This window comes from Staurois parvus, unplaced genomic scaffold, assembly GCF_062004578.1.
Source record: "Staurois parvus isolate SC_StPar_1 unplaced genomic scaffold, SC_StPar_1.0 ptg000596l, whole genome shotgun sequence".
Taxonomy (NCBI): domain Eukaryota; kingdom Metazoa; phylum Chordata; class Amphibia; order Anura; family Ranidae; genus Staurois; species Staurois parvus.
The window spans coordinates 1,613,687-1,757,865 of NW_028318392.1; the positions used below are offsets into that span (position 1 = coordinate 1,613,687).

Below are 144,179 nucleotides of genomic sequence, written 5' to 3' on the forward strand. Positions count from 1 at the left end.
CCATCCCCACAAAAAAAAAACAGGGCTGCTGGTAGAAACCATGGGGCCTCTTACAGCCAACCTGACAGGGCCCCCCCAAACCACAGGGCCTCATAGCCAACCTGACAGGGCCCCCAACCCCACAAAAAAACACAGGGCAGCTGTTTGAAATCATGGGGCCCCTTACAGCCAACCTGACAAGGCCCCCCAAACCACAGGGCCCCATACAGCCAACCTAACAGGGCCCCCCATCCCCACAAAAAAAACATGGCTGCTGTTAGAAACCATGGGGCCCCTTACAGCCAACCTGACAGAGCCCCTGAAACTACAGGGCCCCATACAGCCAACATGAGAGCCCCTGAAACCACAGAGCCCCAACACAGCCAACCTAATAGGGCCCCCCATCCCCACAAAAAAAACCACAGGGCTGCTGTTAGAAACCATGGGGCCCCTTACAGACAACCTGACAGGGCCCCCCAAACCACAAGGCCCCATACAGCCAACCTAACAGGGCCCCCCATGCTAACAAACAAAAACACAGGGCTGCTGTTAGAAAACATTGGGCCCCTTAGAGCCAACCTGACAGGGTCCCCCAAACCACAGGGACCCATACAGCCAACCTAACAGGGCCCCCATCCCTACAAAATAAAACCACAGGGCTGCTGTTAGAAACCATGGGGCCCCTTACAGCCAACCTGACAGGGCCCCCCAAACCAAAAGGCCCCATACAGCCAGGTCCCCCCATCCCCACAATAAAAACACAGGGCTGCTGTTAGAAACCATGGGGCCCCTTACAGCCAACCTGACAGGGCATCCCCACAAAAAAACCCACAGTTTAATATGTTTAATTTGTGAATGAACACAGCGAGTGATCGGTACTGATCACTCATTGTGTTCATTCAGGAATGGAAGGGGCTGGTAAATTACTGGAACCGATCCCATGTACAGTATGTTTCTCTCTGCAGCAGCTGAAAGCTAGCCGGGGGGAAGGGGGAGGAAGAAGCTGGCTTTCAGTTGCTGCAGTGAGAGCCATACAGGAGATTGGTTCCAGTAATTGCCCTGCTCACCCTTCCTGCCCATATCCGATTCACCCAGCTGCCTGGGCCCCCCTGCAGGCCTTGGCCCCATACTGGAGGACTGGTGGTACCCCCTTATCCACAGCCCTGATAGCACCTAGGGTTGCCACCTCATCCCTTTAAAAGCGAACACAAAAATAATTACACAGGTTCTGGGGCTAATTTAATGCAGATAAGGCACTGAGTTTATTTAACACGTCAGTCAGCCACAGAATCTGCATAATTAATATGTGTTCACTTTTAAAGGGATGAGGTGGCAACCCTAATCGCACCCCATTCATGCGAACTGCTGCGGGTGTGTATTTTAAGTTAAAGTGTTACTAAACCCACAACAGTAAAATCAGTCTGTATATGCAGTAAAGCATGCTTGTTATACTCACTGTGGAACCTAAGGGGTTAATCCTATGCATTGTGTAAAAAAGCCGTTTGATCTTGTCTTTGCTGCCCTCCTGTTGTTGAAATGACCACCTGATACAGACTGAATCTGTAGTCACATGCACATGCTCAGTTTGGTGTGTATTGCTAAAGAGGTTTTTTTTTTTTTTTTTTCTCTAACAAGCTTTAACCAGTGCTCTGCTGAAGTCACAAGACTGCTCTAACTGCTGATGAGAAAAGGTATTTAGCAGTTTATATTTACTAAAATAATTGCACTTCCATGTTGTGTGTACTGTGGGAGACCAGATATAGTGAATGCGGGGTCCTGGGTTTAGTAACACTTTAACAACACCCCGATGTCGGTTTGCAAAATGTGGTGTGATGTGCAGAATATGAACACCCATGTGATCCAGTTCTGGTATGGACAAAAACGGCTCCTGCACTATTTTGGTGCAGATGTGGTGTGATTTGTGCCATGCAAAATGTATGCCTCGAATTGCACCACACAGAAATCTCATGTAATTTCAACAGGAATGCAGTGCTGTTCCTGTGCAGATCACATGTGATCACATGTGATCACATTGGCCCTCACTGTTCTGACGTCAACCCAAAAGTTTATTTTTCTTTTACTTTCACTCTCGGTAAACAGGACAGAGAGGGTGACTCTCCCTAAAGGGGGCAATGACAGCAATAAAAACTTGACAATAGTTCTAATCCCTCTCCGATCTATACAAAACAGAAAAAATGCCAAATAGAAATAAAATGTTATGCCTTTAGTGGCACTTTAATTAATACAGGTTGCCTGGCTGTTTCTGGCTTTTTGTTGAGTCATTGGGGTTGTTTTACTACAGGCAAATAGGATGTTCACTTTGCACAAGGGAACTTTCCCTTAGCTTAACCACTTGCCCTCCAGAGGATTTACCCCCCTTCCTGACCAGGCCATTTTTTGTGATACGGCGCTACAGTACTTTAACTGACAATTGTGCAGTCATGCAACACTGCACCCATATGAAATTTACGTCCCTTTTTTTGCACAAATAGTTTTTTTCGGTGGTATTTGATCGGCTGAGTATTTTTTTTTTTTTGCACTATAAACAAAAAAAAACAACAATTTTGAAAAAAAACCCTATATTTTTTTCTTTTTGCTATTAAACATGTCCAGTAAAAAAAAGGATGGCTCTGTGGGAGGAAGGGGGCTGAAAGGGCTCGATGAGACATCCAGCTATCATTGATATGCCACCTCCCCACTGCCTACTTGAACCCTGAAAAAGCTGACCCACCATGCTGCAATTGCATGTACATGTTTTTTTTGTGTAAAAGGTAGAGAGGAAATAAGAGTTTCCTTATATCTACAGAACTCTGGGTAAGTCAGTATCTGGAGAGCAAAGACAGAGGCCAGCTTTGAATGGAAACGAGTGGTAAAGGTAGGTCAGCTAACTTGGCAGTGGTGAGATGGGTCACCCTTAGGGGCGGACTGGCAACATATGGGGCCCCCAGTCAATAGGGGATCATGGGGCCCCTGTGTCCTTGCCCAAACTCAAAAAAGCCTATGAAAAAGGTACCAGGGGCATCTCATGGGGCCCCCTACTGACCCCGGGCCCTCGGGCAGTGCCCGAGTTTCCAAATGGTCAGTCCGCCCCTGGTCACCCTGTAAGTCAATGTGCCTTGAATGCCTGCATACCTGTGATCTGTTGGGCTCAGGTGTCAGGTGTGACCAGATTTGGAACCAGGGTCACCAATAAGGGGCTACAGCCAGTCCTCCTTTATGGGGCCCAGGCCCAATCAGTTCAACAAGAGGGCCCGAGCAGCAGGCAGGGTGAAGAGCATGTGGACAGAGTCAGAGAGGGTGACTGATGCTGTGTGCCTGCCATGCTGAACGCCTCCGGCTTCCCCTCCTCTCCCTTATGCCAGCTGCGCACAGCACACACTGCACGAGGGGCACGAGGGAATTGAGGTATATCATATTTACCAGACCCTTCATTTCCTAACTGTACACAGTGAGTGACCAGTACAGATCCCTTTGTTATTTTTAGGGGGGAGGTGTCAAGTAGGCTGTACAGGGCTTGATGATTTCTAATAGCAGCCCTGTCTGGGGCCCCTCATAAGCAAATAGTGTGTGTTACCTGATGTAGCCTTAGATAGGGACGGTGCTTGGCTATTTTGCACCCTAGGCAAGACCAGCAACTTGCGCCCCCCCCCCATACTCAGACAGATCCCAGGCTTGAATTCTCCAGGCTATGGGGGAGGTAAACGCTGTGACAGTATGCAGCTGAACTGAACTGAATGATCCCACACAGTGACAAATCCGACACAACATACCACCACCAACACTGACACAGATCAGCAGGCTCAGCGGGCATTAGAAGCGCAGGCTATGGGATCATGATGATGTCATCACTCACTGACACATTGCAGATGTGATGGATGGCCAGCTGACTGGGTCACACTCACACAGACAGGAGACATCAGAGTCAGACATTACCTTCCTCTGCAAGCACAGCTCCGCCTCCACTGATGAATGAAAAGAGACGGGCTGTAACGCCACAGTGATCAGCAGCCACCAGCCAGCTTTCAGTAAGGGACTGAGTCTGAGAGGAACACTGGAAGGAGTGGCAACTCAGCTGCTACACTGGCCCCAGACAACTGGCATCTTCCTCTGTCCTTTCTTCCTCCCCTCTGCCACTGCTTCACTCAGCTGAATGATCATTCATGATATGGTGGAATCCCACAGAGAGAGAGAGAGTGCCAGCCTGTGCTGCGCCCAGGTGCACCCAGGTGGCAGTGTTCCCTAGGCAGCTGCCTAGTTTGCCTAGTGGAAGCACCAGCCCAGGCCCTAGGGCCAAAGTAGGGGGAGTCGGAGCAGCAGAATTGGGATTCCAGACCCTTTACTTTGTACAGTACAGCCACACATGCACACAGGAGTCAATTTATCCTGGCACCAAGGCATGCCAAGAGTGTACACTGAGCTGATTATGCACAGATCATTCTATGAGTTAAAGAAATTTGCAAACAGGAAGGTAAGAAGCATTTATTGCAGAAGATACAGAACGAAATGGGTTGTTACAGGCAGCAATATTCTTTTCCTTTGCACTACTTTTTTTTTAAAGCAGCCCTGCAGAGGGACAGAAAAACATCAGTAGAAGATACCAAACTGCCACCTAAGTTCCTTCCAGTACATTCCTAGGTGGTTTTGGAAATACTTTTACTATACTGTGCTGTGTTAACCACATGAGTTTTATCTTTGCCGTCCTGTCTTCCTGGGTGTGTAGCTTCCATTCATCAAGAAAAGAAAGAAATATTCAGCTCCAGAAAAAGACCTCTAAAAATAAGTTTTGGTCTTGGCAGGGAGATTCTAGAATGTCGATGGAAATAATAACTGGGTTTCTGCACTTTCTACCAGACTTGACTACATTTATAAAGACAAGTAAATATTATACTGGAGTCTGCTCTAAAAATAATGTTTTATTCAAACATGTGGCATTTCTGGAAATGCTCTGCTTGCAGGTATCAACTGTTGTGGCATATTTGCACTAAAATGTAGAGATTTATCTAGAACTATACAAATGTAAAAAATACTGTACAATTTTATTTTAATGACTTATTTGTAAAACAGAGTCTACTAACCACTGTTTATATTTAACACAGTCACCTAACCTATTACATTTTTTAAAGCATTTTTGTTTTTGTGGTAGCAGGATTATATCTGTCTTTACAAATGGTAAGACTTGTGTTATACATGCTGTAGTAAAAGGCAGATATTTTAAAGGAAGATGTCAAAATTAATATTTTACTTTTGGGTTGACAGCAGTGGAATAAATAAACCACCAGTTTTCTCAAAGAGTTCAGTGGTGAAATGTTTGTTAGTGTTTTTGCTCTTAAAGTAGAACTTCACTCTCTCAATCAACATTGTCTAATTTTAATCCTTATGCTGCTAGCATTAGTAAATAGATAAGGAAGTATATCATGTTTACTTGTTTTAAACCAAAATGTTGTATGTAACTTACGCTGCTGAAATCTTAATAACTGGTATACAACTTAAACAAAGTAACTGTTTTGCAAATGTGATATATAGCACATAAGCAAATATATACAGTATATCATGCATAAAAGAACACCATAAAAACGCATAGTGCCCTACGTGCAATATGAAATCAACTTAGCACATGTGATAGCAAACAGTCCTTCAAAACATTTTCATATATATATGTGAATATACAGCATTAAGTGGAATATGGTAAGAACCTCTTTTGTGTGAATATGAAATCAATACAAAAATTTCTCTCCAACTCTAAAATCTGATTAAATAAATTCTGTGTCTTGAAAAACAGTCCATTCAAAGAAGTGCTGCTCACACGAATACGTATCCAATAATACTGCACCACCAGGGGCGTATTTACCACAAGGCAAACAAGGCACTTGCCTAGGACGGTATTTTTCAGGGGGGAAGCACCTCCCCCCAGAAGAAGGGATGAAAGAAGGGACACGCACGCCATGGGAACCAGGTGGGATCTGAGAGAGGCTGCAGGCTACTTGATGGTGTATGTAGAGCCTGACTTACGTTCCCCGGGATGTCCGGAGCTGTGAAGACGAATGTCTTTCTATCACTGGGGAGGGGGTTAGTGGAAGGCTCTCCCAGGTGGGGGGCAGGGGTGTTGGTCAATGTAAGGCTCTCTCCATTAGAGGGGGAAGGGGGGGGGGTGTTGGTTCGTGTCCATGGGGGCAGACAATTTTTGTGTTGCCTAGGGCAGCTCAAAACCTAAATACACCACTGTGCACCACGTGATATCCACCTCCAGCAATCCTATGTGCTCACCTCCATTTTAGACCTCAGAGGGTCATTGGACGCTTTCCCCACCTTGGGGGCAAATCCACTGGTATAGGATATATTCTGCTTCACCAGCTGCTTCTACTTCAATAAGATGGATCTGCCAGCAAACAAGGCTCAAATAGACTAAAAAAAAACCCCATCATCATGTTTTACCATATTAAAAACCAAAGATTGCACTCACATGGAGCAGTGCACTTTAAATCATGCACATGGATATTTGGCTTGTAGGTATACGATATGTTGTCCCCTTAAGAAAAATCAGGAAATCGGCATCACCTTCTAAACATGCATTCCAACCTGTTTGGCTTGACTCCACCTCTGACTAGTTTCATCACTGGTCATATGACCTCCTCAAGGATCTCCTTGAGGTCAAAATTCCTTGGGCACCATGAACAGAGAACTGATGCTGCGAATGTCGGAAGTTGCCAAGTTGTGGCAGCAGTGGGTAGGGAGAGCTTAAAGAAGTATGGCAAAATGAAACCTGGTTCTATTCTACTATGTATCAAGAATGTGTAATTCACAAAGTACAGGCGTTACAAATAAGTAATGCACATGCAGCAGATGTCAGGGGTAAGTAATGTAAAGAGATCAGAGGTCAAGGCTATGTAATGCAGATTACAGTGGTTAGAAGTAAGTAACGCACAGGAAGCAGAGGGCAGGAGTAAGTAATGCACAGAGAGCAGAGGTCAGGAATAGGTAATGCACAGAACAGAGGGCAAGGGTATGTAATACACAGATTACGGTGGTCAGAAGTAAGTAACTCACAGGAAGCAGAGGTCAGGAGTAAGTAAGTAACACAAGGAGTAGGTAATGCACAGGGAGCAGAGGTCAGGTGTAAATATCACAGAGAGCAGAGGTCAAGAGTAAGTAATGCACAGAGAGCAGAAGTCAGGAGTAAGTAATGTGCAGAGTGCAGGGGTCAAGAGTAAAACATGGACAGCAACAATAAAATTCCCCAGATGGGGGGAATGAGCTGTTCCTAAAAAAAATACAGGTGTATGAAACCAGAATAGACATATAGTAAGAAAAGCTTAGGCAAGAGAAAGGGGCAGAGAGAGAGAAACACCTATCTGATAGACATTATGGTCAATCAACTAAATGACTGATGTGACCACGTGTAAAGCACTGTGTAATTTGTCGGCGTTATATAAACACCCATAATCAGGGGCGGACTGACAACTCATGGGGCCCCCGGGCAGTAGGGGATCATGGGGCCCCTGTGTCCTTGCCCAAACTCAAAAAAGCCTATGAAAAAGGTACCAGGGGCATCTCATGGGGCCCCCTACTGACCCTGGGCCCTCGAGCAGTGCCCGAGTTTCCAAATGGTCAGTCCACCCCTGCCCATAATATAACCACCTCGCCTTTCACACCTGTTTACCCACTATGGACCAGAGCAATTTTTACATTTCTGCTATGGACCTGTTTATTTGGCGATAACATTGTAATTACTTAAAATAAATACGTAATGCATATATTGTTTTTTTAAGGACAACAAGGCTTTCTTTTTGTGAATAATGTCTTGCAACAATTATTTTGTTTCTGCAATCCTTAAACAATTAAATTTAACAAAACACACCTTTTCTCTTTGTGAGCAGTGTTAGATAAATAAATAGTGTTAGGCCTGGTTCACAGCAATGCTTTTTTAGTGCTTAGCGCTCTAGTGCAGAAACGCACTACAGTCCACTTAACATGGTTTCCTATAGAACTTGTTCACATTTATGCTTTTTTGAGCTGCTGCATTTTTCAAAAGGGTCGGGGACTTTTTGAAATGCAAAAAGCAGTGTTTTTGCTACAATAGTGTTCAATGGAGAAGCTGCTGAAATGCATGTAGTGCATTTTTGCCGCATCTTTGGTGCGTTTTTATGTTGCCCAGCAACAAAAAACAAAAAAACTGTCCACTTTAACAAAAAAAAACTGAAAAAAAGTGGCAAAACAAAAAAAGCAGCAAAAACACGTGTGTAATAATGCAAAGCACAATGCTGGCCCTAGACATCTGGCATCTTCCTCTGTCTTTTCTTCCTCCCCTCTGCTGCCCCTCTTCTCAGCTGAAGGATCATTCATGACGTGGTGGCGTCACACACAGAGAAAGTGCTGGCCTGTGCTGCGCCCAGGCACCCCTAGGTGGTAGTCCGCCCTAGGCGGCTGCCTAGTGGAAACACCAGCCGTGCTTGACACTTCCTCCCATGCTTGCCTCCAGGACTTCTCCATAGTCTCTCCTATCTTATGAAATTCCCTACCAAATCTGTCTGACTGGCTCTTACTCTGTCTACATTTAGATAAACGTCTGGGATTTTGATCTAGTCAGTTAAGTAGCAGAGGGGGTTGTTAATCAGTTTCAGCTTCTTTGGTGTTAATTAAATAAACAATGGGCAACAATGAGATGACTCCCAAAACAGGAATGCTTTTACAGGTGGAGGCCACTGACATTTTTTCCCTACTCATCTTTTCTGACTGTTTTTCACTATAGTGTTGCATTTGGCTAGGGTCAGTGTCACTACTGGTAGAATGAGGCGATACTTGGACCCCACAGATGTTGCATAGGCAGTCCAACTCCTCCAGGATGGTACATCAATACGTCCCATTGCTAAAAGGCTTGCTGTGTCTCCCAGTACAGTCTCAAGAGCATGGAGGAGATTCCAGGAGATAGGCAGTTACTCTAGGAGAGCTGGACAGGGCCTTAGAAGGTCTTAAACTCTTCAGCAGGACCGGTATTTGCTCCTTTGTGAGGAACAGGATGAGCACTGCCGGAGCCCTACAAAATGACCTCCAGCAGCGCACTGGTGTGCATGTCTCTGACCAGACAATCAGAAACAGACTTCATGAGGGTGGCCTGAGAGCCTGACATCCTCTAGTGGGCCTGTGCTCACTGCCCATCACCATACAGCTCAATTGGCATTTGCCATTGAACACCAGAATTAGCAGATCCACCACTGTGCTTTTCACAGATGAAAGCAGATTCACTATGAGCACGTGACAAATGAGAAAGGGTCTGGAGAATCCGTGGAGAACATTATGCTGCCTGTAACATCATTCAGCATGACCGTTTTGGTAGTGGGTCAGTGATGGTCTGGGGAGGCATATCCATGGGGGGATGCACAGACCTCTACAGGCTAGACAATGGCACCCTGACTGCCATTAGGTATTGGGATGAAATCCTTGGACCCATTGTCAGACCCTACGCTGGTGCAGTGGGTCCTGGGTTCCTCCTGGTGAGCGACAATGCCTGGCCTCATGTGGTGAGAGTATGCAGCCAGTTGCTGGAGGATAAAGGAATTGATACCATTGAATGGCCCCCACGCTCACCTGACCTAAATCCAATAGAACACCTCTGGGATATCATGTTTCAGTCCATCCAATGCCACCAGGTTGCACCTCAGACTGTCCAGGAGCTCAGTGATGCCCTGCTCCAGATCTGGGAGGAAATACCCCACGACACCATACGTCGTCTCATTAGGAGCATGCCCTGATATTGTCAGGCATGCATACAAGCACGTGGGGGCCATACAAACTATTGAGTACCATTTTGAGTTGCTGCAATGAAATTTCAGCAAAATGGACTAGCCTGCTGCATCATTTTTTCACTTTGATTTTCAGGGTGTCTTTGAATTCAGTCCTCTGTAGGTTGATCATTTTCATTTCCATCAAACGATGGGGCATCCTTACGTTCCTAACACATTGCCCAGTCCATATCAGTATAGATATCCAGCATGAGATTTTTCCCCATCGAGATCTGATGTGTTTTCAAAGTGTTTTTTGTGCAGTGTAATAAATCCTGTATAATATACTATTGAAATATGTCTGAACCCAGAGTTTCAGAGGTGTCGGGAGGCTTGCAGGGTCAGGGCAACCACTGGGGACAAGCATTATCAAGCGACCCCTGTGGGGGTAGCGCTACACAAGCAATTGTGTTGTATTTTCATTCATTGTGTAGTGTCAATATATTATATGGTTATTACCAGGAGACGAATGGTTGTGCAATCATTTTATTCACATACTATACAAACTCACATAAAAATTACTTTAAAGGTAAAACTGCAAAACAATTGAAAACAAGTGCTACAGTAAGTACACAGTGGCGTTTATTTACTAAAGCTGATTTACTCAGAATCTCGTGCACTTGTGCATTGAAACCAGCTTCCAAGGTTTATTGATAAAGCTTAATTTAACCACTTCCGCGTCACCCTATAGCAGAAATACTGCTACAGGGCGGCACGGGTGCGCAAAATCACATATATATATATATATATACACACAGTGGATATAAAAAGTCTACACACCCCTGTTAAAATGTCAGGTTTCTGTGATGTAAAAAAATGAGACAAAGATAAATCATTTCACAACTTTTTCCACCTTTAATGTGACCTATAAACTGTACAACTCAATTGAAAAAAACAAACTGAAAACTTTTAAAGGGGGGAAGTAAACAAAAAAAACTAAAATAATATGGTTGCATAAGTGTGCACACCCTCTCATAACTGGGGATGTAGCTGTGTTCAGAATTAAGCAATCACATTCAAACTCATGTTAAATAGGAGTCAGTACACACCTGCCATCATTTAAAGTGCCTCTGATTATCCCCAAATAAAGTTCATCTATTCTAGTAGGTCTCTCTTGACATTTTCTTAGTTGCATCCTGCAGCAAGACCCATGGTCCGCAGAGCGCTTCCAAAGCATCAGAGGGATCTCATTGTTAAAAGATATATCAGTCAGAAGACTACAAAAGAATTTCCAAGGCAATAGATACAGTTGCAAGAAAAAGTATGTGAACCCCTTGGGATTACGTGGAGTTTTGCATGAATTGGGCAAAAAAAGTGCTCTGAACATCATCTAAGTCACAACAATAGAAGAACACAGTCTGCTGAACATAATACTACACAAACATTAGATGTTGCCATGGTTTAATTGCACATAACATGTAAACATTCACAGTGCAGGGAGGAAAAAGTATGTGAACCTTTGGACTTAATAACTGGTTGACCCTCCTTTGGCAGCAATAACCTCAACCAAACGTTTCCTGTAGTTGCAGATCAGACCTGCACAACGATCTGGAGTAATTTTGGACCACTCCTCTTCACAAAACTGTTTCAGTGTAGCAATATTCTTGGGATGTCTGGTGTGAATCGCTCTCTTAAGGTCATGCCACAGCATTTCAATCAGGTTGAGGTCAGGACTCTGACTGGGCCACTCCAGAAGGTGTATTCTGTGCTGTTGCAGCCATTGTTTTGTTGAATTACTTGTATGCTTTGGGTCATTGTCCTGTTTCATCACCCATCCTCTGCGGAGCTTCAGTTGGCGGACAGATGGTCGTACGTTTTCCTGCAAAATGTCTTGATAAACTCTGGAATTCATTTTCCCATCAATGACAACAATCCGTCCAGGCCCTGAGGCAGCAAAGCAGACCCAAACCATGATGCTTCCTCCGCCATGTTTTACAGTGGGGATGAGGTTTTGATGTTGGTGTGCTGTGCCTTTTTTTCTCCACACATAGTGTTGTGTGTTCTTCCCAAACAACTCAATCTTGGTTTCATCTGTCCACAGTATATTTTGCCAGTAGTGCTGTGGAACATCCAGGTGCTCTTTTGCAAACTTCAAATGTGCTGCAATATTCTTTTTGGACAGCAATGGCTTCCTCTGTGGTGTTCTCCCATGTACTCCATTCTTGTTTAATATTTTCCTTATTGTAGATGTGTCAACAAAAATGTTAGCATGTGCCAGAGATTTCTGTAGGTCTTTAGCTGAGACTCTGGGATTCTTCTTTGCCTCATGCAGCATTCTGTGCTGTGCTCTTGCAGTCATTTTTACAGGACGACCACGCCTAGGGAGAGTAGCAACAGTGCTAAACTTTCTCCATTTGTAGACAGTCTGTCTTACCGTGGACACATGAACATTAAGGCTTTTGGAGATACATTTGTAACCCTTTCCAGCTTCATGCAAGTCAACAATTCTTGATTTTAGGTCCTCTGAGAGCTCTTTTCTGCGAGGAATGGTTCACATCAGACAGTGCTTCTTGAAACCAGTAAACCCAAAACAGGTGTGTGTTTTTTAAGGGCAGGACAGCTGTCAGCAACACATCCAATATCATCACACTGATTGGAGTCAAGGTTGGCTCACTCCTGGCTCCAATTAGCTCTGGGACAAGTCATTAAGCTAGGGCCTCACATACTTTTTCCTCCCTGCACTGTGAATGTTTACATGTTATGTGCAATTAAACCATGGCAACATCTAATGTTTGTGTAGTATTATGTTCAGCAGACTGTGTTCTTCTATTGTTGTGACTTAGATGACGTTCAGAGCACATTTTATGCCCAATTCATGCAAAACTCCACGTAATCCCAAGGGGTGCACATACTTTTTCTTGCAACTGTATACAATGAATACAGTCATCATCAAGTGGAGAAAATATGGTGCAACAGTGACATTACCAAGAACTGGACATCCCTCCAAAATTGATGAAAAGATGAGAAGAAACCTGGTCTGGGAGGCTGCCAAGAGGTCTACAACAACACTAATGGAGCTGCAGGAATATCTGGCAAGTACTGGCTGTGTGGTACATGTGAGAACAATCTCCCATATTCTTCATATATCTGGGCTATGGGGTAGAGTGGCAAGATGTAAGCTTTTCTTACAAAGAAAAACATTCAAGTCTGGATACATTTTGCAAAAATATATCTGAAGTCTCCCAAAAGCATGTGGGAAAATGTGTTATGGCCTAATGAAACCAAGGTTGAACTTTTTGGCCATCATGCCAAAAGATATATTTGGCGCAAAAACAACTCTGCACATCACCAAAAGAACACCATACCCACAGTGAAGCATGGTGGTGGCAGCATCATGCTCTAGGGCTGTTGTTCTTCAGCTGGAATTGGGGCCTTAGTCAAGGTAGAGGGAATTATGAACAGTTCCAAATACCAGTCAATATAGGCACAAAACCTTCAGGCTTCTGCTACAAAGCTGAACATGAAGAGGAACTTCATTCACTTCTTTCAGCATAACGACCCAAAGCACACATCCAAATCAACAAAGGAATGGCTTCACCAGAAGAAGATTAAAGTTTTGGAATGGCCCAGCCAGAGCCCAGACCTGAATCCGATCAAAAATCTGTGGGGTGATGTGAAGAGGGCTGTGCACAGGAGATGTCCTCACAATCTGACAGATTTGGAGTGTTATAACAAGGAAGAGTGGGCAAATATTGCCAAGTCAGGATGTGCCATGCTGATAGACTCATACCCAAAATGACTGAGTGCTGGAATAAAATCAAAAGGTGCTTCAAAAAAGTATTAGTTTAAGGGTGTGCATACTTATGCAACCAAATTATTTTAGCTTTTTATTTTTACTTCCCTCCCACCTAAAACATTTCAGTTTGTTGTTCAACTGAGTTGTACAGTTTATAGGTGGAAAAAGTTCTGAAATGATTTATCTTTGTCTCATTTTTTTTACATCACAGAAATCTGACATTTTAACAGGGGTGTGTAGACTTTTTATATCAACTGCATACGTAATTTTGCAGTTCCGGGTAGGGGGTGCGCATGGACCTCAGCGATCTCCAAGGATTTCTGATGGGGGAGAGACTTGTATTTAAGCAATACAGATCTTGCAACTGTTTAAAAAAAAAAAACAATACAGATCTCTCCTTTGTCCGCTCCTGCACACTGCTTTGTTTAGCTCTGCATAGCAGAGCCATACAAAGCAGGGTGCTTACAGGAAAATACACACAACCCCCTTAGTAAAATTGCACACAGTTAACCCTTTGATCGCCCCAGATGTTAACCCCTTCCTGCCCAGTGTCATTAGTACAGTGTCAAAGATTTTTATTAGCACTGATCACTGTATTGGTGTCACTGGGGATGTCAGCAACACCAAGTCATTTCCCCCCAGTGTCAGAATGCCTGCTACAATCTCGCTATAAGTCGCTGATCACTGCCATTACTAGTAAAAAAAATTAAATACAGAACAGTATATATACCACCATTTGTAAACGCTATAACTTTCACGTAAACCAATTAATTTACATGTATTTTTTTTTTTTTTTTAGCAAAGACATGTTGCAGAATACATTTTAGCCAAAATTTATGACTAAATTTGATTTGTAAATTTTTTTTACTGGACATGTTTAATAGCAAAAAGTAAAAAATATAGGTTTTTTTTTTCCAGATTGTCGGTCTTTGGTTATAGCACAAAAAAAAAACACAGGTGATCAAATATCACCAAAAGCAAGCTCTATTTGTGGGTAAAAAGGACGTAAAGTTCATTTAGGTGCAGCATTGCATGACCGCGCAATTGTCAGTTAAAGTAACGCAGCGCCGTATCGTAATAAATGGCCTGGTCAGGAGGGGGGGGGGGTAAATCCTCTGGAGGGCATGTGGTTAGAAGTTGAAGGTTGAAGTTAGAAGCTGGCTACCATGCACAGGTGCACCAGTCTGAATGAAGCAGCTTTAGTACATAAACCCCAGTGTGAGAACTTTTCCCAGAACAATGCTTACTGAATGATTGTGGAGTGAATCTGTTGCCTGTATGCAGTGACTTCAGGGCGGAAACATTTTCCTAGATTAGACTTTGCTCCTTAGGCAAACACTGCTTTCTCTGCATTGAGCACAGTGAACAAAGCACGTGTTGAAGGAGGAAGCTTTTAGCAGCTGCACAGGAAGCAGCTGAGTGTGTTTACAGCACATGATGTGTGAGCGGTGCAGGCAGGAGTGATCCCTCCAGGGTGATGTATGTAGTGTGGTGTTGGGGAAGGGTGTGCTATTGCAGTAGATGACATTCAGAAATGATCATTCCTCAGTTTCCCCCCATGTAAAGGGAATTTGCAGCAGCTATATAGATAGCCTGGAGCTTTGCATGATGGGACTTGTAGTTCACAGCTTTTCAAGCCAGTAGGTTTAGTATAGCTGGGTTGCAGAAAACGTTCCTGTAGACACGTTTGCAAATGAATGTGTTGATGTTGTATTCACTGTTGATGTGTTGTTGACTTTAGAAAATGTTTGTTATAGAAAAAAGGAAAGTGTACTAAAACTGATTGTAATTGTTTTGATGTGCATTATCTAGCTGTCTAGTCCAGCCATTCTCATCGAGAGGCTGCAAGGGCTTCCCTGAACAGTGGCAGATTGCTCTTCCACCTGCACCCACTGTCAGTTTGGGATAGGGTTGCCACTTCATCCCTTAAAAACTGAACACGTATTACACAGGTTCTGTGCTATAATTACCACCTTAACCGTCCACCCTATAGCAGTAATACTGCTACAGGGTGGCAGGGGTGCGCAAATCACGTGTATATTTGTGTGTGTATATGTATGTGTGTGTGATTTTGCAATTCTGGGTAGGGGGCACACGTCATATGACGTCCTTTTACCACGTGATCAGCTGTGTCCAATGACACGCTGATCACCGGGAAATGCAATTGCCGATTCTCGGCTGCACTTTCCCCACGCTGTCAGAGCGCGAGGAAAGTACTGCCGAGAACCGGCAGTTGTCAGAGCAGGGATCGGCATCAATCATCAAGGCACTGATCATCAGTCCCCTGATGATCGGTGCTCAGCAGTGCCGCCCCCGTGTTCCCACCAATGCCACAAGTGCCCATCAGTGCAGCCAAGCAGTGCCACCAGTCAGTGCTGCCAATCAGTGCCACCTATCTGTGCCACCTCATTAGTGCTGCCTATCAGTCCCCATCAGTGCAGCCTTAACAACGCACATCAGTGAAGGCGAAAGAAATTAACTGTTTGCAAAATTTTATAATAGAAACAAAGAAACTTTTTTTTTTTTTCCAAATTTTTTGCTCTTTTTTTGTTTATAGCGTAAAAAAGTAAAACACCCAGTGGCGAGTAAATACCACCAAAAGAAAGCTCTATTTGTGAGAAAAAAATTATAAAAATTTCATATGGGTATGCATGCATGACCGCACAATTGTCATTCAAAGTGCGACAGCGCTGAAAGCTGAAAATTGGCCTGGTAAGGAAGGGGGGTATAAGTGCCCTTTAGGCAAGTGGTTAATTTACACGTGTTTGTTTTTTTTTTTTTTAGCATAGACATGTAGCAGAATACATTTTGGCCTACATTAAATGCTGAAAGTTGATTTTTTAAAATGTTTTTGCTGGATATCTTTTATAGCAAAAAGTAAAAAATATTGTTTTTTCTCAATTTTTTTCTTTTTCTTTTTTATAGCGCAAAAAAAAAAATGCACAGGTGATCAAATACTACCGAAAGAAAGCTCTATTCATGGGGAAAAAGGACATAAATTTCATTTGGGTGCAGCATTGCATGACCGTGCAATTGTCAGTTAAAGTAACACAGCACCATAACGCAAAAAATGGCCTGGTCAGGAAGGGGGATAAATCCTCTGGAGGGCAAATGGTTTTTAATCAGCCACAGAACTTGTGTAATATGTGTTCAGTTTTAAAGGGATGAGGTGGCAACCCTAGCAGAGCACTGTACTGCGACTTTTTTTTTTAATTCTGACAGCAAGCAGGGGGAGAAGGGGGTTAAAAGCTCATAGAATTTTGATAAACTTAATTTAAATGTATTTAAATAAATATGAAAAAAATAGCAAACACCAAAGCTTAGTTGCCAAGACTTGAGCTGATTGTAACAGTCCATTGAAGTCCTGAGTCACATTGTCCACCCACAATAGTGGGTGACAATACCCCCCAACAAAGGGTAGGGTGGTTGGGACAGCTGGTTTGACAACTTGATTGAAGATCTAACTGCAGAAAATCACCTCAAGGGACAGACATTTATATAGGTAGGTAAAAGTCCCAATTGGATGCTGTTTTTTCCTCCGAAACTCCCTAACCAATCCCAAAGCAATGTGTGACAAGCTGATCTGCTTAGCGTCAGGTGCTAGCTGAGCGGCAAAAACTGCCCAGCAACAAAATTTGCTAAACAATCTTTATTTAACTTTTAACAAGTGGCGCCAGAGCTTGCAATCACGTGGGGCCACTTCATTATATTTGTGGCCTTGCCACTCCCTGCCCCGCAGCTGCACGTATATACAGCATTTGTATAGATGTGGCTATGGGCCAGGAAATGCCTCTCTGGTTTATGATTGACTGTCTGCAGTGACAGCTTCCTGGTGGGATAGCTCAGGCTGGTTCAGACCCACCAACATAAATAGGGTCAGCAGTTTCCACTGATATCCGGTGATAAGAGCCACCTCTGTAATTTAACTATTGATCCCCAATTTATATGGAAACCTCTCCAATGGCCGCTAATGTAAAGGATTATTCTTCTACTGACCACCAATGTAAAGGTTCCTACCAATGTAGATGGTTCTTCTACTCTCCACCATTGTAGATGGTTCTTCTACTCTCCACCATTGTAGATGGTTCTTCCTCTACTCTCCACCATTGTAGATGGTTCTTCCTCTACTCTCCACCATTGTAGATGGTTCTTCCTCTACTCTCCACCATTGTAGATGGTTCTTCCTCTACTCTCCACCATTGTAGATGGTTCTTCCTCTACTCTCCACCATTGTAGATGGTTCTTCCTCTACTCTCCACCATTGTAGATGGTTCTTCCTCTACTCTCCGCCATTGTAGATGGTTCTTCCTCTACTCTCCGCCATTGTAGATGGTTCTTCCTCTACTCTCTGCCATTGTAGATGGTTCTTCCTCTACTCCCCGCCATTGTAGATGGTTCTTCCTCTACTCCCCGCCATTGTAGATGGTTCTTCCTCTACTCCCCGCCATTGTAGCTGGTTCTTCCTCTGCTCCCCGCCATTGTAGCTGGTTCTTCCTCTGCTCCCCGCCATTGTAGCTGGTTCTTCCTCTGCTCCCCGCCATTGTAGCTGGTTCTTCCTCTGCTCCCCGCCATTGTAGCTGGTTCTTCCTCTGCTCCCCGCCATTGTAGCTGGTTCTTCCTCTGCTCCCCGCCATTGTAGCTGGTTCTTCCTCTGCTCCCCGCCATTGTAGCTGGTTCTTCCTCTGCTCCCCGCCATTGTAGCTGGTTCTTCCTCTGCTCCCCGCCATTGTAGCTGGTTCTTCCTCTGCTCCCCGCCATTGTAGCTGGTTCTTCCTCTGCTCCCCGCCATTGTAGCTGGTTCTTCCTCTGCTCCCCGCCATTGTAGCTGGTTCTTCCTCTGCTCCCCGCCATTGTAGCTGGTTCTTCCTCTGCTCCCCGCCATTGTAGCTGGTTCTTCCTCTGCTCCCCACTATTGTAGCTGGTTCTTCCTCTGCTCCCCACTATTGTCCACTCCCATCTACTCCCCTCCTAGATTGTAAGCTCCAAGGAGCTGGGCCCTCGAACCCCTCGTGTATCGCATCGCATTGTATTGTTATTGTACTGTCTCATGTATTGTCTCCCTTTGCAATGTACAGCGCTGAGCGAACTGTATAATAATAATAATTGTAGATGGTTCTTCCTCTACTCACCGCCATTGTAGCTGGTTCTTCCTCTACTCCCCACCATTGTAGCTGGTTCTTCCTCTATTCCCCGCCATTGTGTAGCTGTTTTTTCCTCTACTCCCCATCATTGTGTAGCTGGTTCTTCCTCTACTCCCCGCCACTGTGTAGCTGGTTCTTCCTCTACTCCCCGCCACTGTGTAGCTGGTTCTTCCTCTACTCCCCGCCACTGTGTAGCTGGTTCTTCCTCTACTCCCCGCCGCTATAAAGGTTTCCTCTCTGCTTGTCCACCAAAGTAGAGGGTTCTTCTTTTGCTAACCACCAATGACCACTACAGCAAGGGGACATTTTTTTTACAAACCTTCAATGTAAGTGGGCATTTCTCTACTGACCACTGATCAAGAATACACTTCTGTCCATTATTATTTTTTACTCTGTATGAGTATTCGGGCTCATGCACACAGATGTATTGGGCTATATAGCGTAAAGCACAGCTGTATTTTAGCACCTTGGAGGCACAGGTGTTGTATACAGCCACATGTGCAAACAAATTACAAGATGCAGCTATACATAGCAACAGGTATATGCAGGTATTTGAGCAAACACGTGCATGCATATGGATGTTTTTACACCCCCCCCCCCTCAGTGAAAGTTTGGGTTTTCTTTTTGTGTAGAGCAGGAGGGGGGTCATATACACATGCTTTTATTCTTTGTGTTCCTTATAATTTTCTACAGTTTACTGATCACACTAATGTACCTTGAGCTGCTGTTAAAATAGTTTTCAGTGTTACATGAGTGCTAAAATGATTTAAAGAGATGCTTGTGGGTTTTCTTGTTAAAAAGAGCTGGTCTAGTCTATTTTGTAATAGAATGCTATTTATGCAAATTAATGCAGATGTGATGTCAATTTTGTAACCCTGTCAAATTTGGCCACCCCTTAAAATGAGAGCCTTGGCTATGCAATGTGATGGGTATGCAGGATAGCAGTACTTGTTCACTTGCTAGAGCCCTGAGAGATATCTTTATTTACAGGTATGCGGGAACATGTGACTTTCTTTCTGCTTCCCAAAATGAAGCAGCCAGTGCCTGAATTGCTAATCACCAGGCCTGTGCATTGTCACCTAGGGGTGGGGGTGATGATTTACCCTTGTATGCCCCAACAAAGCCTATTGTTGAAATTGTATAGTGGTTATGGTAAGGCTTCAGTGGCTAGGAAGTGCATGGAAAGTAATTACAGACTCATTACCAAGTACATTTATCTATCAAAACTATTTGTTCTGAATGAGAATAGTCTCTAAACAGGTACCTTATGAAATTTTTATGGTTGAAAAAGCCCAGTGGTAGACTTCTCGTTTTGATGAAATGCAAACATTCCTGGATTATGATCAACGAGAAGATAGTTAGCATCTTAGGTGATACCGCACATAGGGTTTGAGTGCATCTGGACACGGTGGATTCATTACTACGGACTCCATCTTAACATTGCATCCCTCTTTGCTGTGAGGGTTGGGCATGGCATATAGGCGGCTTGAGTCTCTCTCCTTGTTCTTTCTTTCGTCCTCTCTTTTCCCCCTTCTTTTCTTTCCTCTTTGCTTGCTTTTTGATGGACTATGTTCTTTTGTGATTTCAAAAGGGTGGTTGTAGCACCTTGTCAGTGTTGTGGCCGTTTTTTGCAACTACCGAAGCAGATTTTAGGCTTTAGAAATTTTGAGCTGCTTCCATGGGGTTGATGTATGTACCCCTTGACTTCAGTTTTTTCTTTTGTTTTGTTGTGTTTCTCTTTCAAAGGTACTGTAATCTTGCTCATTGAGATGACTACACCTGTTGTACAATAAATGTCCTTAATACTGTATATACTTCCTTTCATTTGTGCCTTGCCTGCATTGCGAGCTTCCTTTGCAATTACCATCAAAGGCCTACGGTTGTATTGTACGGTATTTGTCTGTCAACCTTCAATAAAAACATTGAAATACTAATTTTTATGGTTGCTTGTTTTAAAAACAGAGCAGTATCATAGGGTGTTTGTTGGATTACCTTTGAATCAGTTGTTTTGGTGCAATCATTTGGGACTATTGTGTTCTGGCGCTAAGATTTTTTTTGATATTGTGCAATTTTTGTTGTGATAATTATTTCACAAAGGGCAGGTTCACTGGATAGGCCACCTCCTCTGCTGTTATACCTCCTCTTCCATTCACTTGCCCACCTCTGTAGCCCCCTCCTTGACCCTGTGTAAGTTTTGGGTAGGCTCTTGGTTAGAGCTTACATGTGGTCTTATGTGACAACAATCAGCTCTGATGAATGGCTGTTTAGGGACCCGCTGCCTCTTTTCTGGTAAGAGGCACAAGTGTCGCTGGCACTTCCCTTTTCTCCCAGCCTTTTGTTGGGTTCAAAGTTTTTGGACGGGCTTTTTTTGTCGCAACTCCTGTGTGCGTACATGGGAGTTACTTTGCCTTGGCACAGAAATGTGCTGAGACTTTAGACTTAGCTGGATGCGTGGCTCATTGTACACTTAGAATAAAAGGCAGAAGCATGTATAACAGAAAAGAGCCTCTCCCAGCCTAAGAAAAAGCCTACCTATCAGCATTTGTAATGACTTATGATTTAAAGTAGTAAACCTCTGAACTGAAAAAAATTAACATAGCATATTCTTCTATAGTGTGTACTTACCTCCAAAGAGTGTGATTTCTGTCTACTTTGTCATTCCTCTGCTACCTGCATGAGTCACTTCTGACAGTCTATGTGGACACCAGACAATCCCAAGGAGGGCCCCATTCCCCCCTCCAACACACAGCAGGTGATTGACAGCCTCAGCTGTGCATTTTTTTCCTATGAGACTTGTGACCATTCCCTCCACTCAGGTCTCAGTTTACACGTAGCTCCCTGCTCTATGTTGTTCAGTGTGTGACATCAGATCCATGCCCTGTGCATTCTGGAGCTCAGAAATTCTGTGTAAAATGAGAGCTTTAGGAGGCTGAAGAGTAGAGAGGGCTCAAGATAAAAAGGCACAACTTATGTAGGAGGGTTTGTTTCATCTGTGTATCAACTGAGCCTACTAACTTCAGTGGGTATATGTAAGGGTTTACAGCCACTTTAAGATGCACTTGTCACCCCCACACAGTGGAAAGCACCATAGCCTGCTCTGATCCAAACTTTAGTCAAGTAAAAATCACTGACACAACCAAACCAGGAAAATTTCAGGTGTAGCTGGCAGGCTGCTAGATATACACTCTGTATGGAAGCATGCTGCAAAATGCATCTGTTATGACCACTGCTGCAATGTATCATCTATGAAACATAAAAAAATGTTAGGTGATCTTTTGCCGACATACTCAATCAACCTCAGAGAACGTTTTTAGATTAGCATGACACTACATCTGCTTTGTATAAAAGCTGATGTTTGATATACGTTGCACAACAATAAAACATCTGCTGTTATCATGCTCACTACCTTGGTGAAAAACACATTGACCACAAACTGGGGAGTGTCTTCTTGGCACATTTCTTTTTTTTTTTTCTCAGTTAATTACGTGCTACCATGCCTTTTGTTGCCAAACATTTTTAATGTTTCTATACTAACCTATGCTAAAAATATATTGTTTTTACAACTTTACAGAATTACATTTGGTAAATTTAGAATATCTGCTGTAGAATATGGAAAGGTTAGTTGGAGTGAACATTTAAAAAAAGAGGACTGTTTGCAAAATTTTGTTCTGCAGAGATTTAAAAAGTGAACTAAAAATTCTACTCAACAAAGTTTAAGGCTTATAATAAAAAACAAAACAAAACAACAAAAATCCCCATCTGTGATACGGTCCTCTTCCAACTCTCTTTTGTTAACACAAACTTGCTATTTTACAGAAAGGAATTCATTTCAGTAAGAACGGCTTTTAAATGAATCTCCACCCTAAAGGGGAAGTTCCTCTTTATGTCCCTCCTTCCCACCTCTTCTTTTGGACCTTTTTTTTTTTTTTTTGGGTCAGATTGCCTAGGTGATTCCTCCTGACGTTTCCATCCCCCCGCAACCATCTAAGATACATAATAGGTTCCAGAAAGCTGCACCCATGCACAGTGGGACAGTGGGGAGTTGGCTTCCCACAGGTAACATGCTGCCACTGGTGACCCGAAGACCGGCAAAGAACAGGCTTGGGTGAGTCAGCAGCTACAGTACTTATTAACCTCCCTGGAGGTATTCCCGAATGTAGCTTGGGGTAAAGTTTCAGCACCACAAACGGTAAACCCGAGCTACACTCGGGATTACCCTGCAGTGTTGCTCTGGGATCTCTTCACTTACCATGTCCTTCGCTCCCGCGATGTCCTCCCTGCAGTGTCCCTGGCAATGTGCTCCGGCCGATGCCGGCATCTGTCTTCCGGGTTCCGTTCCCTGTGACGTCAGGACGTACGGGGAACGGAACGGCGGGAAATTTTAAAATGTCAAAAAGTGACATTCACTCAATAAAATCACATAGTAAAACATTACTGTATCAAACCATTTCACATACATTTTGTCCCTAGTGCTTTGTCCTGTGCCCTGCCTGCATTTTTACTGTTCTTTCTGCCTGGAAACTGAGAAATGTCCATGGCGTCCAAAAAGCGTCCCTTTATGTCAAAAGCGGTTTTAGACCAGCTACAGAACAGCGATTAGTAATCAGAACCACTTGCAGAATTGAGTGATAATGATTCGTGGGGAAATTCATCATCAGACACTGAAAACAATTTTGCGACTTTGCTCAGTGATGTGCGAACTTGGCGCTATATTTCAAATTTCAGTGTTTTTGGTTTGATTAAATTTATTAGATTATTTTTTATAATTATTATATTATAATTTTATGATTTCGTGTTTCAATTTTTAACATACCTGGGATGTTTACTAGACTCTTGTTCGGACAGATTTCAGTGAGTTATTCCTAAAAATTACAGGCCTACAATAAAAAAACTACATATTTCCATGCAATAAAATGTACCGCTTTGAGCACAGAAATACTGACATAATCAGACCGCTAGGGAGGCTACATATTTTTTTTGCAAACAGGGTGAAGAACCTCTTTAAGGTATTTTGAGCATTTCAGGGGCATAGTAGAAGCAGTCCATTTGGATGGAATTCCCTCTCCTGCCCTCCCCTCTGCATTAAAACAAATAATGTTATGATGGCTATATGCACTTCAATTTTATTTTTTCAATCGATGTGATGAGATACGATCGATTCCATGTAAACAAATCGGCAAACAATCAAATAGGCATAACTTCCCTTCTGAATCCAATTTAGACCTCATTTAGATTAAATTTTATCAAACTAAATTTATTGGCCGGGATGGAAAATGTTCATACATGCTGCATGTATTGGGAGCACTGAGATGCCCTGTTCATGAATTTGATCAGATTATGAGATGGCAAAGCAATCGAAATCCACTTCCCCGTGTGTGTTATATCGATCAAATAGGTTGTCGACTATAGATAGAGTATTTCTATCGGAAGAGATTGATAAAGAAATTGATCATTTATCAAAGTGTGTATGGCCACCATTAGATTAATTATCTTTCTCTTAAATTGTCCCTAGAGTGTCTGTAACTATGTGTTAGATTTTTAGCTTTTTAAGAACTGTAACAAAACTGATAGTTCAGTGTTCTCTGTAAAGCTTTGTAGAATGTGTACAGTGCACTGATTTTTAGTGCCGGTTTTTTCTACAAGGATGTAAGTACCACCAACAAATAGAAATGTGTGCAGTCATGCTGTCAACCTGAAACCTGTCCCTAATTGATAACCCAAGGACATCCAGGCAAGACCCAAAAATGACCCTCATACTCTACAGGCTAGAAGATACAAAAAAGGGTTTGTTTGTGATGAAGGAGCCAGAGTGAATATTTAAACCAATCTCCCTCCTTTCACTTCAAGGGTCAATCCATCAAAAATGGTAATTGATATAAGGTTTACAGAAAGTCCTGTCCTGAGAGGAGGTGAGGGGAAACCCCCTAATAGGGACAACACTAAAAGATCTATAAGCTTTCTTTGGTGTATCCAAAACAAATTAAATGTTTTGATGGGAGTTGTCACTGGAAAATTGTTGAGGTTCTTATTGCTGGCTGCCTCCTAGTTTTAGCACTTTCACTCACTTACCCAAAACATGCATTCAGCAAGTAAAGTCAAACCTTCTGATGCGCATACTGGTTTCAGCTCCGTGAATGTATTCAAGCCAGAAGATCAATTAGCATTTTAATAAAAAGTAATAAAAAGTGGACAATGGAAGCCACATATTTCTCTTCTAATCGGTTACTTACTGCTGTCCACCTTGAAATCAGTGAGGCTGCGACAGAAATGGAAAAGGCATAATGTACATGCGCAACTTTTGATCCAGGGAGAGTGTTCATTTCTGTCATGCTGAGGGCAAGTGTCCAATGTATGTTCTGTTATAGCTACAAGGCAAGATGGGGAATGTAAACAATATGAAAGTTTTTCAGCAAGGCTTCAGAGGTGCCACAAAGTCTACAGGTGTGAAAACTTCACTAAGCAATGTGGCTGAAAGCGGCCTACTTGGGCACCTGACTATAGTCAATTTTAAGTAAAAAGTGAACTTAGCCTTGAAGCAGTATTTCACAACCTTTAGAACCCTTGAAATTAATTTTTAAGTCTTAGCTAAAATCAATTTATTGGCTGTCGGTGGGAAGATGCCCTCCTTAGAGCTAAAAGCTAGGAACTCAGCCGTTTTTACAATGTGCTGGATTACTGGGGGTTGAGTCTAATGAGATGCATGCCAGCTCATGAATTTATCTCTTTATTATACAATTAAAGACCTTATGGTCTTAGCTACTGCTGATGCAGTGTTGTATGTAGCCGCTGTGCCCACCCGTCCCCTCCTCCTGCCCAATCACAGATTGCTTTGTATTATCTGAACTCCTGCATTTCCACCAGGTATACAGACCAGAAAAAGATTGATACCCTATACTGGGCCAGATTTTTTTTTGACGTATTCTATATGTGATTTTCAGTGTATGTAAGCAGTCTCTATTAAACCTAAGCATTCAACTTACTTCAATATTTTCTTAATGTTACCAGTTGTACATTTCAGTACACTGCTGATTGCTATTCTTAGATTTGGTATGTTCCTAAAAGTTACACTGTGTTAGAGGTGGCCTTCGCCAGTATTTCTGCTAGAAAACTGCTTGTAGGATTGAAATTGTGTTCACAGGGGTACTGGTTGTCAGTATCATCAATGATGTCTGTGAAAATGTAACCAGGTTGAGAACAATGGTCGATGTTGTCAATGGACCTTCCTTAATTCCAGTAATAAGCACAAGGACATGAACCTATCAAGCCTCCTTGTTAAAGGGTTCATTCTGCATAATTTCTCTTGTCGATTTACTCATTGGTGTCCCAAACTGCTATGCTTTATTTTATCTGCAAAAAAATTTTTTTTGCCTCTTCCTATGGGTCCAAAAGCTGGGGGGGGGGGATTTTCTGGGTTCAGATTTACCTATAGGCACTGTTGCTCAGCATTTCTGAAAGCCATCAAAATGGTACCTTTTGGATAGAATATATTAATTTTCTTCCATCAACTTAAGACTTTTTCCTTATCCCTTTATATTGTTAAAGCGTATTTAAAACAAAGCTGGAAAAACCTTGTCTGTATAGTTCTCTCTATGTAGCAGTTCAAAGGAGTCATCCAATCTCATAGCCTCCAAAAATTTCAGGGCAAGCATTTGAAAATACAATTTTTACCTACAGTGTCACTTACAGATACAAATTAGTGTTAAAGCATAAGTCAAATGTGAATCTGTAAATAAGTCACAATAAGTAACAAAACTATCAGCAGCAGGTATCGGACAATTATGAGTGCTTGGTGCATACCTGTTGCTGCAAAATCAGTGTAGTCCAAAACCACCCAGAGCTTTAAAACCAGCTGAACAAATAGTGACTACTAAAAGTGTTAACTGCACATGCATGGGCATGACTTGGCTCTTAGCACCCACATGACAATGCCCAGGTGGTCAGATGGGCTGCTCAAGAACCAGAAATTTAATTGTGGTATGTTGATGGTGCTGGGGTGGGTGTGCTTAGGCTTTACCACCGGGAAGTGAAGGAACTGGGGGTTCTGGTGGGGCAAGGTTTTACTGCTGCAGTTCTGAATTTGTGTCTTATCTGAAGGTTTCACTTTAGAATGCAATGAGGGGGATTCAGTAAAGCCCTAACAATTTTTCTGTTGGTATGGCCCCTGAAAATGGCCTGCCCAGATTAATAAAATCACTGCTGCCCATCTTAGTAGCTTTACCAATACGTGTGACAGATTCATGTACCTCTTTTACAAAGGGTTGCCATTACTGCCCCAAATTAAAAAATAATTACCTCCAGTTTGTAGATAACAAAACTGGAGGTAATTAGACCAGTTCTAAGTTGGCATACAGAGACAGGTAGAGTGCCTGTCTCTGTATGCTGTGTAGCAGGGCAGCATATTTGTCCCCATTACCCCATATCCCCCACATTTATCTTTGGTTGTCAAGAATGCTGTCAGCTTCACAGCAACCACTGACACTGACAGAAAACAGTGAGTGATGGGGAAGCTGAGAAATTAGTTCTCCATCAGATCCACTCTCTCCTTGTGACTGACAGCAGGCAATGGGCGGATTCTATAGCCAACAGCAGGCAGTCATAGGAGAAGTGGACCTGATGGTTAACGAGGGTCTCTGAATCCCCATTAAGCTCTATTCACCTAGCTACAAAACTGTTCGGCTGCTGTGATGTTATAACTTCATTGGCAGGGAGGTAGTTCGCATGCATTGAGGAACGGAGTGTCTGTATGGACACTCCAATTCACAAAGTGGCTTGACAGATTTGCAAGTGTTTTGATAGATTCAATGTAGCGTATGTACTGTATACAAGACTGTGTGTTAACAGAAAATATTATTTGTCTATAATTTTCAGCTAAACAATTCCCTTTCTCACTCCTACTTTTTTTTTATTTTTTTTATTTACAGTGGTAACACCTTTTGTCTTAATGGAGGAAGATGAAGATTGCCCAGAGCTTGTCCCCATTACTGATGATCAGACACAGTCTAAAATTCCAGTCACTATAATCACAGGCTATTTGGGTAAGCACAAAAAAAAAGTGCATGGGTGTGTTCTCTCTCAGATCAGATGTCCCCTCTAGTACTATTCCATTCGCAAACATGAAATTTTGGATTTCCTATTGCTTTCTGTCCTGATGACCGTGGACAAATGGCAAAAGTGACACTCCTCAGCAGGGGCAGTGACCCTAAATGACGTCCTTATTCTCCAAAAATAATCCATATGCATTCACTACCTAATAGCCCTGTAATCCACTTTTCATTAAATCGTTTCTTACTATGTTTTTCTGCATCCTTCACATGTCTTCTGTGAACTCTTCAACCCCTTCTTTTCCCTATTACTTCCATAGGCCCTAGTTAATCTTGGGATGAGCCAGAGAGAGTAGTTATGTTCCTACATACAGTGGGACCATGGAGAATGAATGTAGCCACCCTCACACAGCAAGTCAGATCACAGAAGCAAAAGAAAAGCAATTCTGAGATTTGGAGGAGGCTTGTTGCTGTGTTGCCTAGGGGTGGCAGGCGGTAGTGGCAGAGGGTAGTGGCGCTGGGAGGGAGGCAGGGGGTGTAGTGTGTGCATAGGGAAACACAAAAACTAAATACACACACACATCTTCTGGTGATCTGGCCAGTACGTATGTTGTTTTTCAACAGAACAAGCTGTTCTGCAGATTTAGCAGTTACAGGGTTGACGAAAACCATTTACTTCTGACAGGGGTGCTTACAATGATCCGCTTTTATTAATGTAAAACCTTTATCCCAAAAGGAAAAAAGCTTGCTGTAACTGCTTATAAAGTGTTAGCTGGAGTTCAGCTTCGGTTTTAGTCTAAATCTGCTAGTGAATCTAACACTCCCCTTCCCCAAGACTGAGGATGCTGCCATCCAAAGGTGCCTCTTCCAGTGCATAGGCACTCCAATACAGGAGGTGTGTTAATAGCCAGATTATCAGGTGAAAAAAGCCTAAAAAATAAAAACATTGCAGCCACCACATCTAATGACTGGTAAGCTACAATATATTACATTTTTTGTTTTGGGTTTAATACTGCTTTACCAAGCAGTAAAGCCCTCATTGACCTCTGTAGCTGCAGATATTGGAAAAGCATGGCTAAAGCTGAACTAAATCTGCTTAGAAAATAACTAGAACCAGATTTCAGTACTTCTGCTGTGAGTATTGATGGTTTTCTCCACAGTGCCTGCATCTACAGTGGTCAGTGGAGGCCTGTTTTAAAGCTAATTTACTGTGTACTAAAACATAAATACTTGGATATCCATAGCCTGATGACAGGTTTGATTTTAAAATTTTCTGCATTTGGAATTTAAATATAATAAACAAACTTTGCTTATGTACATCATTTTTTTATAGTGTGTTTCTTCTAATTTCGTTAACTTTGATTTAAATTCTGCACCTGAAGGCCATTTAATACTGACATTCAGGCGAACTACTAAATACAGAGTTTGAACTATATGAACTGATTTACCTATCAAATTATTTGGAATTCTTTTTAGTCAGTTGATTTAGGTGTCCCTGCCATGGAGAACAGTCAGATCTTGGATCTGTGTCCAGATTGTAGCAACACAGCCTAGTTCAGGATGAACCCATCCTGTGTTGAAGGAGCAGCAGCACACCAGTGAAGATGTTCATGTGCTCTTATAAACATGTTCAGTCTAAACAGCAGTAATCAAAGCAGTTTATATTGGCATGGAAATCCTCTTTCAATTTTCTAACTGAACCTTTTATATTCTGTTCGGGTAAAGCATCAACACTTCTGGTAGTGTTGCGGCTTTCTTTTTAAGCAGAATGGAACTTTTTTTACCCCATTGACTTTAATAGGAGTGCACAAAAAATGTGCACTTTTCAGGTGCTCCCATAATAAAAGTCTGAGGCCAAAAATGTGCAATCCTGCTCCAAAAAAGCTCCTGTATGGATCTTTGCTCCTAAAAACATGCTCAAGTGTGATTAGCGGCTTACAGTGGGGAGAATAATTATTTGATACCCTGCAGATTTTGTAAGCTTGCCCACTTACAAAGAAATTGAAGGACCTATAATTTTTATCATAGGTGTATTTTAAATGATAGAGACAGAATATCAACCAAAAATCCACAAAAAACACATCATACAAATGTAATAAATTGACTTGCAGTTCAGTAAGTAAAATAAGTATTTGATCCCCTACCAACCAACAATAATTCTGGCTCCCACAGACTGGCTATGTGCTCATGTGGTACACAGATTAGTCCTGTCAATTTAAGAAGGTGCTCCTAATGACAACTTATGTGTATAAAAGACACCTGTCCACAGAATCTTTCTTCCATTCAAACCTCACCTTCTATGATAAAAATTATAGACCTTTTTGTTTCTTTGTAAGTGGGCAAGCTTACAATATCTGCAGGGGATCAAATAATTATTTTCCCCACTGTATACTGGCTAACAGCTTTGTCTTTAACAAATACCCTTTGAGAAGAAATGAAAGTATATTGTGATTCTGAATACATTCAGGGAAATTCATAAAGGGTGTCATAGACACCCTTTAGAATTGTGTCGGGGCTTGCGCTGGGGTATATGAATTTGTCCTTGTCTGCATTGGGTAAGGAGTATCCACTCTAGACCCTCCCTCCCTCCTTCCCTGACCACTGTGCCCGTCACACTGACAGATGCTTGGCCAAGGTGTTTTATACTATAGGTGGGCAGAGTCGGTTGGAGAAACTGACTGAATGGGCAGATTCTTAGGTGCTATTCAGTCCACTAACTCGTTTCAAATGTATGTGGTCACTCAGAAGTGGAGCAGACTTGTTGGGGAACTAGTCTCTCAGTAGGTTCTGAGTATCCGGCTCTGTCCATCCAGTGACTAATGATTTCCTAAGTATGGGTATTGCCCATATTTGGGTAATGACATCAGCTGTATCCCCAGCCCTCTTGTTTGCATTTAGGTAAATTAGGCAGGGGACTGACCGTGCAGAAAACTGTCAGGTATATGACAGCTTCCCAGCATCGGCGGGGCCCACTCTGAGTATGAGAGTTGGTCTTAATTGCTGCCAGTTTCCTAAATGGATTACTGGCAGTAATTCTTTAAGGCCCCATTCACACAGGACGATCAGCTTGTGTTCCCCGTGCAAGGCCACCTTTCTCCAGCACAGAGATGCGCAGGTGTTGTGTGCATCCCCATGCCGATGTCCCATTGTTGTCTATTGGGACACACAGCTGCATTGCCACAGTCGCTGGATTCCAATGTGAAATATGGGTGTGGGTCCCCAAACATACCCTGTGTGTATGCAGGGATACATGCCCGCATGCCATATTGGGACACAGCAGCTGTAACAAAAACCGGCCCTGCACAGGGAATGCAAGCTAATCGCTCTTTGTGAATAGGGCCCAAGAATTTGTAGCTGCCATATCGATAGATTCTTAAAGTAGCAGTAGTAAGAACTACCAGAATTTGCCGCATGCGTTCGTAATGTTACCAACGCTGGTGAAAATGCTTGCCTAATATGGGTACAGGTAGTTCTTCAGTCCTGTATTAAAAAAATTAATAGTCAGCAGCTACAAAAACTGTAGCCGCTGTCTTTTAATAATTAGACAATTGTCTATCCCAGGATCCAGCGGTGTCCTCAGCCAGCTGGTTTCTTCATTGGGCTTCGGTTCCCGGCACTGGAATACTAACTGTGTAAGCAGCCAGCTGTGACAGCTTGTGGCTTCACAGCCAGCTGCTCACTGCACATGCACAAGCCACGCTGCGCTATCTGATTTGTCCTGCAGCTTTCCGGGACCTGTGACATGTCCCCGAAGGCTAAGAGGGGAGAAGTGGAGCCGAACGTCTGCTCAGATCGCTGCTGTGATCTGACCGAAAGTGGGGAGGCACTTTCCTGTCAAAAGCGGATACCCTCCACCTCCTTCCCCCATCTGAAGGAGGAGAGGGAGTGGAGGTGGAACAGTGGAGGAGTAGAACTTTCTTTTTTGAGTGAAGTTCCGTTTTTAAAGAGACTACCACGTAAAAACAACACTTTTCCTTTTGGCTTATACTGTATGTAAATATTGCTGGCACAGCACTGTCCTCTAGTGAAAGTACATGATATAGCAGTATAGTTAAGCCATCCAGTATAAGTTCCTAAATACTAAGCTAGTGTTAATTATCTTAATAATTCCATCATGTCCTAAAGCATGGTGTAGGTATTGATTGTGACTATCTTGGTTTAAACATCGACTGCGGTGTATATAGGATGAAGTGCAAAAATGGTGATTGTTATATCTTTCCTTCTTGTATTTTTTTCCCAAGTCATCTTCCAGGACAGCGTCACATGAGATATAGGCTCCTCCTACCAGGAAACACCTGATACACTTTAATAAATAGCCTCTCCGTCCCTGGGGACCTCAGTATTTGTGTTCCCTCCGGCCAGGACTGACACAACCCCCGTTTTTTTTTTTTTTTTTTTTTTTTACCTAGGCTGTCTGGTGGGGTACAGAGGCCTTCTGAATAATGCTACCCTCCACCAAGCAAGGCAGGGGTCTTGTGGGGTGGTCGCATTCCGGGTTCCTGTGGCATTGGTTCTGAGGATAGGGCTGAATTAGGGGAGACAGCACCCCTTTTTCTGCGCCCATAACGGTCCTGCTGGGCTCACCAGGGGGAGGAGAAGCCTACTACGCCGACCTAGGAGCCAAGGGGCCGCAATCCTATGGGGTGAGAAACCTACCTTCCTCAGTTGCAGGACGCCGATATCTTTGGGCTGAGGCACCTGGCGGTGATGTCAGGTCTGGGCGTCGATGGGAGCGTCAGTTTCGGGAGCCAGGACACGTGAACGTCACTTCTTGCGCCCAGAGACAGGAAGAGGATCACCGCCATCTTGGATATGGGCTCACCCCACGCCACAGCTGGATCCACTACAGCTGTGAAGAGAGGTCAGCGCGATTGGACCCTAGGAGGGGGCGGGGCCCCATCATCCTACAAACAGAACCACCACCAAGGGCTGGAAGGCAGCCAGGATGGAGGCAGATCTATCGGAAATGGGGGAGGCCAGCACCAAGGTTGAAGTCGGATGGATGGCAGGACCCTTTCTTTTTTTTTTTTTTTTTTTTTTTTTATACAGCTCTATGGCTACGTATACAAAACCTTCTCCTCCATGCTGTGACTTTGTAAGGGGGTCTGCATTCTCTTACACCCCAAGGGTTTCTATTTTTTGAGTAGCACTCCCTCTTAGGGGAAGCCCTTGGCTTACAGGGGGCCTATATTCTTTTTCTCCCCATTCTTAGATGGGCTTACAGGAGGAGGAAAGGAAGGAGAAGGAGACTCCACGTGAGACCTGAAAGAAATGTGCTAGTTGCAAGAAAAAACTTTCTAGCTCTTGGAAAAAGCAACTGTGCCAGGAGTGCATTGACAAGCTGGTTAGAAAAGAGTCGGAGTCCCTCTTTAAAGACTTCCTACAAAACATGACAAATGAAATGTCCAAAACCTTTAAAAAATTTAGAGAACAAATGCAAGAGCCAGCCCCAGACTAGCTTCAAACTGGCACCTCGGGTGTCTCCCTACCGGTTAAGAAGAGGAAGAGGAATTATCCGGCTCTTCAGACTCAGAGGAAGGAGAAATGGAAGAACCGGATCACAAGTCGCAAAGGTTCCTTTTTCTGGTAGAAGATACAGAGGGACTCTTAAAAGTAATTTATGACACTCTAGACCTGGAAGAAGAACAACCGGATCTCTCATTGTATGACCAGCTATACTGTATGCAGGGCTACAAAAGAAAAGTGGCTGCACATTCCCAGTGCACTCCACGCTATGATCTGCCAAAAAAGAGAATGGGAAGAGCCAGAAAGGAAAGGGTTTTTTTTTTTTTTTTTCCCTAAAAAATCTTAAAAGGCGATTTTTCCATTTAAAGAGGAAGATGCATCAATATGGGATCCTGCCCAAAACTGGATGCTCCCCTTTCAAAAATTTCATGAAGCACAGATTTATCATTTGAAGATGGGGGCTCCCTAAAGAACCCGATGGCCCGTAAAGCCGTCACATTCCTCAGGAAAGCGTGGGAAGCGTCCACAGTAAACTTTAAACCAGTGATAACGATGACTTGCAGCTAGGCCAGCTCCATTCTCACCTGGAACAAGGTACGCCGGCAGATGAAATTCTCAAATCGCCTCTGGTTTTGGAAAAGGCAGTGGCCTTTATCACGGATGCATCGGCTGAAACCATTAAATACACAGCAAAATCAACTGCACTCATAAACTCAGCTGGAAGAGCCATTTGGCTGATGTCTTGGCAGGGGGACATCGCTTTCAAATCTAGACTGTGCGGCCTGCCCTACAAGGGAAAGCTCCTCTTCAGGCCCGGAGCTGACTACGGTCCTCGAGATCCCCCATTAAAAAGAAGGGGTTTCAGTTTCCAATGGACAAGTGGAACGAAAAAAAAAAACTTTCGTCCCAACAGGCAGCACTCAACTAAAGAAGCTAAATTTCAAGGCCAGAAGAGAGGCCAGTTCGCAAAAATAGGGAAGGAGAAAGGAAGGTTTCTCTTCAACCTCAACCAGGATAAACCCAATCCAAGTGACTGGCGGAGCCAGGTTGAAGGAAAGCTGGGATACTTCCACACCCAATGGCTACAAACTACCCAGAATGCATTTATCCTAGACATAATTCAGAACGGCTACGAGATAGGATTTTTGCAATTCCCCCTCACAGCCAAGGAAGGAGGAAAAGGCAGAAGTGCTTGTGAACCTTTTGGAAGAAATGCTCCAACAGAATGTGGTCAGGCAGTTGGGGGAAGAAGAAAGGAAAAGGGGATTCTATTCCCATTTCTTCCTAAGGAGGAAGCCGTCAGAGAAGTACAGAAAGATACTCAACCTAAAAAAAGTGAACAAATTTGTAAAATTCCAAAAAGTTTGCATGCAGACAATCTACATGGCAAAATAAATATTTTCCCCAGGGTATTTATGGCATCAATAGGTTGCAACATGGTCCAGCTTCAGCACATTCGCCAGGCGCTACCGTTTTTAGACCTGATCGTCAACAAGGCACAGGCATTCAGCAGAAAGGTCTTGCAAGCATCAGTCCCATCCTAATGTACAGTTGTGTTCAAAATAATATCAGTGTGTTGATATAAGTGAATAAAGCTCAAAATCCTTCTAATAGCTTTTATTTCCATACATACAAATACATTGGGAACACTACACATTCTATTCCAAATCAAAACATGAAGAAAAATATATCAAATTTGTGTTGTTCCTCTAAAAAAATTGAAGAAAAGTGAATATTAGACTGTTGAAAAAAATAGCAGTGTTTGTATTCTTCTTTACAAACTCAAACATTCACTATATAAACTGAAAAATGTTTGAAGATTTTGCTTTCCTTTTGAATCACTTAATTAATATTTAGTTGTATAAGCACTGTTTCTGAGAACTGCTGTACATCTGTGTTGCATGGAGTCAACCAACTTCTGGCACCTGTGAACAGGTATTCCAGCCCAGGATGATTGGACTACATTCCACAGTTCTTCTCTATTTCTTGGTTTTACCTCAGAAACTGCATTTTTGATGTCGCCCCACAAGTTTTCTATTGGATTAAGATCCGGGGATTGGGCTAGCCACTCCATAACGTCAATCTTGTTGGTCTGGAACCAAGATGTTGCATGTTTACTGGTGTGTTTTGAGGTCGTTGTCTTGTTGGAACACCCATTTCAAGGGCATTTCCTCTTCTGCATAAGGCAGCATGACCTCTTCAAGTATTCTGATGTATTCAAACTGATCCATGATCCCTGGTATGCGATAAATAGGCCCAACACCGTAGTATGAGAAACATCCCCATATCATGATGCTTGCACAACCATGCTACACTGTCTTCACAGTGTACTGTGGCTTGAATTCAGTGTTTGGGGGTCGCCTGACAAACTTTCTCAGGCCACTAGACCCAAAAAGAACAATCTCACTTTCATCAGTTCACAAAATGTTGTGCCATTTCTCTTTAGGCCAGTCAATGTGCTCTTTGGCAAATTGTAACCTCTTCAGCACACCTTTTTTTCAACAGTGGGACTTTGCGGGGGCTTCTTGCAGATAGCTTGGCTTCACATAGGCGTCTTCTAATTGTAACAGTACTCACAGGTAACTTTACACCTTCTTTGATCTTCCTGGAGCTGATTGTTGGCTGAGTCATTGCCATTTTGGCTATTCTTCTATCCATTCGAATGGTAGTTTTTCGCTTTCTTCCACGTCTTTCAGGTTTTGGTTGCCATTTTAAAGCATTTGCGATCATTTTAACTGAGCAGCCTATCATTTTCTGCACTTCTTTATATGTTTTCCCCTCTCCAATCAACTTTTTAATCAAGGTACGCTGTTCTTCTGAACAATGTCTGGAACGACCCATTTTCCTCAGAATTTCAGAGAGAAATGCACTGTAACCAGCATGTACAACATTTGCTGCCTTCCTTCCTTAAATAAGGGCAATAATTGCCACCTGTTTTTCAAAGAATGAATGACCTCACTAATAGAACTCCACACTGCTATTATTTTGAACATGCCCCTTTCAATTAGTGATTCAATTACACAGAATCAGCAGCATGCATGTCATGACTGTTGGATTTCTATTACTTTACTACACCTGCTAGTAAATTATTTGCCATGTAAAAATATCACTTCTACTAAAAACAGTGGTTGATCAGGTTAATGATGTCTGACTGCTATTATTTTGAACACAACTGTATGTATTCCTATTCAATCCTCTCTTGTGAAGCTGTGCTGGAAGATGACTTGGGAAAACGTAGTTATTTACCTGCTAACTGCATTTCCAGAAATCTCCCAGGACAGCGTAGTTCCCTCCTGATTGATGTATAATTATAAGCTGGTGTTCTGTCATACAATGGACTAGACATATGTTGTTCCTACTGTTATATGTATGTTTTTTATCCTAGACATTCAGTTATATTCCTGTACTGAGGACCCTAGGATCAGAAAGGCTATTTATTAAAGTGGATCAGGTGATTCCTGGTAGGAGGAGCCTATCTCTCATGTGAAGCTGTCCTGGAAGATTTCTGGAAATAGTTACAGGTAAATAACTGCATTTTTCCCAGATTAGCTGCTCAGCTTAAAGTGAGTGAGCTAAAAGGAAAGAAAAAGTATAGCACCACCTTCCAGTACTTTTTACCAGCTATTCATTTTAACTATGCTTTTTCTTTTTTTTTTTTTTTATCTTCAAGGTGCTGGAAAGACAACTCTTTTGAATTATATTCTGACTGAACAGCACAATAAGAGAATTGCAGTCATTGTTAATGAATTTGGTGAAGGTAAATATGTTGGTTGTTATAACTAGGCTATTTTTAATATAGTAAATTCTTGCTGGTAAATTAAATAAATGGATATAGAGATATGAGCTATATCTGTTATTCGTAAGTTGCTTTGGTTTGGAGTCTTCAGTGGCAGTTTGAAAACACTGTTGATGGTAAGGCTCTGACATCTAGTGGAGCTACTTTAATATAGCAACTGTTTTTTTTCTTCAACTAAATGTACAGTCATATTGGAAATACATTCTTGCTTCCCTACACACAGAAAGTCTGGTTTAAAAAGTGTCAGAGCTGAGATATTTCTTACAGCCAACAATCGGATTTAAACCTTCTTTTGAAGTTCTAATGTATTTCTCGATCCACTGAGTAGAGAGAGGAAGTGGAACAGCACATTGTTTACAACCAGTGAAGCTGACTGGTTAGACTTATTACCTGTTATTGCAATTTAATGGAAAACTACACTATCATTTAAGATTGACTTAATTACTACACAAGTCGCTTGTAGATTAAACACTGATAAAATGATGTTTCCATTTTAATCTGAATTATGTTATTATTTTCTGTATCTGCCAAAAAGGTTTTTTTTTTGTTTTGTTTTTTTACAACCATGGCAATGTGCCTTCCAAAATATCCTGTATTTCTGCTTGTGATGGTCTCACTGCTTTCCCCAGACATTTACATAAAGCTCAAGGTCATATTATAGGCATCCCTACAATTAACAGGGTTTTCCTTGCATTAAGGTAAAAACATTTTATATTTCTCTGTCCTCCCCCTTTCCTGTGTGAGGGGGAAGAGATCAAGCACTGTGTACAGCTGCATTGCTTCTCCCCTCTCTTCCTCTTTACACAGGACTCGAACAGTAGCAGTGGCCATTGGCTTCTGCTGTTGTCAAGCAAATGCAGTGAGGAGGAAGAGGAGGCTGGGCTTGGTCCTGCTGTGTGTGTCTATAGAGCACAGCTCCATAGGCACACAACTCGGGAGAGAGCAGACACCGTGTGCCCCCATAACAAATGGCTTGCTATGAGGATACACGAAGAAGAGCAGCCAAGATCACCGGCCAGGGACCCAAGGAGAGGAGGATCACGTTTGCTCTGTGCAATACCCCAGCACAGAACAGCTGAGTATAACATGGTTATTTTAATTTAAAAAAAATTAGACCTTAGTAACACTTTAAGATCTTGCAATACATATAGCTGGCACTGAGTTTGTTTTAGCAAAGCTGAAGTTTCACTTTCACAGATAAGCTCAGGTAAAATACACCTATGACAAAACAGTTATCTTTAGTTGCTCTGACCTCTTTAAAATGAAAGGTGAATTCTGAATAATTGCTAACTAAACTTGCACCTTCTTACATAAACCTCTTTTCAACCACTGTGCTTGGTGATATTAAAGCGGAGCTCCACCCAAAAGGGGAAGTTCCGCTTTAATGCTTTTTCCCCCGCTCCCTATTAAGGATTGGCACCTTTGGGGAGTGGGGGGGGGGGGGGGCAGAAGCATAACCTGCTTCTATGCAGGTTATGCAGACATGTGGCACTCTCACTTTGGGATCCTGACTCCTTCTCCTCCAGATGCAGCGTATTATGCTCTATATTAATCTTCATGAAGTGTGTCTCTCACCATTCAGAAATGAAAAAAAACCGAGGAGGCCCTCCATAGTGTAACTCCATTTTATTTTACAAGCACATGTATAGAATAACACTCACTTTGTGGATGTGTACAAGAAAGCTGAGTATCGCCGAATCCAGAAGTTCTGCCACAGCATGAGCTCCACGGGTCGGATGTGACGTCACTGGTTAACTCCATCCAACGTGTTTCGCCCCTCCCATGGGGCGTCTTCAGAAACCTAGTGATATTGATTAATGTATACTACATACTACACGCTATGTGATTATGAAAACTATTGGTATACCAAAAATCACCCATGTGTCTAGCCCAGCAATGGGAAAACTACTGCCCGCGGGCCGTATACGGCCCGGCGGACCTTGTAATCCAGCCCGTGGAGCGTGATACTGTCAGGATGGCTGTCAGGATGTGTGTAGGCGGGGCAGCGTGATGAACGTGAGGGGAGCTAGGCTCCTCTCACAGTCCGCCCTGAAGACCGGTGTAGCATGAAAATCTGTCTCCTATGAGGATCTGTCCCCCTCGACGTATCTGCGCATGTGCCGGAGATCACCGATCGGCTGCTAATGCCTGAAACTGGCACATGTGCAGATATGTCGAGGGGGACAGATCCTCATAGGAGACAGATTTTCATGCTACACCGGAACGGCGCGGGAACACGGCGAGAGGAACGCGCGGAGCAAAGGTAAGTGAATTGACACAGGGGGGACTTGGGGACTTAATATGGGGAATTAATTACTATGGGGGACTTGGGGACTTAATATGGGGAATGAATTGCTATAGGGGGGATGAATTACTATGGGGGATGAATTACTATGGGGGATGAATTACTATATGGGGGATGAATTACTATATGGGGGATGAATTACTATATGGGGGATGACTTACTATATGGGGGATGACTTACTATATGGGGGATGACTTACTATATGGGGGATGACTTGCTATGGGGGATGACTTACTATATGGGGGATAAATTACTATGGGGGATTAATTACTATGCTTACTATGGGGGAATATTACTATACTTACTATGGATGACACATACACATTCATCTACTCTTGGTCCGGCCCCCGGGTCCAATATATGAACCCATTGCGGCCCTCAAGTCAAAAAGTTTGCCCACCCCTGGTCTAGCCCAAAGATCCTACTGTATGAGCCCTTTAAGCCACAATGCCGTGTGTTATTTAGAGTAATTAGCAGATATTAAGCTAGTACATACTAAAACCCCGATGATTGAGACACTTGCTAAAACAAAGACACCACCTTCAAGAAAACCTGGGATGTGGGAAATACATGAGTTGCTTTTACAACTTTCTTCTGAAAATGCTGGATCCCTGGCTTTCACGCTCACCCCATGGCCACAGTGCTTTCTAGACACTGACCTAAAAAACTATACAGCAGTTAAAATCAGGATAAACTAGGAAGTCCTTATCTGCATACATGTTATAGGCAAATCAATCGGAAATGATTAAAGCATGATGGCCTGGGAATAAACAGGGAGGCCTAAATTTTTCTCCATTTGTACATTTCCTTTTAGCATCTTACATATTTGACTGTATGGTAAGTAGCACCTTGTCTGCAAAGTAAGGCACTCATTTTTCACTTGCTAAGAGGGAAGCATTTAGAGTACATTTTTAGTGGCAGCAGGGATAGCTGAACGTTTTGATATAAGATTTGTGTAGGTGGGCTTGTAAATGAGGGAGCAATGGCAGTTTAGAAATCATGTCCTGATTTTTCAGCTCACACTCTAGCTTTGTCGGCTCCCACTCTAGTTTTGAACATTCCGCCATTCATTCCTATGGCACCAATTTCACTACAATGCTGATATTTCGTGAACCATTCTGCAAAACGTTCCACAAAGTAATAGCACACCAATCGGGAACAATCCGCACGTTTCGGTATATTACTGTCTATGTAGTGTAAAAACTGTGGGAGGAGTTAGGGTGGTAAATTTGGCTATAATAAGAAGAATATATATGTGAGATAACAGTAAGTGCCATGCAAGAACACGTAATTACTGCACAGAGCCCTACATTTAGCTTTTCATTCTCAAGGCAATATTGATCGTCTGTTAATTGTATAATAATAGAACTATAGTAGTTAAGACAGCTAAAATATAAAGGTAATAGGGAACAATGGATCAATGTTTAGAGAACTAGCAAGGTAGCTATTATCAGTGAGCATTTTTTTTATACACATTAAAGATGTTCTGATTAACTGCTAGTGGAAAATAGGTTTTTATTTTTTACTTGCGGAATCACCATTGCTTTATGATGGGAATTGATTTATCTAACCTTAAGGCCATCTCCAGCCAAATCTTTGTATTTATTTATTTTTTAAATAACAGAAGGGATTTAACAACTGCTTTTTACTTGCATTATATGTGGTCATGTAGTTGAGCAAAATAATTTTACAGGGAGACGGAACCAGCCATAAAAGCACTTTTATGTAGGGTAAAGAATGTTTAAAAACCTTTATCGGGTTATTGCTGTCTCCATCTGTGTGGTTCCTTAGACAAGAAGATGTTTGGGAAAATTGTGTCAAAAGGATTAGGAACAGCAACATAAACCCTTCAACAAGACATTGAAAGTTACAAAAAGCAAAGCCTTGTCTGAATCTTGTTTTTTTTATTGTCTTATACTTCATCTGTTGAATATATATTGTATGTGTTACAGGCAGTGCTGTAGAAAAGTCCCTAGCCATCAGCCAAGCTGGCGAGCTGTATGAGGAGTGGTTGGAGCTTAGAAATGGCTGCCTGTGCTGTTCTGTAAAGTAAGTATGGTTTGATATTGGTAGGTGTGCATATAGAAGGAAGCAATAGGGGAAAGTCATAAAGGGTGTTGTAGAAGGCTGTTGGGGCATTGCATTAAAACCTCTGCGGGTGGAGTTTCCACTCCTTTTTCTCTCTCATACTGGACACCGATAGGTGCATGTCTGAGGAGTTTTGTAGTGCTGTGGGTGCAATGTGATGGAGAAGCAAAGGAATAGTTCCCCATCAGGTCCACCTTGCTGGTGGTTGATTGCACATGGCATCCATAGCTGCTATTCAGTCCAATAGTGACTTTTGAATGCAGCCACTACCATTTGCTGTCAGTCAAATGTAGAGCAGTCCTCATGGGGAACTAGTCCCTCAGTTCCCCATCAGATTTTGACCACCAAGTGACTCAAGTAATTTCCTAATAATGGCCATTGACGTATTTAGGTAATTACATCACTACTGTCCCTGGTCCATTTCTTTACATCACAGGACTGACAGCTGAATGAGGCTGGGTATAGAGCCCTGTGCAGGAATACCACCACACGCCAACTCTAAAGGAAACAACTGCCATAGTGTTGCAACTGCTATATTGAATTCCTATGGGTTATAGCAATTCCCAACAGGTATAATAATGTCTAATATGATCTGGCAGTGGCCCATAAAGCATTACGGTTGTTTTAATTTGATTTATTTGGGACTGAGTTACAAAAACAGTAGTAAAGGTGGATCACTTGCTTATATCAAATGGATATCATGAATTATTGAAAGTTTGTCACCGTGGTGGTCAACTTCCTTGATGTGGTAGGTCTCCTGTGAGGCCCCCAGCATCACCATGTGCTGCACATAAAGTTAACTGAAATATTTATTATCAAGGACAGCAAACACACAACATGATACAAGAAATGGTCAGAGACTGTGGAGATAGTACAGGAGATGGTTAAAGACTGGTCAGAGACTTTGGGCATACTACAAGAGATGATCAGAGATTACATACATGATACAGGAGATGGTCAGAGATTGCAGACATGCCGCAGGAGACTGTGAACATGCTATAGGAGTTGTTGGAGACTATCATAGACTGGAGACATATCACAATGAGGTTGCTAGAAATCACTACTATAACAAGGCAATAGGGGAAGCAAAGATTGTCTGTGGGGTCCTAGAGGACCACACAAAAAGTACCAAAGGGCCACATGTGACCCCCAGGATGTAGGTTGGGCACCAGGGTTTTATCGCTTTTCCTGCTAGGCCCTATGCTCCACTTTTAACCTCAGGTAGCCAGACCATTTTTGCAATATTTCACTTTTTAAAATGTTCATTTACAGCTTTCATAGTTTGTAAAAGCCCCCCTTCCCCCCCACACCATAATTATTTTTAAAGGGCTGGTAAAATAAAAAGATGGTACTTATATTTATATATAATATATTTATTGAACCAGTGTTTTTGATAACAATACAATAAGATTATTAGTAATGCACACAAATACAACATAACTTACAAATTTCCCTCTAAATCTAAAAAATAAAACTGTATTGCTTTAATAAATAACAAATATTTGCAAATATTAAATTGTGCCTTATTGCAAAATGGTGAAAATTGATGGTATGCAAAACTGTATATAGGCCACATAGGCCATAAAAATGGAGATTGGCTTCATATGTATGTGTTGTGGTAATATCAGATCCGCAGTGCCCTGATTTTATCGTAGTGCATTACAGAACGTGACCGTTCATCACAATGTGCTCATAACTGTGCATATCATTAAACAAATGCGATATAAAAAAGCACTGCAATGTATTGTAACAGGACACACTTCCTCAGAGCGTAGTTTGCCCACTTGGCTCATCACAAATAGATCTATTTCTAAGGCCATGTGTCTTTCTTGGCTGCTCCTCCCACAGAGTGGAGGAGCCTCCCTTCGTGTATTCCGTTCATTTCTCTACTGACAACAGACTGCACCGTAGTGGACTGCAAACAGTCAAATATAGTTAACTTACATGCTAACTCAATGTATATAACTGAGCCACCACATGTTACACCAATCTTAGTGTAATGTATAATGTACAGCATGAGTCTCAATCAAATATACTTGATAGGCAACAGCATCTCAAAGGGTGGACCGTTATCTTACCCTATTATATTATAGGCATTCTATAGATATATGCTTTGACAATCAAGTTAGCAAGTTTGATTTTTAATAAATTATGTTAAGGTAATGCACCAGGTCTTTGCGCCCTTTTTTTCATGTTATCTTGTCATCAACACTGATCACCCTGGTGTTCATTCAGGACAGACAGAAGATTGGTAAATATGACACTCACATTTACCAATTTTACCAGTCTTCTGCTTGACCATCCTGAACATATGATTTTCCCCACTGGGTGTCAGCCCTCTGTTTCCCTGAACAGCCCCATGTCTTCGGCGAAACAGACAGGAGGAATACATTGCAGAGATTGGAGGGCACAATGGACACGGTGGGCAGTGCAGGGGACACAGAGTGCTGCAGTTTGCCTATGACTCCATACTCTCCATTGATTGCTGGCGCTTCTCCCTTGCACTGCTTCGGATGGTGGGGGGAGGAAAGTGTTGGGGGGGTGTTGTGGTATTGGGCTGTGTAAGGGACTCAAATTTTGTTTTTTGTCAGTGCCTAGTGGGGAGGATCCATGTCAGTAGGGCAACAGGTCTTGGCAGTGGTGGAGGAGGGGAGAGCTTATAGCAGAAGGGTGAATGTAGTCAACATAAGGCATACCGAATTGGCAAGCTGAATGTGGGTTTATTCCACCTTGTTGGTTGCCACAAAAGGGTTAAAGCTGCTTGGTTGGAGTCAACAACTGTTTCACTTTTTATTCCAGTTTCTGGGAATCGGCCTCTCGGACTCCCTTTTCGCAAGGTCTGTTTTAACAGAAAATGGCTAATCCATCTCTGACCCCTGATGCTATCTTAAAACATATCTACTCCAAAAGCATTAAAAATTATATTGTACCACTTACAAATATACACTGGAATTCATAAAGTCCAAAGCAGGCAGAGTTTGCAAAAGTGTTTCTTATGCATTCTAGTAATTGTGAAGAAAGGGACAAATTTATGTACCTGTGTAGAACCTGTGTAGTACCTGAGTTTGGCTCATGCTGTGCCATTTTTAGATTGCACGGGAGACGCTTTAGCAAAATCTGTGTGAGCCAGTTTTTCTCTGTACACCAAAAGAAAGTTGATGTTAATTAGCTTCACTTTTACATTTGAGGCATTCATTGCTACACAATGTAAAAGTGGTGCATTTACAGTAGAACTATCTGGATTACGGTAGGTGCACAAGTCGCTATCAAATCCAAAAGTGTTGCAAATGCTTCATGAATTTGACTCATTAAAATAATAAGAGGGATTAATGACCAAAAAAGTGGTGCAGCAACTTTACTGAATCCTCCCCCATTGAGTCAGCTTTGCTCTCACTTCATTATTTGGTGCACATAATTCTATCAATAATTGGATCATCTAAATGGAGTTATTTTTACTCAGGGTTAATGTACTTCAAAGTATACCTAAAGCCAAAACTTTTTTTTTGGTTAGTGATGAGACATTTCCTTAACTTCCTGTTCTATAAACATCGTGGGAAGTGAGAGAAAAGCCCCCTAAATGCCAGTGAGCCAATGTCACCTAAGTCAGTTGTCACTGGAACAATTTTCCCCTTTGGAATATTTTCATTCTAGTCCTGTGCTAATGACAACTCTAAATTTTTGATTTTTCCTCACTGTGACCCAGGCAAGTGGCAAGTAGATATAGTGAATCTCTCCAGCGGGGGGGGGGGGGGGGGGGGGGGGGGGAGATTCACAACTTATCCCCTTCTACTCTTGCAACTCTACACTAAACAATCCATTGCCCCAAGATAAGAACTAGGAGGGCTATAAATAACACAGAAATTGTGCATGGGACAGCTATAAATTCCTGCTGTAATTAACAAGATTTGTTTTTTGGCATTTATCGAACAGATATAGATATATTAAAATACTTTTGATGATATTTTTAACAGACCAAAGTAAGTAAATAATTTTTTTTGAGCAGTGTATATGGAAAATCTCAAAGGAACACGTTGAAAACACATCAGATCTCAATGGGAAAAAATATCATTATGCATATCTATACTGATATGGACTGGGTAATGTGTTAGGAGCGTAAGGATGCCCCATCGTTTGGTGGAAATGAAAATTATTAACCTACAGAGGACTGAATTCAAAGACACCCTGAAAATCAAAGTGAAAAAAATGATACAGCAGGCTAGTCCATTTTGCTGAAATTTGATTGCAGTTTCTCAAAATGGTACTCTGTATGGCCCCCATGTTCTTGTATGCATGCCTGACAACATTGGGGCATGCTCCTAATGAGACCCTGGATGGTGTCCTGGGGTATTTCCTCCCAGATCTGGACCAGGGCATCACTGAACTCCTGGACAGTCTGAGGTGCAACCTGGCGGCGTCGAATGGACCGAAACATAATATCCCAGAGGTGTTCTATTGGATTTAGGTCAGGGGAGTTTGGGGGCCATTCAATGGTATCAATTCCTTCATCCTCCAGGAACTGCCTGCAGACTCTTGCCACATGCAGCTGGGCATTGTCGTGCACCAGGAGGAACTCAGGACCCACTGCACCAGCATATAGGGTCTGACAATGGGTCCAAGGATTTAATTTCGATACCTAATTGCAGTCAGGGTGCCATTTTCTAGCATGTAGAGGTCTGTGCATCCCTCCATGGATATGCCCCCCAAGACCATCACTGACCCACCACCAAAAGGTCATGCTGAATGATGTTACAGGCATAACATTCTCCATGGCCTCTCTAGACCCTTTCACGTCTGTCACATGTGCTCAGGGTGAACCTGCTCTCATCTGTGAAAAGCACAGGGCGCCAGTGGTGGATCTGCCAATTCTGGTGTTCAATGGCAAATGCCAATCGAGCTCTATGGTGCTGGGCAGTGAGCACAGGGCCCACTAGAAGATGTCAGGCCCTCAGGCCACCCTCATGAAGTCTGTTTATGATTGTTTGGTCAGAGACATTCACACCAGTGGCCTGCTAGATTTTGTAGGACTTTGGCAGTGCTCAGTTCCTCCTTGCGCAAAGGAGCAGATACCGGTCCTGATGATGGATTAAGGACCTTCTACGGCCCTGTCCAGCTCTCTTAGCATAACTGCCTGTCTCCTGGAATCTCTTCCATGCTCTTGAGACTGTGCTGGGAGACACTGCAAACCTTCTGGCAATGGCACATATTGATGTGCCATCCTAGAGGAGTTGGACTGCCTGTACAACTTCTGTAGGGTCCAGGTATTGCCAGTAGAGACACTGACCCTAGCCAAATGCTAAACTAGTGAAAAACAGTCAGAAAAGATGAGTAGGGAATAAAATGTCAGTGGCCTCCACCTGTAAAACCATTCCTGTTTTGGGAGTCATCTCATTGTTGCCCATGTAGTGCACCTGTTGTTAATTTCATTACCACCAAAGCAGCTGAAACTGATTAACAACTCCCTCTGCTACTTAACTGACCAGAGTTTGAGCAGTGTACTTTAAGCTCATATACTGTATGTTTAACACATCTGCTGCAGAACATGATTACCGTATTTTCCGGCGTATAAGACGACTTTTTTTTTTTTTTTTTTTACTTAAAAACATACCCCAACAATTGGGGGTCGTCTTATACGCCGGGTATAGAATGCTGGATGTGCGGTAATACTGTATGGTAGCTTCAGCTACATACAGTGTACAGCGCTGAGCCCAATCACAGCGAGCGATCTATTCTATTAATGAATACAGAGCCTGCTCGGATTGGCTGAAGTTGTGACATCATCAGCCCTCCTCTCTGACACAGCCAATCCGAGCAGGCTCTGTATTCATTAATAGAATACATCACTTGCCGTGATTGGCTCATATGACGTCCTCCCATTCTCCACGCATGTGCGGCGATGCGCTGTGTCTCTCGGACACAGCTATCACTGATAACGGAAAGAGCCGAAGATGTCTGCTCGGTCATGTGATCAGCTGTGTCCAATCACAGCTGATCACATGTAAACAGGGAAATGCCGGTTATCGGCATTTCTCTCCTCTCGAGCTGTCACGCTGACAGCTCGAGAGGAGAGGAGAGCCGATAATCGGCTTTCCGTGGAGGGGACATGTACACTGATCATCAGGGCACTGATGATCAGTGTGCCCTGATGGTCAGTGTAGCCCCAGCAGTGCCAGCTGTCAGTGTCCATCAGTGCCACATCAATGCCACATATCAGTGCCCATCTGAGCTGCCTTTCAGTGTCACCCATCAGTGCCACCTATCAGTGCTGCCAATCAGTGCCACCTATTAGTGCCAGTCAGTGCCGCCTATCATTGCTGCCTTTCAGTGCCCATCAGTGATGCCTGTCAATGCCCATCAGTGCTGCCAATCAGTGCCGCCTATCAGTGCCAGTCATTGCCGCCTGTCAGTGCCAGTCATTGCCGCCTATCATTGCTGCCTTTCAGTGCCCATCAGTGATGCCTGTCAATGCCCATCAGTGCCACCTACCAGTGCCTCCTCCTCAGTGCCCATCAGTGCCACCTATTTCATATGGGTACAGTGCTGCATGACCGCGCAATTGTCATTCAAAGTGTGACAGCGCTGACAGCTGAAAATTGGCCTGGGGGGGGGAAGTGGGTATAGGTGCCCTGTAGGCTAGGGGTTAAATGGTGTTGCCTCGAAAATGGGGGTAGTCTTCTACAATGTGTATAGTCCAAAACCTATGTTTTAACTGGAAAATTTAGGGGGTCGTCTTATACACCCAGTTGCCTTATATGCCAGAAAATACGGTATTTATTTGGTAGAGAATCTTGTGTTTTTTGCCTTCTATAAACTGTGTACTCCTTTTGATTCAGGGACAACGGTTTAAAAGCAATTGAAAATCTGATGCAAAAGAAAGGAAAATTTGACTACATACTACTGGAAACAACAGGCTTGGCAGATCCAGGTACTATACTTTTTGTTCACACAATTTTGTTTTTTAGATTGTATAGAAAACTTACCAATCATGATTAGGCTGGTTCACACTCGTGCGGGTGGTGTGTAGAAATGTAACATTTCCAGAAATTTTGAAGCCATGAGAAAACCTTTTTTTGTTTTTCCCTGTTGTGTTTTTTTTTTTTGTTCTGGAAAAAATTAAAATTTTTGGAAAAATTGTAAAATAAATTCAGTGCGGAGTAGTTTTACAAATGGATAGCCATTTTGTTACACTGGGAACGTGAAATGCAGTGTATATAAAAGTATACAGTGCTGGAGGCACATGCGTGGGGCTGCCTAAGATGGCCGCAATCTGAGCTAGCTCCACTCATCCCAGGCACTTCACCTCCTCTCTCTCTGACTAGAAGGAGCCCATCATGTCCCCGCTGGTCTCCACGGGTGTCGGAGTGTGTGGGGGAGTGATCTGTGGCCCTGTCCCCTCTGGATCTGACCAAATCAAAGCAGCAGGCTGATCCTAAGCCACAGCGCCGGCTCCCATACAAGATGGCACCGGCTCCCCCTGCAGATGAGACCATGCAGTACTCATTAGGAGACTCGGAGAATTCTGTTGACAGCTCTTTGTAATTCCCCTCTGCCCTGCAGCCACCCCGTACGGATCAAGATTTGGTTCTTTTGGGTAGTATTAAGTGGGATTGTTTGTGAAGAACTTGGCGAAATCTCTCATAAATTATCAGCTGATTTACTCAAGGAACTTAGAAATGTTAGTGAGAGGGCTGCTCTTTTAGAACACAGAATGGATGATGTTACTACAGTCCTGGATGGCCATGAGGGTGATATAGAAAATCTGCAAGTGGAAATACATTCTCTTAAGAATCAGCTGGAAGAGGCGGAAAATAGAGCTCGTCGCGGTAATGTTCGTATCAGGGGCCTACCTGAGACTATTGCAGATCTCCATGGCTCTGTGTCATCCCTATTGCAAGAGCTGATTCCTGATGTTCCGGTGGATCGTTTGGAGATAGATAGGATACATATGGCCTTAGGCCGCAGACCACCTGAAGTCCCGCCTCGGGATATCATGTTGAAATTTCATTATTACAAAACAAAGGAACAGGTGATGCGAATGGCTAGAGAAATGAAGGCCCTCTCGTTCCAGAGTCACCCCTATCAGATTTATTCTGACCTCTCTCAAACTACCATCTTGAAGAGGAGATCTCTATATCCTTCAGTATAATAATATTCGTTATCACTGGGGGTTTCCCTTCAGATTGTCCTTTATGTATAAGGGGTCTCAATATAATGCCTTTAATCCGCTAGATCTTAATGCTGCCTGTCAGAGCTTACTCTTTTAGATCCCAACTATCTCGCAGACTTCCTCAATAAATTCTTCAACACACCTGCCTAGATTACTTTGCGGTCCGAGAAAATCTTATATTCCATAAGCTGAAAGAAGATCCCAAACAATGGTCCAGCTTCACTCTCAGACTTTCCAACCGGTTGGGACAGGCTGACTTGAATGTCCATTTTGCAGTTGGTTTGTTTTTTCTCTTTTGCAATCCCAGCAGCTCCTTTTTGGAAGTTTACCAGCTAGGTGGGCCTTCTCCTTTGATTTTCCTCAGGTGTTTGGGAGGTGGAGGAGGGAATGGTGGGTTGGTGGGTTTTTTTTTTTTTCTTTCTCCCTATGTGGATCCAGGCTCTCAATTGGGTTGGTTTGATGTGATTTTATATCTGTTTAATTTGCTTGTCGTTGTACACTTTTATTTTATCCTCATGTAACATTCTTCCTCATGTGTGGCTGTCTTCCTCTTCCTTTGAGGGTTCTATATATTGTTTGCTATGAGCGAGGGGGAGGTGTCTGGGGTGCTATATGCCACCCTCTTTTGTTCCCTGATGTAGGGTATGGTTTTTCGTGCTCCGTGGGTTCCAATAGATGCACGTTGTGCATCGTTTTTGCTCTTTGTTGCATTCTGTGGGTGTTTCCGTTTCTCTTTTTGCGGTATTCCCATTTGTCTACAAAGTTCTCTCTCTTCCTTTATGGTTCCCTCCATCTTGGAGGTACCCTTTTTTCTTGCTTTCTTTTTTTTTTTTTTTTCTGTTTGCCTTGGAGGGTGTGGATACGCTTTTGGGGCACCCCCATGGTCGAGTGATTTTTGTGTGTTGTCATGACTCTCACTTGGTTGTCTCTTAATGTCTAAGGTTTGAGCTCACCACAGAAACAAACTAAAGTTTTTAAATATCTTCCTTCCTCCAAAGTCGATATAGCCTTCCTACAGGAGACTCACCTGACTTCTTCTTATGCCCCGCGCTTTTTAGTTGATCGTTATGCCCGGGCTTTTTTCGCCTTTGCCCCGGTCAAAAAGCAGGGGGTCCTTTTGGCGATTCATAACTCTTTGCCTTTTCAGGAACACAAAGTAGTTGCAGATCCCCAGGGTCACTATTTGATAGTTGTTGGAACTAGACAAGATGTGGAGGTTACGATCTTGCACGTATTATGTGCCCAATCGGAGACAAACCTGTTTTTTTACGCATCTTTTGTCGGTTCTCCAGGCTCATCAGAAAGGCCATCTTATGCTTTCAGGCGACTCTAATTTAGTCCTCAATCCTAATTTAGCTAAATCTTCCGTGGGCTCAACAGCCTCTTCTCTTCTCTCCGTGGAGTTTGGGCATATTCTCAGGTCCCATAATCTGGTCGATGCCTGGCGGGAATTTCATCCCACTTCTAGAGATTATACCTTTTTTCTCTAATCCTCATTCTAGGCATTTTCGTATTGATCACGATTTTGTGGCCCCTTCTTTACTTCCACATTTATTTTTGATTAATATTCCTATGGTGCCTTGGTCTGACCAGGATCCTATCATTATGCAGTGTTCAGTTCCCTCTCAGTGTCTGAGGGCTCCCACCTGGTATCTTAATGTTTCCCTTCTCTCCTTTTCCTCTGTAGTTGAGGATGTTCGGATCCACTCCTTGGATTACGTTCAGAATAATTTGGGTACGGTTCCCTCATCTGTTACTCTTTGGAAAGCTTATAAAGTGGTTATTAGAGGCCATATCATACAATTGGCTTCCAGGTGGCGTAGGGAACAAGACCACCATTGGCAGGCTTTGGAATGTAAGCTTGAGCGGGTTACGGTTCTGTTTAAGTGGTCTCCAACGGCTGAGCTTCGATGGAAGGTGGATCGTTTTCATATGGATCTGAACCTTTGACTAAATGATGAGGCTGAGCGCCATTTGCGCTGGTCTCGTCAGAAATTTTATGCGAATGGCAACAAAATAGGGACTATGTTAGCTAAAAAGTTACAATCGTTTGCCCCTCGACAACATCATTTATACCCTGAAAACTAGGAAGTGTTTGAGAACCTCTAAACCTAGGCATATAGTGGATGAGTTTTCTCATCTTTCAAAACTTTCCATTGGCTCGGGGGATGCCCCGACAGATGTTATTGATACGTTCCTTCGGGAGACTCCTTTGGGAAGGTAGGCCAAGAAGAGATCAGCAAACTACTTTATCTTTTTCGAGTGCTCCCTGTTCAGATTCCACCACATACAGTATACTCTGTATTTTACCATGTCAAATCTTACGGTTTGTATGGGCTTCGGGACGTCCCCTCTTGTCTAAGCAGTTCCTTTACCGCCCATGTATTCGAGGTGGCTTGGGTCTCCCGAACGTTCATCATGATTATATTGCAGTCCAAGTTACCCCTCTTATTCAGCTTTTTTCTGTTAGAGATTTGCCCTTGTGGGCTTTGATAAACACTTTGGACACACATCCCCCTTTTTGTCTTCTGCCTTGCCCTGGCTTCCTCCATCCTCACGGCCTAAACTGTTGAATCCTGTCTTGGCTCATTCCTTGAAAATTTGGGACCGTGTAAGTATTCGGTGGGCCTACTCTCCCCGCATTTACCTATTTTACAGTTATTCAACTGTCTGCTTTTTCCCCCAGGGTAGTCTGATAAGATGGCCTTTCGCTGGTTGATAACCCATGGTTTTACGCGGGTCGGGGTATGCGTACATTTGTGCAGCTTCGAGAGAGTTATAATAAATAAATTTATATGTGTCGCGCTCCACCTATTTAACTATAAATTAAATAAAATAAATACCATATGACAATATATAAAAAATTAAAAAATTTATATAATATGGTAATCCTCCTATACCAATATGCAATCGTGCTGAAAATTCCAAAAATCTAATATATTATTGTGACGGAGGGTAGGCAGGACAGAACACACAGAGTAGATGGCAAACGCACAAAGCTTTATTGAAACAAAAAGATGACAGTAAGGGGCAGCAAGGAGGGGCTAAAACACGTGTAGTCCAGTACTGAGAGCCAAGGAAAAGTCTCTGTAGCAGATTGTAATCCAACAGGGAGGGTGGGGGGTCATCACAGGAACAGTTCGGGTAAAACAGGGGAAAGCGTATACTCACGGTTCCGACAGGGTGCCTGGTCTCCCAGGGATAGAAAGTAAGACACAGGTACCTATTGGGGTCCGGAATAGGCGGGTGGTCTCTCCTTTTGGGCTGGGGTCTCAGACAGCTGGCAGGCAATCTCTCCCCTGGACTGGGGTCTCAGGCAGCTGGCAGGCAATTTCTCCCCTAGACTGGGGTCTCAGGCAGCTGGTGGGCAATCTCCTCCCTAGACTGGGGTCTCAGGCAGCTGGTGGGCAATCTCCTCCCTAGACTGGGGTCTCAGGCAGCTGGTGGGCAATCTCCTCCCTAGACTGGGGTCTCAGGCAGCTGGCGGGCAATCTTCCCCTAGACTTGGGGTCTCAGGCAGCTGGTGTGCGCGGTCTCCCCCCGTTAGCTGGGGTCTCTGTAGGCTGGTGTGTGGGGGCCCCCTGTATCCTTGGGGGTCTTATGCAGAGTTGGCCACGAGGGTCCCGCCGCAGCTGGGATCCCTCGATGGCTGCACAGCGGAAAGGATGATCGGAGAGCCCAGCATCAGCCTTTTAAACTGATGCAGGACACTCTCCGGTCGTCCTGGCAACTGGGCGTTGTCCCCTGGACACGGGCCACGCTCTCGTGAGTGCAGCCTTTTTCCAGAGGCATCTGCAAGCGGGGGAACTCCTCGTGCCCGCGCTGTGGATGCCGGGATCGTGTGGCGTCAGCCTGATGCCGTGATCTGGAACATCTCTGCAGGAGGTTCGCACCTCTCCGCAGAGAGGTGTGAAGCTCGCTATCTTGTCCCCTCCGGCGTAACCGGATGGGGATACGATAGTGGCAGAGGTGAGAGGGGCCGCGCCTCTCGTCCTGCGCGGCTCAGCTTCACAGAGCCGCAGCAGGACGAGAGACAGCAGGTGGTCACCACAGATGCGGGCCAGCGGAGGGGGTGAGCGCCCACTGTGACAAATATAAATAAATAAATATAAAATTGTGTAAATGTGATATTGTGCTAAAAATCATATAATACAAAAAGCTCCATATATATGCATCAATGTGCCTAATAATCAAAATTCACTGTGAAAATAATGTGCAACTCAAGCAATTAAAAAAAGTGCAAATAAAGCAAAAAAAATTATATTAAATGTATACCTAAAAATATATATAAAATTAATTAGAAAATTAACTTATGAATTAAAAAAAAAATATCAGTCTGCTCTGTGATAGTAATCTTGCTGTGCTGAAAAATGTATGCGCTCACCTCACTATAATAGCTTTTTTGTCCTTATCTGGACAAGGTAGTATATTCCATACTGAGATACTGTATGTAGATGGTGGTGGATAAACTGTAGTGATAACCTTCTCCCACTGGGGGTCTCCTGGACTCACGCCTGGACTTAATGAGCCTACATGTAGGATGGAAGAATGAGGTTTTCTCCCCTCGTCCTGCAGGGGTCTGTATACTGTCTCCACCTCTCCTCTTTATTCCTCCATATATTTGGTTTCCATAAAAAGAAAATATATACACATAGTGCCTTTTCCTTTGTATAATAAATTTATTAGGGTGTAAAAATCTTGTCTACAAATCCTTTGATTTGTAGACAAGATTCCCCCCGCACCTTCTCTGGCTTTGAATCGCTTTGTGAGGCGTCGAATTCCACTAAAGGTGCCCTCTCTCATGTAAATTTGTCAATCTGGAATCATATGGCGGAACCTTTACCTACCTATTGTGTAAATGGAGTGTGGATCTTGAGATGGAATTTCTGCTGAGGATTGGGTGCCTATGTGGCAAGCGGTTTCTTGATGCTCTCGTAATGTACCGGCACTAGAGAATTCCTATAAGGTAATTTTGAGACGGTATTTTACCCCATCTCAGTTAGCTAAATTTATACCAGATCATGACTCTCGATGTTTTCGTGGTTCTCTAGAGGGTACTATGCTCCTAATTTGGTGGACCTGTCCAGTGGCCTGCCGCTTGTGAACTAGGGTTTATAATCTTTTTTTATTCAGTTACGTCTATCAATCTTAAAAAAGACCCTATTGAAGCTTTAGTCTTTAAGCCACTTCGTGGACTACCTAGCAGATCCCGCTCGCTGGTAATTTTTTTTTTTTTTTTTTGGTTACTAAAAGACTATTGCTGGCTCTTGGAAGTCCCCAACGTCACAATTTGAGGAGGTCAGGTCCAGAATCCAAGGCTTTTTAATCAATTAAAAATTGACAGCGTTGTTGGAGGATAATCATGATAAATTTCTCTGTTTGGCAACCTTGGGTGGACTACCATCGGTTTGCTGCTTTACCACGAAGCTCACTAATCTTTGATGTGGGGATTTGCATCTTCAATCCCCCTATGTGGGGGTCGTGTCTCCCGCCTCTCCCCCTAGGTGAACTTCTTTTCTTTGCTGGTCTGTCTCTTGTTTCTCTTCCACCTTCTTTTTTTTCTCTTTTCTGGAGTGGAGGGATCTGGGGGTTTTTAACCCCTTGGCCCTCCCTGGATTTTCTTGACCCCTTTTTTCATTTCTTTCTTTTTCCTCTGACATGGTTTGTTTAAATTAGACCAATTGCTTACCATTTGTTGTTGTTACCTGACAGTTCTATGATTCTCAGGGACAATATTTTCTTAAGAGGGTGAGGCTCTCTGTGTTTTGTTTTTTTTTTTATTGCCTTTTTTTAATGTATCTTATATATTTCATGACGGGATTGTGGGCTTTGCAGCCCTCCATTTTATACTGTGTTATCTGGACCCCAGTGTGGGCCTTCTATGTGTATCTTTGTGTTTTTGTATAATGTTTCCCTGTCCTCCAGTGTCTTAAGTTGCTTTGTATCATGCGATTTGTCATAGTTTGTATGTTTCTTTTCACCATGTTTAAGAAAACCTTTGGTACAAGAAAAGTATACAGTGTTTGAGATAAAAGTACATCTTATTCAGTAAATGAACTAAACTCGATTTTTAAAATTTGTGATGATCTAAAAGTAGTAGAGTGTTTCTGAAATGAGGGAAAAGCTCCTCGCACTTTCGTTATGGTCCTCATTTAATTCCATAAAGTATTTTTTAACGTCTCCAGGGCGTTTTGTCATCCTTGCAGCATTTGGAAAATAATATTTCATCTCACAATATTTGCAAATTGTAGCTTTGCTCTGTGGAATTGCACTGAGGAAATTTTCTAAACTCTAGATGTTCTCACCATACTGAGAGGAGGAAAAGGAAAAGCCAATTTACTGACCAGACTTTGGGTAAACATTATGCTGTGATGGTGGAGAATATTATTAGGAATCATTTAAAGGTTCTAAAGATAAACTAATTTGTCAGGCTAATTTACCCTCTTACATGTCAATTAATTGCTTCTGCATCACCCTATAACAGAAATACTGCTACAGGGCGGCACGGGTGTGCAAAATCATTTGCGGCCTCGGCTGTCAGTCACCAGGTCCCAGCTGGTGATTCCCCGCTGGCACCCGGCGACCTCCGAGGATTTCCAATGGGGGAGAGATCTGTACTGTAAACAATACAGATCTCTCCCTGTCAGCTACTGCACACTGATTTGTATGGCTGTGCATAGCAAAGCCATACAAAGCAGTGTGCTTACAGTGAAACACACACACAGCCCACATAGTAAAAGAGCACACAGTTAACCCTTTAATCACCCCACATGGTAACCCCTTCCTGCCCAGTGCCATTAGTACAGTGTTAGTGCTTTTTATTACACCAAGTCAGTTCCCCCTAGTGTCCAAATGCCAGCCGCAGTCCCGCTGTAAGTTGCTGATCGCTGCCATTTGTAAACGCTATAATTTTCACCTAAACCAAATAATTTACACATATTGGGATTTTTTTTTAGTAAAGACATGTAGCAGAATACATTTTAGCCTAAATTTATGATGAAATTTAATTTAAATTTTTTTTCTTACTGGACGTGTTTAATAGCACAAAGTCAAAAATATAGTTTTTTTTCAAAATTGTCTATATTTTTCTGTTTATAGCGCAAAAAAATAAAAAATGCACAGATGATCAAATACCACCAAAAGAAAGCTCTATTTGCGGGGAAAAAAGGTCATAAATTTCATTTGGTTGCAGCGTTGCATGACTGCAATTGTCAGTTAAAATAACGTAGCGTTTATTGCAAATAAATGGCCTGGTTAGGAAGGGGGTAAATCCTCTGGAGGGCAAGTGTTTAAGGCCTGAGTGTATCTCAACAATCACCCAACTGTTGGAGGTACAAGATGGAGCCCTCAAGCAAACTAAACTGAAACCTTCTGCTACATTGCCTCCTAGTGGCAGAAATGCATATTTCTCCTGTTTGAGAACTTCACTGAGTATCAGTATTACTTGAATACTTGAATTGTATTCTAGGATTTGCTGATCTTCAGCTGAAAGAACTTGCAATAATTTTAAACTTTACAACTTTAATTTAGGTCTTCATTTTATATCATTTGAATATCATGTCATAGCTATATTATTTATCACTGTAAATTATAAAAAACATATTCTACACTTTTTTTTTTTTTTTTTTTTTTTTTAATTTTTCTTTCCCAGTTTTTCTGTTTTTTGTTGTTTGTGTTTTTTTTTTTGTTTTTTGTTTTTTTTTTTTTCCTAGGCCTTTCCATCTCTAGTGGTGTGTCTCATGTTTGCATGGGCACAGCAGCCCATTCATTTAAATTTTAAAGAAAAAACCCTGACCCCTTTTTAAAAAAGTGGCTGTATGGAACCGAATAGTCCTGAAAACAAGCTGTGTTTTACGATACACGGGAGAAGTTCTGGAATAACAAGGGAAAAAAAATCTATAATCATCTAGGTGGGTACAGCATCAGTCTGCTGTTGCATCTGTACCCTGCTGCTTCTAAGACCAAGAACTGAGCGATCAAAGACTGCTGATTGCTTAGTTCTTGGTATTGCGTGAGCAGGGAGCCGGTGACTGTCAGTCACCAGCTCTCTGCTGTGCCCCTCCAGCACTCACCAGAGCACCGGGCTGTGGAGGGGATGGGAGTGGCTGGCTTGGGCTCTCAGTGGCTTGCTGAGAGGATGAGCCAGCTGCTGGTCCAGGCATCTGGGTGGATCCCGACATTAAAGTTGGGATCTCTCTAGAGTCTGGACCAGCTCTGTGACATCAGCTGACAGTGGGCTTTAACCTGCTGTTGTCTGAAAACAAGTCACAGGAGTACTTCTGCGATTCCCAAAAGAAGTAGGGCCAATGAGTTTTGGCCTTACTTTACCTTTAATGACACCCTCCATGCAGGAGTTCTTCTCCTTAGGTCCCCAGGAGAAGTAGGACCAAAGAGCTTTGGTGCTACTTCTCCTTTGATGGCACCCCCATGTTTGCAAAAGAGCAGTGTGTTTTGCCTGTGCGCCCCCAACCCGCATATGTGTTAACGTAGGCTAAGTCTGGTGCATCAGATGTTGGAGAAAAAGAAAGTGATGAAGGGCTGTAACCTTAGCTTGAGGATCTTTATAGCTGAATATTTGATTGATTTGTATTCTTTTTATTCTCAGGACACATTTCATTTTGAGTGTGTACTATAAACAATTTACCAGTCAGAAGAGAAAACTGCATATGCTTCAGATGATTTTCTGCGGTTAATGCCCAGCGCTAACTATAAGTGTTGTGTTTGTTTTTTGTTTTGTTTTTTTGTTTTTTTTAAATGTATTTGCTAGAGAGAGTAAGATTTAGCGCATATGTCAAGTTTTAAATGCTGTTTTGTCCCTGTTTCAAATTTCCTTTCACTTCCCACTTGGTGCTACACCTATCACATAGGAATTGATAAGAAATATTGCAAATGGGGACACAAAGTATAAAAATGTAGACCTGTTCTAACCCTTCCAAACCACAAAAACAATGTGGCTGGAGTAGAACTTTAAAGAGCAGACATCTTACAACTGTTGGAGAACAGTTAGTTTTTTTTGTGGTTTTTTTTTTTCATTTTATTGCTGCTAATCTCCTGCGACCACTCTGCCGTACATGCTTTTGCTACAGTGTAGACTGCACCTCTGCTCTAGACTGAATTTTTGATAGTAACAACTATGAACCATGCCTACGCAATGTGTATATGTACATAGTTGTTTTTAGTCTGCATTGTGGGTGCAAGTAACTGGGTAAAAATGCAGTTGCACACTTTGTAGAAGAATGTTGTCCATCACAAGGTACTTTTTAATGAAAGCTGCAAAGTAAAAATATTGAGAAAAAACTACAGCATTAAAGCTACATTAACATGTGGTCATAGCATATTTGAGATTTTAGTGATTGGGTTTAAATGTACTTTTAATTGTACTTTTAGTGGTGTTTTTCTTAAAAGTGAGCAGCAGGTAGTCACTTTGTCACACGGAAACAATTTATATTGACACTTCAGTTATTTCGCATTCATCAACCTGACACACATGGCTTCCTAGCCAAATAATTGTCATGCTAAAGTAATCTTCTTTAAAGGATAAGACATTGATTCAGCCCCTGTTACCTGCAAACCCCATCTAAGCCAAATTGGAAAACGATTAAGCTTTTTGGGAAAGAAATCAATTTGTATCAAGAAGCCATCAGATCCTGTGGCCTTTCCTATACTGTGCATGGTTAAGCACCTTGAGCTGCTGGCAAGTATTACAATGTTGACATAAAGTGATGCTCCGAGAACCAAATCAGATCATGTCAGTAGACAGCTCCTGATGCCTCAGTGAGCCTTGTTACCACTGTTGCTCATCTGTTTGGACAGCTCTGCCATGCACATGTCTGTGATGCTTTTCAGAAAGTGTAATAGATCTCTGTGCTGTCATTGTTTCTTTCTATGTGATGCTGCTGTAAAGTGACATGCTAATGCAGGTTATTTAAAAACATAAGGCCCGCTTTTATTATTTACAGGAATCTGGAAGAGACAGCTGTCAATCAGAGCTTGGAAATGAAAGCTTTATTAAATTGTGCCTAAGGCTCAGATGTTTTGTATCAGGTTATCTGTTTTCGTAATGTAAAATGCTGTGTTTTGAATACAGCAATTCTTGATTTCAGTGGAACTATGACAGAAGTGTTTGTTGGGCTAACAAAAACATTATTAAAAGTAAACCATGTATATTAAGTTTAAAAGTTTTGTTTTGTTGCTGAGTAGCACTTTTTTATATTTTGTTAGAAAATAATTTTGCCAATCCACTTTTTTACAGGCATTCAACTTTGCTTTAAAATTATGTTTGGCTTTCTAAGAAAAAAGTCCAGCACTGCCTCTGTGCTCTGAGACAATGTTATACCAATAGTAAAGATATTGTGAATTATGCTAGCAGAGAGAGAGGGGGAAATAGTTTCCCTCCTCTGACACATTTAGATTTGTTGTTCGCACAGTTGTAGAGAATATAATTCACAGAGCATACAATTTGTGTAATTCTCCACCTGCTGGCTTCAAGTGGTAAATATGAAATTCTACTGAAATATTACTTTATTTAAAAAATATATATGTTTTTAGTACTTTAGTGCTAAAACACTTCGAATTCACTTTTAAATGGAACAATGTGATGCGTATTTTCACACTAATGTCTGGTGATTTTCAAAACTGAGGTCTACGAAGCTTTTTTTCATTGATGACAATCAATATAATGTGAGTGACTTGCTATCTACAATATATTAGCAGTAGGAGTCCAACTTAAAGGGAACAGATAAAAGAGAATTAAAGCTTCTTCTGTAACCTTAATAGATGGTTGTTTAGGGAAATGCTGCTTATTTGGGTCCTCTTATTTAAAGATTCCTTGCTTGTATTTGGTGTAGGTATAATTGACAGCTTGCAGAGATTGGAATCAGTGGCACAGCTAATTGGGGAACCCCTGCTGGGGTTCTCACATCTAATTTCAGAGCAGGTGCATTTGCAAGTGTAAATGCTCCCTTAATGACTTCACACCAGAACAGATTGGGCTGTTTAGTGAAACATCCACTGGAATGTTAAATTGTTTTATTCTATGTCATAGACATCTGAATTTGAGGTTGGTTTGTGTCAAATTCGGTTTTATGTGAATAGTATTCTATAAGTATCTGGATAGACCTGTAGATTTTAAGTTTCCAGTTTACATTTTAAAGAACTGTAGTCATGATATTCAGCATATTACATTGTGAATTGCAGATTTTTCTGACCCTTGCTGCTAAGAAGCACACATTGAAATGCAGAGGTTTATAATGCTTTAACATTTTCTGGTTTATTTTAAGGTGCTGTGGCCTCTATGTTTTGGGTTGATGCTGAACTGGGAAGTGATATATACCTGGATGGTAAGCACAGATTGGAAATGGTGTATGAATTCATGTAAATTGAATATACTGTACTGTGAAGGGCTAGATTGCTTTATTGAAACTCTCTATATCAGTTGCTAATGGTTCACTAGTAAACATCATGAGAGATGTTTTTAGGCTGCTCTTGCTCAGTTTCTTTAAATTATAGCTAGTTAGCTGTTTCATCATACTGATGCATTGGCTTTAATACGTACTGAGTTGCTGACTGGGAACTAGGGAGATACGGAATTCTGAATTTCCTTGATTTTGAAGGCTAAGTTCACCTTTTTAGGAAAAAAATAAATGGCCGTATTTTTTGCAGTTCAAAAAATTTGCATTTATTATTTTTCCCTAGATTGCACCAACGATTAATGGATTGAGAGTGCAGTGTCAGGCTCTTGCATTCCCTCTCTCCAACTTTCTGCCCATACCTCCCTACGGGCTTTCAGAGATAGAGTGAACAGACTAAATATGGATGTAACATTTTCTAAAGGGTGAGCTTATTCATTAATTTGGTGCTTACTTTTTTCAGTTCTTTGATATAGATGCTAGCAGAGCATTGACATTTTGTAGAAGGTCAACAATGACAGGCTAAATTCCTAACAAGATTCATGTACTTTAGCCACTTCCCCTACCTAGGGTGCACCCATACATCCTCAGGAACAGCTGTGCAGCCATGATCTTGGTATCAAAATTCGCAGCCAGCGATGGACTTTCATTCAAAAGAAGTCTGAGCAGCTCTACAGCCACCTGATCTTTTTCTGGATGCGATAGAGCCCCTCTCCTGCTGCTGCCTGCCACAATTACTGGGCTCTCCAGTTCCACCGGGACCGCTACATTTGGTCGGACCAGCTGCAGACAGAGGACAGGAGCGAACATCCGTTATTCCTCTTCTTGAGTGAGCAATGAAACTGGAAGCCATGTGTATTACGTCAATTCCAGTTTCAATTTTTTGTTTACTGGCCTTTTCTGGCCAGACAGGCAGCCAGTCAAATTGATCTCTATTTGATCGGCTGTGTTGGAAGCCAGAGGAGAAATCAGGAGCCTAATAGACCCCAGATCTCCCAATAAAGAGTACCTCTCTCTGCCCATGCTATCAAAAGGGATGTTGTTCATCCTTTGTGATAGCAATAAAGTTGAATTAAAAAATATATATATAAGAAATTAAAATTGTTGTGAACCTTAGAGTAATAATTCTAGCCCCAGAGCTCACGTTTAACTGTAAACTGGTAAGCTGTAAAAGCTTTTAAAATGTCATTTATGGAGATTTATAGGTAACATAGTTTGTTGCCTTTTCATGGGTGTGAAATATTTTAATACTTGACATACTTGGTATCTATGTATGGGGTGCAGCATCATCTTTTATATTTAAAAAAAAAAAAAAATTGAGTATTTATATTGTGCTTGTGTGCACTAAAGTGCATTGAAATGTATTTATTTCTGGAAATTTGCATTTTGATAAATGGCTACACTTACTATTGTGCAGCTTAAAAATTGCAACAACCACTTTTATTCTCCAGGGCCTCTGCTTTCGGGAAATGTATAATGTTTGGGTGTTCTAAGTAATGTAAGGTTTTGGAAAAAATCATGAGTTGTAAAAAAATGCCAGAATTAGCCTGGGCTGGAAGGAATTAGGGTAAAAGCTAATATAAGTCGAAACAAACTGCATACTCCCATGTTATGCACAAAAAAGTTTACAAAACATTTTGGGACAGAAGGAAGAGTATTATAGGACAGTCCAGGGAGAAAGTGTGAGTGTCTCATCACTCTACACCAGTCTTTCTCTGCCTTTTTACTTGAGAAGAACCCCATTCTTTGATGGTCACTGCGAAAAAAGAAAATCTGGTCATTGGGAAAAGAACCCCTTATTACTTTGGTGGTCATTGGGAGAAAAACACCGCATTAGGTTAGCCATACACATGTAGATTTTTCTCATTCAGCCCAGGTATGGATATTTTTACATAATTACATTGGTACAGCTTGGATCAATTTAACTATGCAGATACTATACACGTGGGATCCTGCTAGAACACGGGTGTCAAACTGGCGGCCCTCCAGCTGTTGCCAAACTACAAGTCCCATGAGGCATTGCAAGATTGACCGTTACAAGCATGACCCCCAAGGGCAGAGGCATGATGTGACTTGTAGTTTCACAATAGCTGGAGGGCTGCCAGTTTGACACCCCTGCTCTAGAAGCTGGAAAGCACTGCAGTAGGCACCCCTACTACAGTGATCTCCACTAGCTTCCAGGTTCCATGCTGAATGGCTACCCTGCTTCATTGTGAACACAGGAGGTCAGCTGCTATGCAATGACACCATTTGTAGAATATTTTGTATTTTCTCATGAATCCAGTGCGTTCTCTGCTTAGACAAGGTGGAGAGTGTGATGTTGCCACCCAGCCTCTCCACCTCAAACAACCAGAGAATGCTTTGCATTCACTTAGAAAATGCAAAGCAATCTCTGAATTGCGACCTTTCTGAGTGGTGAACCCCCTGTGTTCAGAATGCAGCCGAGCAGCTGTTCGTCATGGGACCTGGAAGGTAGTGGAGATCACTGCATTAACTGAGCCTAATAGTGATTTCCAGCTTCTAGAGGAATCCCACAGGTATGGTATATGCATAGTTACATTAGTCCGAGCTGGAGCAATATAATTATGTAAACATGGCAGTACCTGGAATTCTTGTTTAAAGCATGCTTTCCTTGATGAACCACAGGCCTAATATTGGTATTTCTGGAATGTGTCATAGGAGTGACCTAACCTAGTACTAGTAGGCACCCTATTATGAGTTATATTTGCCTGCAAGCATTGTCTTACATCTCTGTACTTGTGTTTTGTATTTCAAAGTCATTTCTGTTATGCTTTACATGCTGACTAGAACCACCAAACACTTTTGTGTGAGGCCCAGTAGGGTGAAGCAGGTACTGTTCAGTATTGCATTAGCAAAGACTGGGTCATGCTTAAAACCCATTAAGTGGGCATTCATACTCCAGTCAAAACTGAAAATTAAATGTTGAGAAGCATACAGGGAGTATTTTCTTTGTGGGCCTCCAATGGAAAAATGGTATTTATGTAGAAGACCTTCCTTTTTATAATGCTTATTTGCTGTTTAAGCTACATAATTTTCTTGCTAATATAGGGTTTTGTTTCTTCTGTCTGTGCTATTTGTAGGCATTGTATCAGTAATTGATGCCAAGTATGCATTGCAGGTATGTTGCATGAGGTGTTTCCTGTAGTAGCTGATTTTATACTGTACTCAAATCTTGAAAATCCCAGGAAGGTGCATACTCAAAATTAAGTGTGTGTTTTTCATCTTAAACTAAAAGTAGATCCTTTTCCAGATCAGCATGGACGTGGATGTTTCTCCATTTTGAGTTAAAACAGATATTGTTTGTTTTTCCACTGGCCATCCAGGTTTATTGAACTCCTTGCTTGAGGTGACTAGCCTTATTGAGCACCTTACCAAAGTTCTTATTTATGCTTTTTGAAAAATAATAATGTACTATTTAACTAGTTCCAGACTTTGGGCGTGCTAAACATGCCCCAAAAAAACTTCATCACTGTACACAGGACATGTGTAGCACATCCAGTCTCTCTGCCCTGCTGCTGGGACCCCCTCTCCCAGTACACAGACCTTCTCGGCTCTGATTAGTCAATCAGGATTGCTGTGTACTCAGCACAGCTCTCTGCAGCTGTCAAAAATCAGTCTGACTCAGTGTTTATCAATAAGGCCACTTTCACACAGGAGGTCCGATCAGGTCCGCCTGTCAGTTTTTCAGGCAGACCTGATCGGATGGTCCATTCACCCCTATGGACGGGTGGGTGAAAATTAACTTGTGTACATCCAGGTCCAATCTGGTTCGCTAAAACAAAAAACTGGAAGGGGATCTGTCCCCTTCTTTTTAAATGGATCGGATCAGAGGGTAGTTGGGTGTAAATGGACAGCAGAGTTCGTTTACAACCGACTTCCCTTAGAGCAGAGTAGGCTCTGTCCCTGCCTGCTCCATATAAACTGAGCAGACACGGATGTGCCATCCACCTGCTCTGCTTCGATCAACAGGGGATCTGTTGATGGATCCCTTGCTGATCAGAATGGAGTCCACCTGGTCTGAAAGGGGCCTAACAACCCTTAGAGATGTAATCGAAAGATACAAAGTAACATAATGTTACTTTTCTATCATTCTGTTCATTCATCTGCAGATCAAAGGAATGAACTTCATTCTGCAGTTGATGTCATTTAAATCAATCTGACAAGTAAAAAAAATAAAAAAGTTCCTCTTTTTAATCCCTTAGTTAACCCTTGGTTTACTCCAATCAGCCCTAATTATCTCCCTTTTTCTCCTTTTCCCTTCAACTATTTTCCTCTGTGTTTTTTTGCTATTTAAGAATATGTAAAACAAGCATTTCATATTCCTATGTGCCTGCTGTACTATGTACTTGTATGAAAAAGTATCCTGTTCTCTTTGTATTACCTCCTTTGTGTGAAATCCCTGATGTTCCTGCCAGTCCCTTTGCTTTCCTATTAAAAACTGACCACCCTAAGCAGGAGAACACACTGCCTTTTATTTATATTTTAAAATGAATGGGTTGTTTTACAAGGTGAGGGTTTACAATCACTTTAACCATTAAAATGCACAATTTTTATTTGCAGTAAGACTGTATATTTTTAAATTAACTGCTAAAAAAAAGTGTGGTTTTGTTTAGGTTTGTTTCATTTTCTTGTCTAAGGATATAAAAAATAAAATCATTGTTCCAAGACAATATCATAAACTTTTTTTTATTGCTGTCTGTCTCCGTTGGGGAGTCACTTCTCAATTTCTTGTGGTAATGGGACAGGATGTGAGGGGAATTTCCCCATTGGGGACAGGGACTATGAATTTAAACTTCTGCAAGATGAACCAAACACGCTACCTACATTAAAAGTAGTATTCGGTTTTAAAAAAAAAATTCATGGAACATTATCTTTATTAAAAATGTACCGTAATTCAAAACCCTTTGCTTAAAAGAAATGTATTTTTTCTTAATTACCCTCTGCATTTTTGTCTCTTTTCCCATATTTCCTCATGCCTCCTTCATTTAGATCTTAACTGTTTTTAAATACATTTTCTTTGTCATTTCTATTACATGGAAAACAAAATGATTTTTATGGCTGTTTGGTAAATAATGACATACTGAAAAACAATATAAATGGCAAATAAGTTTCAAAAGTTGAACATCTTTGTCGGCTGCTAAAATCTTTCAGATTCCATAATGATCCATCAGCACCAAATTGAAATCCTGTCATCATAGTAGTTGTCTTGAAAGCCTTTCTGTGATAGACAGAAGTAACTTTTCACTTCCCTGCAGTAGATTTGCTTGCTTGTTCAATTCCCTCGCCTGCAAGCCTTGACCTCAATAGCTGAATATTGCTGGGTTTGTTTCTGGCTAATACAACAGTGACAGTAGAACAAAAGGCAGCAATTTAAAGAGTGTCATGCTTCACAGACTTGGATCAGCATAGGTCGCTGAAAGCAATGCTGCTCTGTGACCACACTGCTAAATTGAAACTGAAGTGGTAATTGATATCAGGGCCCATCACGCTAATGGGATTGTCACCCAGAAATCAGATTTTTTATTTTTGTGGAAGAATAATTGGACAGAATGACATGACCGTTGTCTTCTCATTTGTCTTGAAATATCTGTTCTTAACATACTGTATACATATACATTTTTTTTTTTTTTTTTACTTCATTGAATTTTTACGTAACCATTCACACAGAGCAGCTTTGTAGCAGCGGATAAAATAAATAACATAAGAATCTTGGATAGTGCTATTAAAATAACTTTTTGAAATTTTGACCATACTTTGCTGTTTGATGTAGTCAGCTTGTAGTGTTTTTTTTGTTTTGTTTTTTAAAGATACTTATAGTATTTGTTTTTAAAAAGTAAAGTAATTGTGTAAAGTGGTATTGTAGTTTAACTTTAAAAAAAAAACACAACTATTGTACGTAATTACTTTTTTCAAAGTTACTTAAAAGAGAAGTATGGATGAATCTTACCTGTGCGCTTCTGTGACCCAGAATCAGCGGACAGCTGGCTAAAGTCCACTGTTGGCTGCTGTCACAGATCTGCTCCATGCTCTGGAAATATCCCGACAAACCTGTCGGGATCCACCCAGATGCCAAACAAACAGCTGGCTCAGCCTTTCAGTGCACTACTGAGAGGCTGAACCATCTTCTGCCATCCCTTCCCTTGCCTGGTGCTTCAGTGTGCGATGGAGGGGTAGAGCGAAAAGTAGAGACTGACAGTCACCACTCTCATCTGAGAACTGAGTGATCAGCGGTCATATGATCACTTAGTTCTTGGTGTTATAGCCAGTAGGGGACAGCTGCAGCATTAGATCAATGCTGCAGCAGGGAGGTCAGTATAGCTGTTTTTTCCACACTTCACATTTTTAAAGAATTTTTTTTGTTTTTCAATAAAATGACAGCTTAACTTAAGGGGTCCTTTCAGCAAGCTGAAGGTTTATGCATTTTGTATATCTTTATATTCCTGCACTCCCTGCATGTTATGAATGATGACTGAGTTTTTGAATGAGCACTTGAGGGCATAATTGAATGCTGTCCACTCCAATGCTCTATGCCGCCAGAAATGAGTCACAGCCCTTATTGTAAATGTGCTTGTATTGCAGAGGAAGAGAGGGATGTGTCTAACCAGTTCTGTTATCAAATTCTGATTACTGATTGCACTGGGTCTACGTCTTGTACATAGTGGTCTGCAAACTCCTCACAACTGCCATTACAGGAAAGTTCTCGATAATGCCATTGTTTAGTGAGAGTGATTACCGAAGGGAACTCTGTATGATCTCTTCCCAGTTGCCTTAGTTGTAATGATTATGCACACTTTTTCATATTTATACATGTCAGTGGAACATATGCCAGCTTACTTGGATTTCAAACGTTCCTAGAAATACAAAATGTATTTTATGGTGATAGTAAGGCCAGCGCTGCAAAAGCAGGAGAATCCTCTATTCTGTCTATGGAGTTGAAGCAGAGTTGAATCCAATTTTTCTGAGACCTTTAACAATCAAAATAGCGTTACACTTTCAACTGTTATTTTCTTTGTTGGAACTTTAAACCTATGTAATCTGATAGTTTTGATGGTCATTAGGGTTTTTGTTTTGTTTAGCATCTAACAGAGGAAAAACCCGAGGACCTTATTAATGAAGCTGCCAGGTAAAGTGTTGTTTATTGTTACATATTGTCCTTCTTGTGCATTCTGTTGTTGGCTGCATGTTTCCATAGAATGGTATGATATATTTAAGATGACATTTTTTTCTGCTTGTTGCTGTCTTGTTTGAGACTGGTGTGATAACTTTTTAAAACCTGGCAATATATTCAATATGAAAAAAGACATTTTCAGTATAACAGGGTAATGTCTTGTGTGAAATGTGTCCAAATATTGCATGTCTGCTACATTTGTGCCCACTGCTGCTTAATAAAACCATTTTCATCCAGCAGACAGGTAGCACTAGCTGATGTGATACTCATCAACAAAATTGATTTAGTCTCTGTTGAAGACCTGGATGCAGTACATTCAGTTGTCAGGTAAATGTATTCGCTTTGTACTCGTTGCTTTTTTCAAGTGTTCCCTGTGTTTCCACATATTAAACTGCCAGAGCATATGAAATGCAGGCACTTAAGGATACCTACAGGTAGGTTCAGTAAGCACACTGAGATTTCTGAAAGCTGCAGTTCATTTTGGTTCAGGTGCTGAAGTCATGATTGGGCTTGCTCCATCATGCCCAAAAGTGATGGATGAATAATGAGGAGGTGAAAGAAGGTAAGCCAGAACTTGACTTCAGACACTGTGACCAGTATATGGGTAATTGAACTGTCTTGGTTTCAGAGCTTGTGGGGTGATGTTTAGGCTATCTGTAAATTTAAAGTCTACAGTTGTGACCAAAATTATTCAACCCCCACTGAAATTGAGTGTTTTGGCCAGTTTGACATTGCTTTTGATCATTCAGTCATCTTGCTTACATTTACATTAAAGAGGCACTTGTAGGTCAGACAAATATAACATAACAGTTATAATGAAATAACCACAAATGTCTTTTCTGTGCTCACAGCATTATCAGTTTTATTCAACCCCCAAGTGACATTCAATCTTAGTACTTAGTACAGCATCCTTTTACAGTTATAACAGCTTTTAAACGTGAAGCATAGCTTGACACAAGTGTCTTGCAGCGATCTACGGGTATCTTCGCCCATTCTTCATGGGCAAAGGCCTCCAGTTCAGTCACATTCTTAGGCTTGCGCACTGCAACTGCTTTCTTTAAGTCCCACCAGAGGTTCTCAATCGGATTTAAGTCTGGTGACTGCGATGGCCACTCCAAAATGTTCCAGCCTTTCCTCTGCAACCATGCTCTAGTGGACTTGGAGGTATGCTTGGGATCATTGTCCTGTTGAAAGGTCCAACGTCTCCCAAGCCTCAGGTGTGTGACGGACTGCATCACGTTTCCATCCAATATCTCCTGGTACTGAAGAGAATTCATGGTACCTTGCACACGCTGAAGCTTCCCTGTACCTGCAGAAGCAAAACAGCCCCAAAGCATGATTGACCCTCCACCATGCTTCACAGTAGGCAAGGTGTTCTTTTCATCATAGGCCTTGTTCTTCCTCCTCCAAACATAGCGTTGATCCATGGGCCCAAACAGTTCTAATTTTGTTTCATCAGTCCACAGAACACTATCCCACAACTTTTGTGGTTTGTCCACATGGCTTTTGGCATACTGCAGTCGACTCTTCTTATTCTTTGGAGACAGCAAGGGGGTACGCCTGGGAGTTCTGGCACGGAGGCCTTCATTACGCAGTGTGCGTCTTATTGTCTGGGCTGAAACTTCTGTACCCACATCTGACAAATCTTTTCTCAGTTCCTCAGCAGTCACACGGGGACTTCTCTCCACTCTACGCTTCAGGTAGCGCACAGCAGTCGAAGTCAGCATCTTCTTTCTGCCACGACCAGGTAGCGTTTCAACAGTGCCCTTTGCCTTGAATTTGCGAATGATGCTTCCTAAGGTGTCTCTTGGTATGTTTAACATCTTTGCAATCTTCTTATAGCCATTGCCCTTCCTGTGAAGAGAAATCACCTCTTCTCTTGTCTTCCTGGACCATTCTCTTGCCTTCACCATGTTTGTAACCACACCAGTAAATGTCTAGAAGGAGCTGAGTATCACAGTCATTTTAAAGCTGCCTAATTGGTGCTTATTATGCTTGATTGCTGCTCGGTGACATCCACAGGTGTTTTCAATACCTGATGGAAAGCACCTGTATGAACCTCTGTTCTTCAGAGTGGTAGTCTTTAAGGGGTTGAATAATTGTGGCAATGAAGAAACCACATAAGAACCATTTACTACTGTATTACATAAACAATTGATGTCATTTTAGTTGCATTTGGGTAGTTACAACGTCCTTGTAGGATTTGATTCTGAATACAATTCCAAATGTACACTATAGTCCCTAAACCCCTTTACAGCATTGGGGGTTGAATAATTTTGGTCACAACTGTATAGGCATAGAAAATTCAGTTTGTAAGTGATAGAAAACTGGCTAAAAGACTGTATTCAGACAGTACTGTTTTTAATTATTTCTGTTCTGAATGGTCTAAGGTTATTAATGGTATACGCCAAGGTTCAGTATTGGAAACCCTACTTTTTAACACTTTTTAACATATTTATAAATTATATTGGGCTCCAGTCACTAAAGCAGATCACATTTAAGTATCACATGTGATCCTAAAATTGTCAACATTGGAAATGCCACAAAAATGCCGTTTTGTGGTATTTCCTGCAAAACGCTTGGTAAATACTGCATAGAAAAGGGGTTAAAGTCAATTCACAGAAGGAAATAATTAAAAGCATGCGATAATTAAGTAGTGGTCCCGGCATGCGGTATTTAAGAAATGTAAAAAAGCCAATTTTGAGTAGTCCTTGCCTTTTTGGATCGGTTCTCTCAACAGTAATGCATAAAAAACCTGTATATGGAAATCATTGGAGTTGATTTACTTAAAGTATGAGTTATATATACGCACATATATACATACCCTTCTTCCATCAATAAAAAAGACAACATTGTAGAAGAAGGGTAAACAATTGTTGTCGAAGATAAATACCTGCACATTTTGGAAAAATACTGCATGTGGTATTCTAGAAGGAGATTTTTTTAGTGAATACCAAAAAATTGTTTGAAAACTGTGAAGCGGTATTTTACCATATTTCTTAAAGCGGTAGGTACTGCTTCGTGAATAGAGCCCATTGAGTTTGGGGTCAAAAGTGCCATTTCATTGTTTTCAGATGACACCAAGCTATCCAGTGGAATGTCCATACAGGATGTCTCCAACTTACAAGCCAACCTCAATGCACTATTTATTAGGACAACTATGTGGCAAATGAGATTTATTGTTGAGAAATATAAAGTTATGCACTTGGGGGCTAAAAATATGCACGCACTATACATTCCAGGAAGAGAACAGCCGGGGGAGTAATTGGTTGAGAAGGATCTGGGTGTTCAGGTAGATCTCAGACTTAATAACATGCAATGCCAAGCTGCTGTTTCCAAAGGGAGCAAAATACTTTCTTGTATTAAGAGGTATAGACTCCAGAGAGAGAGATATCATTTTAACCTTGTACAAATGATAAACACCTCATCTGGAATATGCAGTTCAGTTTTTGGCACCAGTTCACAAAAAGGATATTGGGTGAACTAAAAGTGCAGAGAAGGGCAACCAAACTAATAAGAGGCATGGTGGAGCTCTGCTATGAGAAATGATTTACTGAACTGAATTTATTCTCGAAAAGATGCAATTAAGTAGGGATATGATCACCATGTATAAATACATTAGTGACCCATATAGGGAGCTTGGTGTTGAGTTATTCACATTCAGGTCATTACAGGGGGTGCTGTATACATCTGGAGAAAAAATATTTTATTGACAACTTCTGCAGAAAGCTCCATCCCCAACTCATCTATTGTGTGGTGGTGGAGGGATACATTTTTGAAAGTACTTTCCCAGACAGTTGCTTTTCTTTCTTCATGTCTCAGCGATAAGGCCACAATGAAAGGTGCATCAACAGGCATGTTTGGTTGTAAGTGTAGTATTTTATATGTTTATAGGACACTTGGGGTCCCTTCCAAAGAGTAGCGTCTGTAGTGATCAGCCGATAATCTGTAAGCCAATTCCTGGCGATTTCCCTTTTGTGAGATCCGTGTCCTTTCAGTTTTTTCTACATCTTGTAAGAGTCCATGGGCAGATGGATATAAGCCGACAGGCATCACCCTGTGTATCTTCTTTTTTTTTTTTTGCCATAATATTTATTAGAACTTTACATACACTACCAAAAAACAGAAAACCGTATTAAGGGCTTCAGCCAGCAAGTGGCCCAGTTTGAGGTATCCAACTGTAAAAGGAGGGGCAGTATTGCCTCACGGGCTATATACAATGGGTACATAAAAATTAAAACAATAGACCTGAAAACCAACTGGTTGGTGATCAAAAAGTACTAAGAAAGATTATCAACAAGGCAAAACAAACTGAGTAAATAAATACTGTGAGCTGGGCCTCTGGTAGAAGCCATGCTTCTAGAAGGAAAGGGGAAAGAGGGAGATAAGAAAGAGATTGAAGGAAGAAAGGCAAGAAAAGGAAGAAAGAGAAAAAGAACAAAGGCAAGAGATAGGTTGTCCACCCCTCAGGTCATCGTTTGAACACTCTTTATGTAGGAGTTTGTAAGAATTGTAACCAAGGATTCCCGCCCCTGTCAAACCTTATTGTAGTGTCACGAAGTATACTGACTATATAGTTAGCCAGGTAAGCTTGCGCTTTATCACCGCCAAAGCCACCGCCGACTTCTTCCAGGCAGTAGCAATTGCTATTTTGCACGCCAGGAACAGAATATAAATTAGGCTCTTCATATGTCAAAGGGTCCCCTTCACTGGTTTATTAAGTAGGACCATTTTGGGGTCCTTGATCACATTCACCATTGTTAGAGTATGAGTGAGTGGACCCTAATCCAAAATAGTCTAACTGCTACGGGACCACCACGTTTGGAATGCTGTGCCCACTTGACCGCAACCATTGAAACACAGGGCAGGGGGAGTCTGGATACATCTTATGCAGTCATTCAGGTATTAAGTACCAACGAGAATCCACCTTGTAAGCCCTTCTGATGTTCCCCGCGGTAACATCTATTTTCAAAGGTGGTATGCGTCATTCCATCTGGAGTGAGGCTACACACAAACTGGAGAAAGTGTAAGGTTTGTTGTAGGCGGTAAGTCTGAGACTGGCATCTCGAGTTGTTGGGTAAAATATTACACTGGACATAGAATTGCTCGTTGATCTAGGGTGTAACCACACCAAGAGGTAGATAGGCTGGGGAGCACAGGCCTAAGCTTCCAGCGCCACCTAGTTGGGTTTGTAAATTGTGGAATATATTTGAGATAATTGTGTGATCTGGGCTGCCCTGTGTATCTTTCAATAAAAAATTTAATCTGAGGAAAGGACTAGATGGATTCTGAGGTAGTTGAATGTAAATAAATTCATGTTTTGTTTACATCAGTCTTCTCATAGACCAGCTTTGAGCTTTCATTCAGATCTGCCTGAAAAACTGACAGATGGTTTCGACCAGAATGCTTATCTGAAAGGACTTTTATTTGTTGGTTTGATCTTTTGATTGTCATCTCATGACTATGGCTAGCTACATGTACCCCATGCATGAAACTGCAACCTATAGCATTTACATTATGGATGCCCCAGATGTAGATGTTTTGTACACCTAGTACACAAAAGCTGCTTGAACATAAAAAGAACAGAGATGCCAAGCCATTGTGCCCATCAGATCTCCTGACTTCAGTAAAGTAAGATTCTGTGTATCTTTTTCAAGCATCAGACCAGTGATCACTAATTTCTCAACTCTGTTAAATATATAATCTGATCTAATTTCCATATCTGTCTCCATTTTATAGGTCAATAAATGGACTTGTGAAAATTTTGGAAACTCAAAGATCAAGGTTTGTACTATGCTTGAACTGTAAACTCATTGAATTAATTTTTGATGAGAAGAATAAGTGCATTTCTCAGTAAGTGCACATTCAAAATTGGCAGCATAGATCTGCCTAAAAGAGCTTATATTTTATTATGTATTCCTTTATTATGCCAATTGGTGTGAAAGCAACTTACCTTTAATAATGTTGGCCACAGTGCTATAATCAGATTATTGATATCATTCCCTGCCAGGATTTTCTGCTTTTTGCCAGTTTAAAACTACTGTTATTGTGGATGCATTACTCACCTTATGTTACATAATTTGAGAGATTTGTTTCAGACTGGTACTTTATTTTATAGACCTTATTTCTGGGAATGCTGCATATTTATGGTCAATAATTACCACTGACCAGTAAATCAGAACCCTCCTTGGTGAGGCTTTCTTGAGTTTGTGTCAGTTTCTAGACTAGCTGTCATGTCACTTTACATGGCCCACTTCTGTGCTGTTTTAGAGACTTTTGTATAACCTGAAATCAATGTACTTGCTGTTTCATTATGGTACTGTGTCAATAGAATCCTTCTTGCATTTTAGATGTGCAAGCTGTGTGAAAAGCAATTTTCTAATTAGACAAACTGCAGTTTAAATAGTAAGCAATACTGGCAGCGAAACTTCAGAATATACAATATTAAAGTGGTACTAAACACATTTTTAAAGTAAGAGATGTTATACTTACCTGCTCTGTGCAAGGATATTTCAGAGCAGTGTCTTATCTTCTCCTTTTCATCCCCCGCTGGCACTGTCTGTTCCTTCATTTCTCTGAGTACCCCCATAGCAAGCCATGTGCTGTGGGGGGCACTCATGCGGGCAGAATCCCGTGTGTTCATACTTGCACACAGCAGTCCCCGCTCTCCTCACAGGATTTGACCGACAGCAGTAGGAGCTAATGACTCCTGCTGCTATCAGTGTAGTCTGTGAGAAGAGGAAGTGGGAGCAGCACTGAACACGGGCACAGCGCTGGATCGAGAGGAGACTCAGGTAGGTGTTTTGGGGATGGGCATGGAGGTGGGATCAGTAAGTGTTTTTTTTTTTTTCTTTCTTTTTTTTAATGCAGGAAATGCATTAAGGTAAACACATTTTACCTTTAGAATCAATTTAACCACTTGCCCTCCAGAGGATTTACCCCCCTTACTGACCAGGCCATTTTTTGCACTATGGCTCTGCCTTACTTTAACTGACAAGTGAGCGGTCATGTAACGCTGTACAAAATGAAATGTATGTCCTTTTTTTCCCCACAAATAGAGCTTTCTTTCGGTGGTATTTGATTACCTGTTCGTCTTCTATTTTTTGCGCTATAAACAAAAAAAACAATATTTTTGACTTTTTGCTATAAAACATATCCAGTAAAAAAAGTTTAAGAAATTAAATTTCTTCATAAATTTAGGACAAAATGTATTCTGCTACATGAAAAAAAAAATCCCAGTACATGTAAATGAATTGGTTTACGTGAAAGTTATAGCGTCTACAAATGGCGGAATATAGACTGGAATTCTATTTTTTTTTAATACTAGTAAGGGTGGTGATCAGTGACTTATAGCAGGACTGCGGCAGGCATTCTGATACTGGGGGAGAACTGACTAACTGCCACTGACATCCCAAGTGACACCAATACAGTGATCAGTGCTAATAAAAAGCACTGACACTGTACTTATGACACTGGGCAGGAAGGGGTTAACATCTGGGGCGATCAAAGGGTTGACTGTGTGCTTTTTTTTTTTTACTAAGTGTGCTGTGTGTGTTTTACTTGGGAAAAGTACTCCTGTGTATTTCTCTGCTGTGCAGCATTTTACTGCTGGCAGGAGAAGAGACCTGTGTTGTCTATACGATACTCGGCAATTGCCGGGTGCCGCCCCCTGCCCGGAAATGCAAAATCACGTGTGTGTGTGTGTGTGTGTATGTATGTGTTTGTATATGTATATGTGTGTGTGTGTGTGTGTGTGTGTGTGTGTGTGTATATATATATATATATATATATATAGTGTGTGCGTGTGATTTTGCGCAGCCTTTCCACCCTATAGCAGTAATTCTGCTATAGGGTGTTAGGGAACCACTTAAAGCATATCTTAACCTAAAAATGAAATACACTAGCAACTTAGCAGTCCTAAGATGTGGTGATTGCATTCTCTTTTCTGGCTATATAGACTTGTATTTTTGCTGTACTTGCTAGAAAAACGTTCTTGTGCTGAACAGAAATGGAAACTAATGCAGTCACCACATCTAAGGACTGATAAGCTGCAAAAAATATGTTTGTTCTTGAGTTTATATATTATAATTAAAAAAAAAACATGTTTCAGGTTACATTAAATGTGGTCAGAAAGATGGACTTTTAGCACATAAAAAAAAAAAAAGTAACGATAAAGGTAAACACTAATAATAACTCAGAATTTTTACTCACTAGAAATACATTGTACTTCTTTTACTGCACCTGAGAGCCCAGGAGTGCTAATAAAGCTATCCACATAGTTTCCATCCTGTCCAGTAGTAGTAGTAGTAGTAGTAGTAGTAGTAGTAGTAGTAGTAGTTGCGCTTTCCGAGTCCAGTAGACTGAGATTTGTCAAGTTGTTATGGTCTTCTACTCTTTACACCATTGTTATTTCTCACTGAGCTACCATATTAAGGAATTCTGCATAATTATTAGGTCTTGAAAAGAACAAAAACAAAAAATATATATCTTCTCCTGTTTAATGTTGAACTAGTTGAGTGTTTGATAGACAATATGTAAGAATACTGTGTGATTAGAATAGAGTAATATTAGAAAAGCGCCACACCTTTAACTACAAATAATATATATATAGCAGCAACTCCAAACCCAAAAAATATTTTTGGCATGAAACTAAATAAACAAACATAGGAATGTGCTAATAATTTAAATAAAACAACCAAATAAAGTGTCCATAAATCAATATGTGGAAGTCAAAACACCATAAACATATCCCAAAATCATCATGTGAAAATCATAACACCGTGATCAATCCACCACCAAATAAACTGAATAAACTCACCAGAGCTACTGTATATGCCGATCAAATTATAGACCAGCATAAGCGCTATTGCTCTGGGAGCGATGAATGTAGCAATTTCCAGGCTCTTTTTAGTGCAATGCTCTGCAGTGGTAAGGAACTTTCCAGGTAATGAGACGCAACACTCTGTAGTATAGGCAAATTCCAGGCTTAAGAAGAAATACTCTGCAGCCAATCTTTAATAGATGAGTAATTTCCATATATCACCATATCTCTGTGAATATTGGGACCACAGTGAGGGACAAAGAAAAGGCATGATGGTGCAGCGGAGCGCGTTCATTGTCTGTTCATTGTCCATTGTCTGTGCTATTGATGCTGGTGTCGGTCTGGACACCTTACTTGTGAGTGTTATGAATATTTATTAAACGAGTATTGTTTTAAAACATGCTGCACCATCATGCCTTTTCTCTGTCCCTGAGTGTGGTCCCAATATTTAAGGAGATATGGTGATATATGGAAATTACTCATCTATGAAAGATTGGTTGCAGAGTATTTCTTCTTAAGCCTGGAATTTGCCTATACTACAGAGTGTTGCGTCTCATTACCTGGAAAGTTGCTTACCACTGCAGAGCATTGCACTAAAGAGCCTGGAAATTGCTACATTCATCGCTCCCAGAGCAATAGCGCTTATGCTGGTCTATAATTTGATCGGCATATAGTTCTGGTGAGTTTATCCAATTTATTTGGTGGTGGATTTATCACAGTGTTATGATTTTCACATGATGATTTTGGGATATGTTTATGGTGTTTGGACTTCCACATATTGATTTATGGACACTTTAATTGGTTGTTTAAATTATTAGCGCATTCCTATGTTTATTTAGTTTTGTGTGATTAGAATATTGGTTTTCATTCACAAGCATGTTGTAATATTTTGTGAAATAAATTTAATACTAATATATGAGCACACATATATACATATATACTGACACTTAAAAAAACTAAACAAAAAGTGGGTAAGAAGGTGTTTTACAAAATTGTGAGTGTGGTTACAAAAGTATTTTCCAAAAAAAGGACCATGAAATTGCAGCATTGTATATGCCCACTAGGTGGCACTGCATTGACAGTCTGTCTGTGCATTAGACTTCATTATGTAACTAAGAAAATAACATTATGTGCAAAAGAAGAAAATTACTATAAAGGGAATTTATTAAAACTGGAGCAGCCAGTTCAAGTCTGAATGCAGTGTGAAAACTGGAAAATATCAGATATGACAGACAAGTTTTGTGAACAGCATTCAACCATATTACTTCTTTACAAATGCTGTATTCATATATGTGTTTTTTTTTTTTTTTTTATTACACACAGAGGGGAATTTACTAAGACTTGAGCAGCCAGAATCTGGAGCAGCTGTGCATGGCAACCAATCTGCTTCTATCTTCAGCTTATTTAGTTAAGCTTTCAAAACACTCCTAGATTGTAAGCTCAAATGAGAAAGGTCCTCTTGTTTCCTCTTGTACCAAATTTTTTTGTAACTGTAATGTCTACCTTCATTTTGTAAAGCTCTGCGCAAACTGTTAGCACTATATAAATCCTGTATAATAATAAATTATAATAAAACAAAAGCTAGAAGCTGATTGGGTGCCCTTCACAGCTGCTTCAGATTCTGGCTGCTCAAGTCTTAGTAAATTCCCCTCTGTGTGTAGTAAAAAAAAAAAAAAATACATATATGAATACAGCATTTGTAAAGAAGTAATATAGTTGAATACTGTTCACAAAACTTGTCTGTCATATCTGATATTTTCCAGTTTTCACACTGCATTCAGACTTGCACTCAAAACATACAAAACCCTAAGTTTTTTTTTTTTTTTTAATGTATTGCTTTATGTACGACACAGCATCTGATATTTGTCAGCAGTTCTTTCTGCGTATCAGTTCATTACTTAAAGCTGCATGCTTTTAGCACCTTAAACAATAGAAAATATGAAGCCAAAATTGAGACATTTCTCAGATTAACATATACAGACATGATGAGATAAAATGACATCAGTTGTATCAGTTGTAAAAAGGTAGATGTTTATTGCCAATTGGAGGATTCTGATAAGAGATAAAATAACTTTGTAGGAGTTGTTTCATACGTCATAACTTTGTGGGTAGTTCCCATTACTGATGAGATATCTTTTTGTTTTATAGAGTGGATTTATCAGAGATTTTGGATTTGCATTCATTTGACAGTTTGTCTGGAAGAAGGTACAGTCTGCCTTTATAATTTGTAAAGCAGTGTTTCTTTTTAGTTATCCAAGTAAAAACTGGAAAGCTTTGCATCTAACATTGTTAGATATCATTCAGGTAAAAAAGTAGTCTGGAAAATATTATTAGAGAGTTCCCGTTTTCCTGTTCTAGTTTCCAACTGTGGTGGACATCCTGCAGATGTAGAGCTGTTACTGAAGCCGTAAGTCCAAGTATGTCTAATTAGCCGTTAAAGCTCAACTTCGAGCAACTAAATAAGTTATCTCTTGCAGTGGGGCTGCACCCACACTGCAAGGAATAATGGCTCATTTCTTCTAGGGGAGAGGAGAAACTGTTTTATTTACCTGATCCCCTCACTTCTGCACACTCTGCCAGTGGACTGTCCCTTGGCTTCATCACATCCAGTGCAGGGCTATGGACCCCCCTGCTTTGGTCTTGACATCAGGATACTAGACCACTGAAGCATGGGGGAGAGGTTGTTGAGGTAACCGGTGTAACTGCTGGAAGGAGCAGTTGATTGGGTTAATAGCATTTGTTTTGTTTCCCTAGGGTAATTAATCCTTGCACTGCAGGCATAGCCTGACTGCAAAGGATTGTTTTTGATTGCCCAGAGCTGGCCTTTAAAGCAGAGCACCCACCAAGCACTTCCATGGCCTTTCAGTCTATATACCTCTCTCAGACTGGGTGTCGGAGGCTTCACAAAGTTACAGTTGACATTTAATGGCAGAATCTGACTGCATACCATTGTATCTAGTACATAGATTTGAGCATTTGTACCACTTGCAAAGAAATGTCTGTTCAATGTGTTGATACCCATGGTGATAATCTTTTCTCTAGTGATCATTCGAAATCAGCTGAGTAAATCCAATCTGGCTAACCACCCTTTTCTCCTGTATAATTAATTGGCAAGACATTTCTGCTACAGTCACAAATTACCCGTAGACAACTTTAATTTGAAAAATTGACAGGATCTGTGGATACTTTTTGGAACAGACAGTTGGGTGGGGGGAATAAGCCCACAAAATCTGAAGGAGATTGCATTTGGACTTTATATGGATTAACTGCTAAAATGGGGACACAATAGACTGATGGTGAGATAACCCATGTCATCAAACCACTTTGGTAATGGCTATCCTGTTTATTGCACAGATTAATTTAGGATTTGTTTTTGTTTTAATACTCTTCATGAGAGGGCTGTCGTTGCTGCCCTTCAGAAAAAGGTAGCTGCCTGGTTGTCTCTAGATTGAAATCAGTCACTTTCAAAGTCCCTGATCTGGAACTCCTGATTTGCCTACTGGGTCTGGAAGAGTATTGAAGTTGCTGCTTCATCGTGAAAACCAGGTAGCTAACATTTTGAGAAAGAGGTCTGTATTTCTTCCACAATTAGTTTCTTGAAATGTTAGGTTTTAAGTGTAATTTATTGATTTGAATTGGTCTGTGGCATCTTGGATCTCTCAGAAGCTCTAGTAGTGAGATAAGCACAGGTAGCAATGCCTTTCATATATGCGTTATGAAATCCTGTTTTTCTGCTGCATTACTAGTAATTTTAGATGGTAATCGAACGAGCAAGGCCCTCCTGATTCCTCCTGTATTGAATTGTATTGTAACTGTACTGTTTGCCCTCACGTTGTAAGTGCAAACTGTTGGCGATATATAAATCCTGTATAATAATAATAATATAAGTTAAAATAAACAGAAAAAAAAGGGTACTGTATGACCTTAACAAGTGTGGAGGACTCTTGCCTTAAAAAAAACATCTACATCCTTGCAAATTTGAAATATCTAGACAGATCATATTTATATAATATGTGCTCTTCTTTTCAGTCTGTTTACTCTTCAGTGTAAAGATTGGGAATGGTGTCCTATTCAGTTGATAAATGTGTACATGCTGAAGCATTTAGGTAGTGTTGATTCTGACCCATCTAATCAGCTATTTAATAATGGTGCTTTGATTCCCTCTTTAGCAGGGATTTGCCCTAACTGCAGGTACTAAATAGCTAAAGCAATCCCTTCAAGATGAAGCAGCTGCGAGGGATTAAACTTGACACCACCGCTGTTACATTTCCTGCAGAGCCTCATACACTCCAGCAGCTTGTCTACACATACACTTTCCCTCCCTTCTTTTATGTCCACTGTTACCAATTTACCCCTGACTGATCTGCTTAGACCTTGCAGATGTTTTGTTTTGAAGTCCCTGCCAGCCCCCTGGAGCTGAGAGTATTCTGCAATTCACGTGAATGTAATCTGGTAGACAATATTGAACTGCACATCCCACCGGGGAGGCCTTATATTGTCTGTTTAGCAATTTAATTTGGATATTTTGCTGAAGCAAATGAATGCTATTTGTATGCACAGCAATGGGGTCTCTTTCAGAGTCTTGCTATCCAGAAACTTCTAAATTATTGAATACCATACAGTGAAAATAAGCTAATCTGGTTTTGTCACTTTTGTCATGATAGCTTGGTCAGTACAAGTACATATGTGTTAGCCATGATACATGGTTCAATTTTCTAACAACTATGTTATCCACATGGATGGTTTCAATCATGCTAGCAGTTCTGTGTCTGTGATCAGTTCCTAATTGTAGGATAATCTACATAGCTTTACAAAGCTGTGATAAATTGCATTACTGTATATTTTTGTTGTGATAAATATGCATGTTTATGCCCCCCTTCCTCATTACTAAGAGGCTACTGATCTAATTTCTACCTTCTTATCCTGCCTTTGCACTTCACAACACACTTGGCAACACACATGCTGTTTTTTACTTTTTTTTTTTTATTATACCGTCAGGTTGACATATCATTGCGGCAGTTGTAAGGAAGGCCGATACATTTATACCTTTTTCCTAGGCATCTGATTTAGGCCACCTATACTCCTTTTCTTGTTTATTTTACGTTGGGGACACCTTAACTATGGTTTTCTCTATGTGCTGCACTACAGTCTTCAATGAGTTATTGAGCTTGTGGTACATACTCCTACACATGTCAACAATGTAACTTTGTTGTTGCATTATCTGAAGGCAATTTCTGTTGCCCATTTTTTAGTTTTTTTTTTGCATTTTTTCTTGTGTGTGTGGTTTTTTTTTTTAATTATTATACAGGATTTATATAGCGCCAACAGTTTGCTCAGCACTTTACAATATAAAAATGTTTTAATGCATTCTAAATGCAGTGTATATACATCTACTCTTGTTATTCCTGACACCTTGATTTTTATGTATGTAAAGCCATAGAATGGTGAGGGGTTAGAACCTCTGTCAGGTTTAATTTGTTTTGCCTCTGCTAAAGACGTGTACTCTCTTGGCATCACTGTTGCCAGGACTGAAAATGCAAGAAAATTCTAAATTTTGAGTTGCCTCCAAAACACGAAAGAGGACATTTTTCACTGGGGACATTTGTTCCAGTGGCAGCTACCTAAAATGAAAATGTTCATCATTTTGGAGAAATTTCTTCTCTCTTCCTGTTGTGTCTACAAAAATATTCCATTGCTCCATACTCTATTCAAAACTAAAAAGAACATTTTGGTTTTCAATAATAAAAGCGATGTGATTTCCAAATGTATTGATTACAAAATGAGCTTGAAGAATAAAGCAAAGCCAAGTGTATTAGCAGGGGATGAATGGTGTTGTAGGTTTGGTTTGTTCTGTTACAGAGGAGCAATTAATGTTACCCTAATGTTGATTCTTTGACTTACATTTTCACAGCTTACAGGACAAATTAATCTCTGGCACACCTCATAATCATCTTGATAAGGTAAAGTTTACCTTTGTGTATTGTTATATGTACTATTGTAGTATACTTGTGTATATGGAACATGCCATTTTTGTAATTCGTAAAAAGTAATACATTCAATGGATGGGCATATTCTCTTGTTGATAGTGACGGTAACATACACATTTTTTTTATTTTCTTTCTTTTATCTTTTTTGTATTTTTTAAATATTTTGCTTGTAGATAAATGTAATATTGCAAATGATAAAGACCTATGCGCTGCTATGTTCCAATTAAAGTGATAATATCAGAGAAGAAGATTGCTGCACTCACTACTCTTATGTACTCACACTCAGAATGTATGGTTTTATTTATGAGGAGATAGCACACCACATTTGTTTCATTTATTTAATTTTGAGAAAATAAAATGATAGTCCATAATTGTGTTACACATTTCTTTGGACTGTCATTTAATGTTCTCAAAACTTTTGGTTTTATTTATAGGGAGATAGCTCACCAGATTTGATTCATAAATGTAATATTATGTATAACATTAATAAAAGATATTTACAGACAAACGAATAACTCCTGTGATGTGATAATGTTTTTTGCACTTACAATTCTATAAGAGTATTATAGCAATACTTTTGTTCTGTATGACCTACAGCCAGTTTTTTGGTCATGTATATTCTGCAGCCTTGCAGAGATTATACAAGTGCATTTTTATCATTAAAGTCAAAAGGTTGTAGAAAATGTATGGAAATCCGCAAATAACATTTCTGTTGATTAGAAGTAACTTTCTATAAAGGGGTTTTAGGGGTATGATCTAGCTAATTCCGTGTCCTGTATAAGCTGGTATTGCCCTGTTGACATATTAGGAACAATCCCAAAAAATGTCTTGTTGCCCATAGCAACCAGTCAGAATCCTGTGATTTTCAACTCCGCTATAGAGAAATGACAACCGTGGGCAGCAAGAGATGTTCTAGTTAACACACTTTTCTTACACATGGCCTTTTTTTTGTATAGATTACTATCCATAACAAGATCAACTGAACCTATATTGAATTGAATTATCAAATCACCTGAAACTCTCCGCAGATTACAATTCAAATGAAAGTTCTGGTTTATGGAATGCTATCATTGTTGGTATATGAAAATCAAAACCTATTGATTAATTTTATGAGAATACGAACTAAACAGGAGAAATCTATTGATTCCTCCATCCACACTAATGGCATGGATGGGCAAATCTCCTCTGCTGCCTATTGCACTCTGACAGCCAGCATCTATGGCTGTCAGAATACCCAAAGAGTGGCTGCAGATGACTGGATGCAATCGCTGTTCAGCTATTTTTCCATCCAACTCCTTTTGTTTTCAGATGGATGGATGTTGGGCAGGATGGCGCTGACAATCAGAAACCAGACTGAATTAATTCTGTGTATGGCCAGCTTTAAATTTTTACCTGTTATCCTGTTGGTCTAAATTCAATACATCCTTACAGATTTTTTTTTTTCTCAACAATACATTTCCTAAAGAGATCACAGTTTCCCTCTAGTAGTTGGTCTTGTGATCAGTGCTGTGGCATTGGACTTGAACCTGATCATAAAATATTCACAGTGAGTTACATGTAAGGAACACTTCACAGACTATTAGTGCTGTAGCTCTTCATCTTTATCCTGACCTGGTATGCAGCTAGCTGCCTTACTGCAAAAAAAAAAAAATCTGTGTGAGTTTCGGTATCCTACGTTTGTCATTGGCTAAGGAAGTTTAGGTGACATACAACTTGGCTATGGATACCACCATCTCCTAGTTAGGAAGCTTGGGAATGTACCAGGGGACTGTATCCCATTTAGAAGCTCTGTTAATGCTTTTTGACTCTGGCTGCAGTTGATTATATAAATTTTTGTTTTCAAATTTAGTGAACCTACCAACTTTACAGGATAGTTCACTTTCACATAGCAGTCCACAACCATGACATGCAGGAAAATAAGTAGTGAGTTACTTTAGTTTAGGGGCCTGGCAGGAAGGATATATGCACTCTTTGTGAAAGTGCACTTATCCTTTAACAGAACAGCAGTGTTTTCTGGATAGTTCTGATTAAATTTACTTGTTGATCCTCATGTCTAAAGTATTTTGAGTTCTATGGTTATACCATGTTTAAAATGACTACAATTTGAAAATCCGCAAAGAAGATTTTGAATAGAATGTTTATCAAATGTCACAGCTGTTGGGGGTATTCAGAGACCTGACTTGAGTATACTACAGTCCTATGACTGTTAGTATGGTGAGTTGCTTAGCGCTGAACTGTAGGAGTTGAGATGTCTCTGTCGATTGGGAGCAGTTGTTGTTTTGGATCATTACATAAAACAAGCTTTTTATAAGCTTTTTCTTTCACCCGGAACTACAGAAAGTAAACAGTCATTTCCTCCCTTTCCCTGAGATCCTTACCACCTATCAACCTGCAAATAAACATGTGAAGAGGTTCCACAGAAACCTAATATATACAGTTTTAGCTGAAGGGACCCTTGCTGGGGGAATTGGCACTTTTTCCTTTTTTATTGTAATGAGCCCTTTTATTTAGAAAAGAGTGAGCACCTCAAAAACATTGTACAAGTACAAATTCAGCTCTTAAACAATGTGATCCACAATAAAGAGCTTCCTGCAAGTTTCACAGTTAGCATCTCAATGCACCAGCAAGCAGTGAATGCCCATGGTGTGAACTTTCTTAATGAGTTCCTGCTTCTCCATGACATTGTATGTTGTTCCTCTAGATTGTTTGGCTTGCACTATATACTCTTAACATTATAACTAAGACTCTTTAAGAACAGCTTCTGACAAGATGATCTATTCAGTCATTGACATTTAAAGTGTAAAGTTATCTGTTGCTCTTTTATTTTTTATTTTGCTGAGAAGTAAAAAATGTTTTGCTGAGGTCCACAAAAAAAACAAAACGTTAAAGCGAAACTTCACCCAGAAGGAGAAGTTCCACTTGTCTACATTCTGCCTCTCTCCACTGCCACATTTGGCACTTTTTTTGGGGTAACGGGGTACCCACTACCACTACCGGTCAGATGCGCTGCGGCGATCTGAGCCAGAAGTTTGGCCCCCTCTTCTTCCCTGCAGCCTTCTGAGACACTTCACAGGTCCCAGAAGACTGCAGGACCATTCACAAAGTGCAGTGCGCCTGTGCAGTAGGAAATGGCTGTGATGCCGCAAGGCTTCACTACTGGTTTCCCTTACTTAAAGCATAGTTCCACTCACCGGTCAACAAATAAGTCAGCAGCTACAAAAACTGTGGTGCCGTGGTGCCTCCCCTGCAGCCTGTTTCACCGGCCATCCTGTATTCCAGGAGGCCGGCACCTTCAGTGTGGGCACCCTGCTGTGATAGCTTGTGGCTTCACAACTGGGTACCCACTGTGCATGCATGAGTAGTGCTGCGCTTCGTGAATGGTCCTGTAGTTTTCTGGGACCTGTCACGTGTTCCAAAAGACTACAGGGAGGGAGGGAGGAAGGACACCTTCCGCTTCCGATCGCCTAGGCGATCGGACCGGAAGTGTGAGCGGGTACCTGTCCATTTTGGGTACCTGCTCCACCCCCCTGCCCCCCAAAAGTGCCAATCCTTTATGGGGAGCGGGGGAGCAGTCCTTAAAGCAGAACTTCCCCTTTTGGGTGGAGCTCAGCTTTAAGATGCTGGCGCCTGCAGCCGAAGCCGATTGAAGAAATGGCTCAGGTAAAGACATTGCTGGATCCCTGGACAGGTAAGTCTCCTTTATATTAAAAGTCTGCAGCTACAGTATTTGTGGCTGCTGACTTTTAATTTTTTTGTGGTGAGCCTGGAGCTCCACTTTAAATAAATATATATACGCACTCTGGAGAGGGATGGTCATGCTTCCAGTGTGTATGTGTGCACATTCAGCACAGTGACGCTGAGCCTGACAAAAGTTCAAGATTGGCATCATTGAATAAAAGACTCTGTCCAGACAGTGTGCCTGTCACACAGAAGGGCATAGCAGCAAGCAGCGCTGTGCTCAGGGCTCAGTGTCACTGAAAAGCTTGCAGGCAGTTATAATAGATCTTGGGCTCAATTTACGAAGCTTTAACACCAGCCTCGGACACTCTGTGGCCAATTCAATAAGGAATTTGACACACATTTCTGGTGGTATGTATGAAACTGGAAGCCTTGCACCAAGTTCATAAAAAAACCTATAAGATTTCATTATTGGTACCAATGCATGTGACACATTCAAGTATTTCTTTGAAAAACTCTTACTGTATGGCGCTATTTTTATTTCAGATTCACAAAAAAAGTACCGCCTTATCAGTGATAAGAAAAGTGGCAGTACATAAGACCTCTATTCCATGTTGGAGCAAATTGTTAATTGTGTTGCATGTCTAATTTATGGCTTTGTATCTTTTCAGACAGTTTGTGATGAAATTTGTCATTAACCACTTCAACATCGGGACAATTCTGCCACTTCTCACGTATATAGTCAGGTCCATAAATATTGGGACATGGACACATTTCTAACATTTTTGGCTCTATACACCACCACAATGGATTTGAAATGAAACAAACAAGATGTGCTTTAACTGCAGACTGTCAGCTTTAATGTGAGGGTATTTACATCCAAATCAGGTGAACGGTGTAGGAATTACAACAGTTTGCATATGTGCCTCCCACTTGTTAAGGGACCAAAATTAATGGGACAGAATAATAATCATAAATCAAACTTTCACTTTTTAATACTTGGTTGCAAATCCTTTGCAGTCAATTACAGCCTGAAGTCTGGAACGCATAGACATCACCAGACGCTGGGTTTCATCCCTGGTGATGCTCTGCCAGGCCTCTACTGCAACTGTCTTCAGTTCCTGCTTGTTCTTGGGGCATTTTCCCTTCAGTTTTGTCTTCAGCAAGTGAAATGCATGCTCAATCGGATTCAGGTCAGGTGATTGACTTGTCCATTGCATAACATTCCACTTCTTTCCCTTAAAAAACTCTTTGGTTGCTTTTGCAGTATGCTTTGGGTCATTGTCCGTCTGCACTGTGAAGCAGCGTCCAATGAGTTCTGAAGCATTTGGCTGAATATGAGCAGATAATATTGCCCAAAACACTTTTGTCAGCAGTCACATCATCAATAAATACAAGAGAACCAGTTCCATTGGCAGCCATACATGCCCACTCCATGACACTACCACCACCATGCTTCACTGATGAGGTGGTATGCTTAGGATCATGAGCAGTTCCTTTCCTTCTCCATACTTTTCTCTTCCCATCACTGGTACAAGTTGATCTTGGTCTCATCTGTCCATAGGATGTTGTTCCAGAACTGTGAAGGCTTTTTTAGATGTCGTTTTGGAAAACTCTAATCTGGCCTTCCTGTTTTTGAGGCTCACCAATGGTTTACATCTTGTGGTGAACCCTCTGTATTCACTCTGTATATATATTCTGTATTCACTGGTGAAGTCTTCTCTTGATTGTTGACTTTGACACACATACACCTACCTCCTGGAGAGTGTTCTTGATCTGGCCAACTGTTGTGAAGGGTGTTTTCTTCACCAGGGAAAGAATTCTTCAGTCATCCACCACAGTTGTTTTCTGTGGTCTTCCGGGTCTTTTGGTGTTGCTGAGCTCACCGGTGCGTTCCTTCTTTTTAAGAATGTTCCAAACAGTCGTTTTGGCCACGCCTAATGTTTTTGCTATCTCTCTAATGGGTTTGTTTTGTTTTTTCAGCCTAATGATGGCTTGCTTCACTGATAGTGACAGCTCTTTGGATCTCATCTTGAGAGTTGACAGCAACAGATTCCAAATGCAAATAGCACACTTGAAATGAACTCTGGACCTTTTATCTGCTCATTGTAATTGGGATAATGAGGGAATAACACACACCTGGCCATGGAACAGCTGAGAAGCCAATTGTCCCATTACTTTTGGTCCCTTAACAAGTGGGAGGCACATATGCAAACTGTTGTAATTCCTACACCGTTTACCTGATTTGGATGTGAATACCCTCAAATTAAAGCTGACAGTCTGCAGTTAAAGCACATCTTGTTCGTTTCATTTCAAATCCATTGTGGTGGTGTATAGAGCCAAAAATGTTAGCATTGTGTCCATGTCCCAATATTTATGGACCTGACTGTATGTAAAAATGTTTTGTTTTTTTTTTTTGTTTTTTTTTTTGCTCGAAAATTACTCAGAACCTCCAAACTTTTATATACACCCTGTTTCAAATTATTATGCAAATGATATTTTTCTCATTTACCTAAATAATTGATGTAAATAACAGTCAGCATAATTCTCATGTTATCAACTATTAAGAGTACAATTCAAATTTTATTGAACAAACCTCCTAATAACAGGATTTTTTTTAAACATAAAAAACTTCCAATGCACTGTTCCAAATTATTACGCACAGTAAGTTTCAAAACACTTTATAGGTTGTAAAGAACTGAAAATTGTCATTTGTTGTGTTTGCAGCATATTTACTGAAATCAAAAGCTATTTCAATCAAACCTTTAACAACATTTTAACTTTTTAAACATTTTAACAGGTCACGTTACATTGTAATATAGGACCCCTTATTTGATAGCAGCTTCACAAGTCTTGCATCCTTTGAACTTGTGAGTTTTTGGACAGTTTCTGCTTGAATTTGTTTGCAAGATGTCAGAATAGCCTCCCAGAGCTGCTGTTTGGATGTAAACTGCCTCCCACCCTCATAGATCTTTTGCTTGAGGATGCTCCAAAGGTTCTCAATAGGATTGAAGTCAGGGGAGGATGGAGGCAACACCATGACTTTCTCTCCTTTTATCCCCATAGCAGCCATTGATGCAGAGGTATTCTTTGAAGCACGCGATGGTGTATTGTCATGCATGATAATGATTTTATTATGGAAAGCATAGTTCTTCCTTCTGTACCAGGGAAGAAAGTGGTCAGTCCTAAACTCCACATACTTTGCACAGGTCATCTTTACACCTTCGGGGACCCTAAAGGGGCCTTCCAGCTCTGTTCCCATGAGTCCGGCCCAAAACATGACTCCACCACCGCCTTGCTGACGTCGCAGCCTTGTTGGAACAGGGTGTCCATCCACTACTCTATCCATCTGGACCATCCAGGGTTGCACGGCACTCATCAGTGAACAGGACTGTTTGAAAATTAGTCTTCATGTATTTTTCTGCCCAATGCAGCCATTTCTGCTTGTGAGCATTGGTTAGTGGTGGCCGAATAGAAGGTTTATGCACAGTTGCAAGACTCTGGAGGACTCTACACCTTGATGTCCGTGGGACTCCAGAGGCACCAGCAGCTTCAAATATCTGTTTGCAGCTATGTAATGGTATTTTAGCAGCTGCTCTCTTGATCCGATGCATGGATCTGGCAGAAATCTTCCTCAATGTGCCTTTATCTGCACGAACCCGTTTGTGCTCTGAATCAACAAATATCTTATTAGTGCGATGATCACGCTTAAGTTTTCATGAAATATCTAATGTTTTCATACCTCGTCCAAGGCAGTGAACTATTTCACTCTTTTCGGCAGCAGAGAGATCCTTTTTCTTCCCCATATTGCTTGAAAATGGTGCTCTGCTTAATAATGTGGAACACCCTCGTTTAGTAGTTTTTCCTTAAATTGGGCTCACCGGCCCATCTAATTATCACAGGTGTCTGAGATTGTTTTCAGTGATCAAAAGAGCCCTGAGACACAATGCCATCCTTGAGTTAAACTGAAAAACAAAATATTTCATCTTTGTGACACTTAAATAGAATTTGCATAATAATTTGGAATAGGGTGTATATTAGCAGAGACCCTAGAGAATAAAATGGTGGTTGTTGCAATTTTTTATTTCACATTGTATTTGCTCAGCGTTTTTTTCAAGCACAATTTTTGTGGAAAAAAAACACTTGAATGAATTGCACGCAAACACTATATAATACCAAATTTTTTGGTAAAATATAAAAGATTATTATTATACAGGACAGTTTGCTCAGCGCTTTACATTATGGAGGGAGACCGTAACGTAACAATACTGTTCAATACAAGAGGGATTAGAGGGCCCTGCTCCTTGGAGTTTACAATCTAGGGGATGGTGTTATGCCGAGTAAATAGATTACGAACATGTCATGCTTTAAAATTGTGTACGCTTGTGGAATAGCGCCAAACAACGATACCTAAAAAATCTCTGTAGACAACGCTTTTACAAATTATCAGTTTAGCGTTACACAGGAGGTCTGGAGCTAAAATTATTGCCCTCGCCCCTTCTTGATATGTTAGAAGTGTTGTGTGATCACTGTTTATATGTGTGCGAGACTTCTGTATGTGTTCACATTTGCTTGTAAGCAAAGGGGGATTGGGGCACTTTAATTTTTTTTGTCTACATTTTTTTAATCAAATTTATTGCTATCGCAATGGATGAACAACATGGAGATCTTGGGTCAGTTTGCCATCAGTTGCATTGGTTCCGGGCTCCCTGGTTGGATGGGAGAGCCTGGGAAAGGCATCTATGGGAGAGTGGGGGATCCCTTTCCACCACCTGCAGAAGTGATCGAGTGGCTGGTGAGCAACTCAAATCACATCTGCCGCAAAGAGAATCGCCAGCTGCAAATTTTGATACCAGCATCGTCCTGATATAACCAGTTCACGCTCAGGACACCATACAATGTCCAATAAAAGTAATGATAATCAGCGCAAATACTGGACCAAAGTCTGAAAAGTCTAGTAGTATTTAGAAATAGTCCGGGTGACATGGATAAAGGGGGGGTCCGTGTAGCACTTTTGGCTAGCTCCATGCAGTATTGTAGCAGACTCTTCACTTCTTCTTCTTTTCTCCTTACATCATACAATGTCCACCCGGGGGAAGTGGGTAAGTTCCTCTGGAAATTATATTTGATACGATTCCATTACTCTCCCAACTTCTCCAAATAGCTTCTCTGCCTGTAAAATGTCACCACATCTCAGAAGAGATGCTTGTGACAGTTCTGTCAGAGTTGTGACAGATTCATATACATACCATACAGACATGTACATCCAGGGGCGGACTGACCATTCGAGCACTCGGGCACTGCCCGAGGGCCTGGGGTCAGTAGGGGGCCCCATAAAATGCCCCTGGTACCTTAGGTTTTTTTGGGTGTGCTTGAGTGTGGGCAAGGACACAGGGGCCCCATGATCTCCTATTGCCCGGGGGCCCCATGAGTTGTCCACCCCTGTGTATATCTATCTGTTGCAAATACCACTAGTTGTCGCAGTACTGCAAGACTGATTTCTGAAGAGTAACCACAACACTTTATGAATTCCAGAGATTATTTTCTGTAATGTTCAAATTTAACTTGGCCTAACTGAAAATGGCGGTCACTAAAAATAAGGATCCTTATCTTGGGTCTTAGCTTTGTGAATTGAACCTCCTGTTTGAAAATTAGTCAGCTGGCTCTGCTGGATTTTTGTATGCCTGTTTAAATTGTTTGGATGTTTATATGAGCTTTGTATATTAACAATGAGGGGACTGTAATAAAACTGAGGTAGGAAGAATCTGGAGCAGCTGTGCATAGTAAGCGGTCAGCTTTTAACTTCAGCTTGTTCAGTTTAGGTGACACTAAACTCTGGTTTAAAAAGCAAAAACAAATTATCAAGTATGTACTCTTAACTTAATATAGTACCTTCTATTGCTCTCAGCCTCCTCCAAATCCCTCTGGTTTTTTGCTGCTGTGATCTGACTTCCTGTTAGAGGTTGACTACATGCATTCTCTTTGGTCCTACTGTATTTAGGAATGTAGCCACCACTGAGATTAGTTGTGTGCACAGAGCATGCACATACCTGCAACTATCCTGTACTTCTCTAAGCAAACAGGAACGGGAACAAAAGTAAAAGGGAAAAGGAGAGGTTCTGGAGCTCACGGAGGACAATAAAAGGAGAGGTTCTGGAGCTCACGGAGGACAATAAAAGGAGAGGTTCTGGAGCTCACGGAGGACAATAAAAGGAGAGGTTCTGGAGCTCACGGAGGACAATAAAAGGAGGCAGAAAGACATAGAAAGGATTTCATGAAAAGTAAATTAGAGGGCCAATAAGTAGTAGATGTGTATGGATTATTTTTGGAAAAGAAGGATTTTTCTGTAGTGTCACTTAAAGCTTTAAAAAGGAAATATAAAAGCTGATTGGCTGCCATGCACATCTTCTGCAGATTGCGGCTGCTCATTGTTTCTTACTTCCCCTCAAAGTTTCTGGATGCAATACACTAAGGATATTTGTACAGTAAATCAGACATCCCACAAACATTCTTTGAAGGAGAATCTTTTAGGTCCATGTGTCTTACATTTCTCCCTTGAATTACCCGTATTTGCTTTTTTTACAATTCTTTACTGGATCATTTCTTTTAGCCCTATCCACTTTTTCAAATTAGTTGGGTTGCCATGGGTGATCTGGAGCCTCCGTTTAAATGGGCAAAAAAAGCTGCAGGAATTCCATTACCTGATTGTAACTGCCAATCAAGCATGGTCAATACTATACATGCCAGTTAAAACTCTTGAAAGAAGCCATTCATGCATATATTGTTTAAGCCCAAATATTTTGATAAATGAATCAGGAAAAAAGGCGAATGTCATTTAAAAAGGGAAATTAATCTGCACAAATTATATATATTTTTGTAGGTAAAAAAAGCATCACAAACCAAAAATGCTATTTTAATTCATTTTTAAATTCAAAACAAGCTCGCTCGTCCACCCATGTCTCCATGCTTTATTTTTCTGAGAAATCATTTTGAAAAACACCCCCTGGCATTTCTGGCCATGGTCATCTTGAGTATGGGCAAATAATTCATGTATCATTTACTTTCTGGAATCCATCTGCCCTTAGCTCAGACAAAGGCGGATCTGAGAACCCTCCCTCCCCTGAAGACTGCTGGGATGTATGACATCATTTTCCTAGGCATGGAAACCAGGAAGTAACTCAAGAAATGCAAAAAAAAAAAAATGAAACCAAGTAAATATGATATGCTTCTAGCATTAGTAAATAGATAGGAAACTATAAGGATTACAAATAGTCATGTTAAGAGAGTGAAGTTCCACTTTAAATTCCACTTGAGTATGAGACTATAGGATTTGTCAAACATCCAAATGTTCATGGTGGCATCACGTGAATGACCAAGGCCAGTGCTAGACTATTTTGTGCCCTAGGCAAGACCATCTACTTGCAACCCCCACCTAATAAATAAATAAAACTTCACCTGTTGTTCTACATCACCCCTCCTAGCACACATCCTCTTTCCCTTCAAATTTTCTATCCTAGCACAAATCCTCTCCCCCAAATCCTTCTCCTAGCATAAATCCCCACAATCTTGCCTCCTAGCACAAATCCCTCTAAATTTCCCTCCTCCTTGCACAACCCCATCCAGATTACCCTTTGAAGCACAAATCCCCTTCTCCTAGCATCCCCCCTGCCAATACAGACCCCCCCCATCCCACCCTCCTAGCACACATATCCCCCCCCCCCCCCCCCGATACCCCTCGCCTAGAACACATTCCCTCTCCCAGTACAAATTCCTCCCTGCAATTCCCCTCCTAACACAAATCCCGCCGCAATCCCCTCTCCTAGCATAAATCCCTCCATTCCCCTCTTCCAGCACCAATCCCCTTCCTTCAATCCCCCCACCTAGGACAAATTCCCCCAAATCCCTCCTCTAGCTAAACCCCCCTCCAAATTACTCTTCCTAGTATAAAATCCACCCCCCCCCAAACCTCCTTTCTACTCCTAGCAAGTAGCCCCCCTCATCCCCCCTCCTGCACAAACCTCTGATCTCAGTACAAGACCAGCCTGGGGGCACAACTGAAATCTGGAGGACACAGCCCCAGCAACCCCCTAGATCCGGCCATGGCCGAGAGTAGGGAAACAATCGGCCTTAGCTGCGCCCTAAGTGGTAGTACGCCCTAGGCAGCTGTCTAGTGGTATCACTGACCCTGTGAATGACTGCTGTTTGTTTGTTTGAAATCTATGGCTATTTGTCATTTGGATAAAGGTACCCTTCCTTTCTGTACTGTTAGCTTCTTGTGGGCAGATGTGTCCTGATTTACAATATGCATTGTCAAAAGGATTAGCAGCAGTTTGCTGCTGATAGTGTCTAAAGGTTTGTGATGTGTGGATAATTATCATGGTGTTTAGGTCTTTAAAGATCTTGGGTGGCTAATATTTATTCATTTAAATCTGCATAGCTATCTAGTATCCCTTCAAGTAGTACTTTTTTTTTAGCAATTTTTGAGGTCACAGCTAGTGGTAGTGAGTTGAGCTTAAATGGCATTGGCACAGCTTGTCAGGTAGGAATGACCTTCTGCCCGACAGACATAGTATAGTTCTGACCCTTCACCAGGGAAGGAGGAAACAGCAGGTAAGCAAGTAGCCAGTAGTGTGTTCAGGTAGGTAGCCACTGAATACCAATGAAGGGAAATTGGGGGGATATATATTACTACCATTGACACCAATAAGGAGTGTGTGTGTTGGGGGGGGGGGGGGGGGGGAATTCATATTTTTTTCTGACAGTAGTGGATCAAGTGAGGCTTATTATTGCAGGTACTGTCACTGACACCATACTTGGGGGCGAATATTACTGCTGTCTGTGACACCAATGAAGGAGGTTTTATTACTATGGTCACTGACCGCAATGAAAAAAGAGCTATTACTGCTACTACTGATCTCAATGAAAGGAAGGGGGTGGGGGATATTTACGCTGCCACTGATACCAGTGAACGAAAGGTTATTACTACTGTCACTGACACCAATGAAGGAGGGGTCTTACTGCTGCCATTGACACCAATGAAGGAGGGGTTATTATTACTGACACCAGTGAAGGAGGGATTAATACTACTGACAGCAATGAAGGAGGGAATAATACTGCTGACACTAACAGCAATAAAGGAGGGGTTATTACTGCTGTCACTGACATCCAATGAAGGAGGGCCTATTACTGTTGCCAAAGACCCCATTAAAGGGGATGCTATTATTTGTGCCACTGACAAACCATACTGTCACTAACACCAGTGAAATGGAGCTTTTTATCGCTGACCTGAATGTGACTTCCCAGAAACCAATGTGTGGCGGTCCACAGATGTAAAACTGTCAGTGCACCAAATATTCTAGGATTTATTAAAACTTTATTGTTCTAGACACATTAATAACATAGCCCTGCCTGGGACCTCCCTATCTGATGTATTTCATGTCATAAGCCAACTTAGATTGTAAGCTCCAAGGAGCAGGGCCCTCCTAACCCTCTTGTATTGAACTGTATTGTTGCTGTATTGTCTCCCGTTATATTGTACAGCGCTGAGCAAACTGTTGGCGCTTTATAAATCCTGTATAATAATAAGCCTGATGGCTTCGCTATTCATGGTTCTGGATAAATCACATATTATTGAATGCTGGAATACTCAATAGATATATCAATAGGAAGCAAAGCTTTGACATTTTTTTATAGGGATAATCTTCATTTCCTGACAGTAGAACAACACCATTGGTGGTAGAAAACTACAACAAACTTGAATTTTGACCACAATCAAGCATTTACTGTATATATACATATATGCATGCGGTTTAAATATGCTGGTTTTTGTTTTTTTTTTTTTTGAGAAAAATAATAAAGCAAAAGGCTGCAAAGGAAAATTAGCATTTGTGTTTTTCTTGAGGAAGGGTTATTTGTTTAACAGAAACCTATTTACATTGGCTTGCAGTTTGTCACTTAGGGTTGGGTTTGTGAGTACACGTTAGTGTTTACTTTAGCACCAAACAGATTAAAGAACATTATTGCCTCAGATGAGCTGTAATGAGGGCAATATTTTCTCTCAAGGGAAGAAAGCTTACTGTAATATGGTCTAAGGAGGAGACCGTGAAAAGGTGTGAACTGTTGTCACAGCAGTTCAGTGCACCATTCCCAAACCTTCATTGATCTTTTTGCAGTTCCGTAAGTGAACATAACACTGTACTAAAAACAACAGGTCTACTTCCTTACATTACATTAACATGCACACTAGAAGAACCAGAGAAACAGCTGCTTCTTCATGGGGGTTCTGGAAAGTAGCCACTTTGGTTGGAAAGTGGCATTATCTTTTTATCTTGCATTGTGTTCTAAAGTTGCGGGTATTATAGTATTCAAAAACTGATAAGGAGAATTTTAAAGCAGACCTTTCATGGAAATGTAAAGTCCTGTTACTTCCTAGCACCTGCCCCCCACCCAACCCAATGTAAGAATGTTAATTTTAAAAAATAAGAGAAAAAAGTAACTGATACTCGCTCACCTTATACCACAGCTTCCATCCACTTCACATTTGTCACTTCATTGCAGGATTCTGGCATGGCAGTCTTTTGAAAATGCATTCTTGATTATATTTTGTTTCAGTGTGGTTCATGCAGTGATTAACTTGAAGTAATACAATCAAAAAACTAAGATCACAGTACTTTTTGTTCAATTTTGAAACAGGTAGTGTGTTGCACTATGAATAGATTTCAGTGTGGTTTATGCAGTGATAAACTTGAAGTAATAAAATCACAAAACTAAGATCACAGTACTTTTTGTTCAATTTTGAAACCAGTGTGTTGCACTATGAATTGCAGTAATTTGTACCTACTACTAATTTTCGCAGAGCATTGTCACCGCTACATTTGAGGTTGTTGGAAATGTCATCGAAGAGCATCTCAATGTATTTGTTCAGGTAAGAAGAAAACCTTTTCAAACTGTAAGTGTGTGTTTTTTATATGCAAATAATTTGTTCATAATTTTTTTTCACTTTTCAGAATTTGCTCTGGGAAAAGAATATAAAAAACCCGAATGGAATTCCCATGGAGGTTATAAGGTTAAAGGTGGGTTGTTGTAGTGTTAAGTCTCTATAGTACGCAAAATGGTGTATGTAACTGCTATCCTTCTGCAATTATGGGTCAGAATGGCTTCAGGACAACATTGTGGCAGCTTTTAGCTAGGGGCAGAGTACATTGGCTACCGTCTAGACTGTGAATTGGCGTACAGGAGGAGTCTGCCTTGAGAGCAGGTTGGAAGAACATGGGTTGCATCAGGAATACCTGCCAAGCTTTCAAATTTACAACAAGATAAAATCCTAAAATATCATGTTACTAGCAATTAAAGTATTACTAAACCCATGACCCCACAGTCACTATATCTGGTCTCCCACAGCACACAGAACTTGGAAATGCAATTATTTTAGTAAATATAAACTGCTAAATACTTTCTCATCAGCAGTATATAGCAATCTTGTGACTTCTATCAGTGTCCAGCAGAGCACTAGTTAAGGCTTATAGGAGGCGTTTTCATTCTTCCCTGATTGTCCTATGATGCTATATTTCCCCCGACCCTCTTTCTAGGCAGCGCTGATTGGCCCTGTGCTGATCACATGCACTCTACCAAGAAAACAAAATGCTTTAGCAATACACACCAAACTGAGCATGTACAGCCTGCCCCCAAGGCTCTGTTCTATTAGCAGATGGATTGGGGACTATAGAAGAAGGGGAGGATCCGAGAAGACAGGATTATACATCCTTTTTACACAATGCAGAGGATTAACCACTTAAGTTTCACAGTGAGTATAACAAGCATAGTTTACTGCATATACAGACTGATTTTACTGTTGTGGGTTTAGTAACACAAGTTTGAAATTAAGTAGAGAGGTATGCTATTGCTATGCCTGGTTGAGAAATTAGACTTTAGTAGGAGTGTTTAATCTCCAAGTTGTGTTAAAAAAAAAAAAAAGTCATGAGAATATTTGATACAACTTCAACAATGTTTTATTACTGTTTGATATACAATTTGTCAACAAAGCATTTCATAACATCATTAGAAACAGGGTAATACAGGAGGCTGAATTGTGAGTACAATAGGGGTCTAAACTGCTTCATCAGTACCTTTGAAGCTTCACAGATATTTTTGTTGCAGGTTGTTGTACTGTGGAAACAAACAAAAAAATAATACATCCAAATTCGACTATAAACAATAGACAATTAACAATATATGACAATAAAATCTGTCCATAAATGCAAAATGAGAGGGGAAAAATATATAAATATGTAACATTTTGTAGCATCCACGAAGATCTTCTCCCAGATCGGTGGGGCTTATTACTTGCCCCCTAGGTTTGGGTTAGACTTGTGTTGTCGAGGTGGTAGAAGGGTAGGAGTTTTTGTATAATTTTTTTTTTATTTCCCCCTCCTTTTGCTGGTACAGACCGACTTTGTCTTCATATATTCTGTTATTTGTCTTTTGTTTATTATGGAATTTGCATGTATTATTTTTCTGTTTGTTTCTACAGTAACCTTCAACAAAAATATCTGAGGCTTCAAAGGTCCTGATAAAGCAGTTTGTTCTGTGAAACGCATAGCCTCCTGTTTTACCTTGTTTTTAATGATGTTAGGATATGTCTTTTTGGCAAATTTTATACCAAAATGTAATAAAACTATTGACGTTTCATTCATAGAAGCTGTTATGAATGAAAAATGATCTATGAATGAAGTATGGACAGACGATTGAAAGGTCCCCCCCTCCATTCATAGGTCACGTTTCATTCATAGATGTTCTAGTACAGCTTCTATGAGTGGAGTGGCTGGGCGGAAAGAGTGTGCATAGTCCTGCACTCTTGATGAGTGCCTGTCTCAACGCTTAACCCCAGCGGCACCAAAGATTATGGCAGCAGGGGTAGGGCGGGCATCAGAGGAGGAAGATTTCAAGAAATGCAGCAGCCAACAGCACAAAGGATACATGGGATTAAGTATTAATAAGTAATGTCTCTCTTTTTTTTTTTTTTTTTTAAAACTAAACTTTTGCTTTAAGGATCTTGACAAAAGGAAATAAATGTTTTATCTAATTCATACAACTTGACATGCTATGCATACTAATTTTTCCCTGTTGTATTCCTTTTTGTGACTTTTGTTCTGCATTAGTAACGGTCATCTTTGTCTAAGCAGGGCCTGCTGTCATTGAAGGATAAATCAAATCAGGTGATTATACAGGGAGTTCATGAGCTCTATGATCTAGAAGAGACCCAAGTAAACTGGCAGGGGGAAAGACTAAATCGCATGGTGTTTATAGGTAACTCTTCTTTTTCTAAATATATATATAAAAAAAAACTTGTTAGGCTGTATTTATAAAACAGGTCAATATTGTAGATTAATTGAAGCATATAAAAGGATGGAGTGCATGTGTTTTACTGAAAAAACAATATTGCCAATTGGCCATACAATATTATACCAACATTGCCACTAGTGCTGGTGGCTCCGTTCATATTGCATTAACACAAGGTAAGTACAGAGCCTAATGTTTGACTAGAATCAGCTGTTTTTAACTTATCACACTAAGGCTCCATGCATACTAACATTTTTTTGCTCCTATACAGCTAAATAGTGTTATCCTTTGTGTCCATGCACACTACTTTAGACTATTGGCATTTTTTGAGCTTCAGCTACAAATCAGTAGTGAGACCTCATCTGGAATATGTAGTTCAGTTTTGGGCACCAATTCACAAAAAGAACATTGGGGAAGTGGAGAAAGTACAGAGAAGGGCAACCAAACTGATACAAGGCAGGAAGAGATCAGCTATGAGGAAAGATTAGAGGAACTGAGGAGATATGATTATCAGTGGTTCATATAGTGAACTCAGTGTAGAGCTATTCACCCTGAGGTTGTCACAGAAGACAAGGGGACACTCTTTTCTGGGGGAAAAGAAATTTAATCTCCATACATGGAAAGGTTTCTTCACAGTATGAGATGTGAAGATCTGGAATAGACTCCCAACAAGAGTTGGTTCTGGCCAGCTCAGTGGATTGCTTTAAAAAAGGCCTGGATTCATTCTTGGATACACAGAATATAACTGGATATAACATTTATAGGTAAAGTTGATCTAGGGAATATCCGATTGCCTCTCGGGGGATCAGGTAGGAATTTATTTCCCTGCAGGAGCAAATTGGATCATGCTTTGCTGGGTTTTCTGCCTCCCTCAACTGTGGGTATAGGTTTATAACTTGTTTTTTTGGGGGGGTTTTATGGTTGAACTGGGTGGGCTTTTGTCTTTTTTCTGCCAGAGTAACTATGTAGCTTCTAGGAGCAGAAAGAAAATGTAGAGTTTTTTTGGAGCATTCTTCCAACAGAAAAAAATGCTAAACTCTGCTAAACACTACTAAAACGCTACTAACAGCTTTTTTTCTGGCTTTTTCTTTTTTTTTTTTTTTTTCTACATGTACTGTAAAAACGCTAATAAAACACAAATGCTACTAAAAAATGCTATTACCAGCATTTTTTTTATCCAGCCTTTTTTTTACCTTAAAAAATGCTAATGTGCATGGACACCAAAAGTACAAGGTATGGGGACCATGGCTTCCTTGTACCAAGGCAACATACAAGTGTAAGTTTATACTGTGTGTGTGTGTTTTGCAACATTACTATGGAAGACTGGTTTGGAAGTTCAGGCAAACATTGACCTTGTTGCCTATGACAGAGAGTGGGATGGCAGCTGTTACTTCAGACACCTTAGTGAAGGTATACGCTGCTGGTGTGCATGGGGGAAGTGTTGTACCTTACAGTTGAGTGAATCCTTAAAGCAAATATGAAGAGGCATAGTGTAAATAAGACAGTTTAAGTTAAGTTGAACACGCACAGTAGGTATTGGCAAATATTCCTAAAAAGAAAATGAATATTTATATTTCCTTACACAGTTAACATAACCTGAACTTTTTTTGGTTAACAAAATCATCTCTCACAGAACAGTTTTCTTAACAAATGTCTTTATTTATGAACTGTTTTTGGCTTTGGAACTATATTACCTTTTTTTTATTACAGACATTTTGATAAAGAAGGCCAGTTGCACTTACTTGAAATAAAACAAGTAAAACTTGTTGATGCAGTTCTTCACTCTAGAAAAAAAAAAATTAAAAGTCAGCAGCTACAATTTCTGTAGCTGTTGACTTAAAAAAGGGGCACTTACCTGTCCAGGGATCCAGTGCCTCACCTGGGCTAGTTCTTCACTAGTCCCCGGGTTCCCGACACTGACATCTTTAGTGTGGAAAGCCAACTGTGACAATTTGGTTGCTTATGTCTTTCATGTTTTTCAGAAAATGCTTTTTGCACTTTTGAACACTTTTTTTTCTGCTGATGCAAAAACATTTTCTACCTTTATTCTAGTTTTAATTACATGCAAAAATAAAATATCTTTATTATGTCTATTTTTCAATTCCAGGGAGACATCTGGATAAGGACATACTCAAACAGCATTTCCTATCTGCTCTGGGACATTGATGGCCATTGTTTGTGAACATGTTATTTTATTCTGAGACTCATTTTACTAAGACAATGTAGCCATTTATAAGTAATGGTGCTTCAAAGCAGTCCTAAAGTATATTTGTATGTATTGATCCATTTTACTTAAAAAAAAAAAATTGAAAATAAGGAAGAATAAAGATTCTGTTTTATGAAACCCAAGTCTTTAGTGGTTAGTGATATATAGTGTAAAAAAAAAAACCAGGTCTCATGAGGGTGCACAGAAAGTGGACACTTTTCTGTTACTTTTCATTTTAAAGCAGGTAATAATTTTAGGACAGTATGTATAATGTATATGCTTGTACATACAGAATAATATTTTATGTATAGCAGGGGTAGGAAAACTTTGATCCTCCAGTTGTAGTTGAACAAGTCCCATGAGTAATTGGAAATCTCCAATTGGACAGCTACTAGCAGAGGCATGATGAGACTTGCTAGAGGGCCGCAGTTTGCCTACTTCTGATGTATAGTATGGTATGCTGCATTTAATAATAATAATTTAGATAATGTCTTCTAGACATGTCTCAGTTGCCAAAGTTGGGTATTACGTATTTTTCCAGTACAGCTAACAAATGGCAATATGCCTATTTGGTGATTTCAGATAGACATTTGTTAGATTTTTCTCACGTGACTAATTTTTATGCATAACATTTTAGATGGTATACACTTACGCCTGAAGTAATTCTTTCTAAATGCATACTCTGATGAACCTGTTAGCAGTGTCAGAGAGAAGATGCCATTTATGCCTAAGGCTTGTGTCCAGTGTATACTTGTTTGATACAGATTTACTTTGCAAGTGACTGTAGCCAGGTTATGGGCTGTCAAATGTTCACATATACTTAAAAAGTAATTCACTGGCTTTAAAACAAGCCCTTGCTGACCTTTGTTGCAGGTACTTTGGAGCAATTATTCTTCAAAGTTCACAACAGCTCACCCTGCTCCCCTCTCCCATCAATGACTTGGCAACCTTCCAGACATCTAATCTCTAATGTAGAGTGAGTGCATTGTTGGGGAGGAGGGTAAGGTTTGAGCTGCTAAAGTGGGCATTTGTGACAGCTTCAATGCTTTTACTGTGAACTTTCAGGATGAATTGTTTCACAGTGACTACAGCCACCGAGGATAATGAGCACTTGCTTAAAGTTCATTTATTGCTTGTTAATAGTATGTAAATGAGTGGTTGTCCATAGCCTTACTACAGGTTCATTTTAAAGTAAAGTGTCTTAGGGAAAATAAATTCTAAGCTCCTTTTGAGGGCAAGGCTTGATGTGACTGATTCAGCGTTCTTTATGAAGAACTTCAGAAGAGGTATTATGTTTAGACTCACTTGTTTATTTTTTAATTAGTATAAAGTGTCTCACTTGATTCTGCAGACTGTTTAGGATTACCTTATTAAATAAAAATGCTATTGTAACATGTACATTACATACAGTCATTTTGTCACTACTGTGCTGACTGTTCAAGATCCAGCTTTCTAAAAACCTAAAAAAACTCTGCCATGGCAGCAGTACCACACACAGAATTATTCAGGTCCCTGTGCATTTTGTTCCAGTTCTGCCAATTCTTTAAATGGCAAAAGTCACAGCAGTGGTAGCCCCATAGACTTCTGTTGTGGAGTGCATTAAAAATGTATTTTAGTGATCTTTTTATACAAATAAAAAATAAACATAATACAATGTAATACAGCATTTTATTTGGGCACACTAAATTTTAAATAATTATCAGCAATATTGATTTCTTTCAGTCTTATGCAGTTGTCTGTTTTATAGTGTTGGAGATTTAATATGCAGTTGTCTGCTATAGCGTTGTATGTTATATATGCATTCTGTGAATTTAAAGGAAACCTGTAATAAGAATAACATGTACAGTGGGGATCGAAAGTTTGGGCACCCCAGCTAAAAATTTGTATTAATGTGCATAAAGAAGCCAAGGAAAGATGGAAAAATCTCCAAAAGGCATCAAATTACAGATTAGACATTCTTATAATATGTCAACAAAAGTTAGATTTTATTTCCATCATTTACACTTTCAAAATAACAGAAAACAAAAAAATGGCATCTGCAAAAGTTTGGGCACCCTGCAGAATTTATAGCATGCACTGCCCCCTTTGCCAAGCTGAGACCTGCCAGTGTCATGGATTGTTCTCAATCATCGTCTGGGAAGACCAGGTGATGTCAATCTCAAAGGTTTTACATGCCCAGACTCATCTGACCTTGCCCCAACAATCAGCACCATGGGTTCTTCTAAGCAGTTGTCTAGAAAACTGAAACTGAAAATAGTTGAGCGCACACAAAGCTGGAGAAGGCTATAAGAAGATAGCAAAGCGTTTTCAGATGTCAATATCCTCTGTTCGGAATGTAATTAAGAAATGGCAGTCATCAGGAACAGTGGAAGTTAAAGCAAGATCTGGAAGACCAAGAAAAATATCAGACAGAACAGCTCGCAGGATTGTGAGAAAAACAATTCAAAACCCACGTTTGACTGCACGATCCCTCCAGAAAGATCTGGTAGACACTGGAGTTGTGGTACACTATTCCACTATAAAGAGATACTTGTACAAATATGGTCTTCATGGAAGAGTCATCAGAAGAAAACCTCTTCTACGTCCTCACCACAAAAATCATCGTTTGAACTTTGCAAATGAACATATAGACAAGCCTGATGCATTTTGGAAACAAGTTCTGTGGACCAATGAGGTTAAAATTGAACTTTTTGGCCGGAATGAGCAAAGGTACGTTTGGAGAAGGGGCACAGAATTTAATGAAAAGAACCTCTGTCCAACTGTTAAGCATGTGGTTAGATCAATCATGCTTTGGGGTTGTGTTGCAGCCAGTGGCACAGGGAACATCCCACGAGTAGAAGGAAAAATGGATTCCATAAAATTTCAGAAAATTTTGGATGGTAACTTGATGCCATCTGTGAAAAAGCTGAAGTTAAAGAGAGGATGGCTTCTACAAATGGATAATGATCCTAAACACACCTCGAAATCCACGGGGGATTACATCAAGAGGCGTAAACTGAAGGTTTTGCCATGGCCTTCACAATCTCCTGACCTCAACATAATTGAAAATCTATGGATAGACCTTAAAAGAGCAGTGCGTGACAGACAGCCCAGAAATCTCAAAGAACTGGAAGACTTTTGTAAGGAAGAATGGGCAAAGATACCTCAAACAAGAATTGAAAGACTCTTGGCTGGCTACAAAAAGCGTTTACAAGCTGTGATACTTGCCAAAGGGGGCAGTACAAGATATTAACTCTGCAGGGTGCCCAAACCTTTGCAGACGCCATTTTTTTGTTTTCTGTTATTTTGAAAGTGTAAATGATGGAAATAAAATCTAACTTTTGTTGACATATTATAAGAATGTCTAATCTGTAATTTGATGCCTTTTGGAGATTTTTCCATCTTTACTTGGCTTCTTTATGCACATTAATACAAATGTTTAGCTGGGGTGCCCAAACTTTTCGATCTCCACTGTATGTGGCCATTGCTGGCCTCTTATTCTGAAAATACTTGTTGCCTGGCTGTCACTTACTTGCTTTAATACTAGAACAAGCATGCAGACATTTTAGCTTACGCTGACCTTCCTGCTGTGCATACTTGTTCCAGGCTAGCGACTTAAACTGTGGGCCAGCATACCAGACAATCAACAAGCACTTTCAGAAGACGGTCAGGAATAGCAATTGCTAGATTTCTTTTATGAAAAGTAAACAATCAGGGTCAGTAATGTAAAAAGTGCACGAATCTCTAGCTTGCTCACATCTTACAAAGTCAGGTATTCCATTCAATGAGCCAAATATTCCAGTCAGTTCATGAAGAAACTGACCTGCCCTGTCAAATAAAAATCGTACAATTTTTCTGAAAAAATAAACCTACAGATTGATAAAGGCCCCTATCAGACTATGGTAAGTTTGATCATTTAAAAATTGAAGAGAATTCAGTACTGCTGCTACCTTGCTCAGCATAGGACATTCTCATTGGCATCTTGATAAGCTTTGTGTTTAGTGCTTTTCTTATAGTAGAATTAATGAAGGATGGTTTAAGTGGAAAGTTACTGTTGGATGAAACTACAGCTCTTCAAAAACATGGGGTGAATTTACTAAAGGCAAATAGACTGTACACTTTGCAAGTGCAGTCGCACTCCTTTTCCCCAGAGCTTAGTGAATGCGGTGAAACTTAATTTTGCAAAGAATAGTCAGGTGCAAGGAAAATAAAACAATATTTTGTTTGCACATAATTGGATGATAGAAATTTACCAAGCTCTTGAAGAAAAGTAGTGTAACTGCACTTAGCATGCACAGTCTATTTGCCTTTAGTAAGTCCACAACATTGTGTGTGTGTTTGTTAGGTTTTCTAAAGACCATTTCATTGTTCCAGAGTGCCATCAAATTGCAACAGGAGGCTGAACATTGCAGACCTACAGCAATCATCTCATCCTAGATGGGAAACCTAGAAGGAGATAATATGGTGGAAGTCTTTGCTGCCTCAGGACCCACGTTGGTTTGCAGTACACTCCCCCCATACAAAATACTAAATGGTTAATAACAATTTGAAAATCCTTAACATTTAGAAGAAAAGTCTAATTGAATTTTTATGACCTCATCAAGATAACAGCATCTGCTCTGCCAAGGAGGTGGTGTAACGGCCGGGAATATATCATATCCTCTCCTCTCCTCTGTCTCTGCAGTAAAAGGAAACTACAGTTCCCACCAAGCACAGGGAATTGTAGTGAATGTGGGCAGGTACATTAGAATGTGTCTGAGAGTCTCTGTGTGCCCACCACTGCAAGTGGGGCTGAATTACATCACTACTACCTGGAGAAAGAACTAGAGAAGCGATGTTCCAAGACCAGTGCCTTGGGGAAGAGGAGGCATAGAAGTTACTGGTCTTACAAACAGGAAAACAAATACAATTAACGGTTTGATTTGAAAATGAATAGGCTATTTCGGAGCAACTACTGAGTGAACCAAAAGATGGATGACATATTCAGTGAAAGTAGGAAATCAGCAACAAGGACATATCAAAAAGTTTTTGCCCAGAGTTCTGGTTTAATTTTCCCACCATTCTATATGGATTAAAGTTTATATTTGGTAAAAAATGTTATACGTACAGAAAAAAATACCCGTTCATGTGCCAGAAATCTTGTACACTCTTGACTTCCTTTTTGGGATTTCAGTGCAGCAAAAGCACTATGCCCGCAGCCCAAAGAGTGTTGTCAACCCTGCGTGCTGGATTTACAGAACTTCTCCTATCCCCCACACCTCTTAGTCCTACATTGCATGCATACATTGATTTCTTTCCCACCAAAACAATGCCACTTCTTGGACTTCATGAGTGCCCACACAGACTGATTTACTAAAGATGTTAAGAATTTTCACTCAGAAATTTGAGTGAAAAATCTCTTTATCCAGTCATGTGAATTTCTGTTTATTTTGTTAATCTCCGTATGATTAGATTATTGAAGCAAAGCTTCAATTTTGAGTGAATATTGTCAATTCCGTTAGTAATTCAGCTTGTGTGTAGAGTAAGGGCTCTTGTGTGATGCAGTTCTGAGGATGTGCTTATGTCACTGGAAACTCAGCAGCTGCCTCATTACAAACCTTGCAATGATTTCACATGGAGTAATAAATGCTGTTTTTTTGGGGGAAAAAAAAAAAAACAAATGCTGGTACATGTTCTAGAAGAGGATGTTTTTCTGAGTAATACAAACCACAGTTATCACCCATTATTGTATTCTACTAAGCTTGCCTTTTTCTTTCTCCCCGCTTTATTCATAAAAGCTGTACTATAGCTACCTTGAATGAAGAGCAATCTATGAATGGAGGAGGTGGACCTTTCATTCATCTACCTGTCTTTGTTTCATAGATCACTTGTCATTAACCTTCCTAACGGTAATCCCGAGTGTGGCCTGGGGTTTATTTTCACTACCAAAAGCGGTAACCCCAAGCTACACTCGGGATTTTACTGTAGTGTAACTTACCTTGTCCTGCGATCCTTCGATGTCCTCCCACTGTATCCTCCAGCTGATACTGGCAACTGTCTTCTAGGTTCCCTGAGAGTGTTGTGACGCAGGGGGGGGCAGAATCGGCAGGAGATTCAAAAAAGAAAAAACATGACATACACACAATACATTGTAATCTGTTAGGATTACATTACTGTATCAAACCATTTCACATACATTTTGTCCCTAGTGCTTTGTCCAGTGTCCTGCCTGCATTTTTACTGTTCTTTCTGCCTGGAAACTTGTGAATGTCCCTTTAGGTCAAAAGCGTTTTTAGACCAGCTAGAAAACAGCGATAGTGAATTAGAATCACTTGCAGATATGAGCAATAGTGATTTGTGGGGAAATTCATCATCAGAGATTGAAAGTGACGACAGCGACGATTATTCGACTTAGCTCAGTGATGTCTGAACTTGGTGCTCTATTTCAAATTTCAGTGTTTTTGGTTTGATTACATTATTGAATTAAATTTATTATAATATTTTTTTTATAAATGTTATATTATAATTTATGATTTTGTGTTTCAAACTTTCATACCTGCGATGTTTACTAGACTCTTGTTTGGACAGATTTAAGTGAGTTATTCCTAAGAATTATAGGCAGACAATATAAAACAAATTTCCATGCAAAACAATGTACTGCTTTGACATTCAAAAATATTGACATAAGCAGACCGCCAGGGAGGTTAATGGAAGCTATAGTATAGTTTCTTCTACTTTTGTCACTGCCCTGGAGTGCCATATTGGTGTGTCATCTGGGTTCTTCAGGGGAGCTGTGTCAAAATGCCTAAAAATGGCCTCAAATTGCCTATAAATTGTCGGCAAGCCAGTGGGTGGATCAAGCCTGTCCTTTTGTTAAACAAAGTCAAAAGATTTTAATGTGCAGAATTACAGCCTTGTGCAATATGTGTACCAGCTACTGGCTTCCTAACAATCAATGATGTCATCAGTTAAGGAGGACGTAGATTGCCTGCAGGGCATCCTTGTTTACCCCTCAGCATTGTGGTCACATTAGCTGAGTGAGAGAGAGAAACTGAGGGAGAAGCGAAATGCTGGAATACTAATCAGTACAAGTGTTCAAAGGTGTATTTGCTTTGTAAAGATAAACCACCTCTAATGTTTGGTGTCCTACAAGTCTGGAAGTTGCTGCGTTGTAAAACTAATAGTTTTTAAAGAGCAGTGCTGGTTCATACATGCTCACAACCCTTTACAAATAACGAATGTGCTAAAAACTAAAAGTATAAAAAGAAGAGATACACAGCCAAATCTTATAAAGGATCAAATTAGTGGGACGTTAAAGGATGCCATATTATATAACCCACATTAAAAGTCATGTTTCTTTATGAAAAGTCTATTTTTTTTTACCATCCTCCGTATTTAAAATACCATACGCTGTAGTTTCCATTAAATGTACACTATAGCCTCTATAGTCCACCATCACAGCCTATATACACACAAATATGAGGCATGAATTTTTGTCTTTGAAGTCTTTGGCTGATGGGAGAAAAACATGATACGTTTCTCAGGTCACCAGACCTTCCTCAGGAGCTGTATAGAGGAGAACATCTGTAATGTAAATCACAGAAGAATCGTATACACATAATAAAAACACGTAGATCATTCCTCATATCCATAGAACAGTATTTGGCACATACCTTATGCAAACAACAATGTGTTGTAAAAAACCATTAAAAGCAGTAAAGCATGATGGCATCCCAGGGTAGGTCATGGTCCCCACCATCCAGATATCGGCAATGAAGGAGGAAAGGATTAAACACAGGGAGATACAACCCCAACAAGAGCTGCTTCCTATGGGGTTAATAATTCAACAATTCTACATATTAAATATATTGGACTAATCAGTATTACAGGTAAATATCACCCCATCAGTTGAAACTTCCTATAGGGCAAACCGTAAACAAATCTATACTAAATACTGAACTCATCAATATCTAGTGCCTTCCATGTATGGCTATTCATACTAGATCAATGTGTATTATATGAAGTAGAGATAAAATGTGTAACCAATGTTAAGGAACAATAGAATTCAGGGCTAGGATACACAATTGAAGTGATTCCATATTCAAGATAATATCTATGCCAATAATATAGACATCAAAAACTCAAGAGTATAGAGAAATGCACCCATAATGACAATGGTGATGCAACTGACTGTGAAGACTACAGTATGTGTACAACCTAGACATAGATTCTATTCATTTGTGGGGTGACCTTGAGTACCGAGCTTTCACCTGTTGTAAAATTCTGTAGAATTGTTCCCGACTGTAGCAGTGTAGGTGGGAAAGAGAGGGGTCAGCAGGAGGGAATTGTGGTAGAGGGAAAGGAGTCAGTGGGAGAAGATACTGGATAGAAGGATGAAGACTGGATTTATTGGACCAGATTCTAGGTGGCATGGGGGTTAGATGATGCAAGAACTCCTTGAGCAATGATGACAATGGACAGCCAGGAGAAAGAGAAGGGGGTTGGGAAATGATAGCAAAGTAACAGGGCCCACTGAAAAGGGGGGTGCAGAGGGGGGAGTTGGACACTGAAGAGGAAGAAAGGAGAGGAAGGTGTAGAGACAAATGTGCCAGTACCTCAGCCTCATAAAAAGAATAAAAAGGCACCTTTCTCTTTTTCTATCATAAAGGAGTCCAGCTGCAAAGGTACGTAATGTGTTTATCAGCAGAAATTGGGCAGAGGACTTTATACATGTTCATGACAGCTAAAAGTTCAGCCAAGTTTTTTTTTCTGATATTTTGGAACAACCTATCATTGATAGCATTTATCTTATTTAGATTACAAAATGTACATTGTCCAGGCTGTCCAGGATGCCCCTTTCAGTTTCCAGTCAGGGCCGGATTTCTGCATAATCACATAGTCTGTTGCATCACCATTATTTCATTATGGGTGCATTTCTTTATATTATGAGTTTTTGATATGAAGCAACACCTTGGTAAATTGATTGGTTATGTTTTCACCTGGACAGATTCGCCTTTAAAAGCTTTGTGTACTATTAAATTGATTTTTCTTAAGCCGTAGTGTTACTAAACCCATTCACTATATTTGGTCTCCCACAGTGCACACAACATGGAAATGCAAATATTTCAGTAAATATAACCTGCTAAATTTCTTTTCTCATCAGCAGTCAGAGCAGGCTTGTGACTTCTAACAGTGCCCAGCAGAGCACTGGTTAAAGCTTGTAGGAGGAATTTTCATTCTCCCCTTATTGTCCTATTAGGCTGCATAACCCCTGACCCTCTGTCTGGACAGAGCTGGTTGGCCCTCTGCTGATCACATGCACTCTCCCAAGAAAAAAAAAACTCTAGCGATACACATCAAACTGAACATGTGCAGCTTGCCACCAAGGCTCCATTCTATCAGCAGATGGATTGGAGACAGTAGAAGAAGGGGAGGATCAGAGAAGACAGGATCAAACAGCCTTTTTACACAATGCGGAGGATTAACCCCTGTAGTTCCATAACACGCATGCTTTACTGCATATACAGACTGATTTTACTGTTGTGGGTTTAGTAACACTTTAAAGCATACCTAGATGCATATTTTTAGATTTGGATAGATTGTTGAGGGAATAGAACCACTTTCAAGTCTTTATTGCTAAAATCTGTAGGCAAAAATGGCCAGTACACCAAAAGTAGATTTCAAACGTTTACTGAGATTTCAATAGCAAAACAGCTGATAAAACCACAAATGCTTCAGATACTCACAGTTCCCCTTCTCAAGATGACAGGCAATGTATAAACACCGGCCACTTTATTACGCACACCTGTTCAATTGCTTGGTAGCACAAATTGCTAATCAGCCAATCACATGGCAGCAACTCAATGCATTTCGGCATATATATGTGGTGCAGACGCCTTGCTGAAGTTCAAACCGAGCATCACAATGGGGAAGAAAAGGGATTTAAGTTACTTTGAACGTGACATGGTTGTTGGTACCAGACTGGCTGGTCTGAGCGTTTAAAAAACTGCTGATCTACTGGGATTTTCATGCACAACCATTTCTAGGGTTTACAGAGAATGGTCCGAAAAATAGAAAATATCCAGTGAGTGGCAGTTGTATGGATGAAAATGTCTTGTTGATGTCGGGGGTCAGAGGAGAATGGGCGGACTGGTTCAAGGTGATAGAAAGGCAACAATAACTCCAATAACCACTCGTTACAACCAAGTTATGCAAAATACCATCTCTGAATGCACAACATGTCAAACTGTAAAGCGGATGGGCTGCAGCAGCTGAATACCACACCAGGTGCCACTCCTGTCAGCTAAGAACCAAAACCGAAATTGGACAATAGAAGATTGGAAAAACATTACCTGGTCTGATGAATCCCAATTTCAGCTGTGACATTCAGATGGTAGGGTCAGAATTTGGCATAAACAAAATGAAAGCATGGATCCATTCTGCCTTGTATCAACAGATCAGGCTGGTGGTGTAATGGTGGGGGTGATATTTTCTTGTCACACTTTGGTCCCCTTAGTACGGCCTACATGAGTATTGTTGCTGACCAGCAGATGGGCTCCAGCAGCAGAATACCACACCAGGTGCCACTCCTGTCAGCTAAGAACCAAAACCAAAATTGGACAATAGAAGATTGGAAAAACATTACCTGGTCTGATGAATCTCAATTTCAGCTGATACATTCAGATGGTAAGGTCAGAATTTGGCATAAACAAAATGAAAGCATGGATCCATCCTGCCTTGCATTAACAGTTCAGACTGGTGGTGTAATGGTGGGGGTGATATTTTCTTGGCACACTTTGGTCCCCTTAGTACAGCCTACATGAGTATTGTTGCTGACCATGTCCATCCCTTTATATATCAATCTTTTTATTAAAGTATAAAGAAAGAAGAGCTACAAAGCTCTCGGGTGATCATACAAATAGAGCAGAAGCTGTGTAGACAATGCGTGGAAAAAATAAGCAATTAAAGCGATTCTAAAGATTCAATTTTCTGTTTGTAAAATACCTGCTGTGTGCAGTGGTTTTGCACAGTGCAGCCTGGGTCCTCCTCAGGTCCCCCGCAGGCTCTCCTGGCTCCTCCTGTCTGTCGGGTGCCCCCCACAGCAAGCAGCTTGCTATAGGGGCATGCACTGCTCTGTGTGTTCATTCACACACAGAGCCACGGCTTGGACGCCCCCCCTCCATCCTCATTGGCTGACTGGCTGTGATTGACAGCAAGCAGGAGCCAATGGCTCCTGCTTACTGTCTCAGCCAATGTGGAGGCAGAGACCCAGGACAGCCAAGGCTGTCATTCACATTGCTGGATCGCGATGAGGCTCAGATAAGTATTGAGGGGACGGGGGCACCACTGCACACAGAAGGTTTTTTACCTTCATGCATAGAATGAATGAAGGTCAAAAAGCTTCAGCCTTTACAACCACTTTAAATCAGGCAATACACATACTGTATATGGGAATCAAAGTCCCCCTAACAAAACCCATCAGTAGACTGAGATAAACAGCAACCATTGTCATCATTTCAGAACACATCATACCAGTGAGAAAATGTAATATTTATGTACCTGAGGACATGACCTCACCAGCAGTCAGGTACTAGGTTCAGGTATACCAAAAAAAAGGGGAAAATTAAGGTAGGAAACAAGATAAAGAAAGAAAAGAGTGAAAGAGAAGTGGAAAAGCAAGTAGAAGAGGGTCAACCTAGGTCCCACTAAGGGACAGATAAGTATTGGATCCACGGCTTCCATGTTTTATCAAATGAGGCCATACTGTTCTGAAGCATGCAGGTAAGTTTGTCTTTAATCATGATCTAGCTCAATTTATTTTTAACGTAGTCAAGTGGCACCATCAATTGCTTCCAATGTTTAGCAACAGTGATCCTCGCAGCTAGGAGTATATAGCGGATCAGTTTTGTAGATGGACCTCCATAGGCAATTTCTGAAAAGGGCTATTTCTGGGGACTTGCGACTATTTACTCCTGTCACTGAATGAATTAAATTGGATATCCTGATACAAAATCTAAACACCATAGAGCATTGCCACCAGATGTGGTAAACACTGCCGAAAGCATGCAGGCGGTGCAGTAGAATGCATCTTTGCAAGGCATGTGGGAACCAGGTACCGCCGGAGGACTGTTTTATAGTAGGATTCTATCAATGTCTTATTAATAGAGATCTTGGACAGACCATATGCAATGTCCTGCCATTCAGTCAGTTTAAGGGCAATATTACGGTAAATCTTGTTCCCAAATGTCCATCCCTTTATGACTTCAGTGTCCCCATCTTCTGATGGCTACTTCCAGCAGGATAATGCACCATGTCACAAAGCTCAAATCATCTCTAACTGGTTTCTTGAACATGACAATGAGTTCACTGTACTCCAATGACCTCCACAGTCACCACATCTCAATCCAATAGAGTACCTTTTGAGATGTGGTAGAAAGAGAGATTTACATCATGGATGTGCAGCCGACAAATCTGCAGCAACTGTGTGATGATATGTCAATATGGACCAAAATCTCTGAGGAATGTTTCCAACACCTTGTTGAATCTATGCCATGAAGAATCAAGGCAGTTCTAAAGGCAAAAGGAGGTCCAACCCGGTACTAGCAAGGTGTATGTAATACAGTTTGCCTTTTAGGGCTCTTTCAGCTCTGGGGTAATGTTTACTGCTCGCGGAAAAGTGATATGTGGTGGATCACTTTTCAGAGGGCGGTAGAGCATTGGCTTACAGGCATTTGGGACATGGTACTACCACCTCCTGAACCCCTGCGTTATTTATTTATTTTTTTTAAATTGCTGAATGCCAATTTTACATTGCATGACACATGCAGCTCGCGGTTGTGGTGCTACCCTATTATATGCAATGGGCAAGCTTGACAGGTGGTATTGCCTGTCAAACTCTGCACCCTGAGTTAAAAATGCTGTACAGTCAATGTGTATAGCCCTGCCCAGCTGTTATATTACAGTTCAAGTGGGCAGTTGAGGGCAGTAAAAGTGCAGTTTAGCTGTCCGCTTTAACCACCCCCTGGCCACCCCTCAGAAACTCGCCTCTCCCTAATATAGCCACCCTGCCTCCCTCAGAGCTACACAGAGCCCCTTAGCTAAATGCACCCCACAGAGCCCCCCTCCCTTCATACCACAACCACATCAATCATCAATCCTTCTCAGACTGTCACCGATGCAGGGACATCTTTTCCATCCAGTAACACCACGGATGCAGGGATGTTTTTTTTCTTTCCAGTGACAACACCTGTAGTGCCTTGAAAAAGTATTCATACTCCTTGAAATTTTCCACATTTTGTCATGTTACAATCAAAAATGTAAATGTATTTTATTGGGATTTTATGTGATAGTCTACTTTACAAAAAATGCAGGGATCCTAAGACAGGGGGTGTTTTGCTGGTGAAAAAAACAGGAAAAATTACTAAAAAAAAAAAGAAAACGAATGCAGCCACCACATCTAATGATTGCTAAGCTGCAATATATCACATTTATATTTTTATGTCTAATACTGCTTTAGGGAATACAGCTGTGTCATTTGTCTGGCCACAGCCTGCTGATTGGACAGTGAAGGAGGAGCAACAGATAAATCATCTCCTCTCTAGTCCTATCAGCATATTCCCTGTTAGTACATATGGGCAGTAGAGTGTGTTTAATTCCTAATACTGCCCCACCCTCTCCCAGTCTGAGTGCTATTGTGCCAAAGATGACAGATGATATCAAGGCATATTCAAATACTTATGCTAGTTGTACATAAAAAAATATTTCATTATTTGTAAAGAAAAAAGAATCTTACATAGCAGTATTATATTCCCCTCTTTCTGACACCCTGACTCTTCAACATTCAATCCTTCTGGGAGTATTGAACTCCTATGTCCTTGCTGTGCATGAGCCCTACTTCAGTATAGAGGAAGAACAAGGGCAGTATGGATCATTGCAGCACTCACATGGAAGGTCAGGAAACTGAAATACACATAGTCTGTTCAATACTACCTCAGTACAGATCATAGCAGTGATGTAGGGGTTGGAGGATGGAACTATAGCACGGGGCGGCCGTATAGGCAACCAGCACTCCCAAAAGTGTTGAATGCTAAAAAGTCTAATAGATGCTGCAGTAATGCAATGAAGTGATGGTAGGAGGCACTGGGACTTCTACTATTGCATAGAGCTGCCATTTATTGTCCTTCTGTCCAACTGTGTCCTTTCTGTTTTCTGCTTAGATGTATGATGTTTTTCCCTGGCTGATGAAATGTGTGCCAGGACCACACCAGATTGCTTGTGTCAAAATGGAATATTTGAGACAGTTTACAGCAGTGGTTCTCAACCTTCCTAATGCAGCGACCCCTTAATACAGTTCCTCATGTTGTGGTGACCCCCAACCATAAAATTATTTTCATTGATACTTCATAACTGTAATTTTGCAGTGGGAGGAGTAGTGTCACATCATTGGTGTCAGTGAGAGTAGTGCCTCATCACTGATGTCAGTGGGAGGAATAGTGTCCCATCATTGGTATCAGCGGGAGGAATAGTGCCACATTGTTGGTGTCAGCGGGAGGAATAGTGCCCCATCGTTGGTGTCAGTGTGGGAGGAATAGTGCCCCATCATTGGTGTCAGGGGGGGGGAATAGTGCCCCATCATTGATACTAGTGTGGGGGGAATTGTGCCCCATCATTGGTGTCAGTGGGGGGGATAGTGCCCCATCGTTGGTGTCAGTGGGGGGAGGAATAGTTCCCCATCGTTGGTGTCAGTGGGGGGGGAGGAAATAGTGCCCCATCATTGGTGTCAGTGGGAGGAATAGTGCCCCATCATTGCTATTAATGACACCAATGATGGGGCACTATTCCTCCCACTGACACCAATGATACTTACCTTGCTGACTCCTGCTCCAGCCTGGGCTCGCTCCCTCCCTCTCCCATCTACAGCCAGCATACCTGGCTGCAGCAGCACCATCTGCACGCTACAGACGCTTACCTGTCAGCTGTCTTCCTTCTCTGGCCACACCCTTGCTCGATATTCTTTGCTCTTCGCGCTGCTGCTCGGCTCCTCCTCTCCAAGCTCCACCTCCTCGCCGGTGATTGGCCATCTGTGTGCCTCTCCTGAGCTCCAGTTCCAGGGGCCAATCAATGACGAGGAGGCGGAGCTGTTGAGTGATCCCGGGGATGTGGCCAGATGACAGGGGCGGCATGTCATCCCGCGCACACATCGCAGTCCAGGGAAATGTGGACGTATCTGCATGTGGGCGGACCCGCCTGGAGACTGATAGAGGAGCGGATTCTCGGTTCCTAAGACCATCGGAAATATGTGTTTTCCGATGGTCTTAGGAGACCCCTGTGAAAGGGTTGTTCGACCCCCAAAGGGGTCGCGACCCACAGGTTGAGAACCACTGGTTTACAGTAAAAGACATTCAGATCCATAAGGAGAATGGATCACCGGAGGAACCTCAAGATATCATTGACTATTATTTGGACCAAATTTAAAATGTAATTGTTTTCCTATTGAGCTGATCGCACATATTACAATCGGATTATACAATCTCCTTTGGTTCTACTAAATGAATTGGATAGATTAGGTAGGTCCTTATATTACATAGTTTTGGTAAATCTAAAGTTGCCTGTACAAAGATAATATGATTAGATTGTGACAAGTATGGTGATCCTTATGTTACAGTCACACGAATAGTTTGCTTCATTCAGCGATATGCCACCTCTGGAAAACAGAAACTCTGTGCTGTGAATAAGCTAGGGATAGTTTGAAACGCGTTGAGGCTTGTGGGACAAGTGGATTGGCTTGTGCTTTAAATACTTCAATAAATAAACACAAGGTTTAAAATGGAGAGTGGCTTCCTTCCTTTTGTGCTTGAAAGTAGACTTCATGGAGCGGCCGGAAACTGATGGATCACCAATTGTCAGAGGAGTAAAGGGGTTGTAAGCCTGCAGTGGGACCCTACATATTTCTGTACTCTCTGTTATGGCTGCACATGACTGGCCTATTAGCTACCACCGGTTTGTGTGTGGCCAGAACTCCATAGAAATGCTGACCCTGGACACATAGGGGTTTATTTACTAAAGCTGGAGAGTCCAAAATCAGACTCCCTTCTGCATAGAAACCAATCAGCTTCTAACCTCAGCTTGTTCAATGAAGCTTTGGCAATGAAACCTGGAAGCTGATTGGTTTCTATGCAGAAGTGAGTCTGATTTTCAACTCTCCAGCTTTAGTAAATAAACCCCATGGTGCATGGTGGCATATCCTCATATACAACGTAGGTAGGATAGGATGAAGCCACATCAATGATTTGTACTTAGTTGTGGGAAGTGCAAATAAACCTTTACCTTAAAATAATTATTGACCATTGTCTAGTCTGTGGTGCTCAGCTAATATTTTGCCTATTTATTTTTTTTTTTCAAGAATTTTGTAACAACAATCAGTGGAAAGTCCACAGATAAGTGCTGGATATTACTGTTACCCCAATTTATATGGGGAGGCTGGTTGTACAGAAGTCGATAGATCGACTTCTGTACAATGAGCCTTTGGGAAAATTTCCACTTGATCAGCACCGCTGGCTGTGGCTGGCAGCAGTGATCAGTCTATTCTGATGGCTGTAAAAACACAATACCTCAGTGAGAAGGATTCCCCCATCCACCTTGAATGCGTGGATGGGGGAATTGGATAATTTTTTTTTCATTCAACCAGCCATTGAATGGAACAAAATGACTGTGTGGGCTGCCTTACTGAACCTACCTTAAAGAACACCTTGGTCAGGTCTATCTACAGCATAATGTATAGAGTACAGGGGTAAGTAAAACACAAAACAACACATGGAATACAGCAGTCAGGATGAGTGCCATGTTCATACTAGAGTAATCCCTTACAGTCTTCAGCTTTCGCCTTATACACCATAGTCCCCCCTTACAACAGAGCCCCCCCTAACACCAGAATCCAGCAGAGTGCCCCCATACATCAAAGCCTTGCAAAGTGATCCCTTACATCAGAATCCAGTGGAGTGTCCCTCTACATCAGAATCTAGTGGCATGCCCCCTTATATCAGAACCTGGCAGAGTGCCCCCTTACATCAGAATTCAGCAGAGTGCCCTATTACATCAGAGTCTAGCAGAGTGCCCCCTTACATCAGAGTCTGGCAGAGTGCCCTCTTACACCAGAGCCTGGCACAGTGCCCCTAACATCAGAGCCTGACAGAATGCCCCCTTACATCAGAGTTAAGTCATCTCTAAGTGCTAACTGGACATGGAATCAACTGGGCAGCTCCTGCAAGAATTGGGGGGGGGGCAGATGGGGAGAGAAGGGAGGGAGATGGGGAACTGCTCACTCACCTGAGGCTGGTATCTGCAGGCTCACACAGAGGAATTAATCAGGCAGCCACAATGTAGCTGCCTGCTGCTGTACCTCAAATCTCCCACCCACACATCCCCTTTCTCAGGCACAGCACTGGTTGCACATGGGGATTGCAGTGTTGGCAGAGCAAACATATGGTATAGGAGCAAGAGGAGGGGGAGTAGATCAAGCCTTCTCTCCTCTACTCTTTGTGGAAGGGGGGGGATTTTGCTGGCTGGGCATTGTGAGTGAGTGTCCCCTGATGGATGGTAGGCAACCCTGCCGGGGCACAACATACATGGGGAGGGGGGAGGGATAGTTGCCTGAGGGAGGAGCAACTGAAATCTGGTGGTATCTTAGTATGATTAATTGTAGGATGATAATAGTATTTTTTTTTTATTTGCAGCATAGAGAGTAGCTTGGATATCTCCCAGGAGAGGACTGAGCAAGACCAGGAGGAAGGTGGCTCTAATCCAACTCCAACAACAGCCTCACCTGAGTTATGCAAGGACACCAAGGAGGGGAGCTGGCCCAATCAGAATCTTGGGCAGGCAAAGTGACTGGCTTTTTGACAAGCTCGCAGCAATCCACACTATGATGCAATTTCAACAGTGTAAGAAGAAGATATGCACAAATAGCCTGGTCAGATTACCAAAAAAAGTCCTTGAACAATATCAGGGACAAATGAGGGTGGGGATTTTACAATATATTAATTCTTTTATCCCGTCTGAACCAACATCCACACTTCCACCTCTTCCTCCCCCCATTTCCAGGCCTTATAATTCCCACCCAACCCCTTCCATTCCTTTTTCTAATAAGAAAATTTAGTCTCCAACCTCCATATTCCCACCTACTTACAACTTTTCCTCCACCCAATACCACTATTGTCCACCAGGTTGGCCTTCCATTCAGCACCCCATCCCACCCCCCCATTCCTTCTACATTTTGGTCCTCTACACCCTTTCATCAGAAGGCCAAAGTAGGAGGGACACCCCCATCACATTCCATCCTGCAGTTACCAGGAACAGCGATTTCCATTGTCCATTTTTCAAGAACATGAACACTTCCTAAAGGCAAAATGAAGATTTTTTTGGGGAAGAACTTACATGTGTCTTTATAGATTGTTGTGATTATACCAAAATACAGTTTTGGGTGTGAAAATGTTCAAAAAACACATTTACCTCAATGTGATTATCAGCCATTCAACAGGCAGAACACTATTCCTGAAGAACGTGTTCTGTCACTCCAGCTTGCAGGAGACTAAACCTAACAACTTGTCAAACTATTTTCTATTTAAGTGTAGCACTACCCCTGGAGGAGACGCTTGTATTTTTGCCCAGGTTTCTCCCTTTCTTTTCCCTGCAGCCGGCACAAAGTATTTTCCACAGCCAGGTAAACACACACTCTTGCTCGTTACACACACACTCTCGCTCGTTACACACACTCTCTTGCTCGTTGTCTTTAATGACTAGTCTAGGGGAAATTTTGTTTTTGGAGTCTTTTTGTAGAACTGGGCATAGGGATGGGGAATTTAGTAGGATACTTCAAAATTAGAACTATTCACACTGAGGATATCTGAACCTATCTCTTAATTGAGCACTGGTGAAATACTGGCTGAAAGCAGAAAGCAGACTTCCCTTTAAAGTGTAGCAACAAGTAGTTTAAGAGTGAGAAAAGTCCCTTTAGCAGTAGTAGTAGTTGCAGGGCTGAGACTCTCAGGTACATGCCTGTTACAGCAAACTGTGGCAGTCCAAAAGTAATACAAATAAGCAAAGTCTTTTTCAGCAGCAACAGTTGGACAAGCTCTTCAGAACACTAGCCAGTGTCTCCTTTTTCTCAAACCACACTGACTATCAAGCACCAGAGGGGTAGCAATACACAGAGTCTCCAAGATCTCTTAGTGTCTGTACTCACAAGTCCAAGACAGAATGCAGTAAAACCCCTGTCATCACACTGTGTGAATTCATCTTCATGGTTTGAGGTGACTGCTTTGAGGATGGAAATGACTCTCTCAGAACTTGCACTTTTAAAACCAGTGCATTTAAAGGAAACATATCACAAAGCCAAATGGCCATGTTAAAGGCAGCAAATAGTACTCTGGATCTTGGCCTGCTCGATTAAGAAGCTCTGTACAGTACATTAGCTTTTCTCAGTGGGAACGTGGGGGAACGCAGTTCCGGCACTTCCAGCACTGGATGTATGTAATGGAAAGGGGTACTGGAATGTGCTGGAAGGTCTATTGATGTGTCAGGTGCAATGCTTTGGCCAATCATAGGGCATGATGATGTTACAAGGGGGCAGGGATGGCCCCACCCCCTTGTGACGGCATCACCCTATTTAAGAACTATCATCCTGGTTAGATGTTAGATCTGTTAGATGGCAGGAGCCAGCATTGAGGGCGGAGAAGTTTTTTTCTTTTTCGGGTCAGCGGTGGTGGCTGGCATCGTAAATGACATTAGATCTACTTCGGGGGACATTCTTTTATTTTTAATAAAGGACTTGTCAAAGACTGTCTCCTGTCTTTTTTTACACTACAATTTTTTTTTTACGAATAGGCAGCGGTACCATGTACCCCTAACTCATTCACATGGGGGGGGGCTGGATCTGGGGGCCCCCTTGATAAAGAGGGCTTCCAGATTCCGATAAGCTCCCCGCCCGTAGACCCCCACAACTACCAACCAGGGTTGTAGGGAAGAGGCCCTTATCCCCATCAACATGGGGAGAAGGCGCTTTGGGGGGGAGCCCTCTTGCCCCAAAGTACCCCCCCATGTTGAGGGCATGTAGCCTGGTATGGTTCAGGATGGGTTGGGCCCGGCTGGTCACTCCCCCTTTTCTGACTAGCTGGGCTACATTTTCTGCAGGATTTTGGGGGGACCCCACACCATTTTCTTTTAATTTTGGCATGGGGGTTCCCCTCAAAATCCATACCAGACCTAAAGGGCTTGGTATGGATGGGAGGGGGGACCCCATGCCTTTTTAAAAAAAATTTTTAATTGTTGGGCAATGCCGACAATTCTTATGACATTCAGTTGTCAGCGGGGAATCCCGCTGACAGCTGAAACATGAATCAATGTTTCACTACTAAAATACTTAATAATGTAACTAATGCAGTATTTTAGTAACTGAGCGATGTCTTACTGTATATTCAGATGCTCGGTAGGTTTGAATGTTCGTCTGCAAACTGAACGGGGGGGTGTTCAGCCCATCACTAGTACTGGGAAGTGGGTAGGATGTGGAACCAAGGATTGATACTTTGAGGTGGGTAGGGGGTGGAGACAGGAGTGGTTCAGAAGGGGGGAGTTCCTGCACCTATTCTCTGAGAAAAAAACCCTGACAGTAGGAATTTGCATACACTGTTGTACAAGGACATGCGTTCCTGTACAGTGCACTGAAATAAAATGCAGCATGTCTGCATTTTATCACAGCTTCAGGCTGCATTGCAGTGTGAATGGGACACAAAAGAAAACAACTGTACTTACTACAGTGTAAAACGCCAGTCACTGCACATAGTGTGAATTCGCTCCTAATAGGAATGTGAAGGTGGGAGATGGAAAGGGTGGGCATAGTTTGCACTTCTGATGAGTGCCTATCACAGGTCCCTCAGCTCTATTAAATCCTGATGCGCCGGATGATTACCACTAAGGGGATTACAGGAAGGAAGATTTCAACTAAAAGGGCAGCCATCAGCACCAGGGACACTTTGCATTGATAGTAAGAACTATTCCCTGTGCTGTGATTTTTTTTTTTACATATTTGACTAAATGTAGGTTTTAAAAGCTAACTCCACCTTTTGCACCATTTTACATGTTACAATTGTATTGTATAAGGGTGCAACATGGTACAAATGGGAACCCCTCCACACCTCTGACAGTGCATGGGAGTTCTTCCCTCCCCCACACACCCGCTGTCACTTTTGCATTTGCAGAGGTCTGTGAATGAATAAACTACAAGTCACATCTGCCACTGCTGCAAATGCACTTGTAGTTCTCAGTGGAACATGAGTGCAGTGATCACAGCAATTATAGTCCACTAATAAACAAATTAAAATTTTCCGCGCTATATGTGATAAAATACCACTCACTGGATCCTCAAGAAAGTCTTCTCTTTTTTTTATATTTTGTATATGTGTATTCTTTGGAATCACAATTTTTTTCTGGAATTTTTTGAACTTTCATTTTACACTAAAGACTTTTTGTTTATTGTTATAATTTTGTTTGCACATTATTGGACATTATAATTTTAAGTATTATTTTTAATGGTTATTTGTACTTTTGAATGTATAGCGCTGCACTTTTTTGTTTATTAATCATAGTCCACTGACACTTCCTCCAGCTCTCCAACTGAAAGTCTATATCTTGGTGCAGACCTGAGCTGGAGGAAGAGTCTGTAGCAGGGGCGGACTGACAACTCATGGGGCCCCCGGGCAATAGGGCAAACCCTTTGGCGCTATATAAACTCGAACTAATAATAATAATAGGGGATCATGGGGCCCCTGTGTCCTTGCCCACACTCAAAAAAGCCTATAAAAAAGGTACCAGGGGCATTTCATGGGGCCCCCTACTGACCCCGAGGTCAGTGCTCGAGTGGTCAGTCCGCCGCTTGTCTGTAGGAGCCTTGCATTGCAGCCACCATCCACTGATTGCACTTGCAATGTTTTGCAGGCTGAGTTACAAAAAAAATAATAAATGCATTTTTTTTTCATGCAAATGTATGTGAATTTATTATTTTTTGTAAAATGTGGACCTACAGTAATGTGCAGTAAAAAGTGATATGATACGTGCACTGCAGTGTGTTGTGTCACATATTGTGTTGTATTAACAGAAAAGGATGAGGTATGATATTTCATTTAAGTATATAGTCTGCCTATTTGAGATGAATGCAGCATGCTTTCTAACATTACATGAAGAGGATCTTAGGGTAGTATCCCATTGCAGATAATCATATTTTAGCTTACAGAATCATCAAACTAATTTTTTCTGGTTGCTATTAGTTACTGCACTTTGCGGCTTATTTTATCTCTAAGTTGCATAATTGCTTCTTTTCACCAGGATGGGAAGATCCAGGAGGAGAAGGGTTATATTATCATTCCAGATTGCGCGTTAAGGAACAAGTGCAAATTTTCCTGTGTATAGTGTGAGAGCGGGAGCTGTTAGGGTGTCAGTGAATTAATTAGTACATCTAAGGTAAACCTGGCTAAGCAATGCTCACCCAATTATCAGCAGCTGTTTAATGTGTCTGCAGGGCTCCTGACTTCTCTCCTGTAGGATGCAATGGAGAAGAGAGCAATATACTGTAGGTTTTAGTTGTCAGTGAGTACGCACTTAGAAAGAAAAAGTAAACCAAGAAATGTATTTTAGTTGGTGATATTAAATACATAATATATTAATAACACCACTTAGTAAAACTACTAATATACTACCATTAGAAAATGAAATCATTATTGGTTTTGGGCAATAGACATTGGACACTCTGCTGCCCCTGCTGGCCTGGCATAATCTATAAAAGGAAATGAATCGCAGCTGGCAGCCTTTTAGAAAACTGACCCTCCTAGGTTTCAGGTAAGACCATTGTGAATGACACCAAGCGCACAGGTTTCCTAAATGTTGTATACTGATAAAGGAAGTTTCCTGATCAGCCTAATATATTTAGAACAGGTAGGAGCTGAATTTTTAAAAATAAGTTATAGGTGAATTGGAACACTAGGGTAGCTTTTCTGTAGCTTGTGTAAAACTTTTGTCTATGTATGGATATACTTGCTACAAAAGCTGCTTATACTGATCGTGTCTTACACCACAAAAACGCATGCCATATGCCTTTCGGATAAGTTTATGCTTACAGTTCACACCACACGCAGTTACGGTGCAGTTTGCTATGTTCCGGTATGGTTCTGTGCAGAAAAAAATGCAGTATGTTCTACTTTTTTTTTTTGCTCTGGACTGGAACTGACTTCCCTCGTGTGAACTAGGGCCATTGGAATACATGGGACAACCCTTTGCATGCATTTTTATTGCAGTCCAGTGCGTTTTTTTTTTTTGTCTGTTTTTGGCGTGAACTAGCCCTTAAAGGCCCTTTCACACCTAATGCAGTTGGATGCAAATGGATGCACTCCAACTGTATAGACCGTCCAAAATGCAGGCTATCCTATGGGCATAATTCACACCAATACAGTGCAGAAAATTACATGCTGCATTTTCCACACTGCAACGCATCACAATGCACATAGAAGACCAATGAAAGAAAGAAAAAGGAAGTGCCCTCACTAGTAAAATGCAGATAGAAAAGCATGTGTTAACTGCATGTAAACGCACATCAACTGCATGTAGAACAGACATCAAATGCATGCCTAGGTACAAGGAAAACACGTGCGGTTACATGCATTTTCTAGTGTGACTAGGTCCTAAAAGGTCACTTGATTGGTTCCATTGGGCACAACACTAGTTGCTTTTCATCCCTTGATCCATGAGCACATGCATTTACTCCTCTTCCCACCGAGTTGTATTATGTTGTAACCATGAATATTTCTAATGTGTTTCTTTGTAAACAAAAGCCTTCAGACTAGAAGTGTAATGGTATGTAAATGTATAATATTAAAAGCACTGCATAAATTGTCGGCTCTATATAAATACCCGTTTTTGTAATGTGTGTTTGGTTTTTTTCTTTTTTTCCTGTTTTTTTTTTTTCCCTATATGCCTTGGCAGTACACAGTGGCTGCAGCATGTAGAAGAACAGTATGTACAACAGGCTTCTACAAAGCATTTGCAGAGCTTTCTGATAACCTTTTGAACAGCTTTTGTGCCCCCAAAGCAACTTTAACCTCAAAAATGTTATAAATCTATCAGATGTGCTGGCTGTCCCCTTTTTTTTTTTTTTTTTTTTTTTTTTTTTATTTAATAAACAAGCTACACACTGTCAACAGGGTTTCGTTAAGGCTACCCATACACTGTTGGATTTCTAACAGTATATGGATTCTGTTTACCATGGATGATGGAATATGTACTGCTGGCTATTGTGTTCAGACAGCCACTGCATCCGTGGCTGTCTGACTACCTGAACAGGGACTGCATCTGATAGGAGGTCACTGTTCGCACCAAATACTGTGCCCCATTCGCTGTTGGTCTTATAATTTTTCCACCTAGCTCAGTCAAATTTCGCATTGACTTTACTAACCTAGTGGTGGTGAGAGGGCAACTCATAAGTTAAAATTTTGATTGTTTCACCTGGAATCAGACAACCTATCTATGGTTTGCCTAAAGGATTAGTTTACCTTTTTTAAAAAAAATAAATGCACATCTTTTTGCAGGTAAAAAAAAATGTGCATTTATTTATTTATTTTTTTAACTGGCGTCTGTAAAGCATTGCACCTACAATCAGTAGATCATGGGTGCCATGCAGGACTCCTGCAGTCCTGTCTGTGCATCTGTGTGCTTGTTCCTTGTACGGGCAGGCAGATGCACACTGACAGGAAGAGAGAATGAACTACCACAGTGCTCAACTACACTGTGATAGTTAATTTAGAACTACAAACTGACAGCCCCAAAGGCTGTCAATATTTGTAATTTCCAATTCACAGAATACCGTGAATGAATGATACAGGTAGGCGGAGCCCCACACGGCCACATTTTTAAACATTGTGAATTCTTCTCCCGCCCCCCCTGTTGGTTATCACAACGTGAGATTGGGGAGAGGGTGTGGGGGCTGATCCTGAATAAGAGTGTAACGTGTTGGGAAAGGTGAAATTCTCCTTTAAGTTACAGTATTACCTGAAAATTGTGGAAGACCTGCTGAAAACTGAGGCAGCTTGGTAAATGCTATGATCTATTTAAAAGCTTCAAACTTAAAAATACTTTAAAAGCTTGAAGAAATTGAAAGCTTTCAAAATGATTTTTAAAAGCTAGTTGAGTACAGAATATTTCACAAGCTGAAATCGGTGAGTACAAGGGCTTATGGCAAAGAAGGTAGAGTTTTGACATGTGAAGAAAAATAAGTGTATATAACCTGCGAGCCAAAAACGATAAGCTTCTATGGATCGCTAACATTTGATACTCCAACTGTGCAATTAATCCATATATCAGTAAATGTTGCGCTCCCAACTACCAAGATAAAATATATAATGAGTGACTACAATCAAAAACTAATTAATCAGCATAAATATTGACCGATAATTAAATACAAATTGTCTGATCGTGATTTAAAAAAGAATCAAAATAATAGTCCCATTATTCAAATAATAGTCCAATAATAGTGATGAAGTGATCTAAAACATCAAATAGTGACTTTACGTGAATCCTTCAATCAATTAAGATGTACGCTCACCTCCTTCTATGCCTAATAAATAGGCTTGATACACTTTTGGTTCACATATCCTGGAAACTGCCAAAATTGCTGCAGTGTAGGATGGATGTAGGGTACTTCCTATAGACACCACAATGCTTTCCCCTTTGTGCGTTGGATATCCCTGCAGAGATTTCTCCCTCCTTCAGCTGCTCAAAAAATCCCTTGCATACTCCTCCTTAAACGTTCCCAATCTCCAAACCTCAAATGCAACCTTTCTTCCAGCCTCTTCTCCCTTCAGCCCTGTTCCTCAGCCCCGTTGCATTTGAGGTTTGGAGATTGGGAACGTTTGAGGAGCATGCAAGGGATTTTTTGAGCAGCTGAAGGAGGGAGAAATCCCTGCAGGGATATCCAGTGAGCAAAGGGGAAAGCATTGTGGTGTCTATAGGAAATACCCTACATCCATCCTACACTGCAGCAATGTTGGCAGTTTCCAGGATATGTGAACCAAAAGTGTATCAAGCCTATTTATTAGGCATAGAAGGAGGTGAGCGTACATCTTAATTGAAGGATTCACAGAAAGTCACTATTTGATGTTTTTGATCACTTCATCACTATTATTGGACTATTATTATAATAATCGGACTATTATTTTGATTCTTCTTTTTTAAATCACGATCAGACAATTTGTATTTAATTATCTGTCAATATTTATTCTGATTAATTAGTTTTTGATTGTAGTCATTATATATTTTATCTTGGCAGTTGGGAGTGCAACATTTACTGATATATAGAGTTTTGACATGTCATGTGATCACTATCAACAAAACACTTAGCAGCTGCGAATTGATGTGTTTAATGCCTAGCCCCTTTTTAGGGTCCATTCACATGTTTGCTTTTGGGTAACACACCAAGCACGCTGCAATGTATTCTAGTGACATTCAATTTAAATCCAAACGTGTGCAAAACAATGCACAAAGTGTGTTGCAGTAAAAGTTAAAGAGTGATTCCTCCTACACTGGGACTCTGAGATATAAGGGCTTTGGTAACCGTGCAACATGAGCAAGTTGTGGTACATGTATACTTCAATTTACCATAATGTGAATGAGCCCACAGTGAAACTGTCTGCTGGTAACATCCAGATCAAACAAATGTACAGTGCACAGAAACAAGCATAGCCAGAGAAATATTCTTTCAACATGGATAAATGCCTTGTTTAGGAACCCACCACAAAGCCTGATGTTGTATTTCATGGTCATTATGTTTTGTTTGTTCTGGATTTTTTTTTTTTTTTTTGGGGCCATGCAGATTCTTGATCAAGCAGGCCTAAATCCATTTTAAGTGTCCTATTTACTACCTTAATCTGGCCACTTTGCTTTGTGACCAGTTTGACCGTTTTTTTTTTCTTAAAAGGCCAAGTTCTGAGGCAGTTTTCGCAATCCCTCAGGTATTACAATCCATATTTTACAAAATACCTCTTTAATTTCTACTTTAAAACGTTTTTAGGTGGCCTAATGAAGTTCATTCTATTGGTTTCATTGGGAGCTACATGATCTGTTCACAGTATATTTATTTCTTAAATAGAAAAGGCATCTAATATAGAAATAATATTCAGAAGTCAGGATGGCATAGAGGCATCTAGACCATGGGTCTCCAAACTGCAGCCTGAGGGCCAGATGTGGCCCTTTGCTAGCCTTTATCTGGCTCTTGGGGCACTGACACCAACAATGGGGCAATATTCCTTCCATTAATACCAATGATGGGGCACTACTCTTTCTCCTACTGACCACCATCCCTGATGCCATTTTTATTCTCACTGATGCTGGGCCCAAAACATTTTCTACTCCCACTGGCCACACTTTGGCCCTGTTAACCACTTGCTTATCGGGCACTTATACCCCCTTCTTTACCAGGTCAATTTTCGGCTTTCAGCACTGTCGCACTTTGACAATTGTGCGGTCATGCAAGATTGTACCCATATGAAATTTTTATCATTTTTTTTTCTCACAAATAGAGCTTTCTTTTTGTGGTATTTAATCGCTGCTGGGCACTTTACTTTTTGCGCTATAAACAAAAAAGTGCAGAAAATTTGAAAAAAAAAGTTTCTTTGTTTCTATTATAAAATTTTTCAAACAGGTAATTTTTCTCCTTCACTGATGTGCGTTGATTGGGGTGTCACGGATGGGGTGTCACGGATGGGCGGCACTGACTGCTGGGCACTGACTGCTGGGCACTGACTGCTGGGCACTGACTGCTGGGCACTGACTGCTGGGCACTGACTGCTAGCACTTCTGGGCACAGGTGGGTGGGCACAGGTGGGTGGCACTGCTGCGCACAGGTGGGTGGAACTGGTGGGTGGCACTGCTGGGCACCGATCATCAGGGCACTGATAATCAGTGCCCGGATGATCAGTGCCGATCCCTGCTCTGACAACTGCCGGTTCTCGGCAGTACTTCCCTCACGATCTGACAGCATGAGGAAAGTGCAGCCGAGAACCGGCAATTGCATTTCCCGGTGATCAGCGTGTCATTGGACATGGCTGATCACGTGGTAAAAGGCCGCTGTGATTGGCCCTTTACCACATCACGTGATCAGCTGATCACGGAGATCACCGGGTGTGCGCCCCCGGGGGAGCGCAGGAGCGCGCGTTCTGGAAGGACGTCATATGACGCTCTCCCAGAACTAGCCGGCCGCAGTGTAGCTGTCATTCAGCTATCTGCAGTCGGCAAGTAGTTAAAGTCTGAAGGATCATAAACTGGCCCTTTTTTGTTTGGAGACCCCTGATCTAGACAATCCAATTCACTGGAAAATGGTGCATCCTTACCATTAAAGAAAAGCAGTCAGTAGGGCAGTGAGGCTCTTCTCTATTGAAGGATGCGGAAGTTCAACATCCAAGACAATTGCTAGATTGTCATCATTAGATTGTCATTGTAAATTTTGCAGATGGTATTCAGAATCAAAACCACTCCCAAGCCATGCAGCTCATGCATTTCTCATTTAAACCAAAAGCATCACTTTGTAACTGTCTGTACAAATGTTGGCGTGTGTTTGTGCATTGAGTGGGCTAAGAAAGTCTATTTGCATTGGATATTGAGGGTTTCAATTCGACTGAGACTATTGCAAGTCAAATGTGTCCCAGTGTATGACATATGTAGGAATAGCGTGCTTGCACTTTTACAGGAAAACATTTGATACATTTGTTTGAGGTTCTGTGGCTGACTTTAGCAAAGAACACAAAGTATATTTTGTGATTCCAGCCTAATATGCATAGAATATTAGGGTAAATGTGGTTAGTCTGTAGTCCAGTATCAATGAGAGGTTTCTCATGTCAAGGGAAAAAAAGCATTACTGTAATCCAAATTTTTTTTAAGCAAATAAGTAATGCCATAAGAATTGCAGACAAGTATTGTTGCAAGTTGGCAAACTCATTAATGGCTGCATAGAAACATGGGGTTAACCATAAGTGACAGCCTTCATAGTACAACAGCAGTGCATTGCTCAGTGTTTTACTGAGGATAATGAATATGAATAGAATTTACTGTGCGTGATGGTGAAGTCTATATTCATCAGTCTGATGAACTACAGGTATACAGAGGATGCTAAGAAAAGACAGTTAAAAAAAAAAAAAAAAAGTAGGGGGTACCAAGTAGAGTTAAATAAGCAGCATGGTTATTTATCAGAGGTAGTAGTCATTATTGATCAGAGGTAGTAGTATAAGACATCTGTAGTAGACCTAGTATACTCTGTACATCTGTAGACATGTACTCTCTACGTCTATAGACATAGTAGTATAAGACATTTATGGTCATTTTATCAGAGGTAGTAGTATAAGACATCTGGGAACCCTTCAGACCGTACCCCAGCCTTAAAATGGGGAAGATAATTTGTTGCAAACTACCTGACTTATTTTAACCTCAAAATTGGCCCTGCAATAACCTGCACTCAAAATATGATTATTAAAACATTTTCAATTTTCTTTGCAGGTTGGAAATCCATCTCCTGATTAGCGTGCACCACCACAATCTCTTGCTGTTTTTTGACATGCTGTCCCATTTGCTGAGAGCTTTGACAAATTTCTCTGCCTGGAACACAAGCACAATGGAGATGGACCAGAAGCACATGGCAGGAAGATGGTGTTCTGATGGTGACCATACACTGAAGATTGGAATCATCACTACCCTGGGGTTTCTGATCATCCTGGGGAATTTATTTGTACTACTTGTTATTGCCTCATCTGTTTCTGGCTGGTCACGTAACAGCCGCTATATTCTCATCTCTTTGACTGGCACAGATGTCACATTGGCTTTGGTCGTGGTTCCACTCAATCTGTATGGAAGCCTTGCATTGGAGCCAGGTGATGAAGATGAAGCAGATTCTGCTCTTGGGTCTTACTGTCACATTGTGGCTTTTCTGAATTCCTCTGTGTTTGCTTCTTCTATTTATTCCTTAGCCACCATTAGCCTGGAGCGCTATGTGGCTGTTTTTTTTCCTTTGCACTATAACAGAGTAATGAGTCGCCGCAGAGTCAAGCTATTAATTGCAGCAGCCTGGTTATTGCCTCCGGTCTTCCTGTTTCCTATTTCCATTCCAGGTGGCACAGTGATACACGTCTATTTTTCCCGGGCCTCTCTTATCTGTAACCCAGACTATGCTAGTAACGTGGCTTACTCTCTAATGCTGACCACAGTCATATTTTTTCCTTGCTCGGCAATAGTCACATTTGCCAACCTACGACTATGGAGAGTTGCAAGGATGCAAAGCAGAAGGATGAGTGTGTGTTTGTCTGGCCGAAACAAACAAGGTGTTGTCACAGTGTGCGAGAATGTTAATGGCAGCAGGCCTGCAAACAATGAAATGGGGGACAGAGGCCCACGTAAAGGAGATGCTGCATCCAGGGTGCTAATTCCTGTGGTCTGTGTGTTCTACATTTGCTGGGCACCATGCATGGTTACTATCCTATATAATGGTAAGAACTATATAAAATGCAATAATATAATAATTTAAGATTGCATGGTTTTCAGGTATTTGCAGAATAAAAGGAGCGGTGAAGGTTTACAAACCTGTGAAGTGTTTCATGTTATCTGGAACTTCGTTAGAGAGCTGTGCTCTTAAGCTGGTTCCTCCAATTGACGTTGATGGAGGAATCCACACCCCCAGGACAATGCATTCTGACAGTGACACCTGTCAGAATACACTGACAAGCAGCCATTTGAAGAAAATTTTCCAACTTGTTGTTTTTGACAGAAGTAAAAAACAATCGATCACTTTTGAACAGAGAAGGCCACACACTGATAGAAACTTGCTGATCCCTGCTTTACTAGATGAATATCAATTGTGGCTAGCTTTACTTTCTGTCCCGATGGAAATTCTACAACAGGAACATTGACATAAATTAAAATGTTTGTTTTTCTTTTTTAGGGTAGGGGAACCCATCTGAGATGTTCGTTCTGTCTGTCCCAGTTTCAGATTTTTTACTCGTCCACTGTCTGGTGAAACAATTTTTCTCCCATCACCTTCCAGGATGGCACACCTGAGAGATGAGGGGCTCCTCCCTACAGGAAATGCAATCCATTTACAGCTGTTATAAGTCCCTTTTTACTTTCCCTTGCCCTCCAGTATTGATTGTGTTTCTCCCTACATCAGAATGTTTGTTTTGTGACCAGAACACCACGGAGGGTTGGATGATACCCCTGTGAGGCAAGCAGGGGAGGGCTGAACTAACTTGCAGGCCAAGTCTCTCAAGGGTCGCCATGGATGTACAGCAGCAATCCGGACACAGGGTTGTGTGTTCAGCTGCTGCGGAAGACTGTACAAGTCTCTCTCTCTGCGACTGTGCATGCCTGGATTTCATGGCCATGTCCTTCCTTTCCTTTCTTTTGTGAAAGTTTGGGTTCTTGGAGAGGTATGTGTGTGTGCTCCGGGTATAGTGTGGGACATATGGCCTAACTTGGCAGCCTTCCAGGAAGGACAGCAACTTGGAGAGGTGAATTGGGTCACCATCCTCCTCTTGTGACCCCGAACATGGATAAGCGAGCCCTGTGGCTGTGGCAAAAGACAGAACTCAACAGGAGGTGAGTACTTCCTTTTTGCCTTAACAGCAGAATCCCTAATAACAGCCAGGTGGTCTCTGGGCATTGTTAGAAACCCCTTTCCTTAATACAGGGTGCTGCTATCCTTCTCCTGGTGCAAACCTCCATCCAGGAGTTAACTACAGAACTCTGTACCTATTGATTGCTTGTTGAGGCCTGCTGGTTACACCCTCCAAGCTTCACCTCTTCTTGGACAGCAGCAGCCTTAATTTGCCACAGGGAAGGCTTGGACTTGCTCCCATCTGTGTATGGACCAGCTAAATCTACTCATACTTATGTCAGTGGATGGGGGGGAATTCAAGGAGATGCATGACTAAATATGCAGCATCAGGGTGACTCATATTTTGCATCTGTTCTGAACCAAAACCTTTTGAGGTTCAAGCCTACTGGTGGAAACCTATATTGCTGGTTACCAATAGCTACTACAATGCTGGTGCGTTCACCTTAGATTTCCATTATCCATGACCCTCCATTGGATGGATAAAGGATAAGTATCCAGAGTCCAGGTCATGCCTATGATTGGTAGTGCTGTTTGTGGGATATTGCCTTTCCTTGCTACACATCCGAAATACAAAACAACAAAGGTGTGTCCTTTCTGTTTATATTGTTTTTACCTTAGCTGTCGGCACATCAGAGAGACACAACATGTAAAGGTTATGCTTGTGTCTTTTTCTTTTTATCCATCGTGGTATCTTACTGCACAGCAGAAGTACAGAGCATGGAATGTTATGCTTGTGTCTTTTCGATATATAATTGGTTACGGTATCTGCACATTAAAAAATGCACAACAGTGAGGTTTATCTTGTGCATTTTCTGTTTTTAAACTAGTTAGATTGCCTAGCTAGCTGCACATCAGAAGCACAACATGGAAGTTAAGGTTGTATCTTCTATTTGTTTGTGGGTTATTTCTGTTGATTGTAAGTGCTCCCATGCGGCTCACCAGAAATACGCATGGGAATCGCTGCTTGTGTCCTTTTGGTATAAATCTATTTTCTTGTGCTGTGCATCAGAAATGCGCAATCTATGACCTATGTTTGTGATACTAATTATACATATATCACTCTATTTTTCTTTCCCCTGCAGGGGCCAAGGAATTCTGGCTGCGGAGACGTCAGATGCCAGTTCCTTACATTTAGGCATGCCAGAGACACTCCCTGGGCCTGAAAACTGACAGGGTTATTGGACATAATTTAAGTCATGTAGCACTGGAGGAAGGTTATGAAATCACCTTTCTTAGTAAGAATTTACTTCATTGGGTAACTTCAGGATTTCTGCCTTTTGGGAGTTTTTGTGGTTCTTCCCATAGAAGTGTTATGACCCGAAGTATCAGAACTTGCTAATCTGATCTGTATGTTTGGTAAGTTACGGTTCTATATGTGTCCTCGGTGAAGAACATGATGTAGCAAGCCAATATGAATGTACAGTTGCTGCTACAGCCTTAATCTCCAGAAGCAGGGATCTGCTTAATTTAGCACTCACCGGTTCCAGAAGGCACACAATGGTGTTGGAGTGGAATCCGTTTCAGACATCAGGCAGGACACCTGATATTTGTGAAACACTTCCAACCATTATTTACCAAGCTAATTTTGGCTTAATTTATCTGCATTTTACTGCAGGTGTACAGGTGAAACTCGCAAAATTAGAATATCGTGCAAAAGTTCATTTATTTCAGTAATGCAACTTAACCTCCTTGGCGGTATGATTCTTTCCGATTTTTGGTGCTGAAAGCGGTACGATTTTTTTGCATGGAAATATGTAGTTTTTTTTATTGTAGGCCTGTAATTCTTAGGAATAACTCACTGAAATCTATCCGAACAAGAGTCTAGTAAACATCCCGGGTAGGATAAAATTTGAAACACGAAATCATAAATTATAATTTAATAAATAATCATAAAAAATAATATAATAATACATTTAATTCAATAATATAATCAAACCAAAAACACTGAAATGTGAAATATAGCGCCAAGTTAGCACATTGCTGAGCAAAGTCGCAAAATCGTTTTCAGTGTCTGATGACGAATTTCCCTCACGAATCATTATCACTCAATTCTGCAAGTGGTTCTGATTTACTATCGCTGTTCTCTAGCTGATCTAAACCGCTTTTGACCTAAAGGGACACTTTTTGGATGCCATGGACATTTCTCAGTTTCCAGGCAGAAAGAACAGACAAAATGCAGGCAGGGCGCAGGACAAAGCATTAGGGACAAAATGTATGTGAAATGGGTTGAGACAGCAATGTTTTACTATGTAAAATGTGAAAAAAAAAAAAATACATTTTTTAAAATTTTTAAATTTCCCGCCGCCAGCGGCGCCCGTACGTCCCGACGTCACAGGGACAGGACACAGAAGCCGGATGCCAGCATCGGCCGGAGGAGATGGCCGGGGACGCTGCAGGGGACACATCGCGGGGTAAGGTAAGTGAAGAACAAATGCCGGAGCAGTGCCGCATGGTATTCCCGAGTGTAGCTCGGGGTTACCGTTTGTGGTACTGAAATGTTACCCCGAGCTACACTCTGGAATACTGCCAAGGAGGTTAAAAGGTGAAATTAATATGAGATGGACTCATTACATGCAAAGCAAGATAATTCAAGCCATGATTTGTCATAATTGTGATGATTATGGCTTACAGCTCATGAAAACCCCAAATCCACAATCTCAAAAAATTAGAATATTGTGAAAAGGTGCAATATTCTAGGCTCAAAGTGTCCCACTCTAATCAGCTAATTAAGCCATAACACCTACAAAGGGTTCCTGAGCCTTTAAATGGTCTCTGTCTGGTTCAGTAGGAATCGCAATCATGGGAAAGACTGCTGACCTGACAGTTGTGCAGAAAACCATCATTGACACCCTCCATAAGGAGAGAGAGCCTCAAAAGGTAATTGCAAAAGAAATTGGATGTTCCCAAAGTGCTGTATCAAAGCGCATTAATAGAAAGTTATGTGGAAGGGAAAAGTGTGGAAGAAAAAGGTGCACAAGCAGCAGGGATGACTGCAGCCTGGAAAGGATTGTCAGGAAAGGGCCATTCAAAAGTGTTGGACTTTCACAAGGAGCAGACTGAGGCTGGAGTCAGTGCATCAAAAGCCACCACACACAGACGGATCCTGGACATGGGCTTCAAATGTCGTATTCCTCTTGTCAAGCCGCTCCTGAACAACAAACAACGTCAGAAGCGTCTTACCTGGGCTAAAGAAAAACAGACCTGGTCTGTTGCTCAGTGGTCCAAAGTCCTCTTTTCTGATGAGAGCAACTTTTGCATCTCATTTGGAAACCAAGGACCCAGAGTATGGAGGAAGAATGGAGAGGCACACACTGCAAGATGCTTGAAGTCCAGTGTGAAGTTTCCACATTCTGTGTTGATTTGGGGAGCCATGTCATCTGCTGGTGTTGGTCCACTGTGCTTCGTTAAGTCCAGGGTCAACGCAGCCGTCTACCAGGAGATTTTGGAGCACTTCATGCTTCCTTCCGCAGACTAGCTTTATGGGGATGCTGACTTAATTTTCCAGCAGGACTTGGCACCTGCCCACACTGCCAAAAGCACCAAAACCTGGTTCAATGACCGTGGGATTACTGTGCTTGATTGGCCAGCAAATTTGCCTGACCTGAACCCCATAGAGAATCTATGGGGCATTGCCAAGAGAAAGGAGAGACATGAGACCAAACAATGCAGAAGAGCTGAAGGCTGCTATTGAAGCATCCTGGTCTTCCATAACACCTCAGCAGTGCCACAAGCTGATAGCTTCCATGCCACGCCACATTGAGGCAGTAATTGCTTCAAAAGGGGCCTAAACCAAGTACTGAGTACATATGCATGCTTATACTTTTCAGAGGTCCAATATTGTTCTATGTACAATCCTTGTTTTATTGATTGCATGTAATATTCTAATTTTTCTGAGATTGTGGATTTGGGGTTTTCATTAACTGTAAGCCATAATCATCACAATTATGACAAATCATGGCTTGAACTATCTTGATTTGCATGTAATGAGTCTATCTCCTATATTTCACCTTTTAAGTTGCATTACTGAAATAAATGAACTTTTGCACGATATTCTAATGTTTCTAGTTTCACCTGTATATAGAGCACTTTCATAGCTGGCATACCATCATTCAGCTGTGAGGAAGTCATGGGTATGGTTGAGTACATACCTGTCAAGCCTTTTTTGAGCCCATGAAGTAGCGTTCTTCAAATCTATTACCCATAAATTGGCTGCTTTTTATCCATCATGATGTCCAAAAACAGCGTCGGGGAGCCTTTCCTAAATCATTCGCCTGTACAAAGTAGTGTTAATAAGGATCCTCTGTTTGCCCACATAGTGTCCTTGTTTAACAGAACAGGTTATCGCTTAGTCCTTAAGGGGTCCTAAGAAGTGGTTACAGGCAGGAAAGTCCATGATTGCTAGATGGTTTAGACAGTGGACAATTCTAACCTACAAAATTCAAAGTTTCTTCTGATTCCATCAGCGTTAAGAGTAAGAGCACACTCCACTAGATCCAGCCTCCGGGTGGAGAAGGCAGGACATCAATGGAGCAGATTGGCAGATCAGCCATAGGATCCAGCCAAGATACCTTCATTGGATGTTGTATAGTGAAGGTACACTCAAAACAGGACCTGGCGTTTGTCAGGAAGGTCCTGCAGGCAGTGGTCCCACCCTAAGGTAGGCCTGCAGTTACTTGATCATTCTCTCAGGTGTGCCATCCTGAAAGGTGATAGGAGAAAACCTAAGTTAGACTTACTGGTAACTGCATTTCTACAAACCTTCCAGGATGGCAGGCCTATTTTCCACCCTAGTAAGGGAGGGGAGGAAACCCCTAAACATAGTAAGTAATGAGTGCCTATGTATGATTCCCCTTGTGGACAGGTTTCGATTAGTTACTTTATTACAAACTGAAGGGGAAGGGAGGGGACTTATAACAGCTGTAAATTGATTGTGTTTCCTGTAGGGAGGAACTCCTCATCTCTCAGGTGTGCCGTCCTGAAAGGTTGCTGTTACCAGTAAGTCTAACGGTGGTTTTTTTTTTTTTTTTTTTTTTAGGACCGGATGTGAGCGTAATTCTCTAACTAAAGCATTGCACCAACGATCAGCAGATTGCTGATGCCATGCAGGTCTCCTGCAGACTGTCAATGTATCTGCTTGCTCATACAACCTGTATGAGCAAGCCGATACTTCTGACAGGAATAAACAATGAACTACCATAATGCTCACAGCACCATGGTAGTTTGAGGACTACAAGCCAAGACTATTGGGACCTGTAGTCCATTCATTCAGGACTGTGAATGATGTGGCTGTGTGAGCGGAGTCCTCCATGGCTGCACGGTTTTTGAAAAGTGACAGCTAGTACGTGGAACTTTTTTCTGCACTTCTGTCATAGAGGCGGGCAGTGGCGGCAGGCTCGGGAACATGTTATATGTTCCATCCTAAAAATGGGTTGTACATGTAACCTGTTCCCAAAGGTGAACTAATCCTTTAAACCACCTGCATCTGTTTTATTTTAGATGCTTAAATAAGAGGATAAACTGCTGAATGTTTTTTCCTTGATACCAAGGTCTGGCCTTTATACTGTGATTGACAACACCCTTCTATGCATAAGAAACCCCTGCTTTTGAGTCCGGTTGAGTTTATTACAAAATTTAAGAAGTGTCTACCTTCTTTCTGTTAATACTCTACACTATCCTAAAACAGGTTTTGCCATTCACTTTGTCAAACTCCCAAAACTGATTTTCTGAGATTGGCAACTTGGAGAATTTTAGAAATTAAAACACCAGCAGAAATCCATTTCAGTTGAATGTCGCACTTTGAATTGGCCCCCCTGCCAGCCTTAGATCAGTTGGTGACCTGGACCAAAAGCTTGGGCTATGCCAGTCTTGCTAGTATTCCTAGCTTATCTGGCAGGCCATGCAGAACTGGGGATCTCTTTTTCTGTGTACTTTAATGGGTTAACTTTAAAGCGTGCAAATCACAGCACATGGCCCACTGCCTTGGTGGAAGATGTGTACCATGCAATTTGGACTGTAGCTTCAGGTCCAAGTTGCTAGCTGATCTTGGGTCAGTAGTAGGCGTATTAAAAGCATGGAGAGAGGGGAAGTTGGAGTTAGCTTGAAAAAACCCACTTTTTAGATACGTTTTTGCATTATTGAAATGAATGTGGTATTAATGAGATAATTGGGTAGTTAAATGTCCAAGCAAAACTGCAAAACCCTTATGTAGAGAAATGTAAGGATGGCCATTCATCATCACCATCTTATGACAGTTTCCTGGATGTAACTCAGATTTATTAAGTCACTTACTGAAAGGTCCACTGAAGTCCAAACTGCTTATTTCAAGTCCGTGACTTTAAGTTCTGAAGCCATTGAATTTGCATGACAGCCAGGGGACTGTTGTTTTTATTTATAGTGCTATGCGTTAACAATGGCAGCCTTCATATTTCCTCCTTATGGCAGTGACTATGCTAAGTGAGTTCTGTTGCAGTGAAACTGATGTGGTTTAGCCTCTTTGCACTGGAACTAGTATGCAGCAATAGTAGGGGAATAACTGTGTTTGTTAAGCATTCTCAAATATGTCTATACCAAACTCCAATGGAGAAAAGAGGAACTACTCACAGAATAAAATCCTCAGAACAGTTTTGCGTAAAATGGAGAGCAAGATAGATGGTGAGATGAGTAAGTGCCTGACCAAGTGGATTTGCATACCTAATGGAAAGGCCTGCATGTTGGAAGATTCAATAAAACTGTTCTGAAGCTTTTACTTTGTGCACAGTCCATCTTTTCTCCATTGGAGTTTGGTATAAACTAGTGGATGATAAAAGAACCAGCTCCTGGTGCTCCTTTTTATATTCTCACATAGGTCTTGTTTGCTGACAAAATTGTTGCCACACCAAGTGTATGCGTATGAAAAACATTAGTTTTTTGGGTAGAGTAGGGAAGTGAGAGAATCCCAAGTTTTGTTATCAACTGAGCAAAATGAAAGCCTTTCAACTCCTGTTCTGGTGACAACTATTGCAATTCAACTACTCTGTAGTAAAATACAGTTTGGCTAAATAATGACTAAAGCTGAACTTTTATTTTTAGAAAATGATTAGTGTGGGGCCCCCTACACTGCAAGGGATAAATGCTCATTAATCTAGGGTTAGAGGAATAAGCTGTAATTCTTACCTCATTCCTTCACTGTGGTAGGCCTACACCACACTTTGACTGGTCCCTTGAAGCCTCTTCTCCTTAGCTTTTGGCATCTCGTAAAATGCAGGACCAGCAGAAGATGGGATGACCAATCCACAACCCAAACTGTCAGAGAGAAGACCTGAGCACTGATTAAGAATAAGGGAAGTATTGCAGTTTTTTCCTCTACTACCTAGACTAATTGAGCTGTTAATCATTTAGTGATTTTATTTTTGACGGATTCACGCAAACAAGTAAATGTGTGTGATGTTTAGTTCATAACATATTTTCAGTATTCTTTAATGGTGTTTCTCTCTCAGCTATTACACATGAAAGAGTTCCAGAATGGGTGGAGTTTGTGGCCTTGTGGCTTCCAAGTGGAAATGGCTTCCTCAACTGCTTTGTGTACTTCTGGATCAACAGAAGCTTTCGACACAAATTTAGACAACTAGGAAGAAAACTGTGTCTCTTGCGTGGCTGCTGGACCCATCGGAAAAGTCGTAAAAAGGCTACTCGTATCAAAGTCACAAACAGAAATGTGATGACTATTTTACAGGAAAGGTCCTGCAGTGTGTCATCGACTTGCATGCTACTTCCACAGACAGCAGACTCTATTTTATAATCTTAATCAAGAGATGGCTCTAACTAAGCCTAACCTATTCATACTATCTATTCTAATGAGTGGTCTCTTTTGTAACCTAAAACGTTAATGTGTGTGCATTTGCCAAATTGTTATGCGCTGTGTGGCATAAAGCGCTCCGAAGCTTCAAATGGTTAAATGGTTTCCAAATATTTTCCAAATCCCACAAGGTATCTTCTCATTAATTATAATTCTAAAGTTGTGGCCATGGGATTTTGGAATGTGGTCATCTGGTTTTTCAAATACTGTATGCTTTATTTGTAGCTGTATTCTGATACAAGGCGCAGATGATCCCATAAGACCCAAAAGAAGAGAGAAATGGCAGCAAGAATAATTCTGCTGCTAGACTGGGGCTATGGATGTTTTTATCATTTTTGTTTTATTTATATTGTAGAACAATGCCACTCAACACTTGAATGTTCAGAGACGAGTAGGATTTGTTGAGTAAATGAACCATTGCATTTTTGCATTTCTGGGGTGATTCCTACTGTATAATCTGAACAAGCAGTGGAGCATTTTTGTCTGGTCCTTTGGTGCCATTCAGACAGAAATGGCCATAGGTATAGTTACCCTGATTTTCCAACTGAATAGAGGGAAGTATTATTTATTAGTTGCTGTAGTGACTGCTCTGGAAGTATTCTGAGTAGAGTGAAGAATTAAAGGGCAGCATGGATCCTTCACTGTTGGTAATATGTTGTCAGGGACAGGCCAAGAAAGTAAACGTTTACTCCTTGGCCATCGAACCTCAACCAACCTTTTTTGGGCAGACTAGTTCTAAATGGGACAACTACATTTGAATGGACAGTTGCATTCTTTTAGCTTGCTATGGTGAATGACACCTTTTAAATATCTGCAATTTCCCATTCATTACTAGATTTATTTAAATTATAAAACAAACATAACTTTTTGGCATATGGGGCAATGGTTTAAAAAACCCCATAAAGATTAACATCCTGGGTAATTTCCTGTCATTTTTGGTAAACCTGAAGGTTTAGCGGTTGTTGGCATCGCGATGTCATTCAGTGCCTCGATTCAATCCTTACATTTAAAATGGTCCATTGCTCCCCCCTGAAGGGTTGGGACATTGGATGCTATTAAATTTCTATGACTAGGCCAGTATATCACATTTCATGTGCATCATCCCCACAGGTGAAACCAGGTTGTATATAAAATGTGTAGTGGCTTCAACTTTTTCTAAACGGGATCCATCTTTTTGTGTTCGTATGTTGCAAGTATGTCACTTAAGAAATATTAAAATAGAACTTTTAAATATAAAGTTATAATGTATCCTAATGTCTAGCCAGGACCAGAAGTATAACTCATCAAAAGCAGTGTTTTTTGTTTTTTTTTTTCCATAATATATTAGAACAGTGACGCCTTGTGCTTGCCATTATTTGCCCATGAACTAAATTATTATGCATAATGGCTTTCACATAAGTATTTTTCTTCGGTATGTTGCATACTCCTCAAACTGGGATAAAATGAAGCAGAATAAAACTAAACCAAGTCTTTACAAACAGGGTAACTTCCTGAGGACTGGTGCCTCATTCTTTATGAATATCTTAAGCTATTTTAAATAACCAATGATTTCTTGATTGGTTGCATTTGGTATATTCATGTTAGTTTACACAGTACACCAGTAGGTTCTTATAGGAAAAAAAGACTTGACAAAAGAGGACTGTTGCCCATAGTGGCCATTGGAAAAACATATACAGCACCATCTTAAATCAGCTTTGCTACCAAAAGTTTTGATACATGCGTTCCTTAAGCTAGTAAATTAATTGGACCTCTGGTATGCATGTCATATGGACATAAGCTTCTATTCTGATGTTCCTTTATAGTCTGTATCCATTAATTCACCAGAGTTGCATTGGTCCATTCCTACCCATAGGAGCCAATCTGCTGCTGTTTCCTACTACTTAGACAAATGAAGGAAGGGTCACCTTAGGAGTTTTGAGAGTAAAAAACACCATGCTAGTGAGGCTGTACTGAAAAAAGCTGCACCAGACAGAGCAGCCACAGCTTTCCATAGCCTTACAATGTCTGGCTGTATTTTCTTTATATGAAGCTTTGCCCCTGTGTTTTGTCTAAACCATATATTAGGACATCGCTGTCAAAACTGGGGGCCCTTCAGCTGTTGCAGAACTAAAAGTCCCATGAGGCACTGCAAGGCTGACAGTTAAAAGCATGACTCCCATAGGCAGAGGCTTGATGGGACTTGTAGTTTCGCAACACCTGGAGGGCCATCAGTTTGACACCCCTGCATTAGGGCATTCTTCAGAATGACTGACACAGCATAGTTGAACTCATGCCTAATATATTTCTTACAGATAAATTGCACTAAGTTCGCTAGTTTAGTTTTCTTTTGAAGAATGGTCCTAATATCCATTTATGTAGAAAAGTCCCAAGTTGATTTGTTTAAAATTGTTTTCCTGATTTGCTTTATATTTTATTTGTATGTCTTGTGCTTTTACAGTGTTTCAATGTTTGTATATAGATAATGACATTTAAAAAATGAAAAGAGAAATTCTAAATATTAATCAAAATAAAGCTTCAGGCCTTTGATGTAAATGAGTGTTCTAATTATTTTGGCCTCCAATTTATTATTGTTCCCGAAGAA

At 41.2% G+C, this 144,179-nt stretch overlaps 2 protein-coding genes across 6 annotated transcripts; both read left to right on the forward strand.

The window, feature by feature from the left end:
- The first annotated feature begins 14,852 nt into the window (after positions 1-14,852).
- ZNG1A (Zn regulated GTPase metalloprotein activator 1A) lies at positions 14,853-102,262 on the forward strand. Of its 5 annotated transcripts, none has more exons than XM_089692588.1 (16): positions 14,853-14,970; positions 27,554-27,667; positions 36,810-36,896; positions 41,193-41,289; positions 48,159-48,250; positions 60,772-60,831; positions 64,002-64,039; positions 67,998-68,044; positions 68,327-68,416; positions 73,829-73,873; positions 79,059-79,115; positions 82,822-82,870; positions 97,431-97,499; positions 97,582-97,647; positions 99,757-99,880; positions 102,021-102,262. In XM_089692588.1, the coding sequence occupies exons 2-16, from the start codon at positions 27,574-27,576 to the stop codon at positions 102,077-102,079; spliced, it is 1,074 nt and encodes a 357-aa protein (XP_089548714.1). In that variant the 5' UTR covers positions 14,853-14,970; positions 27,554-27,573; the 3' UTR covers positions 102,080-102,262. The 5 variants fall into 5 exon arrangements, with proteins under 5 accessions (XP_089548714.1, XP_089548717.1, XP_089548715.1 ...); XM_089692591.1 differs by having other exon boundaries at positions 99,757-99,789; XM_089692589.1 differs by having other exon boundaries at positions 68,330-68,416.
- A 29,453-nt stretch (positions 102,263-131,715) lies between these two features.
- On the forward strand, positions 131,716-141,541 carry LOC149449911 (putative G protein-coupled receptor 21). Its single transcript, XM_089692570.1, has 2 exons — positions 131,716-132,640; positions 141,240-141,541. The coding sequence occupies exons 1-2, from the start codon at positions 131,716-131,718 to the stop codon at positions 141,539-141,541; spliced, it is 1,227 nt and encodes a 408-aa protein (XP_089548696.1).
- The last annotated feature ends 2,638 nt before the right edge of the window (positions 141,542-144,179 follow it).

Bases quoted from the DNA above. Each gene is read 5' to 3' on its own strand.
- ZNG1A (XM_089692588.1), top strand. From the start codon at position 27,574: ATGGAGGAAGATGAAGATTGCCCAGAGCTTGTCCCCATTACTGATGAT. The intron at 48,251-60,771 runs GTACTATACTTT...GTTTATTTTAAG, and splicing joins AACAGGCTTGGCAGATCCAG to GTGCTGTGGCCTCTATGTTT. The intron at 64,040-67,997 runs GTATGTTGCATG...TGTTTTGTTTAG, and splicing joins ATGCCAAGTATGCATTGCAG to CATCTAACAGAGGAAAAACC.
- LOC149449911 (XM_089692570.1), top strand. From the start codon at position 131,716: ATGCTGTCCCATTTGCTGAGAGCTTTGACAAATTTCTCTGCCTGGAAC. The intron at 132,641-141,239 runs GTAAGAACTATA...TTTCTCTCTCAG, and splicing joins GGTTACTATCCTATATAATG to CTATTACACATGAAAGAGTT.